This window comes from Oncorhynchus mykiss, chromosome 20 (assembly GCF_057628025.1).
Source record: "Oncorhynchus mykiss isolate SJ-2025 chromosome 20, ASM5762802v1, whole genome shotgun sequence".
In the NCBI taxonomy this organism is placed as follows: Eukaryota; Metazoa; Chordata; class Actinopteri; order Salmoniformes; family Salmonidae; genus Oncorhynchus; species Oncorhynchus mykiss.
In genome coordinates this window covers 37,574,421-37,718,599 of record NC_143041.1, presented here as the reverse complement: position 1 = coordinate 37,718,599, position 144,179 = coordinate 37,574,421, and the positions used below count along the sequence as shown (strand labels likewise).

The window sequence follows — 144,179 nt, the reverse complement described above, 5'->3', positions numbered from 1 at the left end:
CAAGGAGTGGAATATAAGGAGTGGAATATAAGGAGTGGAATACAAGGAGTGGAATACAAGGAGTGGAATACAAGGAGTGGAATATAAGGAGTGGAATATAAGGAGTGGAATATAAGGAGTGGAATACAAGGAGTGCAGTGTTAGCTAACAGACTGGTACCAAGGCTAATGTCTCACTGCTGCTACCAAAAAAAAGTTAAGAAGTTCACTGAAGTATTTTTTCATCTTTCTTTAATCACCATTATTTATTTATTCCCAGTAACCTTAGCAACAATAAGATCACGGAGATCGAGGATGGGACGTTTGAGGGGGCGGGGTCTGTCAACGAGCTCCATCTTTCAGCCAATCAGCTGGATTCTGTCCGCAGCGGAATGTTCAAGGGACTGGATGGACTACGCATGTTGTGAGTCACACACACATGCAGAGACACACACACACACACACACACACACACACACTCATGCATGCATGGATGAGAACCATCATGCACTGACGCTTAATGCACTAGTCTTGCTTGGCAGAATTGTGGAAGTCCACACAGCGGCTGTGGAAAGAGACTACTCATGTATTAACACCCACAATACATCATCCAAATCCTCCTTTTCCAACACTGTATCTTCCTCCTAATATTTCATATTAGGAACATTTCAATACACTTCTTGTCAATTCATATGGGATATATGCCAATTAAGCAGTTTTCTCTATTCCAGAATGTTGAGGAACAACAAGATCAGATGTATCCATAACAACAGCTTCACCGGCCTGCACAACGTTCGCCTGTTGTCTCTCTATGACAACCAGCTAACTACCATCACCCCTGGAGCCTTCGACACCCTGCAGACACTGTCTACACTGTAAGACACACAAACACGTGGGCACTCACACACACTAAAGTCCTGCACGGGTCCGTTTTTCAGAGTCCTACCCGCCATATTGCATGTCTATTCATCATTTGGAGAAAATGACTGCCAAATATATTTTTATTTTCACAATGCGATGCGTTACTCAAATCGCTTTGAGAAAAATAGTCTTCTAATTAGCCTTCTTACCTAATAAAAGCCTGTAGCCGACATGACAAAAAAATACCTTTACATGAAATAGTGTTAAGATAATCAAATATTTCAGGCCTAATTCAAACTTAAATAAACCATTCCCAGAATTGAATACAGGCTGCAAACATAGGATACATTTATTTAGTAGACTACCCAACTTAAGGCTCCCCATCCATTTTTCAAACTCTTGAAACCCTTTTTAAATGCAATCTAGAGCCATAATCATTACATTACATTCTATGTGAAATCTTTTCTTTTTTCTGCATGTCTAAGCACACCTCCTGAGCTGTCTGTATCCTCCTGACTGGAAGTTTTCAGATCCCTTGAATATGTCCACATTTTGTTACGTTACAGCCTTATTCTAAAATGGATTAAATAATGATTTATCCTCGTCAATCTACACACAATATCCCTTAACGACAAAGTGAAAACAGGTTTTTAGACAAAATAAAAAACAGAAATAATTAATTTACCTGTATTCAGACCCTTTCTATGGGACTCAAAATTGAGCTCAGGTACATCCTGTTTCCATTGACTATCCATGAGCAGTTTCTACGACTTGATTGGAGTCCACATGTGGTAAATTCAATTGATTGGACAAGAGGTCAAATTAATTGTCCGAAGAGTTCCGAGACAGGATTGTGTCGAGGCACAGATCTGGGGAAGGGTACCAAAAAATGTCTGCAGCATTGAAGATACCCAAGAACACAGAGGCCTCCATCATTCTTAAATGGAAGTTCCTCTGTGGGGATGGGAGAACCTTCCAGAAGGACAACCATCTCTGCAGCACTCCACCAAACAGGCCTTTATTATAGCGTGGCCAAACGGAAGCCACTCCTCAGTAATAGGCATAAGACAGCCACCTTGGAGTGTGCCAAAATGCACCTAAAGACTCTCAGACCACGAGAAACAATATTCTCTGGTCTGATGAAACAAAGATTGAACTCTTAGGCCTGAATGCCTAACATCATGTCTGGAGGAAACCTGGCACCATCCCTACGAGTAAGCATGGTGATGGCAGTATCATGCTTTGGGGATGTTTTTCAGCGACAGGGACCAGGAGACTAATCAGGATCAAGGGAAAGATGAACAGAGCAAAGTACAGAGAGATCCTGGATGAAAACCTGCTCCAGAGCACTCAGGACCTCAGACTGGGGCTAAGATTTACCTTCCAACAGGACAATGACCCTAAGCACACAGCCAAGACAATGCAGGAGTGGCTTCGGGACAAGTCTCTGAATGTCAAGGGGTCTGAATACTTTCTGAATGCACTGCATTCCCCTGCGTCTCTGCTAAAATCTGGGTAAAAGATTGAAAGAAATGTGAGTCTTATTCAGTACGTTTAGTAATGAATTGTTCTTCTACCAACCTTGCCAGCAGGCATGCCAGCTAAGATAGATAGACAAGCTAGCTACTCTATCTTGATTGATAGCGTGAAATGGCTTCTTGGTAGCTAGTTATGAGGTTGGGAGATTGGGAACCTATCTGGGCTAGCTAAAGACAACTTCAGAAAATGGCTAGGTGGCTAGTACAGCAACAAATATATATTTTTAAATACAATATATTAATCAGCATTAATCTGAGGGGGCACGTGCCCCTGTGCCCCGTATGGACATGGCTTCTCTGCGTGGCTGGTAGCCTATGTCTGCCTCGCCACTCACTGAATGGATTTCGCAACACAACAAGTTCCTGTAAAAAAATTGATTGCAAATGTTTCCGACCCGCAGTGTAATTGTTCTGAACTGTGAGCTGAACCACGGGTTGAAATAATGGTTTCATTCTACACAACAGCTGAATTTTCACCCGATGCAGGGCTCTAACACACCTACACACACACACACCTTCACACACACACCTACACCTTCACACCTTCACACACACACACACACACACACACACACACACACACACACACACACACACACACACTTAATTGGTGTAATTGTTAAGTCTAACTCTCTCTTTCCATCAGTAACCTCCTGGCTAACTCCTTCAACTGTGACTGTCGTCTGGCCTGGCTTGGTGATTGGCTGAGAAGCAGAAAGATCGTCACGGGCAACCCTCGATGCCAGCGCCCCGCCTTCCTCAAAGAGATCCCACTACAGGACGTGGCACTGCCTGACTTCCGCTGTGAAGAGGGTGAGTTTGGGTCGAAACACACACACACTCTCTAGCACACACAGTTCTGCCTCACACTCTCTAGCACACACAGTTCTGCCTCACACTGTCTAGCACACACAGTTCTGCCTTGATGGGAGTTACGGGTTTCACTCATACAACTGCTTCAAGACATTTGGGACTGAAGACCGCAGATTGTAGCACAATATACAGAAAGAGATCTACCCCTTTTGAGTTGTCAAAGCATCTGGGGTTTTTTGTGGGGGGAGAGGGGGAAGCACTGTCCCTTAAAGATAGAGATAAGGATCTATTGATGGCCCTCATTGTGTGGGAGGTATGTTAGTGATCTATTGATGGCCCTCATTGTGTGGGAGGTATGTTAGTGATCTATTGTTGGCCCTCATTGTGTGGGAGGTATGTTAATGATCTATTGTTGGCCCTCATTGTGTGGGAGGTATGTTAATGATCTATTGTTGGCCCTCATTGTGTGGGAGGTATGTTAGTGAAATATTGTTGGCCCTCGTTGTGTGGGAGGTATGTTAGTGATCTATTGATGGCCCTCGTTGTGTGGGAGGTATGTTAGTGATTTATTGATGGCCCTCGTTGTGTGGGAAGTATGTTAGTGATCTATTGTTGGCCCTCGTTGTGTGGGAGGTAAGTTAGTGATTTATTGATGGCCCTCGTTGTGTGGGAAGTATGTTAGTGATCTATTGTTGGCCCTCGTTGTGTGGGAGGTAAGTTAGTGATTTATTGATGGCCCTCATTGTGTGGGAGGTATGTTAGTGATCTATTGATGGCCCTCATTGTGTGGGAGGTAAGTTAACCAGCTGGTACTGGACTGATAGAACATGCTTCACAATATCTCACTCCTCTTTCTTTCAAAGTCAAAAGGCGGTTGAACGTGACTCTAGGTATCAACTGTCTTTGTAAATGTATTTTATTATTTTGTTTACCAAGCGATTTCACCCTATGTCTCTGATCGATTCTTATGACACACACACACACACACACAAACACACCCTCAGCCGTACCTATGTCTCTGATCGATTCTTATGACACACACACACACACACACACACACAAACACACCCTCAGCCGTACCTATGTCTCTGATCGATTCTTATGACACACACACACACACACACACACACAAACACACCCTCAGCCGTACCTATGTCTCTGATCGATTCTTATGACACACACACACACACACAAACACACCCTCAGCCGTACCTATGTCTCTGATTGAATCTTATTTTTATGTTTTTATTTTACCTTTATTCTACTAGGCAAGTCAGTTAAGAACAAATTCTTATTTTCAATGACGGCCTAGGAACAGTGGGTTTGTGTGTATGTCACAGGGGCAGAACGACAGATTTGTACCTTGTCAGCTCGGCGATTCGAACTTGCAACCTTGCGGTTACTAGTCCAACGCTCTAACCACTAGGCTACCCTGCCGCCCCACGGCGGGGGTATGACACACAAACACACACATACACACACTCAGTCGTACCTATGTCTCCGATCGATTCTTATGACATACACACAAACACACACATAAACACACTCAGTCGTACCTATGTCTCTGATCGATTCTTATGACACACACACACACTCAGCACGTACCTATGCCTGAAGTCAATGCTGGCTGAGTGTTATTGAGCTGTTAGCTGTATTGATCAGTGAATCTGCTTCCTACTGAGAACGAATACTAGGTCTGTCTTTGTCTCTGCAGCTTTACACTATCATCTCTATCTAATCTCTCATTTAATATGTCATCTCTATCTAATCTCTCATTTAATATGTCATCTCTATCTAATCTCTCATTTAATATGTCATCTCTATCTAATCTCTCATTTAATATGTCATCTCTATCTAATCTCTCATTTAATATGTCATCTCTATCTAATCTCTCATTTAATATGTCATCTCTATCTAATCTCTCATTTAATATGTCATCTCTATCTAATCTCTCATTTAATATGTCATCTCTATCTAATCTCTCATTTAATATGTCATCTCTATCTAATCTCTCATTTAATATGTCATCTCTATCTAATCTCTTATTAAATATGTAATCTCTATCTAATCTCTCATGTAATGTCATCTCTATCTAATCTCTCATTTAATATGTAATCTCTATCTAATCTCTCATTTAATATGTCATCTCTATCTAATCTCTTATTAAATATGTAATCTCTATCTAATCTCTCATGTAATGTCATCTCTATCTAATCTCTCATTTAATATGTCATCTCTATCTAATCTCTCATTTAATATGTCATCTCTATCTAATCTCTCATTTAATATGTCATCTCTATCTAATCTCTCATTTAATATGTAATCTCTATCTAATCTCTCATTTAATATGTCATCTCTATCTAATCTCTCATTTAATATGTCATCTCTATCTAATCTCTCATTTAATATCAAATCTATCTAATCTCTCATTTAATATGTTCTCTCTATCTAATCTCTCATTTAAAATGTCATCTCTATCTAATCTCTCATTTAATATGTCATCTCTATCTCATCTCTCATTTAATATGTTCTTTCTATCTAATCTCTCATTTAATATGTAATCTCTATCTAATCTCTCATTTAATATGTCATCTCTATCTAATCTCTCATTTAATATGTCATCTCTATCTAATCTCTCATTTAATATGTCATCTCTATCTAATCTCTCATTTAATATGTCATCTCTATCTAATCTCTCATTTAATATGTCATCTCTATCTAATCTCTCATTTAATATGTAATCTCTATCTAATCTCTCATTTAATATGTCATCTCTATCTAATCTCTCATTTAATATGTCATCTCTATCTAATCTCTCATTTAATATGTCATCTCTATCTAATCTCTTATTAAATATGTAATCTCTATCTAATCTCTCATGTAATGTCATCTCTATCTAATCTCTCATTTAATATGTAATCTCTATCTAATCTCTCATTTAATATGTCATCTCTATCTAATCTCTTATTAAATATGTAATCTCTATCTAATCTCTCATGTAATGTCATCTCTATCTAATCTCTCATTTAATATGTCATCTCTATCTAATCTCTCATTTAATATGTCATCTCTATCTAATCTCTCATTTAATATGTCATCTCTATCTAATCTCTCATTTAATATGTAATCTCTATCTAATCTCTCATTTAATGTCATCTCTATCTAATCTCTCATTTAATATGTCATCTCTATCGAATCTCTCATTTAATATCAAATCTATCTAATCTCTCATTTAATATGTTCTCTCTATCTAATCTCTCATTTAAAATGTCATCTCTATCTAATCTCTCATTTAATATGTAATCTCTATCTAATCTCTCATTTAATATGTCATCTCTGTCTAATCTCTAATTTAAAACTTTCTCTCTATTTAATCTCTCATTTAATATGTCATCTCTATCTAATCTCTCATTTAATATGTAATCTCTATCTAATCTCTCATTTAAAATGTTCTCTCTGTCTAATCTCTCATTTAATATGTTCTCTCTATCTCTCATTTAATATGTTCTCTCTATATAACCTCTCATTTAATGTCATCTCTATCTCATCTCTCTGTTCTCTCTATCTAACCTCTCATTTAATATGTCATCTCTATCTAATCTCTCTGTTCTCTCTATCTAACTTCTCATTTAATATGTTCTCTCTATCTAACCTCTGTTTTTCTCTCTATTTAACCTCTCTGTTCTCTCTATCGAACCTCTCTGTTCTCTCTATCTAACCTCTCTGTTCTCTCTATTTAACCTCTCTGTTCTCTCTATTTAACCTCTCTTTTCCTCGTTTCCGCTATTCAATTTCTCTTGCTAGATGAATAATCAAACCTGCCTTCTCCCTCTGTCTCTCTCCAGGAGTGGAGGAGATGAGCTGTGTGCCCAGGCCTCAGTGTCCCAGTGAGTGTACATGTCTGGAGACTGTGGTACGCTGCAGTAACAATCACCTCCGTGCGCTGCCCAAAGGCATCCCCAGAAACGTCACTGAATTGTGAGTTCCTCCTCAGTACATCAAATATTTCAATCATAAGAATGTTTTATGATACAATCAGGTGGAATTTTATGGACATGAGCAGATCGTAGCAATGGACTTAACACAGAAGAAAGATGGAGAGAGGAGAAAGAAAGAAATAGAAAGAGAGAGAGAGAGAGAGAGGGAGAGAGAGAGAATAAACATTATAGTTCTTCTCTCAGACATTCCTCTCTACTCACAGAGGCCTCCAGGCCTAATACTGATGTCACTCCAACTACGATAGCCAAGAACTGTGTGTGTGTGTGTGTGTGTGTGTGTGTGTGTGTGTGTGTGTGTGTGTGAGAGAGAGATCCACAGCAGCAAGAGAACATTTTAATGAGCAGGTTTTGTTGGGATGGGTCTGGAGATAGATAGAGAGGGTTGGGGGGAGGTAGGGGGGGAGATAGTGGAGGGAAACGGGAGCTAGATAGAGAGGGGTGGGGGAGGGAGGGGAGGGAGGGAAGGGGGAGATAGATAGATACAGAGGGGTGGGGGAGGGAGGGAGGGAGGGAAGGGGGAGATAGATAGAGGGGAGGGGAGATAGATAAAGAGGGGTGAGGGAGGGAGGGGAGGGAAGGAGGAGATAGATAGAGAGGGGTGGGGGGAGGGAGATAGATAGATAGATAGATAGATAGATAGATAGATAGATAGATAGATAGATAGATAGATAGATTAGATAGATAGATAGATAGATAGATAGATAGATAGATAGATAGATAGATAGATAGATAGATAGATAGATAGATAGATAGATAGATAGATAGATAGATAGATAGATAGATAGATAGATAGATAGATAGAGAGGGGTAGGGGGAGAGAGGGAGATGGATAGAGAGAGTGGGGGAGATAGATAGAGAGGGGTGGGGGGAGGGAGATAGAGAGGGATGGGGGAGATAGATAGAGAGGGGTGGGGGAGGGAGGGGAGGGGGTAGGGAAGGAGGAGGATATATAGATGGGAGGGAGGGAGGGAGGGAGGGAGGGAGGGAGGGAGGGAGGGAGGGAGGGAGGGAGGGAGGGAGGGAGGGAGGGAGGGAGGGAGGGTAGTCATGGGAGGTGTAGGGGGAGGGAAGGAGGAGATGGATAGAGAGGGGTGGGTGGGGTGGGGGGGGTGGTGGGACAGTGTTACTATCTGACAGGGGTTGTTAGGGTTCGTGGTCTGGCCTTTCTCTCTCTGTGGCCTTAGAAAGACCTGGGCTCTGAATGCTGCCATTTTACACAAGTATTAAACTCTGAATATCTGTCTGTCTCTCCACAGGTATCTGGATGGGAACCAGTTTGGCATGGTGCCAAAAGAGCTTTCTTACTTTAAATACCTCCAGTTAGTGTGAGTGTGTCTACCTGGCCAACCTTGATGTTACCTGGTGTTATTTGGCAGTGTGTACCCTGTCCAATCAAAAAGCATCTTTTGACTGATGGGTAAAATAATATGTCACATGTTACTCTAAAAGAACAGTGGTCCACCCCTTGTGTCTCCATCGTAATCACTTCAAAAGTGTTTACCCTTGTAGGATGGCCAGAATTAGGGGGACTAATTCAATGGAGGCCAGAGAAAGAAAGGGGTAGAAACTCTGGGTAATATAATTGCGTCAGCTAGGCTGGATACTGTAGGAGAACTGTGGCTAACTGACAGGTACACTGTTGAACTTCTTTCTTCTCCAATCCGGAGGACATAAAACAAGCTTTTTATTTTCAATTCAGCTCTCAACAGAGCTCGGTGCTTACTATCAGATGTTACAAAATCCAACTTTTTAGACACAATGTTAACGATATGGTAGAGAAAGACCCCACTGAACAGTTCACATCATGAACAATCATATTTTTTTTGGTGAAATGTATTTTACAACATAAGGAATGACACTTCATGGGTGGTAGCCCTACAGTGTGTGATTTAACAGTGTGTTCTGTGTCCTTTTAGAGACCTTAGTAACAACAAGATCAACTCTCTCACCATCTCTTCATTCTCCAACATGAGTCAGCTCACCACACTGTAAGCACTGATCCGTTTACCTGTCCACCTGCCCACCTGTCCATCTGTCCACCTGTTTACCTGTCCACCTGTCCACCTGTCTACCTGTCTACCTGTCCACCTGTCCACCTGTCCACCTGTCCACCTGTTCACCTGTCCACCTGTCTACCTGTTTACCTGTCCACCTGTCCACCTGTCAACCTGTCCACAACTGTCCACCTGTCCACCTGTCTACCTGTCCACCTGTCTACCTGCTCACCTGTCCCACCTGTCCACCTGTCCACCTGTCTACCTGTTTACCTGTCCACCTGTCCACCTGTCCACCTGTCCACCTGTTCACCTGTCCACCTGTCCCCACCTGTCCACCTGTCCACCTGTCTACCTGTTTACCTGTCCACCTGTCCACCTGTCCACCTGTCCACAACTGTCCACCTGTCCACCTGTCTACCTGTCCACCTGTCTACCTGTCCACCTGTCCCACCTGTCCACCTGTCCACCTGTCTACCTGTTTACCTGTCCACCTGTCCACCTGTCCACCTGTCCACCTGTCCACACCTGTCCACCTGTCCACCTGTCCACCTGTCTACCTGTCCACCTGTCCACCTGTCCACCTGTCCACCTGTCCACACCTGTCCACCTGTCCACCTGTCTACCTGTCTACCTGTCCACCTGTCCACCTGTCCACCTGTCCACACCTGTCTACCTGTCCACCTGTCCACCTGTCCCCTCCTGTCCACCTGTCCACCTGTCTACCTGTCTACCTGTTTACCTGTCCACCTGTCCACCTGTCCACCTGTCCACCTGTCCACCTGTCCTCACCTGTCTACCTGTCCACACCTGTCCACCTGTCCACCTGTCCACCTATGAGCGCATTGAACACAACAAAACAACTCTGTAGTTTTCTAGGATGTGTTATAACAGAAGGGATATATGTTAAGGTGTACTGCCTGTTTCTTATCATTCTATGATCCTGAGTTATAACAGGAGGGATATATGTTAAGGTGTACTGCCATTCTTATATAACATTCTAGGATCCTGAGTTATAACAGGAGGGATATATGTTAAGGTGTACTGCCTGTTTCTTATCATTCTAGGATCCTGAGTTATAACAGGAGGGATATATGTTAAGGTGTACTGCCTGTTTCTTATCATTCTAGGATCCTGAGTTATAACAGGAGGGATATATGTTAATGTGTACTGCCTGTTTCTTATATAACATTCTAGGATCCTGAGTTATAACAGGAGGGATATATGTTAAGGTGTACTGCCTGTTTCTTATATAACATTCTAGGATCCTGAGTTATAACAGGAGGGATATATGTTAAGGTGTACTGCCTGTTTCTTATATAACATTCTAGGATCCTGAGTTATAACAGAAGGGATATATGTTAAGGTGTACTGCCTGTTTCTTATCATTCTAGGATCCTGAGTTATAACTCTCTGCGCTGCATTCCCAGTCTGGCCTTTGGTGGACTGCGCTCCCTTCGACTACTGTGAGCACATTCTCCTATCCTATCTGTGTGAGTGTGTATCCGTGTGTGTGTGTATCCGTGTGTGTGTGTGTATGTGTGTGTGTGTGTGTGTGTGTGTGTGTGTGTGTGTGTGTGTGTGTGTGTGTGTGTGTGTGTGTGTGTGTGTGTGTGTGTGTGTCAAGTCTCAAGCCAAGGTTACTTCTCAGGAAGCTAATGCAAATATTCAAGCCTCATGCTAAGCTTACTTATCAAGGAGCTAATGCAGTCTCCAAGCCAAGGTTACTTATCAGGGAGCTAATGCAGTCTCCAAGCCAAGGTTACTTATCAGGGAGCTAATGCAGTCTCCAAGCCAAGGTTACTTATCAGGGAGCTAATGCAGTCTCCAAGCCAAGGTTACTTATCAGGGAGCTAATGCAGTCTCCAAGCCAAGGTTACTTATCAGGGAGCTAATGCAGTCTCCAAGCCAAGGTTACTTATCGTTGAGCTAATGCAGTCTCCAAGCCAAGGTTACTTATCAGGGAGCTAATGCAGTCTCCAAGCCAAGGTTACTTATCAGGGAGCTAATGCAGTCTCCAAGCCAAGGTTACTTATCAAGGAGCTAATGCAGTCTCCAAGCCAAGGTTACTTATCAGGGAGCTAATGCAGTCTCCAAGCCAAGGTTACTTATCAAGGAGCTAATGCAGTCTCCAAGCCAAGGTTACTTATCAGGGAGCTAATGCAGTCTCCAAGCCAAGGTTACTTATCAGGGAGCTAATGCAGTCTCCAAGCCAAGGTTACTTATCAGGGAGCTAATGCAGTCTCCAAGCCAAGGTTACTTATCGTTGAGCTAATGCAGTCTCCAAGCCAAGGTTACTTATCAAGGAGCTAATGCAGTCTCCAAGCCAAGGTTACTTATCAGGGAGCTAATGCAGTCTCCAAGCCAAGGTTACTTATCAGGGAGCTAATGCAGTCTCCAAGCCAAGGTTACTTATCAGGGAGCTAATGCAGTCTCCAAGCCAAGGTTACTTATCAGGGAGCTAATGCAGTCTCCAAGCCAAGGTTACTTATCAGGGAGCTAATGCAGTCTCCAAGCCAAGGTTACTTATCAGGGAGCTAATGCAGTCTCCAAGCCAAGGTTACTTATCAGGGAGCTAATGCAGTCTCCAAGCCAAGGTTACTTATCAGGGAGCTAATGCAGTCTCCAAGCCAAGGTTACTTATCAGGGAGCTAATGCAGTCTCCAAGCCAAGGTTACTTATCAGGGAGCTAATGCAGTCTCCAAGCCAAGGTTACTTATCAGGGAGCTAATGCAGTCTCCAAGCCAAGGTTACTTATCAGGGAGCTAATGCAGTCTCCAAGCCAAGGTTACTTATCAAGGAGCTAATGCAGTCTCCAAGCCAAGGTTACTTATCAGGGAGCTAATGCAGTCTCCAAGCCAAGGTTACTTATCAGGGAGCTAATGCAGTCTCCAAGCCAAGGTTACTTATCGTTGAGCTAATGCAGTCTCCAAGCCAAGGTTACTTATCAGGGAGCTAACGCAGTCATCAAGTATTTAAGCCTCAAGCCAAGGTTACTTATCAGGAAGTTAACTCAGTCTTCAAGCCTCAAGCCAAGGTTACTTCTCAGGAAATTAACTCAGTCTTCAAGCCTCAAGCCAAGGTTACTTATCAGGAAGTTAACTCAGTCTTCAAGCCTCAAGCCAGGATACTTATCATGCGAGTGCGGTTCAGCAACAGACTTGTCAGACTTCCATGTGTTTTACCAGGCAGTCTTTCACTCACGTGCCATATAAGTCTGCTTCATTTGTAATTATGTTAGTATGACGAAGCCCACTCACACAGACATGAACACACACAGACCCCCTCTGTCTAGGACTCTGCTGTCTCAGATGAACTGGAGTCAGAATGGAAACAGAAAACTGTCTTTACTGCTGGTCTGATCACTCAAATCCCTGCTATATAATGTCCCCTGTAACCTCGTTCTTTGTTTTTTACCGGGAGGAGGGATCGAGGGGTGTAGACAGAAAGTGTCTCAGGCCAGACGTTTAATAGTTCTAACTGTTAGACTCTAAAAGGGGTTCAGAGTTCAAAGTTGGTTTTTGTCTCCCCTTCACAGAAAGCACACTGAGGTGCAAAAAGTTTCATAACACACACACACACACCCCTTCGACTTTACAGTCTAGTAAAAAAAAATGGAAGAATCATTAACGGAATCATCAAACAGACTAGGGGTCTGTCGTGTGTGTGTGTGTGTGTGTGTGTGTGTGTGTGTGTGTGTGTGTGTGTGTGTGTGTGTGTGTGTGTGTGTGTGTGTGTGTGTGTGTGTGTGTGTCTGTTTGCGTCTGCATGTATGATGATTATTGTGGTTTTGTTTGAGGTAAGCCTCCTGCTGGGTATTAGGTGTGTGTGCGTGTGAAGGGAGTGTGTCGAGACAGCACCAGGGTGTGGCCAAAAAAGTGAAGGGTGAGAAAGTTTAAAAAAGAAGAAAAAAAAGAAAGAAAGGTTGAGGAGAGTTAAACTGTGGTCAACAAAGGGTTTAGAAATAGAGTGAGAGAGTTAAAGGGGAGTTAGAGAAAGGATAGGGCTGTGACAGTTAAACTGTGGTCAACAAAGGGTTTAGAAATAGAGTGAGAGAGTTAAAGGGGAGGTAGAGAAAGGAGAGGGCTGTGACAGTTAAACTGTGGTCAACAAAGGGTTTAGAAATAGAGTGAGAGAGTTAAAGGGGAGTTAGAGAAAGGAGAGGGATGTGACAGTTAAACTGTGGTCAACAAAGGGTTTAGAAATAGAGTGAGAGAGTTAAAGGGGAGGTAGAGAAAGGAGAGGGCTGTGACAGTTAAACTGTGGTCAACAAAGGGTTTAGAAATAGAGTGAGAGAGTTAAAGGGGAGGTAGAGAAAGGAGAGGGCTGTGAGAGTTAAACTGTGGTCAACAAAGGGTTTAGAAATAGAGTGAGAGAGTTAAAGGGGAGGTAGAGAAAGGAGAGGGCTGTGACAGTTAAACTGTGGTCAACAAAGGGTTTAGAAATAGAGTGAGAGAGTTAAAGGGGAGTTAGAGAAAGGAGAGGGCTGTGACAGTTAAACTGTGGTCAACAAAGGGTTTAGAAATAGAGTGAGAGAGTTAAAGGGGAGTTAGAGAAAGGAGAGGGCTGTGACAGTTAAACTGTGGTCAACAAAGGGTTTAGAAATAGAGTGAGAGAGTTAAAGGGGAGGTAGAGAAAGGAGAGGGCTGTGACAGTTAAACTGTGGTCAACAAAGGGTTTAGAAATAGAGTGAGAGAGTTAAAGGGGAGGTAGAGAAAGGAGAGGGCTGTGACAGTTAAACTGTGGTCAACAAAGGGTTTAGAAATAGAGTGAGAGAGTTAAAGGGGAGTTAGAGAAAGGAGAGGGCTGTGACAGTTAAACTGTGGTCAACAAAGGGTTTAGAAATAGAGTGAGAGAGTTAAAGGGGAGGTAGAGAAAGGAGAGGGCTGTGACAGTTAAACTGTGGTCAACAAAGGGTTTAGAAATAGAGTGAGAGAGTTAAAGGGGAGGTAGAGAAAGGAGAGGGCTGTGACAGCAGTGTGTTACTAACCAGCATGTTTCTCTAACAGAGACTCCCTGGCTCCTCCCTTCTTCTAGCTCTCTCTCTGAGTCATTGCTACTGGCCAACTGCCCACTGTAAAATCTTCTCCTGCCTATACCCTTAGCCCTGACCCCCTTCCTTGGTAAGGGGTGTCCAGTCAGCAGGGGCTGTAACGTATGAGGGTTAGAATGGATACATTAAGGAGTGTCCAGTCAGCAGGGGCTGTAGTGTATGAAGGTTAGACTAGGGGTCTGTCATGTATGTGGTGTGCGTGTGTGTGTGTGTGTGTGTGTGTGTATCGGTAAGCCCAGTGGCTCATCACCCAATCACCTCGATGAAAGACGAGGAAGGAAGCAGCTCTGCACTCTGACAGACCCCCCCCCCCCCATCACACCCGCACAACAGACAGCAGAGCTCAAACTCCCCCTTCCCATACTCAAAGACCCTTCATCACACCCCCACAACAGCCAGCAGAGCTCAAACTCCCCCTTCCCATACTCAAAGACCCCTCTCACGCCTCCACAACAGACAACAGAGCTCAAACTCCCCCTTCCCATACTCAAAGACCCTTCATCACAACCCCACAACAGACAGCAGAGCTCAAACTCCCCCTTCCCATACTCAAAGACCCCCTCTCACATCCCCACAACAGACAGCAGAGCTCAAACTCCCCCTTCCCACACTCAAAGACCCACCGTCCCCTTTAGCTCACAGAGCCCTACCACCCTGTCTGGGAATCACAGCCTAGGTACTCTGCTCAGTTCAGTAACTTAACACCAGCCACCCTGGATTCCACTGCAGCCCTGTGTCTGTCTCTTCCAGCCAGCTCTGAGCCCCAGATAACAGACAACCTTTCCCCTGCCCAGACCTGCTGCAGAGAGACAGACAGACAGTAAAACTGCAGCAGTCACTAGAGAGACAACTGTAGAGGGGAGGGGAGCTCTCTCCATGCCCTCCGCTTCCCCTGTAGACCTCAGGGCCACTACGTGCAACATAAGGACCCGGCATTGTCTGACTAGAGAAACATATGAACAAATCTAGTGGATATGCTTCAGTGAGATCGAAACAATCGACTTTATAAAACATTTTGGAACAGAATGGTGGGAGCAGATCTAGTTGAGGTATTTCTGTGTTCACCTCCCACTCTGTCTGTCATCTCAAAGGTCTCTCCATGGCAACGAGATCTCCGAGCTTCCTGACGGCATCTTCAGTGATGTGGCCTCTCTGTCTCACCTGTGAGTACACACACGCACACTCGCACGCACACGCACGCACGGACACACACACATGAGCTTGCTCAATAAACACAAACAGACACACATGGGTACAGTAATACCAATCCGCACATGAATACACCTTTCACACACTCAAAGAAGTGAACACAAGCAACTATTCCTCAGACACATAAACATCTTGTCTGTTGTCCTTCCTTTACTGTACCACCCACTTTCTGAAGTCTAGCCTCACACACAGAGGTGGTCTGGTCTGCTAGTGTGTGTGCCAGGGGGAGGGTGGCTAACAGTAGCCCCATCTGTAGAGCTGTTTGGTGGGCTTCACAGCCACCGAACTCCCCTAGTCAGTCACAGAGCTGTGGTTAATGTTACACACAGACCCCTCCACTGTCTCATCTCCACACACCATGTAGGTTTACTAACATTCCTTGCGGTCTGTGGTCTGTGAAGGGAGTGTTTGGGAATATATATATATGTGTGTGTGTGTGTGTGTGTGTGTGTGTGTGTGTGTGTGTGTGTGTGTGTGTGTGTGTGTGTGTGTGTGTGTGTGTGTGTGTGTGTGTGTGTGTGTGTGTGTGTGTGTGTGTGTGTGTGTGTGTGTGTGTGTGTGTGTGTGTGTGTGTGTGTGTGTGTGACTCTGGGAGGTTGAAGTAGGGCTTTACTCCCAGTGGCGTCCAGGTTGTCTGTCATGTCAAAGCCATCGTCTGTAAATCAATAGGCCTACCCATCTCAGGAGAACAGAGGGCAAGGGAGGGAGAGAGAGGGATGGAGAATGAGAGAGAGTTGTGAGAGAAGAGGAAATGGGAGAAGAGAGTGCAGTGAAGAGAAGAAGGAGAGAGCAATGTGAGGGGTATATAAGGGAGGATAGGAAGAAGAAAGCAGGGAATACAGAGGAAGGAGCAGAGAGGTCTAGAGGTATCTCTTAAGAAGAGAGAGGAGAGATATTACCGGGAGGTAAAGAACATTCATATAAAATACGGTACTGGGGGATGAGGTACAGAGAAAGATCTAGAGAAGTCAGTGGGGGATGAGGTACAGAGAAAGATCTAGAGAAGTCAGTGGGGGATGAGGTACAGAGAAAGATCTAGAGAAGTCAGTGGGGGATGAGGTACAGAGAAAGATCTAGAGAAGTCAGTGGGGGATGAGGTACAGAGTAAGATCTAGAGAAGTCAGTGGGGGATGAGGTACAGAGAAAGATCTAGAGAAGTCAGTGGGGGGGGGGGGGGCTGAGATAAAGAGAAAGATCTAGAGAAGTTGGGGGGATGAGGTACAGAGAAAGATCTAGAGAAGTCAGTGGGGGATGAGGTACAGAGAAAGATCTAGAGAAGTCAGTGGGGGATGAGGTACAGAGAAAGATCTAGAGAAGTCAGTGGGGGATGAGGTACAGAGAGAAATCTAGAGAAGTCAGTGGGGGATGACATAAAGAGTAAGATCTAGAGAAGTCAGTGGGGGATGAGGTAAAGAGAAAGATCTAGAGAAGTCAGTGGGGGATGAGGTACAGAGAAAGATCTAGAGAAGTCAGTGGGGGATGAGGTACAGAGAAAAATCTAGAGAAGTCAGTGGGGGATGAGATTAAGAGTAAGATCTAGAGAAGTCAGTGGGGGATGAGATAAAGAGTAAGATCTAGAGAAGTCAGTGGGGGATGAGGTACAGAGAAAGATCTATAGAAGTCAGTGGGGGATGAGGTACAGAGAAAGATCTAGAGAAGTCAGTGGGGGATGAGGTACAGAGAAAGATCTAGAGAAGTCAGTGGGGGATGAGGTACAGAGAAAGATCTAGAGAAGTCAGTGGGGGATGAGATAAAGAGTGAGATCTAGAGAAGTCAGTGGGGGATGAGATAAAGAGTAAGATCTAGAGAAGTCAGTGGGGGATGAGGTACAGAGAAAGATCTAGAGAAGTCAGTGGGGGATGAGGTACAGAGAAAGATCTAGAGAAGTCAGTGGGGGATGAGGTACAGAGAAAGATCTAGAGAAGTCAGTGGGGGATGAGGTACAAAGAAAAATCTAGAGAAGTCAGTGGGGGATGAAATAAAGAGTAAGATATAGAGAAGTCAGTGGGGGATGACGTACAGAGAAAGATCTAGAGAAGTCAGTGGGGGATGAGATAAAGAGTAAGATCTAGAGAAGTCAGTGGGGGATGAGGTACAGAGAAAGATCTAGAGAAGTCAGTGGGGATGAGGTACAGAGAAAAATCTAGAGAAGTCAGTGGGGGATGAGATAAAGAGTAAGATCTAGAGAAGTCAGTGGGGGATGAGGTACAGAGAAAGATCTAGAGAAGTCAGTGGGGGATGAGGTACAGAGAAAGATCTAGAGAAGTCAGTGGGGGATGAGGTACAGAGAAAAATCTAGAGAAGTCAGTGGGGGATGAGATAAAGAGTAAGATCTAGAGAAGTCAGTGGGGGATGAGATAAAGAGTAAGATCTAGAGAAGTCAGTGGGGGATGAGGTACAGAGAAAGATCTAGAGAAGTCAGTGGGGGATGAGGTACAGAGAAAGATCTAGAGAAGTCAGTGGGGGATGAGGTACAGAGAAAAATCTAGAGAAGTCAGTGGGGGATGAGATAAAGAGTAAGATCTAGAGAAGTCAGTGGGGGATGAGATAAAGAGTAAGATCTAGAGAAGTCAGTGGGGGATGAGGTACAGAGAAAGATCTAGAGAAGTCAGTGGGGGATGAGGTACAGAGAAAGATCTAGAGAAGTCAGTGGGGGATGAGGTACAGAGAAAAATCTAGAGAAGTCAGTGGGGGATGAGATAAAGAGTAAGATCTAGAGAAGTCAGTGGGGGATGAGATAAAGAGTAAGATCTAGAGAAGTCAGTGGGGGATGAGGTACAGAGAAAGATCTAGAGAAGTCAGTGGGGGATGAGGTACAGAGAAAGATCTAGAGAAGTCAGTGGGGGATGAGGTACAGAGAAAGATCTAGAGAAGTCAGTGGGGGATGAGGTACAAAGAAAAATCTAGAGAAGTCAGTGGGGGATGAGATAAAGAGTAAGATATAGAGAAGTCAGTGGGGAATGAGGTACAGAGAAAGATCTAGAGAAGTCAGTGGGGGATGAGATAAAGAGTAAGATCTAGAGAAGTCAGTGGGGGATGAGGTACAGAGAAAGATCTAGAGAAGTCAGTGGGGGATGAGGTACAGAGAAAAATCTAGAGAAGTCAGTGGGGGATGAGATAAAGAGTAAGATCTAGAGAAGTCAGTGGGGGATGAGGTACAGAGAAAGATCTAGAGAAGTCAGTGGGGGATGAGGTACAGAGAAAGATCTAGAGAAGTCAGTGGGGGATGAGGTACAGAGAAAAATCTAGAGAAGTCAGTGGGGGATGAGATAAAGAGTAAGATCTAGAGAAGTCAGTGGGGGATGAGGTACAGAGAAAGATCTAGAGAAGTCAGTGGGGGATGAGGTACAGAGAAAGATCTAGAGAAGTCAGTGGGGGATGAGGTACAGAGAAAAATCTAGAGAAGTCAGTGGGGGGTGAGATAAAGAGTAAGATCTAGAGAAGTCAGTGGGGGATGAGATAAAGAGTAAGATCTAGAGAAGTCAGTGGGGGATGAGGTACAGAGAAAGATCTAGAGAAGTCAGTGGGGGATGAGGTACAGAGAAAGATCTAGAGAAGTCAGTGGGGGATGAGGTACAGAGAAAGATCTAGAGAAGTCAGTGGGGGATGAGGTACAAAGAAAAATCTAGAGAAGTCAGTGGGGGATGAGATAAAGAGTAAGATATAGAGAAGTCAGTGGGGGATGAGGTACAGAGAAAGATCTAGAGAAGTCAGTGGGGGATGAGATAAAGAGTAAGATCTAGAGAAGTCAGTGGGGGATGAGGTACAGAGAAAGATCTAGAGAAGTCAGTGGGGGATGAGGTACAGAGAAAAATCTAGAGAAGTCAGTGGGGGATGAGATAAAGAGTAAGATCTAGAGAAGTCAGTGGGGGATGAGGTACAGAGAAAGATCTAGAGAAGTCAGTGGGGGATGAGGTACAGAGAAAGATCTAGAGAAGTCAGTTGGGGATGAGGTACAGAGAAAAATCTAGAGAAGTCAGTGGGGGATGAGATAAAGAGTAAGATCTAGAGAAGTCAGTGGGGGATGAGATAAAGAGTAAGATCTAGAGAAGTCAGTGGGGGATGAGGTACAGAGAAAGATCTAGAGAAGTCAGTGGGGGATGAGGTACAGAGAAAGATCTAGAGAAGTCAGTGGGGGATGAGGTACAGAGAAAGATCTAGAGAAGTCAGTGGGGGATGAGGTACAAAGAAAAATCTAGAGAAGTCAGTGGGGGATGAGATAAAGAGTAAGATCTAGAGAAGTCAGTGGGGGATGAGGTACAGAGAAAGATCTAGAGAAGTCAGTGGGGGATGAGGTACAGAGAAAGATCTAGAGAAGTCAGTGGGGGATGAGATAAAGAGTAAGATCTAGAGAAGTCAGTGGGGGATGAGATAAAGAGTAAGATCTAGAGAAGTCAGTGGGGGATGAGGTACAGAGAAAGATCTAGAGAAGTCAGTGGGGGATGAGATAAAGAGTAAGATCTAGAGAAGTCAGTGGGGGATGAGGTACAGAGAAAGATCTAGAGAAGTCAGTGGGGGATGAGGTACAGAGTAAGATCTAGAGAAGTCAGTGGGGGATGAGGTACAGAGAAAGATCTAGAGAAGTCAGTGGGGGATGAGGTACAGAGAAAGATCTAGAAAAGTCAGTGGGGGATGAGATAAAGAGTAAGATCTAGAGAAGTCAGTGGGGGATGAGGTACAGAGAAAGATCTAGAGAAGTCAGTGGGGGATGAGGTACAGAGAAATATCTAGAGAAGTCAGTGGGGGATGAGATAAAGAGTAAGATCTAGAGAAGTCAGTGGGGGATGAGGTACAGAGAAAGATCTAGAGAAGTCAGTGGGGGATGAGGTACAGAGAAAGATCTAGAGAAGTCAGTGGGGGATGAGATAAAGAGTAAGATCTAGAGAAGTCAGTGGGGGATGAGATAAAGAGTAAGATCTAGAGAAGTCAGTGGGGGATGAGGTACAGAGAAAGATCTAGAGAAGTCAGTGGGGGATGAGGTACAGAGAAAGATCTAGAGAAGTCAGTGGGGGATGAGGTACAGAGAAAGATCTAGAGAAGTCAGTGGGGGATGAGGTACAAAGAAAAATCTAGAGAAGTCAGTGGGGGATGAGATAAAGAGTAAGATCTAGAGAAGTCAGTGGGGGATGAGATAAAGAGTAAGATCTAGAGAAGTCAGTGGGGGATGAGGTACAGAGAAAGATCTAGAGAAGTCAGTGGGGGATGAGGTACAGAGAAAGATCTAGAGAAGTCAGTGGGGGATGAGATAAAGAGTAAGATCTAGAGAAGTCAGTGGGGGATGAGATAAAGAGTAAGATCTAGAGAAGTCAGTGGGGGATGAGGTACAGAGAAAGATCTAGAGAAGTCAGTGGGGGATGAGGTACAGAGAAAGATCTAGAGAAGTCAGTGGGGGATGAGGTACAAAGAAAAATCTAGAGAAGTCAGTGGGGGATGAGATAAAGAGTAAGATCTAGAGAAGTCAGTGGGGGATGAGGTACAGAGAAAGATCTAGAGAAGTCAGTGGGGGATGAGATAAAGAGTAAGATCTAGAGAAGTCAGTGGGGGATGAGGTACAGAGAAAGATCTAGAGAAGTCAGTGGGGGATGAGGTACAGAGAAAAATCTAGAGAAGTCAGTGGGGGATGAGATAAAGAGTAAGATCTAGAGAAGTCAGTGGGGGATGAGGTACAGAGAAAGATCTAGAGAAGTCAGTGGGGGATGAGGTACAGAGAAAGATCTAGAGAAGTCAGTGGGGGATGAGGTACAGAGAAAAATCTAGAGAAGTCAGTGGGGGATGAGATAAAGAGTAAGATCTAGAGAAGTCAGTGGGGGATGAGATAAAGAGTAAGATCTAGAGAAGTCAGTGGGGGATGAGGTACAGAGAAAGATCTAGAGAAGTCAGTGGGGGATGAGGTACAGAGAAAGATCTAGAGAAGTCAGTGGGGGATGAGGTACAGAGAAAGATCTAGAGAAGTCAGTGGGGGATGAGGTACAAAGAAAAATCTAGAGAAGTCAGTGGGGGATGAGATAAAGAGTAAGATCTAGAGAAGTCAGTGGGGGATGAGATAAAGAGTAAGATCTAGAGAAGTCAGTGGGGGATGAGGTACAGAGAAAGATCTAGAGAAGTCAGTGGGGGATGAGATAAAGAGTAAGATCTAGAGAAGTCAGTGGGGGATGAGGTACAGAGAAAGATCTAGAGAAGTCAGTGGGGGATGAGGTACAGAGTAAGATCTAGAGAAGTCAGTGGGGGATGAGGTACAGAGAAAGATCTAGAGAAGTCAGTGGGGGATGAGGTACAGAGAAAGATCTAGAAAAGTCAGTGGGGGATGAGATAAAGAGTAAGATCTAGAGAAGTCAGTGGGGGATGAGGTACAGAGAAAGATCTAGAGAAGTCAGTGGGGGATGAGGTACAGAGAAATATCTAGAGAAGTCAGTGGGGGATGAGATAAAGAGTAAGATCTAGAGAAGTCAGTGGGGGATGAGGTACAGAGAAAGATCTAGAGAACTCAGTGGGGGATGAGGTACAGAGAAAGATCTAGAGAAGTCAGTGGGGGATGAGGTACAGAGAAAGATCTAGAGAAGTCAGTGGGGGATGAGGTACAGAGAAAAATCTAGAGAAGTCAGTGGGGGATGAGATAAAGAGTAAGATCTAGAGAAGTCAGTGGGGGATGAGGTACAGAGAAAGATCTAGAGAAGTCAGTGGGGGATGAGGTACAGAGAAAGATCTAGAGAAGTCAGTGGGGGATGAGGTACAGAGAAAAATCTAGAGAAGTCAGTGGGGGATGAGATAAAGAGTAAGATCTAGAGAAGTCAGTGGGGGATGAGATAAAGAGTAAGATCTAGAGAAGTCAGTGGGGGATGAGGTACAGAGAAAGATCTAGAGAAGTCAGTGGGGGATGAGGTACAGAGAAAGATCTAGAGAAGTCAGTGGGGGATGAGGTACAGAGAAAGATCTAGAGAGGCCAGTGGGGGATGAGGTACAGAGAAAAATCTAGAGAAGTCAGTGGGGGATGAGATAAAGAGTAAGATCTAGAGAAGTCAGTGGGGGATGAGGTACAGAGAAAGATCTAGAGAAGTCAGTGGGGGATGAGGTACAGAGAAAGATCTAGAGAAGTCAGTGGGGGATGAGGTACAGAGAAAAATCTAGAGAAGTCAGTGGGGGATGAGATAAAGAGTAAGATCTAGAGAAGTCAGTGGGGGATGAGATAAAGAGTAAGATCTAGAGAAGTCAGTGGGGGATGAGGTACAGAGAAAGATCTAGAGAAGTCAGTGGGGAATGAGCTACAGATAAAGATCTAGAGAAGTCAGTGGGGGATGAGGTACAGAGAAAGATCTAGAGAAGTCAGTGGGGGATGAGGTACAAAGAAAAATCTAGAGAAGTCAGTGGGGGATGAGATAAAGAGTAAGATCTAGAGAAGTCAGTGGGGGATGAGGTACAGAGAAAGATCTAGAGAAGTCAGTGGGGGATGAGATAAAGAGTAAGATCTAGAGAAGTCAGTGGGGGATGAGGTACAGAGAAAGATCTAGAGAAGTCAGTGGGGGATGAGGTACAGAGAAAAATCTAGAGAAGTCAGTGGGGGATGAGATAAAGAGTAAGATCTAGAGAAGTCAGTGGGGGATGAGGTACAGAGAAAGATCTAGAGAAGTCAGTGGGGGATGAGGTACAGAGAAAGATCTAGAGAAGTCAGTGGGGGATGAGGTACAGAGAAAAATCTAGAGAAGTCAGTGGGGGATGAGATAAAGAGTAAGATCTAGAGAAGTCAGTGGGGGATGAGATAAAGAGTAAGATCTAGAGAAGTCAGTGGGGGATGAGGTACAGAGAAAGATCTAGAGAAGTCAGTGGGGGATGAGGTACAGAGAAAGATCTAGAGAAGTCAGTGGGGGATGAGATACAGAGAAAGATCTAGAGAAGTCAGTGGGGGATGAGGTACAAAGAAAAATCTAGAGAAGTCAGTGGGGGATGAGATAAAGAGTAAGATCTAGAGAAGTCAGTGGGGGATGAGGTACAGAGAAAGATCTAGAGAAGTCAGTGGGGGATGAGGTACAGAGAAAGATCTAGAGAAGTCAGTGGGGGATGAGATAAAAAGTAAGATCTAGAGAAGTCAGTGGGGGATGAGGTACAGAGAAAGATCTAGAGAAGTCAGTGGGGGAGGAGGTACAGAGAAAGATCTAGAGAAGTCAGTGGGGGATGAGGTACAAAGAAAAACCTAGAGAAGTCAGTGGGGGATGAGATAAAGAGTAAGATCTAGAGAAGTCAGTGGGGGATGAGGTACAGAGAAAGATCTAGAGAAGTCAGTGGGGGATGAGGTACAGATAAAGATCTAGAGAAGTCAGTGGGGGATGAGGTACAGAGAAAGATCTAGAGAAGTCAGTGGGGGATGAGGTACAAAGAAAAATTTAGAGTAGTCAGTGGGGGATGAGATAAAGAGTAAGATCTAGAGAAGTCAGTGGGGGATGAGGTACAGAGAAAGATCTAGAGAAGTCAGTGGGGGATGAGATAAAGAGTAAGATCTAGAGAAGTCAGTGGGGGATGAGGTACAGAGAAAGATCTAGAGAAGTCAGTGGGGGATGAGGTACAGAGAAAGATCTAGAGAAGTCAGTGGGGGATGAGGTACAGAGAAAGATCTAGAGAAGTCAGTGGGTGATGAGGTACAGAGAAAAATCTAGAGAAGTCAGTGGGGGATGAGATAAAGAGTAAGATCTAGAGAAGTCAGTGGGGGATGAGATAAAGAGTAAGATCTAGAGAAGTCAGTGGGGGATGAGGTACAGAGAAAGATCTAGAGAAGTCAGTGGGGAATGAGCTACAGATAAAGATCTAGAGAAGTCAGTGGGGGATGAGGTACAGAGAAAGATCTAGAGAAGTCAGTGGGGGATGAGGTACAAAGAAAAATCTAGAGAAGTCAGTGGGGGATGAGATAAAGAGTAAGATCTAGAGAAGTCAGTGGGGGATGAGGTACAGAGAAAGATCTAGAGAAGTCAGTGGGGGATGAGGTACAGAGAAAGATCTAGAGAAGTCAGTGGGGGATGAGGTACAGAGAAAAATCTAGAGAGGCCAGTGGGGGATGAGGTACAGAGAAAAATCTAGAGAAGTCAGTGGGGGATGAGATAAAGAGTAAGATCTAGAGAAGTCAGTGGGGGATGAGGTACAGAGAAAGATCTAGAGAAGTCAGTGGGGGATGAGGTACAGAGAAAGATCTAGAGAAGTCAGTGGGGGATGAGGTACAGAGAAAAATCTAGAGAAGTCAGTGGGGGATGAGGTACAGAGAAAGATCTAGAGAAGTCAGTGGGGGATGAGGTACAAAGAAAAATCTAGAGAAGTCAGTGGGGGATGAGATAAAGAGTAAGATCTAGAGAAGTCAGTGGGGGATGAGGTACAGAGAAAGATCTAGAGAAGTCAGTGGGGGATGAGGTACAGAGAAAGATCTAGAGAAGTCAGTGGGGGATGAGGTACAGAGAAAAATCTAGAGAAGTCAGTGGGGGATGAGATAAAGAGTAAGATCTAGAGAAGTCAGTGGGGGATGAGATAAAGAGTAAGATCTAGAGAAGTCAGTGGGGGATGAGGTACAGAGAAAGATCTAGAGAAGTCAGTGGGGGATGAGGTACAGAGTAAGATCTAGAGAAGTCAGTGGGGGATGAGGTACAGAGAAAGATCTAGAGAAGTCAGTGGGGGATGAGGTACAGAGAAAGATCTAGAGAAGTCAGTGGGGGATGAGGTACAAAGAAAAATCTAGAGAAGTCAGTGGGGGATGAGATAAAGAGTAAGATCTAGAGAAGTCAGTGGGGGATGAGGTACAGAGAAAGATCTAGAGAAGTCAGTGGGGGATGAGATAAAGAGTAAGATCTAGAGAAGTCAGTGGGGGATGAGGTACAGAGAAAGATCTAGAGAAGTCAGTGGGGGATGAGGTACAGAGAAAAATCTAGAGAAGTCAGTGGGGGATGAGATAAAGAGTAAGATCTAGAGAAGTCAGTGGGGGATGAGGTACAGAGAAAGATCTAGAGAAGTCAGTGGGGGATGAGGTACAGAGAAAGATCTAGAGAAGTCAGTGGGGGATGAGGTACAGAGAAAAATCTAGAGAAGTCAGTGGGGGATGAGATAAAGAGTAAGATCTAGAGAAGTCAGTGGGGGATGAGATAAAGAGTAAGATCTAGAGAAGTCAGTGGGGGATGAGGTACAGAGAAAGATCTAGAGAAGTCAGTGGGGGATGAGGTACAGAGAAAGATCTAGAGAAGTCAGTGGGGGATGAGGTACAGAGAAAGATCTAGAGAAGTCAGTGGGGGATGAGGTACAAAGAAAAATCTAGAGAAGTCAGTGGGGGATGAGATAAAGAGTAAGATCTAGAGAAGTCAGTGGGGGATGAGATAAAGAGTAAGATCTAGAGAAGTCAGTGGGGGATGAGGTACAGAGAAAGATCTAGAGAAGTCAGTGGGGGATGAGATAAAGAGTAAGATCTAGAGAAGTCAGTGGGGGATGAGGTACAGAGAAAGATCTAGAGAAGTCAGTGGGGGATGAGGTACAGAGTAAGATCTAGAGAAGTCAGTGGGGGATGAGGTACAGAGAAAGATCTAGAGAAGTCAGTGGGGGATGAGGTACAGAGAAAGATCTAGAAAAGTCAGTGGGGGATGAGATAAAGAGTAAGATCTAGAGAAGTCAGTGGGGGATGAGGTACAGAGAAAGATCTAGAGAAGTCAGTGGGGGATGAGGTACAGAGAAATATCTAGAGAAGTCAGTGGGGGATGAGATAAAGAGTAAGATCTAGAGAAGTCAGTGGGGGATGAGGTACAGAGAAAGATCTAGAGAACTCAGTGGGGGATGAGGTACAGAGAAAGATCTAGAGAAGTCAGTGGGGGATGAGGTACAGAGAAAGATCTAGAGAAGTCAGTGGGGGATGAGGTACAGAGAAAAATCTAGAGAAGTCAGTGGGGGATGAGATAAAGAGTAAGATCTAGAGAAGTCAGTGGGGGATGAGGTACAGAGAAAGATCTAGAGAAGTCAGTGGGGGATGAGGTACAGAGAAAGATCTAGAGAAGTCAGTGGGGGATGAGGTACAGAGAAAAATCTAGAGAAGTCAGTGGGGGATGAGATAAAGAGTAAGATCTAGAGAAGTCAGTGGGGGATGAGATAAAGAGTAAGATCTAGAGAAGTCAGTGGGGGATGAGGTACAGAGAAAGATCTAGAGAAGTCAGTGGGGGATGAGGTACAGAGAAAGATCTAGAGAAGTCAGTGGGGGATGAGGTACAGAGAAAGATCTAGAGAGGCCAGTGGGGGATGAGGTACAGAGAAAAATCTAGAGAAGTCAGTGGGGGATGAGATAAAGAGTAAGATCTAGAGAAGTCAGTGGGGGATGAGGTACAGAGAAAGATCTAGAGAAGTCAGTGGGGGATGAGGTACAGAGAAAGATCTAGAGAAGTCAGTGGGGGATGAGGTACAGAGAAAAATCTAGAGAAGTCAGTGGGGGATGAGATAAAGAGTAAGATCTAGAGAAGTCAGTGGGGGATGAGATAAAGAGTAAGATCTAGAGAAGTCAGTGGGGGATGAGGTACAGAGAAAGATCTAGAGAAGTCAGTGGGGAATGAGCTACAGATAAAGATCTAGAGAAGTCAGTGGGGGATGAGGTACAGAGAAAGATCTAGAGAAGTCAGTGGGGGATGAGGTACAAAGAAAAATCTAGAGAAGTCAGTGGGGGATGAGATAAAGAGTAAGATCTAGAGAAGTCAGTGGGGGATGAGGTACAGAGAAAGATCTAGAGAAGTCAGTGGGGGATGAGGTACAGAGAAAGATCTAGAGAAGTCAGTGGGGGATGAGGTACAGAGAAAAATCTAGAGAAGTCAGTGGGGGATGAGATAAAGAGTAAGATCTAGAGAAGTCAGTGGGGGATGAGATAAAGAGTAAGATCTAGAGAAGTCAGTGGGGGATGAGGTACAGAGAAAGATCTAGAGAAGTCAGTGGGGGATGAGGTACAGAGTAAGATCTAGAGAAGTCAGTGGGGGATGAGGTACAGAGAAAGATCTAGAGAAGTCAGTGGGGGATGAGGTACAGAGAAAGATCTAGAGAAGTCAGTGGGGGATGAGGTACAAAGAAAAATCTAGAGAAGTCAGTGGGGGATGAGATAAAGAGTAAGATCTAGAGAAGTCAGTGGGGGATGAGGTACAGAGAAAGATCTAGAGAAGTCAGTGGGGGATGAGATAAAGAGTAAGATCTAGAGAAGTCAGTGGGGGATGAGGTACAGAGAAAGATCTAGAGAAGTCAGTGGGGGATGAGGTACAGAGAAAGATCTAGAGAAGTCAGTGGGGGATGAGATAAAGAGTAAGATCTAGAGAAGTCAGTGGGGGATGAGGTACAGAGAAAGATCTAGAGAAGTCAGTGGGGGATGAGGTACAGAGTAAGATCTAGAGAAGTCAGTGGGGGATGAGGTACAGAGAAAGATCTAGAGAAGTCAGTGGGGGATGAGGTACAGAGAAAGATCTAGAAAAGTCAGTGGGGGATGAGATAAAGAGTAAGATCTAGAGAAGTCAGTGGGGGATGAGGTACAGAGAAAGATCTAGAGAAGTCAGTGGGGGATGAGGTACAGAGAAATATCTAGAGAAGTCAGTGGGGGATGAGATAAAGAGTAAGATCTAGAGAAGTCAGTGGGGGATGAGGTACAGAGAAAGATCTAGAGAACTCAGTGGGGGATGAGGTACAGAGAAAGATCTAGAGAAGTCAGTGGGGGATGAGGTACAGAGAAAGATCTAGAGAAGTCAGTGGGGGATGAGGTACAGAGAAAAATCTAGAGAAGTCAGTGGGGGATGAGATAAAGAGTAAGATCTAGAGAAGTCAGTGGGGGATGAGGTACAGAGAAAGATCTAGAGAAGTCAGTGGGGGATGAGGTACAGAGAAAGATCTAGAGAAGTCAGTGGGGGATGAGGTACAGAGAAAAATCTAGAGAAGTCAGTGGGGGATGAGATAAAGAGTAAGATCTAGAGAAGTCAGTGGGGGATGAGATAAAGAGTAAGATCTAGAGAAGTCAGTGGGGGATGAGGTACAGAGAAAGATCTAGAGAAGTCAGTGGGGGATGAGGTACAGAGAAAGATCTAGAGAAGTCAGTGGGGGATGAGGTACAGAGAAAGATCTAGAGAGGCCAGTGGGGGATGAGGTACAGAGAAAAATCTAGAGAAGTCAGTGGGGGATGAGATAAAGAGTAAGATCTAGAGAAGTCAGTGGGGGATGAGGTACAGAGAAAGATCTAGAGAAGTCAGTGGGGGATGAGGTACAGAGAAAGATCTAGAGAAGTCAGTGGGGGATGAGGTACAGAGAAAAATCTAGAGAAGTCAGTGGGGGATGAGATAAAGAGTAAGATCTAGAGAAGTCAGTGGGGGATGAGATAAAGAGTAAGATCTAGAGAAGTCAGTGGGGGATGAGGTACAGAGAAAGATCTAGAGAAGTCAGTGGGGAATGAGCTACAGATAAAGATCTAGAGAAGTCAGTGGGGGATGAGGTACAGAGAAAGATCTAGAGAAGTCAGTGGGGGATGAGGTACAAAGAAAAATCTAGAGAAGTCAGTGGGGGATGAGATAAAGAGTAAGATCTAGAGAAGTCAGTGGGGGATGAGGTACAGAGAAAGATCTAGAGAAGTCAGTGGGGGATGAGATAAAGAGTAAGATCTAGAGAAGTCAGTGGGGGATGAGGTACAGAGAAAGATCTAGAGAAGTCAGTGGGGGATGAGGTACAGAGAAAAATCTAGAGAAGTCAGTGGGGGATGAGATAAAGAGTAAGATCTAGAGAAGTCAGTGGGGGATGAGGTACAGAGAAAGATCTAGAGAAGTCAGTGGGGGATGAGGTACAGAGAAAGATCTAGAGAAGTCAGTGGGGGATGAGGTACAGAGAAAAATCTAGAGAAGTCAGTGGGGGATGAGATAAAGAGTAAGATCTAGAGAAGTCAGTGGGGGATGAGATAAAGAGTAAGATCTAGAGAAGTCAGTGGGGGATGAGGTACAGAGAAAGATCTAGAGAAGTCAGTGGGGGATGAGGTACAGAGAAAGATCTAGAGAAGTCAGTGGGGGATGAGATACAGAGAAAGATCTAGAGAAGTCAGTGGGGGATGAGGTACAAAGAAAAATCTAGAGAAGTCAGTGGGGGATGAGATAAAGAGTAAGATCTAGAGAAGTCAGTGGGGGATGAGGTACAGAGAAAGATCTAGAGAAGTCAGTGGGGGATGAGGTACAGAGAAAGATCTAGAGAAGTCAGTGGGGGATGAGATAAAAAGTAAGATCTAGAGAAGTCAGTGGGGGATGAGGTACAGAGAAAGATCTAGAGAAGTCAGTGGGGGAGGAGGTACAGAGAAAGATCTAGAGAAGTCAGTGGGGGATGAGGTACAAAGAAAAACCTAGAGAAGTCAGTGGGGGATGAGATAAAGAGTAAGATCTAGAGAAGTCAGTGGGGGATGAGGTACAGAGAAAGATCTAGAGAAGTCAGTGGGGGATGAGGTACAGATAAAGATCTAGAGAAGTCAGTGGGGGATGAGGTACAGAGAAAGATCTAGAGAAGTCAGTGGGGGATGAGGTACAAAGAAAAATTTAGAGTAGTCAGTGGGGGATGAGATAAAGAGTAAGATCTAGAGAAGTCAGTGGGGGATGAGGTACAGAGAAAGATCTAGAGAAGTCAGTGGGGGATGAGATAAAGAGTAAGATCTAGAGAAGTCAGTGGGGGATGAGGTACAGAGAAAGATCTAGAGAAGTCAGTGGGGGATGAGGTACAGAGAAAAATCTAGAGAAGTCAGTGGGGGATGAGATAAAGAGTAAGATCTAGAGAAGTCAGTGGGGGATGAGGTACAGAGAAAGATCTAGAGAAGTCAATGGGGGATGAGGTACAGAGAAAGATCTAGAGAAGTCAGTGGGGGATGAGGTACAGAGAAAAATCTAGAGAAGTCAGTGGGGGATGAGATAAAGAGTAAGATCTAGAGAAGTCAGTGGGGGATGAGATAAAGAGTAAGATCTAGAGAAGTCAGTGGGGGATGAGGTACAGAGAAAGATCTAGAGAAGTCAGTGGGGGATGAGGTACAGAGAAAGATCTAGAGAAGTCAGTGGGGGATGAGATAAAAAGTAAGATCTAGAGAAGTCAGTGGGGGATGAGGTACAGAGAAAGATCTAGAGAAGTCAGTGGGGGATGAGATAAAGAGTAAGATCTAGAGAAGTCAGTGGGGGATGAGGTACAGAGAAAGATCTAGAGAAGTCAGTGGGGGATGAGGTACAGAGTAAGATCTAGAGAAGTCAGTGGGGGATGAGGTACAGAGAAAGATCTAGAGAAGTCAGTGGGGGATGAGGTACAGAGAAAGATCTAGAAAAGTCAGTGGGGGATGAGATAAAGAGTAAGATCTAGAGAAGTCAGTGGGGGATGAGGTACAGAGAAAGATCTAGAGAAGTCAGTGGGGGATGAGGTACAGAGAAATATCTAGAGAAGTCAGTGGGGGATGAGATAAAGAGTAAGATCTAGAGAAGTCAGTGGGGGATGAGGTACAGAGAAAGATCTAGAGAAGTCAGTGGGGGATGAGGTACAGAGAAAGATCTAGAGAAGTCAGTGGGGGATGAGGTACAGAGAAAAATCTAGAGAAGTCAGTGGGGGATGAGATAAAGAGTAAGATCTAGAGAAGTCAGTGGGGGATGAGGTACAGAGAAAGATCTAGAGAAGTCAGTGGGGGATGAGATAAAGAGTAAGATCTAGAGAAGTCAGTGGGGGATGAGATAAAGAGTAAGATCTAGATAAGTCAGTGGGGGATGAGGTACAGAGAAAGATCTAGAGAAGTCAGTGGGGGATGAGGTACAGAGAAAGATCTAGAGAAGTCAGTGGGGGATGAGATAAAGAGTAAGATCTAGAGAAGTCAGTGGGGGATGAGGTACAGAGAAAGATCTAGAGAAGTCAGTGGGGGATGAGGTACAGAGAAAGATCTAGAGAAGTCAGTGAGGGGGGGCTGAGATAAAGAGAAAGATCTAGAGAAGTTGGGGGGATGAGATAAAGAGAAAGCTCTAGAGAAGTTGATCCACTGTCAAGTGGCTTTCATGTTAGCAGATGACAGCTATTGGACTAACCTAAAACATGAGCCTGTTAATCTGAGTAATGGAACGGTTTTGTGTGTTTGTCTGTGACTGATTGTGCATAACTGTGCCTACATCAATTAATGCAGGAACAATGTAAAATGATGATTGAGGGCAGCGTTTTCAAACCCCCAGTTGGTCAAAAAAGTTATCCAACAGTCATATTATTAGAGATATTTTTCATCAAATAAACTTTTCAAGTTGGTAAAGCTTGCTGGTCCTTTTTTAGAAAGGAAAGACTAGGGGAAATGTTCTGTCCAGTATCCCATTGACAGCATGGATAGCCAAAATATGTAACTGACCCAACCTTAACACTAACCTTAACCAAACCACTAACCTTAACAATAACCCTTCCCTTAACCTAATTTTAAATATTAGTTCCCTTTCTGGAAATACTGTAATGTAACAGTTGAGTAAAGCTCTGTGTTATCTGAAGGACGAGAGAGACACCTGCTGGTCAAATAGAGAAGTACATCTAGTGAACGTCAGCCCTCATGAGTCTCTGAAAATGCATCCTTCTTTCTGCCATGATTAATTGATTGATGGATGATTCCTCAAGGTGATTGGTGCCAATCCTCTGACTGACCTTAACCTTTCCCCAGTGGTGTAAAGTACTTAAGTAAAAATACTTTAAAGTACTACTGAAGTAGTTTTGGGGGGGATATCTGTGCATTAATATTCACTTTTACTCCACTACCTTCCTTATCAAGAGAACATCCCTGGTAATCCCTACTGCCTCTGATCTGGTGGACTCAATAAACACATTTCATTGGTAAATTATGTCTGAGTGTTGGAGTGTGCCCCTGGCTATCCTAAAAGAAAAAATATATATATTTTAAATTATTTATACTTTTACTTTAGCTTATTTCTCTGTAATGTTGTGCACAAATTTGTTTACATCCCTATTAGTGAGCATTTTATCCTTTGTCACAATAATCCATCCACCTGACAGGTGTGGCATATCAAGAATCTGATTAAACAGCATGACCATTACACAGGTGCACCTTGTGCTGGGGACAATTAAAGGCCACTCTATAATGTGCAGTTTTGTCACACAACACAATACTACAGATGTCTCAAGCATTGAGGGAGTGTGCAATTGGCATGCTGACTGCAGGAATGTCAACCGGAGCTGTTGCCAGATACTTTAATATTAATTTCTCTACCATTAGCTGTGAAATACATAGATTAGGTCCTATTGATTATATTTAAATTGACTGATTTCTTTATATGAACTGTAACTCAGCAAAATCTTAGAAATTGCTGCATGTTGTGTTTATATTTTTGTTCAGTATAAAACCAGATACTTTTGTACTTTATTCAAGTAGTATGTTACCCGGGCGACTTTCAATTTTACTTGATTCATTTTCTATTAAGGTATCTTTACTTTTACTCATGTATGACAATATACATTTTTTTTTATAACAAACAACAGTTTTCCACAATTGCCTGTCCCTGACCCTTAACCTCTGACCCTTCACCCTCAGGGCTATTGGTGCCAACCCCCTGTACTGTGACTGCCGTCTGCTCTGGCTGTCTGACTGGGTGAAGACGGGCTACAAGGAGCCAGGCATCGCCCGCTGTGCCGGACCGACGGGCATGGAGGGCAAGCTGCTGCTCACCACACCTGCCAAGAAGTTTGAGTGCCACGGTGAGATGGGTTCATTCATTTAGTTTCATTCACACCCCTGAGTCAATACTTTGATTACAGCTTTGAGTCAACTTGGGTATGCCTGTATCAGCTTTCCGCATCTGGTTTTGGGGACGGTCCCATTCTTCCTTGCAGATTTTCTCAAGCTCTGTTAAGTTAGATGGGGACCTGGGGTGAACAGCAATCTTTCCACATATTTTCAATGGGATTCAAGTCAGGGCCACTCAAAGACTTTCACATTCTTGCTCTGAAGCCCTACCAGCGTTGCTTTGGTTGTATACTTGGGACTCATTGTCCTGTTAGAGCGCAAATCTTCACCCCAACCTACAATCGTTTGCACTCTGAAGCAGGTTCTCATCAAGGATTTGCCTGTATTTGGCTCCATTCATTGTTACCTCTATCCTTGCCAGTCTCCCAGTCCTTGCCGCTGAAAAGCATCCCCATAGCATGATGCTGCCACCATCATGCTTCAGGGTAGGGATGGTGTTAGATGGGTGTTGAACTGTGCCTGTTTTTTTTTTTCAATTTCCCAATGATGGAGACCACTGTGCTCTTGGAAACTTTCAACACTAGAGCATGTTTTATACCCTTCCCCAGATATATGCCTCACCACAATTCTATATCAGAGAGTGTCATAGCAAAGGGGTGTGAATAGTTATGTAGATTAGATATTTCTGTATTTAATTTTCAAAACATTTGCACAAATTTCTTAAAACATGTTTTCACTTGTCATTATGTGGTATTGTGTGTAGATGTGTGAGAATTTAAAAAAATGTAATCCATGTTGAATTCATGCTGTGAGACAACAACATGTAGAATAAGTCAAGGGGTATGAATACTTTCTGAAGGCACTGTATATGTAAAGTGTGGTGTACTGCAGGGCAGCTCTCTTGGCCCTCTATTCTTTTCTATTTTTACCAATGACCTGCCACTGGCATTAAACAGAGCCTGTGTGTATATGTTTGCTGGTGATTCAAACCTATACGTGTCAGCAACCACAGCTAGTGAAAATCACTGCAACCCTAAACAGAGAGTTGCAGTCAGTTTTAGAATGGGTGGCTAGTAATAAAATGAACATAGTCCTGAACATCTCAGAAACTAAGATTTGTATTTGCTACAAATCATTCCCTAAATTCTAGACTTCAGCTCAATCTGATAATGAATAATATGTCTGTTGGGCAAGTTGAGGAGACTAAATTACTTGATGTTAACTTGGATTGTAAACTGTCATGGTCAAAACATATTTATTCAATGGTTGTGTAACTAAGATGGGGAGATGCTCTGCATTCATGACACCACACTCTACAAATCAAGTCCTGCAGGCTGTAGTTTTATCTTATCTTGATTGTTGCCCAGTCAGATGGTCAGGTGCTGCTAGGAAGGACATAGAAGAACCTCCGCTGGCCCAGAACAGAGTGGCACGTCTTGCTCGTCACTGTAATCAGAGGGCTAACATCAATACTATGCAGGCCAGTCTCTCTTGGCTAAACGTAAAATCCCCATATCCAGAACAAATTCAAGAAAGCATACAGTATTATATAGAGAATCATGATTGCATGGAACTCCCTTCCATCTCATATTGCTCAAATGAACCTCAACCCTGGTTTTAAAAAACAGATAAAGCAACACAGCACGGCACAACGCCTCTCCCCTATTTGATCTAGATATCGTGTGTATGTACTGATATGTAGGATATGTGTGCCATTTTACACTGATATAGTTCTGTCCTTGAGCTGTTCTTGTCTATTAACGTTCTGTATTATGTCATGTTTCGTGTTTTGAGTCGACTCCAGGAAGAGTAACTGCTGCTATCGCAACAGCTAATGGGGATCCTAATAAAATACCAAATACCAATAGTTCAAAACCAAATTAACAGGAAAGATAGGCATCATGTAAAATGATAAAATGTGTGTGTGTGTGTTAGGTGAGGTGGACAGCGGCGTCCTGGCCAAGTGTAACCCATGCCTGTCCAGCCCGTGTGTCAACCAAGGAATCTGTCACAGTGATCTGGCAGAGATCTACAGGTGTAGCTGTCCTCCTGAATTCAAGGTGAGATCTCACCATTTACCTGCAGTGTTCTTCTTGCCATGTCGTGCATGCTTTTGGTCCAGTCCAGCTCTAACACATACACATACAAATTAGATCTTGATTCAGTCTGTATCGGTGAAGTGATTGAAATTTAAAGGCAATGTTCCCGCGTTCGCGGGGAGACTGCATTGACGGTAAACGCTGCACATGTTGGCTCAATCGTAAATTACCTTTAAATGTCAAGCGCACTACAGCTCTGAACTTCGGCGATATAGACTGAATCGAGTCCTTACTTGTCTTTGTGGCTGTTGAGTTTGTGACAAGACCTCTCCACTTCTGACATTATGAAGCCTGTTGTTCAGCAGGCTTTTCTTCCAGCCCAGCTTTAGCACACCTGATTCCACTAATGAAAATGCATTCATTTGAAATTCAGTCATGAGTTAATGAGTGTAATCAATTTGTTCACAGACACTGTAGCTCTCCAGGAACAGGGTAGATTGGTGACCACTGACCTTTTCTTTGTGTCTGCAGGGTAGAAACTGTGAGACTTCTCTGAACGCGTGTGTCAGTAACCCCTGTGTCAACGGGGGCACCTGCCAACTTGATGAGGAGGAGGAGGCAGCATACAGCTGTGCCTGTCCCCTTGGCTTTGACGGTCCTACCTGCCTGACCGACATAGATGACTGTGAAGATAATGACTGTGGAAACGGAGCTGCCTGTATAGATGGAGTCAACCACTATACCTGCCTCTGTCCACTGTACTACACAGGTAACACACATTACACTATAGACCAGCCTTCTCTGGTCTCTCAATCGCTGTTGGGTTGACCTATTCGGTTGCAATTTTTCATCCATCAATGTAACCTCTCCCCCTCTCTCCCTCTCCCCCTCTCTCCCTCTCCCCCTCTCTCCCTCCCTCTCCAGGGGAGATGTGTGAGGAGATGGAGGATGTGTGTGCTCCAGGTGTCAGTCCGTGTCAACACCAATCTACCTGTCTCATCACCTCTACTGGGCCCCAGTGAGTACACCATATCAACGTGTGGGAGACTTAAAGATTTGCGCTGTCACCCAGACCTAATGCCCTGGCTCAAGCTCACACACGTTTGTGTGTGTTGCAGGTGTGTGTGTTCTCCGGGCTACGTGGGTGATGACTGCAGTGTGGACTACGATGACTGTAAGGAGAATCGCTGTCCGAACAGAGCTCAGTGTGTCGACCAACTCAACGCATACTCCTGCTCCTGCCCTGATGGCTATAGGTGAGGCACACGCACACACACACACACACAAACCTTAGACCTCACACACAAACCATAGAACTCACACACAAGCCTTAGAACTCACACACAAGCCATAGAACTCACACACAAACCATATAACTCACACACAAACCATAGAACTCACACACAAACCATAGAACTCACACACAAACCATAGAACTCACACACAACTTAGAACAATATCAAGCCATCTGTGCGAAGACTTCTTCTTCTTCCGAATCTATCATTTTGACTTACTCACCCTTATCTCTCTCTCTCTTCTCTCCTCTCCTCTCTCGCTCTCTGTCTCGCTCTCTCTCTTCAAAACCTCCCCTCCCTCATCCTCCCGTAGTGGTCAGTTGTGTGAGGTGCCCCCCTCCCCGCGGTCTCTGTGTGACCTGGCAGACTGCCAGAACAGTGCCCCGTGTGTGGAACGGGCAGGCCGGGCACTGTGCCAGTGTCTCCCTGGGTTCGGAGGGCCTCGCTGTGAGAAGCTGGTCAGCGTTAACTTTGTAGACAGAGACTCCTACCTGCTGCTCTCTGACCTCAAGAACTGGCCCCAGGCTAACATCACACTGCAGGTATCTAACATCTCACTACAGGTACTGCAACACACACACACAAAGCTTATACACTGCAGGTACTGAACGATCAATTCAACAGGCATGTGTTTGAGATCATGCACGTACAGTAACTTGGATATTTGGATTGTGACAGTGATGTCAGAGGGAAATGTGCATACCTTTTATTCTATTGTGATGTGTGTCCCCAGGTGTCGACAGCGGAGGAGAACGGTATCCTGCTGTATAATGGAGACAATGATCACATCGCTGTAGAGATGTATCAAGGTCACGTTAAGGTCAGCTATGACCCTGGCAGCCAGCCTGGACATGCTATCTACAGGTAAACACGCAAACACACACACACATGCACACATAATCACACAGACTGCACACACACACACACACATACACAGACAAACAAACAAACACATAAGCACAACAGCAACATTGTTTGTCTCTTTCTTCCACTCTCTCCTGGTTATTTCTTTCTCCATCCCTCCCTCTCTCTCTGTCTGCAGTACTGAGACAATCAACGATGGTCAGTTCCACACGGTGGAGCTGGTGACCTTTGACCAGATGGTGAACCTGTCCATCGACGGGGGTCTCCCCACCACCATGGATAGCCTGGGGGGGGTCCGTCCCCTTAACGGGGAGGCTCCGCTATACGTGGGGGGTAGGGGCCCTCTCCAGAACACACCCACTTCCTCCTCCTCTGCTGCAGGCACTACAACTACTACACTACTGTCAATGTCACCCCCCACTGCAACCCAACCCCACCCACCCCCCATCCCAAAACCCCAACTACCTCAAGCGAGCCATATCCTGACCCAATCCTGCAACCTACCCAACTCCAAACCTCAATTCACCCAGTCCATCCCCCATAACCACTGTGTGTTAGAGCACGTCAGCATACACACATTTATGAAAACACACTGATAAAGCTACATACTCCTGCCTACAATATAAACCCCATACACATGTATACAAACACTCAGCAACACAGGTGTCTAATATAGTGCACAACATTAAACCCTTGGTCCTATGAGCGTCACCTCTCAAGGCCCACAGTGTTCAGAATACATACAGTATTCCCACCATATAATACATACTGTATAGTCTTCTATTTCTGTGATACCTACTATTTCCAGTTTTCATTCATCCTTATTAAACACATTCCTATAGATCTCTATCTCTGTCCTACCAGACACAGTCTGTCCTACCAGACACAGTCTGTCTTACCAGACACAGTCTGTCCTACCAGACAGTTTGTCCTACCAGACACAGTCTGTCCAACCAGACACAGTCTGTCCTACCAGACACAGTCTGTCCTACCAGACAGTTTGTCCTACCAGACACAGTCTGTCCTACCAGACACAGTCTGTCCTACCAGACACAGTCTGTCCTACCAGACACAGTCTGTCCTACCAGACACAGTCTTCACTCTGGATATGTGATGTGGTATATTGTACTATCTCTGTCCTACCAGACACAGTCTGTCCTACCAGACAGTCTGTCCTACCAGACACAGTCTATCCTACCAGACACAGTCTGTCCTACCAGACACAGTCTGTCCTACCAGACACAGTCTGTCCTACCAGACAGTCTGTCCTACCAGACACAGTCTGTCCTACCAGACACAGTCTGTCCTACCAGACAGTCTGTCCTACCAGACACAGTCTGTCCTACCAGACAGTCTGTCCTACCAGACACAGTCTGTCCTACCAGACACAGTCTGTCCTACCAGACAGTCTGTCCTACCAGACACAGTTTGTCCTACCAGACACAGTCTGTCCTACCAGACAGTCTGTCCTACCAGACACAGTCTGTCCTACCAGACAGTCTGTCCTACCAGACACAGTCTGTCCTACCAGACACAGTCTGTCCTACCAGACAGTCTGTCCTACCAGACACAGTCTGTCCTACCAGACACAGTCTGTCCTACCAGACAGTCTGTCCTACCAGACACAGTCTGTCCTACCAGACAGTTTATCCTACCAGACACAGTCTGTCCTACCAGACAGTCTGTCCTACCAGACACAGTCTGTCCTACCAGACACAGTCTGTCCTACCAGACACAGTCTGTCCTACCAGACAGTCTGTCCTACCAGACACAGTCTGTCTTACCAGACACAGTCTGTCCTACCAGACACAGTTTGTCCTACCAGACACAGTCTGTCCTACCAGACAGTTTGTCCTACCAGACACAGTCTGTCCTACCAGACACAGTCTGTCCTACCAGACACAGTCTTCACTCTGGATATGTGATGTGGTATATTGTACTATCTCTGTCCTACCAGACATAGTCTGTCCTACCAGACACAGTCTGTCCTACCAGACACAGTCTGTCCTACCAGACACAGTCTTCACTCTGGATATGTGATGTGGTATATTGTACTATCTCTGTCCTACCAGACACAGTCTGTCCTACCAGACAGTCTGTCCTACCAGACACAGTCTGTCCTACCAGACACAGTCTGTCCTACCAGACAGTCTGTCCTACCAGACACAGTCTGTCCTACCAGACACAGTCTGTCCTACCAGACACAGTTTGTCCTACCAGACACAGTCTGTCCTACCAGACAGTTTGTCCTACCAGACACAGTCTGTCCTACCAGACACAGTCTTCACTCTGGATATGTGATGTGGTATATTGTACTATCTCTGTCCTACCAGACACAGTCTGTCCTACCAGACAGTCTGTCCTACCAGACACAGTCTGTCCTACCAGACACAGTCTGTCCTACCAGACACAGTCTGTCCTACCAGACACAGTCTGTCCAACCAGACACAGTCTGTCCTACCAGACACAGTCTGTCCTACCAGACACAGTCTGTCCTACCAGACACAGTCTGTCCTACCAGACACAGTCTTCACTCTGGATATGTGATGTGGTATATTGTACTATCTCTGTCCTACCAGACACAGTCTGTCCTACCAGACACAGTCTGTCCTACCAGACACAGTCTGTCCTACCAGACACAGTCTTCACTCTGGATATGTGATGTGGTATATTGTACTATCTCTGTCCTACCAGACACAGTCTGTCCTACCAGACAGTCTGTCCTACCAGACACAGTCTGTCCTACCAGACAGTCTGTCCTACCAGACACAGTCTGTCCTACCAGACACAGTCTGTCCTACCAGACACAGTTTGTCCTACCAGACACAGTCTGTCCTACCAGACAGTTTGTCCTACCAGACACAGTCTGTCCTACCAGACACAGTCTTCACTCTGGATATGTGATGTGGTATATTGTACTATCTCTGTCCTACCAGAAACAGTCTGTCCTACCAGACAGTCTGTCCTACCAGACACAGTCTGTCCTACCAGACAGTTTGTCCTACCAGACACAGTCTGTCCTACCAGACACAGTCTGTCCTACCAGACACAGTCTGTCCTACCAGACACAGTCTTCACTCTGGATATGTGATGTGGTATATTGTACTATCTCTGTCCTACCAGACACAGTCTGTCCTACCAGACAGTCTGTCCTACCAGAGACAGTCTATCCTACCAGACACAGTCTGTCCTACCAGACACAGTCTGTCCTACCAGACACAGTCTGTCCTACCAGACAGTCTGTCCTACCAGACACAGTCTGTCCTACCAGACACAGTCTGTCCTACCAGACAGTCTGTCCTACCAGACAGTCTGTCCTACCAGACACAGTCTGTCCTACCAGACACAGTCTGTCCTACCAGACAGTCTGTCCTACCAGACACAGTTTGTCCTACCAGACACAGTCTGTCCTACCAGACAGTCTGTCCTACCAGACACAGTCTGTCCTACCAGACAGTCTGTCCTACCAGACACAGTCTGTCCTACCAGACACAGTCTGTCCTACCAGACAGTCTGTCCTACCAGACACAGTCTGTCCTACCAGACACAGTCTGTCCTACCAGACAGTCTGTCCTACCAGACACAGTCTGTCCTACCAGACAGTCTGTCCTACCAGACACAGTCTGTCCTACCAGACACAGTCTGTCCTACCAGACACAGTCTGTCCTACCAGACAGTCTGTCCTACCAGACACAGTCTGTCTTACCAGACACAGTCTGTCCTACCAGACACAGTTTGTCCTACCAGACACAGTCTGTCCTACCAGACAGTTTGTCCTACCAGACACAGTCTGTCCTACCAGACACAGTCTGTCCTACCAGACACAGTCTTCACTCTGGATATGTGATGTGGTATATTGTACTATCTCTGTCCTACCAGACATAGTCTGTCCTACCAGACACAGTCTGTCCTACCAGACACAGTCTGTCCTACCAGACACAGTCTTCACTCTGGATATGTGATGTGGTATATTGTACTATCTCTGTCCTACCAGACACAGTCTGTCCTACCAGACAGTCTGTCCTACCAGACACAGTCTGTCCTACCAGACACAGTCTGTCCTACCAGACAGTCTGTCCTACCAGACACAGTCTGTCCTACCAGACACAGTCTGTCCTACCAGACACAGTTTGTCCTACCAGACACAGTCTGTCCTACCAGACAGTTTGTCCTACCAGACACAGTCTGTCCTACCAGACACAGTCTTCACTCTGGATATGTGATGTGGTATATTGTACTATCTCTGTCCTACCAGACACAGTCTGTCCTACCAGACAGTCTGTCCTACCAGACACAGTCTGTCCTACCAGACACAGTCTGTCCTACCAGACACAGTCTGTCCTACCAGACACAGTCTGTCCAACCAGACACAGTCTGTCCTACCAGACACAGTCTGTCCTACCAGACACAGTCTGTCCTACCAGACACAGTCTGTCCTACCAGACACAGTCTTCACTCTGGATATGTGATGTGGTATATTGTACTATCTCTGTCCTTCCAGACACAGTCTGTCCTACCAGACAGTCTGTCCTACCAGACACAGTCTGTCCTACCAGACACAGTCTTCACTCTGGATATGTGATGTGGTATATTGTACTATCTCTGTCCTACCAGACACAGTCTGTCCTACCAGACAGTCTGTCCTACCAGACACAGTCTGTCCTACCAGACAGTCTGTCCTACCAGACACAGTCTGTCCTACCAGACACAGTCTGTCCTACCAGACACAGTCTTCACTCTGGATATGTGATGTGGTATATTGTACTATCTCTGTCCTACCAGACACAGTCTGTCCTACCAGACACAGTCTGTCCTACCAGACACAGTCTGTCCTACCAGACACAGTCTTCACTCTGGATATGTGATGTGGTATATTGTACTATCTCTGTCCTACCAGACACAGTCTGTCCTACCAGACAGTCTGTCCTACCAGACACAGTCTGTCCTACCAGACACAGTCTGTCCTACCAGACAGTCTGTCCTACCAGACACAGTCTGTCCTACCAGACACAGTTTGTCCTACCAGACACAGTCTGTCCTACCAGACAGTTTGTCCTACCAGACACAGTCTGTCCTACCAGACACAGTCTTCACTCTGGATATGTGATGTGGTATATTGTACTATCTCTGTCCTACCAGAAACAGTCTGTCCTACCAGACAGTCTGTCCTACCAGACACAGTCTGTCCTACCAGACACAGTCTTCACTCTGGATATGTGATGTGGTATATTGTACTATCTCTGTCCTACCAGACACAGTCTGTCCTACCAGACAGTCTGTCCTACCAGACACAGTCTGTCCTACCAGACACAGTCTGTCCTACCAGACACAGTCTGTCCTACCAGACACATTCTGTCCTACCAGACACAGTCTGTCCTACCAGACACAGTCTGTCCTACCAGACACAGTCTGTCCTACCAGACACATTCTGTCCTACCAGACACAGTCTGTCCTACCAGACACAGTCTGTCCTACCAGACACATTCTGTCCAACCAGACACAGTCTGTCCTACCAGACACAGTCTGTCCTACCAGACACAGTCTGTCCAACCAGACACAGTCTGTCCTACCAGACACAGTCTGTCCTACCAGACACAGTCTGTCCTACCAGACAGTCTGTCCTACCAGACACAGTCTGTCCTACCAGACACAGTCTGTCCTACCAGACAGTCTGTCCTACCAGACACAGTCTGTCCTACCAGACAGTCTGTCCTACCAGACACAGTCTGTCCTACCAGACACAGTCTGTCCTACCAGACAGTCTGTCCTACCAGACACAGTCTGTCCTACCAGACAGTCTGTCCTACCAGACACAGTCTGTCCTACCAGACACAGTCTGTCCTACCAGACACAGTCTGTCCTACCAGACACAGTCTTCACTCTGGATATGTGATGTGGTATATTGTACTATCTCTGTCCTACCAGACACAGTCTGTCCTACCAGACAGTCTGTCCTACCAGACACAGTCTGTCCTACCAGACACAGTCTTCACTCTGGATATGTGATGTGGTATATTGTACTATCTCTGTCCTACCAGACACAGTCTGTCCTACCAGACAGTCTGTCCTACCAGACACAGTCTGTCCTACCAGACAGTCTGTCCTACCAGACACAGTTTGTCCTACCAGACACAGTCTGTCCTACCAGACAGTTTGTCCTACCAGACACAGTCTGTCCTACCAGACAGTCTGTCCTACCAGACACAGTCTGTCCTACCAGACACAGTCTGTCCTACCAGACAGTCTGTCCTACCAGACACAGTCTGTCCTACCAGACACAGTCTGTCCTACCAGACAGTCTGTCCTACCAGACACAGTCTGTCCTACCAGACACAGTCTGTCCTACCAGACACAGTCTTCACTCTGGATATGTGGTATATTGGCATAGGTTATGATTTCCTTGTTTATTTTTTAAACTTTAAAAAAAAAAAAAAAAAATATTAAACTCGGCAAGTCAGATAAGAACAGATTGTTAATTACAATAATGGCCTAGGAACAGTGGGTTAACTGCCTCGTCCAGGGGCAGAAATACAGAGTTTTACCTTGCCAGCTCGGGGATTCGATCTAGCAACCTTTCAGTTACTGGCCCAATGCTCTAAACACTAGGCTACCTGCCGTCCCAAACGTGTAAGTAATGCTCTGTAACCCGACTAGCCATTCTTGATATTAAAGTGTTGAGAGTTGAAATTGAACTGATCTGATATCAGAAATGGCTGTGTGTCCAGAGTTTGTGATATTATGTTTTGGTGCTGTACTGTGGTGTACTGTGGTGTACTGTACTGTGGTGTACTGTGGTGAACTGTACTGTGGTGTACTGTGGTGAACTGTACTGTGGTGTACTGTACTGTGGCGTACTGTACTGTGGTGTACTGTACTGTGGTGTACTGTACTGTACTGTGGTGTACTGTACTGTGGTGTACTGTACTGTACTGTGGTGTACTGTACTGTGGTGTACTGTACTGTAAGGTAATGTATGGTGGTGTACTGTACTGTGGTGTACTGTTCTTTGGTGTACTGTACTGTGGTGTACTGTACTGTGGGGTACTGTACTGTGGTGTACTGTACTGTGGTGTACTGTACTGTACTGTGGTGTACTGTACTGTGGCGTACTGTACTGTGGCGTACTGTACTGTGGTGTAATGCACTGTTATGTATATTTGTGACTGTTGGCCACTGTATGAAAGAGTATGCTACACATCAACCAATACCCTTTCTCCTTTTCACTGTCCTCTGTTTCAAAGATGCTGTTTCGGGAATTAAATTAGTGTCAAATCACTGTTGAATAAAAAAAATTGTCAAATGTTAATTATTTTATTTAATTCTTTGATCAAACTTTAATTCAAAATATTGGGAAATGGACCTGGTTCTATACTTTCCCTCCCTACTTGCGCAGTATCATATTTATTTATTTCTGAACCAACATGTCCTATAAATCAGATGTTGATGATAGTGAAAGTTTTGGAGGATTCGGCTCTTAGTTCTCCTAACTTCTCGTAAAGAAGTAGAATTTTGGCTCACACTTCCATCAGATGGCTGCAGTATATTCACTTGCACATGGCTCTTTGAAAAGCCTCTTCCTCTTCCTTCATTACCTCCATATCAGTCCTGTGTTAGCTGTTTCTCTGCTCCCCCCTCCCATACAACTCTAACCAACATCTCCCTTCTTCCTCCTCTATCTCCTTCTCCTCCGTCTCTCAGGTATGCCCGTGGACGTCCACTCGGCAGCCTTCCGTCTGTGGCAGATCCAGAATGGCTCCAGTTTCCACGGCTGCATCCAGAACCTGTATATCAACAACGAGCTGCAGGACTTCACTAAGACCCAGATGAAGCCGGGCGTGGTGCCAGGCTGTGAGCCCTGTAGGAAGATCTACTGCCTGCATGGTATCTGCCAGCCGGACGGGCCACAGGGACCAGTCTGCCACTGCCAGCCAGGCTGGAGCGGACCACACTGTGACCAGCCTGCCGACAACCCATGCCAGGGCAGCAAGTAGGAACAGACCACTGGGGTTATGATGATAATGCATTACATTTCACTTGGTCCTAAACTGAAATTCATATGAACAGTTTGAGACAAATCATTACATACAGTACCAGTCAAAAGTTTGGACACATCTACTCATTCAACGGTTTTTCTTTATTTGTACTATGTTCTACATTGTAGAATAATAGTGAAGACATCAACACTACGAAATAACACATATGGAACAATGTAGTAACCAAAAAAAGAGTTAAACAAATCTAAATATGTTTTGGTAGCCATCTTTTGCCTTGATGACAGCTTTGCACACTCATGGCATTCTCTGTGAGCCAGGCCTAATCGCCCAACATCAGTGCCCGACCTCACTAATGCTCTTGAATGGAAGCAAGTCCCTGCAACAATGTTATAACATCTAGTGGAAAGTCTTCCCAGAAGAGTGGAGGCTGTTATAACAGCAAAGGGTGGACCAACTCCATATTAATGCCCATGATTTTGTTCGACCAGCAGGTGTCCACATAATTTTGGTCATGGAGTGAATATTGATGAATTGATTCATTTCTATTCCCTCTACCTAGGTGTGTGCATGGGAAGTGTATTCTCCTTGACCTGCAGTCGTACCGCTGTGAGTGTGTGGAGGGTTACCGTGGTGCCCTGTGTAACCAGCAGGGGGAGCTGTTTAACCCCTGCCGCAGCCACAACTGTAAACATGGACAATGTCAGACGTCTGATTCAGGAGACGCCTACTGTCACTGTGAGGCTGGATACAGCGGAGAGCTCTGTGACGCAGGTAGGAGACACACACACACACACACACACACACATACACTTATTACTACTGTGGATACATCAGAAAGCTCTGTGACGCAGGTAGGAGACACACACACACACACACTTAATACTACTGTGGTTACATCGGAGAGCTCTGTGACGCAGGTAGGGGACACACACACACACACACACACACACTTATTACTACTGTGGATACATCAGAGAGCTCTGTGACGCAGGTAGGAGACACACACACACACACACACACACACACACACTTATTACTACTGTGGATACATCGGAGAGCTCTGTGACGCAGGTAGGAGACACACACACACACACACACACATACACTTATTACTACTGTGGATACAGCGGAGAGCTCTGTGACGCAGGTAGGGGACACACACACACACACACACACACTTATTACTACTGTGGATACATCGGAGAGCTCTGTGACGCAGGTAGGAGACACACACACACACACACACACACACACACACACTTATTACTACTGTGGATACATCGGAGAGCTCTGTGACGCAGGTAGGAGACACACACAGACACACACATACACACACACACATACACTTATTACTACTGTGGTTACATCGGAGAGCTCTGTGACGCAGGTAGGAGACACACACACACACACACACACACACACACACACACACACACACACATACACTTATTACTACTGTGGAAACATCAGAGAGCTCTGTGTCGCAGGTAGGAGACACACATATACACACACACACACACACACACACACACACACACACTTATTACTACTGTGGGTACATCGGAGAGCTCTGTGACGCAGGTAGGAGACACACACACACACACACACACACACACACACTTATTACTACTGTGGGTACATCGGAGAGCTCTGTGTCGCAGGTAGGAGACACACACACACACACACACACACACACACTTATTACTACTGTGGGTACATCGGAGAGTTCTGTGTCGCAGGTAGGAGACACACACACACACACATACACTTATTACTACTGTGGATACATCGGAGAGCTCTGTGACGCAGGTAGGAGACACACACACACACACACACACACACACACACACACACACACACACACACACACACACATACACGTATTACTACTGTGGATACATCGGAGAGCTCTGTGACGCAGGTAGGAGACACACACACACACACACATACACTTATTACTACTGTGGATACATCGGAGAGCTCTGTGACGCAGGTAGGAGACACACACACACACACACACACATACACGTATTACTACTGTGGAAACACAGAGAACTCTGTGATGCAGATGGGAGAGAGAGTGAGAGTTTATCTTTCTCATTGTGGACTGTCTGTCATCCTAGTTTACTTATCTTGTCTCTGTTGTCTTTGATACAAACAGACCAAGAGCTAATCCAGCCCAAACCAACTAAAGCTTCCCAAGAAGGCTGAGTGATATTGTGTCAGAAACATTTAAAATGTTGTGCTAATTAAACTTTCTTGAAATGTATCTTAATGTGGGCTCCTCCTACAGAGTCAGTGTCTCTATCTTTCCTCCCCTACAGAGTCAGTGTCTCTATCTTTCCTCCCCTACAGAGTCAGTGTCTCTATCTTTCCTCCCCTACAGAGTCAGTGTCTCTATCTTTCCTCCCCTACAGAGTCAGTGTCTCTATCTTTCCTCCCCTACAGAGTCAGAGTGTCTCTATCTTTCCTCCCCTACAGAGTCAGTGTCTCTATCTTTCCTCCCCTACAGAGTCAGAGTGTCTCTATCTTTCCTCCCCTACAGAGTCAGTGTCTCTATCTTTCCTCCCCTACAGTCAGAGTGTCTCTATCTTTCCTCCACTACAGAGTCAGAGTGTCGAGGGGAGCCTGTGAGGGATTTCTACCAGGTGCAGCGTGGATACACCATCTGCCAGACCACACGCATGGTCTCCTGGGTAGAGTGCGCCGGCGCCTGCGACACGGGTGCCTGCTGCGCCAGCCAGCGAATGAAACGTCGGAAATACACCTTTGAGTGCAGCAACGGAAGATCATTCAGCGAGGAAGTGGAGAAGACCATCAAGTGTGGCTGCGTGGGCTGTATGTAGCACGCTTCACACAAACCTGCTATTGCCACCGCAGCCGAACGCACCACAGAGAGAGAGAGAAGAAGAAATAAGATAAATAGTATAAAGAAATGTATATAAAAACCGCTATGTATTATGGACAACAATCTTTATAAAATAGGACATTACCTCCTCTTTCTTTGGGTGTGTGACGTACAGAAACACAGAAGAAAACACAACAACCAAACCATTGTATCTGCAACATTGTTTCGAAAGGGTTCTAAAGATGTGAAAGGTGTTGCATTCAGAGCAAGGACTCAACCAACCCCTCATACACACATGGTCTCAACCTCTGGCCTCTTGGACATCATCCATTAGGTCCCAGATAGCCTCAGCACCATCTCTCATCTTTTCTTCCTGATGACAGTGTGCGTAATGTAGCGTCTGGCCTGGTCAGGGCGGCAGGAGGGAAGAGGTACAGAGATATTGAAAGAGAGGGAGGAGACTGGGGTTGGGCTAGAGTTGAGTTTGGTTAGGCAAGGGCTGGAGTTGGGCTGGAGCTGAGCAGAAGCTGGGCTGGAGTTGGGCTGGAGCTGAGCAGAAGCTGGGCAGGGCTGGTATAAGCTTGCCTGGGCTGAGTTGAGCCAAATAAAGTCAGGCTTAGCTGGGCTGGGCCGGATTGCAGTTGAGCTGTGCTGGGCTGAGCAGAGCTAGGGCTAGGTCGGGCTATAGCTGGTCTAGTCCGAAGCTTATTTGACTCCTGGAGTCTTTAGAACAAGATATGTCCATTATTTTCTTTATTTATAACACTACTGCACTGAAAATCAGTGCCCTTCACAGTGCACATACATACACATACACCCACCCACACAGTAGAGAAAGGCCTTGTCTGAGCAGAAGGAAACACACACAAACACACATTTTCTGTCTGAGCAGAAAGGTCATTTCATTAGAAGCAATACACATTGTGATGCAGGTTGACTCTCCATTTCCCTACTGTAGGCTATAAGCTATAACCCCATCTGGAGCAGGCAGTGCCCGTTGGAGACCCATCTCCCAGCATTCATTGCCTCCGGATGATTTGCATAAGCCCTCCCCCTTTGAGCAGGATGATTAGGCCCCTCAATGCCTTCAGTATTAAACGTGTGCAAACTGTTGTATGCAAGAAGTTTGCAAATGATTATGTAAAGCTTTTTCTTATCATGATGTATATTATTACAGAACAAAGGTGCAGAGTATAATTTTTTGTTTGTTTTGTTATGTCTAATTTCAATTATTTGTTTTGCATTACAGTGCCTTGCGAAAGTATTCGGCCCCCTTGAACTTTGTGACCTTTTGCCACATTTCAGGCTTCAAACATAAAGATATAAAACTGTATTTTTTTGTGAAGAATCAACAACAAGTGGGACACAATCATGAAGTGGAACGACATTTATTGGATATTTCAAACTTTTTTAACAAATCAAAAACTGAAAAATTGGGCGTGCAAAATTATTCAGCCCCCTTAAGTTAATACTTTGTAGCGCCACCTTTTGCTGCGATTACAGCTGTAAGTCGCTTGGGGTATGTCTCTATCAGTTTTGCACATCGAGAGACTGAACATTTTTCCCATTCCTCCTTGCAAAACAGCTCGAGCTCAGTGAGGTTGGATGGAGAGCATTTGTGAACAGCAGTTTTCAGTTCTTTCCACAGATTCTCGATTGGATTCAGGTCTGGACTTTGACTTGGCCATTCTAACACCTGGATATGTTTATTTTTGAACCATTCCATTGTAGATTTTGCTTTATGTTTTGGATCATTGTCTTGTTGGAAGACAAATCTCCGTCCCAGTCTCAGGTCTTTTGCAGACTCCATCAGGTTTTCTTCCAGAATGGTCCTGTATTTGGCTCCATCCATCTTCCCATCAATTTTAACCATCTTCCCTGTCCCTGCTGAAGAAAAGCAGGCCCAAACCATGATGCTGCCACCACCATGTTTGACAGTGGGGATGGTGTGTTCAGCTGTGTTGCTTTTACGCCAAACATAACGTTTTGCATTGTTGCCAAAAAGTTCACTTTTGGTTTCATCTGACCAGAGCACCTTCTTCCACATGTTTGGTGTGTCTCCCATGTGGCTTGTGGCAAACTTTAAACAACACTTTTTATGGATATCTTTAAGAAATTGCCACTCTTCCATAAAGGCCAGATTTGTGCAATATACGACTGATTGTTGTCCTATGGACAGAGTCTCCCACCTCAGCTGTAGATCTCTGCAGTTCATCCAGAGTGATCATGGGCCTCTTGGCTGCATCTCTGATCAGTCTTCTCCTTGTATGAGCTGAAAGTTTAGAGGGACGGCCAGGTCTTGGTAGATTTGCAGTAGTCTGATACTCCTTCCATTTCAATATTATCGCTTGCACAGTGTTCCTTGGGATGTTTAAAGCTTGGGAAATCTTTTTGTATCCAAATCCGGCTTTAAACTTCTTCACAACAGTATCTCGGACCTGCCTGGTGTGTTCCTTGTTCTTCATGATGCTCTCTGCGCTTTTAACGGACCTCTGAGACTATCACAGTGCAGGTGCATTTATACGGAGACTTGATTACACACAGGTGGATTGTATTTATCATCATTAGTCATTTAGGTCAACATTGGATCATTCAGAGATCCTCCCTGAACTTCTGGAGAGAGTTTGCTGCACTGAAAGTAAAGGGGCTGAATAATTTTGCACGCCCAGTTTTTCAGTTTTTGATTTGTTAAAAAAGTTTGAAATATCCAATAAATGTCGTTCCACTTCATGATTGTGTCCCACTTGTTGTTGATTCTTCACAAAAAAATACAGTTTTATATCTTTATGTTTGAAGCCTGAAATGTGGCAAAAGGTCGCAAAGTTCAAGGGGGCCGAATACTTTCGCAAGGCACTGTATATGTTGTTTTCTGATGTAACCTAACTCCTTTAGCCCTCTCTTTATACAAAAATGCCTAACAGATTCTAATATATATATATATTTGTATTTCATTTTGGTATAGTATTTTTATATGTTAAAGAGTAAATCTGTGTTTTCTGGAAGCTTCCAATGGAACGGGCAGGACGGCATTTGATTGGTTCCATAGCTGTTTTCATTTGTTTATTTCAATTGCTCAAACAAGCTCGTTTGTAATTGTCCAAAACAAAGTAGCAAATGGTTGGCCTTGTTTTATAGGAGGCAGTATTTATGTAAAAACACGTTTCATATTGTATTGTGTTGTCTTCCATGTGAATATGACATGTCATTCATTTAAAAGTCTGTCTGCTGTTTTTTGTTTTATTTATTTTCTCTTAAGACTTTTTCCTGTAGAGTATAAGAGGCATAATAATTGTTGCAGATTTTCAAAAATTATCGGAAAAAAAGGAATACAAAGTTACAATAAAAACTAGTGTAACAAAAATAAAAACTGGAAGGTATTTGTGACAGAGCTTGAACCCTCTGGCTCAGACAGATTCCTCATGGTCTGTTGGGCCCAAGTGGGTGGAGTTAAAATGCAAATGAGAGAGATGCCCCTCCTGCTCTGAAATACATTTGTCCTGTATTTACCATACTCTGAAATATAGTGAAAGGGTTTTGATCATCGTGTTGATTTTGTTGAAGTGTTCGGTTGAATTTCTGTCATTTTATATTGGGGACATTTTCCGTCGTAGATAGAATTAATTATAAGATTCAAGTGAAACAGTCACAGTTGACTGAAACTTATCTGCTGTAGGAAGCTTACTTATTGTGGATGTGCACAAAGATGGAGTCTACATTTTACCTGCATTAAGCATGATTGATGCTGCCATCTTACCATTGTACTGTGGTGGGGGCATGGGTTGAATGACAGCAAACTGTAGACCTGCCATCTTTCTGTACATCTGCCATCTTACCATTGTACTGTGGTGGGGGCATGGGTTGAATGACAGCAAACTGTAGACCTGCCATCTTTCTGTACATCTACAATTGGATCCACCAATGAGTGTTTTGTCCATTTCTACATGTACAGTTACATCTCTCTACTATGACAGGCTATAGAACAAGCTACAGAGATGAAAGAAGGTGCCGGTCATAGTGTAGAACAGTCCAACCTGAATGTTTATAGATAAATATGAACTGAGCTCACTCCTGAGGGGTTCAGCCGTTATCCTGTTTAGTTCCCATTATAAAAGGTACATCACATCCTCTGTGTTTTAAAAGTGGGAGACCTACAGGACTGTGGAGTAGGATAGAGACCTACTTGACTGTGGAGTAGGATAGAGATCTACAGGACTGTGGAGTAGGATAGAGACCTACAGGACTGTGGAGTAGGATAGAGACCTACAGGACTGTGGAGTAGTATGGAGGCCTACAGGACTGTGGAGTAGTATGGAGGCCTACAGGACTGTGGAGTAGGATAGAGACCTACAGGACTGTGGAGTAGGATAGAGACCTACAGGACTGTGGAGTAGGATAGAGACCTACAGGACTGTGGAGTAGTGTAGGCTTAATAGAAATAATTAAAAATCATTAAACTAAGTTCGAATTTCTCTCAGCCTAGTCGAGGTGTAGATTATATATCACATTCCAATGTTCGAACTTGTAAACAAGGCTGCATGGGATTTCTCTTAATGCGACTCCGTGCAGCCAATAGAGCCCTACAGTGGAGGTGTCATAAAACCCATAAAACCTAGCCGACAAACAGGGAAATGGTTCCAATCGTTTTTCGCATAGGGAATTTTCAAAGCACTTAAAATAAGGTCTGTGTTTGGTGTAGGCATACAGTACCATGGAGTGACATTTTGACAACCATGTTCATCTCTCTAGGACAAGCTTCCTTTTATCAATATATTAGTCTCTATTTACTCAAGATCAAAATGCTAATTAGCATCAAAGTAGACATCATGCAAGACTACAAATCCCTGCAAACTCCTGCAGGTCATCTCTGGCTGACACCTTTACTAACAGGCATTGAGCACAAGACAGTTCACAGAATTCTAATTTTAAAGAAAGGTAGCCCATTCATTAATTACTCAATTTAGCTAACATTTGGTTGGAACCACTTCCTTGTTTGACCGCTAGGATTTATGGGTATTAAGACTCATACTGTGGTACACTATGACAATGTCCATTTTAGGTAACACGCCAGGAGCTGCTTGTGGATTTGACAGCTCTAATGCAATTCCACTTCCGACACCACCAAAACAACCGTTTTGGTGGTGTCGGCTAAAGCAACCGTCAGCTAAAGCAGATCTGATTGAATAGAGCCCTTAGTCTTGTATACCCCTGAGGTTTTCCTAAGGTGTCCACATTGTATGATATTGAAGTGTCATCTCATCCTTTAGCTAAACATTTAGCGCTATCCCTCCTAGGTTTCAACATCAGTTCATCACAGATCTCAGAAAAAGGACTTTCACAAATATGGATATGGATCGTTGAAATTCAGCCCGATCCTTTTGGTCTAGTGTGAAACCCTTAGACTCAACCACCATACATGGACAGAAAACTGTTCTCAGTATCATTTCACTCCTCCCAGACCTGGACTAAAGCATCCGCCAACTCCTGGACAGTCTGTGGTGCAACGTGGCGTTGGTGGATGGAGCGAGACATGATGTCCCAGATGTGCTCAATTGGATTCAGGTCTGGGGAACGGGCGGGCCATTCCATAGCATCAATGCCTTCCTCTTGCAGGAACTGCTGACACACTCCAGCCACATGAGGTCTAGCATTGTCTTGCATTAGGAGGAACCCAGGGCCAACCGCACCAGCATATGGTCTCACAAGGGTTCTGAGGATCTCATCTCGGTACCTAATGGCAGTCAGGCTACCTCTGGCGAGCACATGGAGGGCTGTGCGGCCCCCCAAAGAAATGCCGCCCCACACCATGACCTACCCACCGCCAAACCGGTCATGCTGGAGGATGTTGCAGGCAGCAGAACGTTCTCCACGGCATCTCCAGACTGTCACGTCTGTCACGTGCTCAGTGTGAACCTGCTTTCATCTGTGAAGAGCACAGGGCGCCAGTGGCGAATTTGCCAATCTTGGTGTTCTCTGGCAAATGCCAAACGTCCTGCACGGTGTTGGGCTGTAAGCATAACACCCACCTGTGGACGTCGGGCCCTCATACTACCCTCATGGAGTCTGTTTCTGACCGTTTGAGCAGACAAATGCGAGTCTGTTTCTGACCGTTTGAGCAGACAAATGCACTCCTCCTGCTCCTCCTTGCTCCTCCTTACTCCTCCTAAGGCAGAGGTAGCGGTCCTGCTGCTGGGTTGTTGCCCTCCTCCACGTCTCCTGATGTACTGGCCTGTCTCCTAGTAGCGGTTCCATGTTCTGGACACTACGCTGACAGACACAGCAAACCTTCTTGCCACAGCTCGCATTGATGTCCCATCCTGGATGAGCTGCACTACCTGAGCAACTTGTGTGGGTTGTAGACTCCGTCTCATGCTACCACTAGAGTGAAAGCACCGCCAGCATTCAAAAGTGACCAAAACATCAGCCAGGAAGCATAGGAACTGAGAAGTGGTCTGTGGTCACCACCTGCAGAACCACTCCTTTATTGGGGGTGTCTTGCTAATTGCCTATAATTTCCACCTGTTGTCTATTTCATTTGCACAACAGCATGTGCAATTTATTGTCAATCAGTGTTGCTTCCTAAGTGGACAGTTTGATTTCACAGAAGTGTGATTGACTTGGAGTTACATTGTGTTGTTTAAGTGTTCCCTTTATTTTTTTGGAGCAGTGCATTTCCTACAGATGTGGTACTTTAGTTGTGTTCCATCGCAGGTGTGATGGTGGGATTTAACTGGAAGTCCCAGTGATGCTGAATATATGTAGTATCTATCTTATCTATTGCCACTGACAAAATGTTTACTCCTCCACTTTTCATTCGTTAAACTTTCATGTGTGTACTTTTAACATGGACTCTAACGTGTCCCTTCATTGGTTTGAATGGATCTTGTGTGTGTGATAAGGTTGAGGGGAGGGGGGGGGGGGGGGGGGGGGTCGACAGAGTACAAAATCAGTTTGAGTGACCTGAGATGGAATATGTTTAAAATTGGTATTTTAAAGCACGTACAGTGCCTTTCAGGAAGTATTCAGATCCCTTGACGTCAACTTGATTTGAGTCCTTGTGGTCAATTCAATTGATTGGATATGATTTGGAAAGGCACACACTGGTCTATATAAAAGGTCCCACAGTTGGCAGAGCAAAAATCAAGCCTTGAGGTCGAAAGAATTGTCCATAGAGCTCTGAGACAGGATTGTTTCGAAGCACCGATTTAGGGAAGGGTATAAAACATTTTCTGCAGCACTGAAGGTCCCCAAGAACACAGTGGCCTCCATCATTCTTAAATGGAAGAAGTTTGGAACCGGGGGAGAAGGGCCTTAGTCAGGGAGGTGATCAAGAACCTGATGGTCCCTCTGACAGAGCTCTAGAGTTCCTCTGTAGAGATGGGAGAACATTCCAGAAGGACTAACACTTCTGCAGCACTTCACCAATCAGGCCTTTATGGTAGAGTGGCCAGATGGAAACTTCACCTCTGCAAAAGGCAGATGACTGCCTGCTTGGAGTTTGCCCAAAGGCACCTAAAGACTCTCAGACCATGAGAAACCAGATTCTCTGATCTGATGAAACCAAGATTTAACTCCTTGGCCTGAATGCCAAGCATCACGTCTGGAGGAAACCTGGCACCATCTCTACGGTGAAGCACAGTGGTGGCAGCATCATGCTGTGGGGAGTTTTTCAGGGGCAGGGACTGGGAGGCTAGTCGAGATCAAATCAAAGATGAATGGAGCAAAGTACAGAGATCCTTGATGAAAACCTGCTCCAGAGCGTTCAGGACCTCAGACTGGGTTGAAGGTTCACCTAAGCACACAGCCAAGACAATGTGGTCTCTGAATGTCCTTGAGTGGCCCAGCCAGAGCCTGGACTTGAACCCCGTCCAACCTGACAGAGCTTGAGAGGATCTGCAGAGAAGAATGCGAGAAACTCCCCAAATACAGGTGTGCCAAGCTTGTAGCGTCATAACCAAGAAGACTTGAGACTGTAATCGCTGCCAAAGGTGCTTCAACAAAGTAGTAAGTAAAGGGTCTGAATACTTAAGTAAATATCATATTTTGCCCCAATTTTTTTTTATTATAAATTAGCAAAACGTTCTAAAATACCTGTTTTTGCTTTGTCATTATGGGGTATTGTGTGTAGATTGAGGAGGTATCCAGTTTCAATTCAGGCTGTAACAAAATGTTGAAGGGGTCTGAATACTTTCCGAATGTTTTTAGAAACCTTTGCAAATGTACAGTATCTCATTTACATAAGTATTCACGCCCCTGAGTCAATACATGTTAGAATCACCTTTGGCAGCGATTACAGCTGTGAGTCTTTCTAGGTAAGTCTAAGAGCTTTGCAAAGCTGGATTGGACAATATTTGCACATAATTATTTAAATTCTTCAAGCTCTGTGAAGTTTCAAGTACAGTTTTAACTCAAAACTGTTAACTAGGCCATTTAGGAAGATTAAATGTTGTCTTGGTAACCAACTTGTGTAGATTTGGCCATACGTTTTAGGTTAATGTCCTGCTGAATGGTGAACTTCTCCCAGTGTCTGTTGGAAATCAGACAACCAGCTTCTCCTCCAGGATTTTGCTTCTCTCTATTCTGTTTATTTGTATACTAAAAAAACTCCCTAGTTCTTGCCGATGACAAGAATACCCATAACATGATGCAGCCACCACCATGCTTGAAAATATGAAGAGTGGTACTCAGTGATGTGGACATGAAGTTAATTTCTCTACCACATATTGCAGTTTTACTTTAGTGTCTTATTGCAATCAGGATGCATGATTCTGAATGTTTTTATTCTGTACAGGTGTCCTTTTCACTCTGTCATTTAGGCTGGTATTGTTGATCCATCATTAATACACCGTCCAAAGTGTAATTGATAACTTCACCATCAAAGAGATATTCAACGTCTGCATAAATAAAATACCCGTCTACCAATAGGTGCCCTTTGCGAGGCATTGAAAAACCTCCCTGGTCTTTGTGGTTGAAATTCAGTGCTCGACTGAGGGACCTAGCAGATAATGTATGTGTGGGATACAGAGATAAGGTAGTCCTTAAAAAAAATCAGATTGAACACTGTTGCACACAGTTTTGTACTCCTGAACTTATTTAGGCTTGCCATAACAAAGGGGTTGAATACTTATTGACTTGAGACATAATATTTTCATTTCTAATTAATACAAATGAATAACTCTAAAAAACAATTTCACTGACATTATAGGATATTATGTTCAGGCCAATGACACAAAAATCAAATTGTAATCCATGTTTAATTCAACTTGAAACAATATGGTAAAAAGTCAAGGGGTGTGAATACTTTCTGAAGGCACAATGAGGATGAGTAGAGTGCAATTTGACTTGTAATTCCAGGACGGTATGAACATATGAGAATGATATTTTATAAAATCAAAGTGAGGAATACAGTTGTTTTAGTTCTACCTCAAAATGCCTGACAGTAGATGAGTGAAAGCTGACCACTGGAGATGGACAAACGAAGCATGAAACCAAATATACAACTCAAACACCCTTTTTATCGAGTCCAGCAAAAATACAGCGTCATCACCTTAAGACGTCTCATTATTGGGATTAACACATAAATCAGTTATTTATTTTCCAATATACAAAATCAAAAACTATAAATATCCACAGTAAAGAAGAATAAAACACGTTCAAGTTTGATATTTGGTGGGTTGCTTAATTTAGGTCTACTGTATGTATTTACCTATAGGGATTTCTTAAATAACAATATAAAACATGAATTATACCTTTTTGCATTTACAAATGATGAATACGTGAAATAACCATGATAAAAATAACACTGTGCTAAAATGTGTCTTCTTTCTATTGACGTAGACAAATGGAGGTCAAACTATTGCTGAAGTACAGAAGCGCCGCACCAAGAGAACATCTTCCTGAAGCAAAATATCAACACAATCTGACAACTACAAATAATACACGGCAGACAAGCCATTTCTATAACAGTGGGATAAACACTATCAGTCAAACGTTTTAGAACACCTACTCATTTCAAGGGTTTTTCTTTATTTTTACTATTTTCTACATTGTAGAATAATAGTGAAGACATCAGAACTATGAAATAACACGTATGGAATCATGTAGTAACCAAAAAAAGTGTTAAACAAATCAAAATATATTTTATATTTAAGATTCTTCAAATAGCCAAAATTTGCCTTGATGACAGTTTTGCACAATTTAGGCATTCTCCCAACCAGCTTCATGAGATAGTCACCTGGAATGCACTTAAATTAACAGGTGGGTCTTCTTAAAGGTTCATTTGTGGAATTTCTTTCCTTCTTAATGCGTGTGAGTAGTGTTGTGAAAAGGTAGGGTGGGTATACAGAAGATAGCCCTATTTGGTAAAAGAGTCCATATTATGGCAAGAAGAGCTCAAATAAGCAAAGAGAAATGACAGTCCATCATTACTTTAAGATATGAAGGTCAGTCAAAACGGAAAATTACAAGGAAAAAGTTTCTTCAAATGCAGTCGCAAAAACAATCAAGCGCTATGATGAAACTGGCTCTCATGAGGACCGCCACAGGAAAGGAAGACTCAGAGTTACCTCTGCTGCAGAGGATAAGTTCATTAGAGTTACCAGCCTCAGAAATTGCAGCCCAAATAAATGCTTCACAGAGCTCAAGTAACAGACACATCTCAACACCAACTGTTCAGAGGAGATCAGGCCTTTATGGTCAAATTTCTGCAAAGAAACTACTACTAAAGGACACCAATAAGAAGACGACTTGCTTCGGCCAAGAAACACGAGCAATGGAAATTAGACCGGTGGAAATTTGTCCTTTGGAGATTTTTGGTTCCAACCGCTGTATCTTTGTGAGTGAACAGATGATCTCAGCATGTGTATTTCCCACCATGAATCATTGAGGAGGAGGTGTGATGGTGCTTTGCTGGTGACACGGTCTGTGATTTATTTAGAACTCAAGGTACACTTAACCAGCATGGTTACCACAGCATTCTGCAGCAATAGGCCATCCCATCTGGTTTGGGCTTAGTGGGACTATCATTTGTTTTTCAACAGGACAATGACCCAACACACCTCCAGCCTGTGTAAGGCCTATTTTACCAAGAAGGAGAGTGATGGCGTGCTGCATCAGATGACCTGGCCTCCAAAATCACCTGACCTCACCCCAATTGAGATGGTTTGGGATTAGTTGGACCGCAGAGTGAAAGAAAAGCAGCCAACAAGTGCTCAGCATATGTGGGAACTCCTTCAAAACTGCTGGGAAAAAATTCCAGGTGATGCTGGTTGAGAGAATGCCAAGAGTGTGCAAAGGGTGGCTATTTGAAGTATCTCAAATTTAAAATATATTTTGATTTGTTTAACACTTTTTTGGTTATTACATGATTCCATGTGTGTTATTTGATAGTTTTGATGTCTTCACTATTATTTTACAATGTACAAAATAGTACAAATAAAGAAAAACCCTTGAATGAGTAGGTGTTCTAAAGCTTTTGACCGGTAGTATATACTGAAAAAAATATGAACGCAATATGTAAAGTGTTGGTCCCATGTTTCATGAACTGAAATAAAAGATCCCAGAATGTTTCCATTTGCACTAAAAGCATATTTCTCAAATTTTGTGCACAAATTTGTTTCAATGTATTTATTTAAATGTCCTTATATGAACTGTAAACTCAGTAAAATCTGTGAAATGGTTGCATGTTGCGTTTATATTGTTGTTCAGTATAATACTTACTGATCATACAAAGATATGAAAAGTTGAAGCATTTTCTTCAACAGTTCTCATATGGCCAACAGGGGTCAGTATACGGCAATATTGTACAAATAAAAGGCAAACTACCATATAGCACAGGAAAAACATATACAGCCAACATTCGATACAACGTGTGGCTCCATGTAGCGTCATCCCTGGTATCTGCTCTCAAACAGCAAACCCCCTTCCAAAATAGCTGACCAATGATACGTCTTCCAAGGGTCCATATCTTCAGTTGTTAATGCTCATACAGTTCAGCACACAGAGGGCCACGGTAACGTGCATGCATAGTCTTAGTTAAAGAAGTTTCGGAAACAAATGCTAGTTCAGAAAAAAAAAACAAGGTGAAAATGCTCAACAAGAATTTTACTAAATGTAAATGCTACAGGCAGCTACAGCATGCAATAAGCAGGTAATGACCACACCAGACCATTCAACTTTAACGGGAATCAAATAAGACAAGAAGGACTGGATCAGAGTTACAACATAACAAGGCAGGTGTAAATATCTCACACGCATTGCAACGGAAAAAAAACCCTCCTTTGTTAACTCAGACAGTATTTGTAAGTTAAACAAAGCAACCATAACATCAGTTATAAGGCTACATCTCTGAAAATAAATATCCTCAGGATCTAAAAACAAAAAGACATTAAAAGAGAACACATGGGAATAACAACCCATGATGGTGGTTTTTATAGCAGGAAGACGGAGGAGACTCGGGAACATGGAGGGCTGAACACATGGAGGGAAGTTGCGCATTAAGACGCACAAATCCACAAATATGGTGCAGGTCTTGAACAAATGACCAGATCTACAAGATAACCGGAGAAGAGTTTAACCTGTGAAGGACCCCAACATGACAACGTGCGCTGACCTGCACCAAATCCATATCTAGAAAGCTCCCTTTCTCACGCTTCCTACAGTACATGTGTCTGTGCAATGGCCAGAGAACTGAGTCTTCACCTGTTGTCAACGCATTACTCTACGTCTGATAAATAAGGCACCTGATCACAAAGTCACAAACTCCTTGATTGCGAGATGGGCGGGAGACATTGATGAATATAGGCTGTAGTTCCAAGAGAATGTTCAGTGAAACCTGAGCTGTGCTACAGTCAGAGAACATCATCATTTATTTCGTAGCAACATGGTGCTGATGTTTTCATGCCAGTAAGTAAACCTCACTATTTTTCAAACCGTGGAATAGACACTATGGAATATAAAAAACTTGGACAAACAAAAGGTGGAGGACCTGGCACGCTGTAGTCTGAATAACTAATCAGCTCTGAATCAAACCCCAAAATAAAATGGCTTACATGTTTACAATGCAGATATAACCCTTATAATAAGATACATCTCCAGGCCAGTTAGACAACACTAAACAAGACAAAACCACTATTTCTCCTCTTTCTTCAGCATGTCGATCTCCTTCCAAACGATCATTTACCAACACCGCTTGGGAAGTACACACAAAAATATACTACCAGTCCTTTCTATCATATTCCAGAAAAAACAAAACAACTAAATGTCGTCAGATTGGCTGTTACAGTCCATGTCTGCACACAAGCTTTATTTCTGTAGGGATGTCCTGGTGCGCTTGGCTGGAGTCTGTGGGCTCTCCTGGCTTCTCTTTGTGGCACCTTTAGGAGTTCCGCTCTGAGCAGGTTCACTGGCTCTCTTTATGGCAGGCTTAGGGCTTGTACTAACAGTATGTGTAGGCTCCAGAGCTCTCTTTGTGGCACCCTTAGGAGTTCCACTCTGAGCAGGTTCATTTGCTTTCTTAGTGGCATGCTTGGGGCTTGCACTCTGAGGGACGGAGGGGGGTGGAGTGGCCTCCATCTTCCTCTGTGACCTAGTGAGAACCTGGTCAGGAGAACCTGGTGTTTTGACGTCCATGTTCTGTTGAGGAGTCTCTGCAGCACTTTCAGCGCCATTGCGCTCAGTACCTTTACTTTCAGTGACTTTAGTCTCAAAGACTCTACTTTGAGAGGGTCTCTTTGTTTGACCTTTTGTTGCCATAGTCTTATCCAGCACTGCCTTCTCTGCTCCAACCTGCTGCTTGTTAAAGTCAGTCTTGGGGACGGTGGCAGGAGCAGGGGTGTTTTTCTGTGCTTTTGGAGTCATTACTCTTTGGGGAGACCTCTGTGGTGATGCACTCTCTTTCCTACTGAGATCTCTTAAGGTTCTACTGCTTCTGATAATCTTGACTGATCTCTCCAGGACAGCAGCTTTTACTGGAGGCTTTCTACTAGGAGATGGCTGTGCTCGCTCTGTTTTTACTACACTTGTCTCCTTTACACTTTTATCACCAGAAACGGATAATTTCTGACTCTGGGCAATGGTCGGTTTCAATTTTGACGGTTTTGCCAATTTTTTCTTTGGGGGTTTAGATGGTTTGACTTTGGAAACTTCAAGCTCTTTACTTGGGGCCCCTTTCGGATTCTTGGAGCTCTGTTGACCTTGCATCTTCTCCCTTATATTGGAGTACTTCCTCAGGATCCGGGCGCTGGCTGGGTTCTTGGCCTTCGCTGAGGCCTTCTGGCCGTCGGCTGGTTGTACCTGTGCCTCTGCAGAGGAAACATAGGCTTTGGTGGAGATCCGGGTGGCTGTAGTCAGCTCTCTCTTTTCCTTCCCTTTGGGCATACTTGTACTGACCTCCAGCTCCAGGGCTTTAGCAATCAACTTCTGACTCTTAGGGTTGCTCTTCACAGGGGAAGCCATGGCAAACTTCTTCAAGTGTTTCTTCAAGCGCTCGGCTTGAAGGCTAGGGAAGACCCCTTGAGATGGCCTTTGGGACATACCGGGGAAGAGCAGCTGGGTCTCAGAGGGAAGACGCGTGTTCACCTTCTTTACGATGACCAGCGATTGGGTTTCTGTTGACTCCATGTACCAGTGGCAAATGCTGGCTAGGTCCAAATCGTTCTTGAAAAGCATTTGAACTAGCGAGTACCTCTGATGATCCGAAGACTTGGGCTTGCGAACCCTGCGCTTACTCTTCCATATCGCTGCCTGTCTGTCTGCCTTATTTTTGTGTCTTGGCGTTGGATGTCCCTCTTTGTCCATCTGGACCCAGCCTCTTTGCATCTTATCGAACCTGGTGTTCAGAGAGGAGATTTTCTGTTGGTTTTCCACTACATCCAGTAACTCCAGGAACTTGTGTCGAGTCTGTACAGGAAGCTCCAGCTTGGGCAGCAGGAGAGGAGTGACTGAGCTGGAGGGCAGAGGGGAACTGTCCAGCAAAGGTGATTCCCTCAATGGAGACTTGATGATCCTCTCTGGTTTGAACCTGATTGGTGATGGGAGTCTCACTGGGGATTTCAGCCTAATGGGAGATGCCACTTCACTCCATTTCTCAGCTGTGATTGGAGCACTGGTCGAGGGTGTGGGCGTCCTCTGGACCCTCAAAGCTGACTTCCTGTTCTCCACTGGGGTCGGTGGGGTTGCCAGGGTAATGGACTGGCTGGCCACGTCCGTTTTACTACTCTCACTCCTCAATGGCATTCGCCCAGGTTTGTCTGAAGCACTGCTGACGGAAGACCTACTGGAACATTCAGATGAAGTTTTGTTATCCATTAAAGTTGGTGCCTCTGCCTTCTTTAGCAAAGTAGGTTCCTCTGAGTTTTTCAGCAAAGTCAATTTTCTTGATTCTCCATCCTTTTTGAGAGTTATTTTGCTTCTTACTGGACTACTTTGTGTGTGGGCCTCACTCGTTTTAATGCTTGTACCCTCTGTGAGAGCAGAATCCTCACTGCTAACTTGCTGACTCTCAACAATTTCAACTTCCTTTGCTATCATCATTGATGACCTGAGCTTCGGTCTAGTTTGCACCCTAGTTTCCTCTGCTGTTTTCTCTGTCTCGCTGGGTTTGGCATTTGGAGCTGGCTGAGCTTTTTGAACTTTCAGCTCTGCAGAGCTCTGGGTGACTGCACTGTTTTGATGAGATGAAGGGAAGAGATGGGAGTCAATAGGAAGAAGAGGATAGGCAATGGGGAGGGGAGGGTTGAGCTCAGTGGAGGGGAGTGGGAGGGAGGTAGACGGTTCTGGGGCAACAATGAAAGTAACAGCCCTTTCAACAGAAGGGGAGGCGTCAGGGACGAAAAGGGGGGCGTCAGGGACGAGAGGGGAGGCATCAGGGACGAGAGGGGAGGCGACAGGGACGAGAGGGGAGGCGTCAGGGACGGCGACAGGGACGGGGACAGGGGAGGCGACAGGGACGAGAGGGGAGGCGACAGGGACGGGGACAGGGGAGGCGACAGGGACGAGAGGGGAGGCAACAGGGACGAGAGGGGAGGCGACAGGGACGAGAGGGGAGGCGACAGGGACGAGAGTGGAGGCAACAGGGACGAGAGGGGAGGCGTCAGGGACGAGAGGGGAGGCGTCAGGGACGAGAGGGGAGGCGTCAGGGACGAGAGGGGAGGCGTCAGGGACGAGAGGTGAGGCGTCAGGGATGAGAGGTGAGGCGTCAGGGACGAGAGGGGAGGCACCAGCTGCTGCCTGTTGCAGTCTGGCAGATCTGAGGGGTTGTCTGGACTCAGGTCTCCTGGAGGAGTTGACTGGTGTGTCTGAGACTTGAGGAGTGTCAGGAATGCTCTGGCTTGCTGTTATAGGGGCAATAGGGGTCCTTGTGTCAGACATGTTCTGGCTTGCTTCAGCAGGGGTCTGTGTGTCAGGCAGGTTCTGAGTGATTTTAGCTTTAGGGGTTCTTTTGGGCCGTATGGACACAAGGCTTTTGATCACTTCGGCTGAAGGGAGTGAGACTTGAGGAACCTCTGGCATGTTCTCAGAATATTTCTCAGATTGTTTCAAGGAGGCCTTGGTGAGGCGCTTCGACGAAGGGCTTTTGACGCTTTCCCCAGCAGGGATCGGGGTGAGAGGAGTCTCAGGTGAGACTTGTGGAATCTCAGCCGCGTTCTCAGAAGGGTTCTCAGTCTGTTTCAGAGACGCCTTAGTGGGGCGTTTAGTCTTAGTAGGAGTAGACTCTGGGGTGGTTCTGGCTGGCCGTTCACGCAAACATCTGTCAGAATGTCCAATAGGTCTACCATTCACATATCCACATATAATCATACTCTCTGTATCTATCACTGCAGCTTCCTTCACCCTTGAAGGAATCACTCGTGCTGGAATACCGTGTTTTTCAGAACGCCTGAGAGGCAATTCTCTCTCAACTGCCTTACTGACCTTTTTAAAGGACGAATCAACATGTGTCTTTTCCTCTTCAGGCACATTGTCGCCATCGCCTGGAGCCAAGTCTGGTTCAACCTCGCCCGTTTCCTGCACCTCTATCCTTTCACTCTCCGCGGGAACCTCCATGCCAGCATTTGCTTCTCCTCCAGAGCCCTCAGACGGTTTCTGGTCAATTGAAATTTGAGGTTCCAGAGGCATGGCCTGCTCTTTATCAACTGCACCTGCACCCACTACCTCTTTGTCAACTGCACCTGCACTCACTACCTCTTTGTCAACTGCACCTGCACTCACTACCTCTTTGTCAACTGCACCTGCACCCACTACCTCTTTGTCAACTACACCTGCACCCACTACCTCTTTGTCAACTGCACTCACTACCTCCTTGTCAACTGCACTCACTACCTCCTTGTCTTCATTGCTCTCCAGGGAAGGGGTCAGTGATGCAGATTCCTGTTGGGTTTCAGAGACAACTTTCTGGCCCTCTGGCACACTCTGCAGCATATCCTGGACAAGCTCAGCTTCTTCTGATGTCTTATCCTGTGATAAGTTTACATCTTTCCCCATCACCACCTGCTCTGGGTTTTCACTTAAAACGATGTAATTGTGTATACTGTTTAAATCCTGATCTAGTGTTTCGACCACAGTCTGAGCTAGATTATCCTCTGGTGCTACGCTCTGCCTTGGCTGCTCCGAGTTCGTCCCTGTACTCTGCTCGTTATCCACTGGGGGACTCTGTGAAAGAGGTGGAGGGGCAGTCTGCTCTTTGCACCGACTCTGGTCTGTCTGACTAGTCTCAACGATCAGTGCCATCTCACTGGCTGATGCTGCTGCAGCCTCCACATCCCCAGCCACCTCACTTTCAGCTGGAAGCTCGGAAGGAGTTTTCTGATTGACGGTCTCCACAAAACCTCCAACAAAAGGCATATCCACAAGAGGTAGTCCCTCAGGCTTGCCAAGCACCTGTTTAGGTGTGACCAGAGTGATGGGCTCTGGCATTGGAGCGGGACAGTTGCCACTATCATTGCGGGCAGACGTCTTGGCTAATGTACGGACAGTCTTCAGCTCCCACATTTCTTCCACATACATGTGACCTCGGGTGCTTTTCCTGGCGTTGCGTCGAGGGAGCAGACGGTGCTGCCGTTCCCGGAAACACTCTGTGATTGGTTTGTCGATGTAGACGATGTCGCAGTGGCCGAGATCAGGGTCGGTTACAAACCGACACACTGAGGAAGTGGCCCTAGGCCGATGGTAGGAAGACCCCTTTATAGTCTTCCTTGCTGTCCCGGGGGAAACTGGGGGTATGTTGTTGGGGGTCTTTTCAGGTGGACTTTGTTTGACCAGCGTGTCTTTGGTATGTTCAATGGAGCCTCTTTGTCTTGTTGAGCGATCAGCATGATCATGCCTTTTCACAGAGGAGCCTTGTCCAGTACTGTAAGTATCTGCTCTGGTTGAGGAGTCAGAAACGCCCTGCATTTCTTCCAAAGTACCGGCGCCAGCAGGAAGAGAGGTGGTGAGCACACAGGATAGCTTTTTACCATCAGCCAGGCTGCTGGACTTCATGATTTTGATCTTTAGCGGAGCATGGTCACTAAGACGTTTACTCACACTGTTATCTGCGCTTCTGAACAGTGTTGCCAAAGCCTTAGACTCCCCTGGGCCAGGTTTACGGAGATCCAAGGCCGGCCCAGCGGCCCCAGACACATTTCGTAACACAGCAGTCTGCTCTGGGGCTACCAACCTTTCTTGCCCCTCCGTCGATCCTTTTGGAGTGGAAGCCAGGGGAAGTTTCTGACCAGTCCTCTCCCTCTCTGGGGTCTGCAGGCAAGGTGCAGGGCTAGGACCCTGGAGGGCTCCGTGCTCCACTGAGCAAGAGGGTTTGGAGGCAGAAGCTAGCGAAGTGCCGGAGGAGGATATAGCCTTAACCTAGAACAAGAACCACCATGGGGTTATTCAATACCTCAGTTTAGTTTTTACATAGACAAATCCAGAGCCCTGTATAGAGTTTTGCCATTGAGGTTTATGGAATTGTTGAATTTACACTACAACTATAGATTTAGGAATTAGAATACTAGAATGAACATTAACCTTATGACAGTATAAAATGGCATCCATTTTGGTAAGGAAGCTGGTCTACCATGGTCAGCCAGTGCTGTGATAAGATGGTGTAAAATATTATTTGCACATTACCTTTGCTAGCTAGCCAGACAGTTTTAGTGGAATGATTCCAATTTTTTTCAAATGAACAGCCAATATGCCAACATTCCATTCAAACAATGCAGTCAATCGGCTGAAATCAGTTGATGACAGGACTTAGACAAGTTGTAAATCCGACAAGTACTGATATTGTATCTTATAATGAGACACAGCATTCCAAGAAAACAAACATCCAGACATGTATTGTCTGTTTACATATATTTTAGTGCAGGGATCATCAACTAGATTCAGCCGTGGGACGATAGTTTCTTGAGCGCATGGTCAAGGGACCGGAACATAATTACAAATCATTTGCAGACTGCAAATTGCCCGCAAGAAGCCCAAACATATATAATATTTGACTAAAACATAATCATTTCAAACCTTGCTTGCATTTGTATACAATCACATATCTCTCTACGATGCGTAGGCATACTGTAGAACAGATTTCCAAAATGAAAATTCCTTGGAGCTGATTTGCCAGTGTTTTTATAGTCCAGCGATAACACAAAAAGAAAAATAAAGAAAAATGTTCAGAAAACTTAGGGAGAAAAATAAAATCACTGCCAATTGGCAGTTTTAGAGGCTATTTAGACAAACAAAATATTGGTACATAATTGTCATAAAACCTGTATAAACCGTATTTATAATTATAGAACAATATTTTCAGGTGACAATTTCTGAAATATTAAATGCCTTTAATTTCCTGTATAAGTAAAAGCAGGAAATGCATCACCTGAGCCTCTATAGCCATTCATTCAAATTAGACTGGTTTGGACTTCTATATGACCAAAACGGCTCCCATTATTGTACCATTCTGGAACTGAGGGTTTATGTCAGAGATCCTATTAAATTACTAGAGGCTATGACTACAACTATGGTCTATGGCCGCCATGTTAGCGCCTCAACATTACATGGGGAATATTTCAATAATACTATGTACTAGAACAGTATTCAAAAAGTTGGCCCAAATCTCTATATACATGGCTCTGGACAAAACAATCACTGGACAGTACCTCGGTCTTATTTACCTCCTCTGCTGTGCGGTATCTTCTTGTTTACGTATGTATGTATCCTCTGTTGTGTGTGATTTGCGATTTACTTTCAGGGAAAATAACTTTCTGTCAAATGTTACCGAATTGAAAATGCACAATGAGAGTAATGCCTATACAGACCTCTGTCTGTAGGAAGCCCAGAGCGTCGACAATCTGCCTCTGGTGGTGCAGACAGAGCTTGGTCATGAACTCCTCCAGCGTGGAGGTGGACTGCAGGTCCCGGGCCTTTTCTGTCGTCAGCTCCAGACATTCACTGCAAGACAAACAGGACAAGGATGTTTATATCATTGTCATGAATATACACGTACACTTACAAAAATGTCCAAAAGTATATTAATTCATTTTCAATCAAAGGTTATTAGAAGGATAAAGAGAAGTCAGACTCAAGGTTAAAACATATGAAGCCCACATGGATTATAATGGGAGTTATAGCTATAGGTAGGGTGAGGCTGTATGCCTTGTATACCGGGGTATTTTGAAATACCCACAGTATGATTTCAATACTGTAGAATATATATATATATTTTTTTAAATGTGGATATTTCTACTTTTTCCAATAAATACCTGCAGTCAACTTACTTCCTGACTTTATTGTCCCCATGGGGACATTTTGTTGCAGTGTCATGTACACGTTTAAAGTGCCGTTTAAATACGATAGGAACATTAGCCCAAGCTATTTAGGAAGGATATCACACCTGGCACAAATGATTGTGTAGATGTTTTTCCTGCCGAGGGGTACCCTATATCTGTGCCCAGAGGGGAGTAGTTCACTAGTTTACAGATTGCATTCTTTATTTCAGCCGTTAGATAATTTTTCCATTATGAAGCTTACCGGTAGTTCACCAAAACAGCTGATTGAGTGAGTCATGTGTTTGTTTGTTTACAAAAGAAGCACAACCAGCAAACAGAAGCTTCATGAGGTGAGCGATACCTCTGCAGCGCAATTTAGAGAGGTGATCAAGTTAGAAATTCACTGCTCATGTTTGTCAACAACACATCTTAGTTACTTAATAGTTCTAACTAAAGATCAATTCTCTCCAGTGGTGTAGTCGGTTTGCTAATTTGCTAGCCAAGTGACTCGCTTGCAACATCAAGCTTCTTGAATCTTGGTAACTGAAGAGACATTCCCCTCCTGGATTAAGATCCCTGCTGTCTAATAGTTGTGTGTGTGCAGCAAACTGAGTAGCCCTTTGAAAAACATGCATAACTTCATGAGCTGGGTTGTCTGTCCTTGCAATTAGTTTGCATGCGCTCGTTAGCATTTACCTAGCATCCGCTATGGGAATTCCTTAGTATTAATTAAATGACGTTTTTTGGGCCTTCTTTTTGTTTTAAAAAAAAATGGCGCCCCTTGTATTTACCACCGGTAATACGGTGTAACCAAGGATGGCACAGGCATGATATGAAGGTATGAAAATGTGAATAACGCCCAACCCTAGCTGTAGGTACCTAATGCATTTATCCTGCTGTATGGCAGCTTCTTAAATCACTTTCCCTATGAAGATGAATCAAGTATTCACAGCACCCATCTAAATGAATTATTTTTCTATAGTTCAGAAAGAAATGCCATCATGAAAATGCAACATACTGGGCTGGGTTACATGCGAAGAGAAAAATGATATGGATATAAATGTGAAGGGGAAAAAACTGCCAGGATAAACATGGGGAACAGTAACTGATCCATAATTCAATCATGTTCGGTTTTTGTAAACCCTACACCAAACGTATTGATTTCACTTGTCCATGACAGGATTTCCATCAGTCCAGGATATCCTCACATTCAATCAAATCTATAGAATGAACATGGATCCATGACAAGAAAGAAGCAGCGGTCATCATCAAAGCCCGTCTGTTGGTCCATCTTGGTGACACCATTCTCAGGTAATTATTTCATAGACAGAACCATGAGGCTTATCATCCACATTGCTGGTGGAAAATGTTCACATTTTGATACTATTGACACACCAGAGAGTTTAACAAGAGTTAAGGACGAAATATTGTTCGAGTTGCATAAAAATATAACTTAATATCAACCCAATAAATGACTGAGTCAGACAATATGACCTTTATTTACCAGCCTCGGTTTCTAACTGTGTGGGAGGAATGAGAAGCTCATGAGCAGTGTTAAATGTCTTTAGCAAAATACGAGTATTCACAGAGTTGGCCTGATGAGACATTTGACAGCAATGAGTAGGAGTGTATAATTAGATACACAGTATTTTATCAAATTCATATTTAATCTATTAATTTTATGAAACAAAAGAAAATCGAGCCCATTACAAAATTGTGAAAAATCCAATGCTAAGTGTTTGAAAAAGACGACAGAGAACATTACATTTTACACAAAATTTATTAGAAGAATAGGTGATTTTGAAAAGTGAATATTTCGTCCAGTGAATTTGACCTGTTACATTGTTAGAATTCATCTCTTTTTCAAAATGGCATTTTCTTCCTTAAAGGATACATTGAGTAAATTCTTATACTTACACAAAGACAATCATTGGTGCCCCGGGTTCAATGCAACATACACAAAATTGAGATCATATCAACCACTTCAGTTCAAATATTATATAAGAAGCAGTCATATTTTATTAGTAAAGTTGTCAAATCAAAATTGCATTAAAAAAAAAATGAAGATTTACCAGTGCAACCAAATGAACTTAGTGATCATTAAGTTCTCTACTACAAAGACACTTGGACCATAGCCAAGTTCTAATAACATAGTACCCCCCCAAAGAACAAATCAGAAATAAATTACAATAGAAAACAAAAAAAATCTGCCAAACTGTGCAAATGGCAATTATTGAAATGAGGTTGTTAGGTTTGTGTGTACCTGTTATCTGAGCATCTGAATACATTAACCATTGAGACTAACGAATCCGAGGCATTTCATATGAAACCGAATTGCTTATAGTCCACTTAAGCTGGAAATAAAACGTATTACATATTTTGTATTTAATTCTTTTTGAAAAGCCTCCCAGTCCTTTATGTTTGACGTGTATTGTTCCACGCATTGCAAGTCATCACAATTAGTCCACCGTGTAGGGTTGAAAAGAGCTGCTTTCAAACGTTTTAAAAGGAATAACTTGCTATGATAGACTTCATATAGAACAGTCTTAATCTACAAGCCGTAGAGACAAGCAGCAACATGTAGACTACCAAAACCAGCTCTAAATCCAGTGGGTTTAGAGAGAGGGAATAGGAGGGACTGCTCAAAGAGGACATTAACAAAATAAATCTCCCAACAAAAGGAATCGCAAGTCAGAATCTCTTCCGCTGTTCAATCAATACATACGCGGAAAGACCACTTTTGAATCGTTTCTTTATCGATACCTTGCACTCAGAAGAAAGGTTCAACTAACGAGTTGTCCAGCTACATCAGTTTAGAAACCAAAATGCACCGTTTTGTCTTCAGGATTCACATTGTCCACAGATGCTCAGAGAGTAGGTTCAAACGTATTCTGTTAAACAGTAGTTCATTACCAACGGAGTGTGATAACTATGGTGTCTGAGGCACTGTGAGCAGGAGAGATGAATGCAGTTTGGCTAATATCTTACCTGAACGGAGTTTACATTGACATTCATTGTGTTTAAATAAAGAAAAATAAAAACAAAAGAAAAAAACCGCAGAGGTTCAAATGGATGTTTTTTTGGCTCACTTGCGGGATCAGCTTCAGTCAAAGAAACCCCCACGCCCCCCCAAATCCACATGCAATTAAAAAGCTCAACCGAAACAGACACTGTTAAGCCTAAATTAGTATCTGACCTGTTTTTTGGTGATTGTTGTGTTTTTTTTATTGTTATTTTACAGGACTTTAAGTTGCTGCTATGTCTAAATGTGTAGACAGTACCTGAAGGAGTGAGGGGTGTGTTTTTTTATTTTACAGGACTTTAAGTTGCTGCTGTCTAAATGTGTAGACAGTACCTGAAGGAATGAGGGGTGTGTTTTGTCCCTGAGGGTTTCTATGTCTCGCTCTCTCCACTTTTCTTTCAACATTGTAAGTTAAGATCTGACCACAATAATCTGAATATGTGTACATGACAATTCACACATGTTTTCTCAACAGAAAAGAGTGGACGGGAGAGACGAGCAGAAATAGAGCAAGAGACAACAGCAGCAAGAATAACAGAAGGGGAAGATATTTCACAAACGCATACAAAAACACAGATGGAAATACACCTCCTTTTTAAACCTTATAATACATAGAGGGAGTAAAAATAACTTAGCCAACATTAAGAACACATGGTATGTATGAGTTCATTACACAAATCTTAAGTACGTCATTGTATAGATCATGGCCGGGATGACTAAGAATTCAAGTCTCAAAGGGTGTCTGTGACAATAATTTGCCTTCCATACACCAGTGTTTTCAACCAATCCTTCACCTACAGGATCAACCCAATTCCACTTCACATATCCAACAGTGTCTTGAATCCACACCGACAATAATTCAAAATCTCATTCCTTCATACATTGCCCAAAACATAAAAGGTATTTTAAAGTAAAAATTATATTGAAGTTAATGTCTTCAGAAATGAATACATGAGTACTTTAAATAAGTAGACAAAGTGTATGTACAACAACCCAAACTGTATGTACACATCAGCTTAAAGTCTTTAATCAAAGGCCTTTATGAAGACTGCTTTCATACGGAATCATACCATCGTAAAGCATCCAATTAGAAAAGCAGATTTGACATCAGCTGTTGCCTACCTCCCTGGATCTGTGATAAGAGCTAAATATAACCATGTATCAAGTAACACACACGTTCAAAAGTTTGGAGTCACTTAGACAATTCCTTGATTTTGAAAAGAAAAGCAAAATGTTTTGTCCATTAAAATATCATGAAATCGATCAGAAATACAGTGTAGACATTGTTAATGTTGTAAATGACTACTGTAACTGGAAACGGCAGAATATCTACAATGCCTTGCAAAAGCATTCATCCCCCTTGGCATTGTTCCATTACAACCTGTCATTTAAAAATGGATTTTCATTTGGATTTCATGTAATGGACATAAACAAAATAGTCCAAATTGGTGAAATAAAAAATAAAAAACTTGTTTCAAAAAATAAATAAAAAACTGAAAAGTGGTGTGTGTATATGTATTCACCCCCTTCGCTATGAAGCCCCTAAATAAGATCTGGTGCAACCAATTACCTTCAGATGTCACCTAGTTAAATAAAGTACACCTGTGTGCAATCTAAGTGTCACATGATCTGTCACATGATCTCAGTATATATACACCTGTTCTGAAAGACCCCAGAGTCTGAAACACCACTAAGCAAGCGAGACCAAGGAGCTCACCAAACAGATCAGGGACAAAGTTGTGGAGAAGTACAGATCAGGATTGGGTTATAAAAAAATATCAGAAACTTTGAACATCCCACGGAGCACCATTAAATCCATTATTTAAAAAATGGAAAGAATATGGCAACACAACAAACCTGCCAAGAGAGGGCCGCCCACCAAAACTCACGGACCAGGCAAGGAGGGAATTAATCAGAGAGGCAACAAAGATAAGCTCCAAAGCGGAGATTGGAGTATCTGGCCATAGGTCCACTTTAAGCCGTACACTCCACAGAGCTGGACTTTACGGAAGTGGCCAGAAAAAAGCCAATGCTTAAAGAAAACACGTATGGTGTTCACCAAAAGGCATGTGGGAGACTCCCCAAACGTATGGAAGAAGGTACTCTGGTCAGATGAGACTAAAATGTAGCTTTTTGGCCATCAAGGAAAATGCTTTGCCTGGCGCAAGCCCAACACCTCATCACACCGAGAACACCATCCCCACAGTGAAGTATGGTAGTGGTAGCATCATGCTGTCCCATGTTTTTCCATCAGCAGGGACTGGGGAACTGGTCAGAATTGAAGGAATGATGGATGGCGCTAAATACAGGGAAATTCTTGAGGGAAACCTGTTTCAGTCTTCCAGAGATTTGAGACTGGGACGGAGGATCACCTTCCAGCAGGACAATGACCCTAAGCATACTGCTAATACAACACTTGGGTTGTTTAAGAGGAAACATATGGAATGGCCAAGTCATAGCCAAGACCTCAATCCAATTGAGAATCTGTGCTATGATTTAAAGATTGTTGTACACCAGCGGAACCCATCCAACCTGAAGGAGCTGGAGAAGATTTGCCTTGAAGAATGGGCAAAAATACCAGTGGCTAGATGTGCCAAGCTTATAGAGACATGCCTAAATAGACTTGAAGCTGTCTTTGCTGCAAAAGATGGCTCTACAAAGTATTGACTTTGGGGGGGGTTGAATAGTTATGCACGGTCAAGTTGTTTGTCTTATTTCACAATAAAAAATATTTTTCATATTCAAAGTGGTAGGCATGTTGTGTAAATCAAATGATACAAACCACCCAAAAAATACATTTGAATGCCAGGTTGTAAAGCAACAAAATAGGAAAAATGCCACGGGGGTTTTTACGCAAGCCACTGTACATAAGTTTACAGATGGCCATTATCATCAACCATCACTCCTGTGTTCCAATGCCACGTTGTGTTAGCTAGTCCAAGTTTATCATTTTAAAAAGGCTAACACAACGTGGCATTGGAACACAGGAGTGATTGCTGATAATGGGCCTCTGAAAGCCTATGTAGTTATTCCATTTTATTCCAGTTTCCAGCTACAATAGTCATTTACAACATTAACAATGTCTACACCGTATTTCTGATCAATTTGAAATGGTCAAAAAGTGCTTTTCTTTCAAAAACAAGGACATTTCTAAGTGACCCCAAACTTTAACAGAAGTGTATATATGAGGTTTTAATATAATGTGCATTCTGGAAATAGTCAGACCCCTTCCCTTTTTCCACATTACAGCCTTATTCCAAAATGTCTTAAATCTACACACAATAACCCATAATGACAAAGTGAAAACACATTTTTAGAATTGTTTGTAAATTAAAAATTAAAAACAGAAATACCCTATTTACATAAGAATTCAGTCCCTTTGCTATGGAACTCGAAATTGAGCTCAGGCGCATCCTGTTTCCATTGATCATCCTTGAGATGTTTCTACAACTTGGGAGTCCACCTGTGGTAAATTCAATTGACTGGACATGATTTATAAAAAGGCACACACCTGTATATGTATGAAGTCCCACAGTTGACAGTGCATGTCAGAGCAAAAACCAAGCCTCAGACAGGATTGTGTCTTAACACAGATCTGGGGAAGGGGACCAAAATAAAATCTGCAGCATTGATGGTCCCCAAGAACACAGTGGCATACATCAATCTTAAATAGAATAAGTTAGGAACAACCAAGACTCTTCCTAGATCTTGCCACCCAGCCAAACTAAGCAATTGGGGGAGAAGGGCCTTGGTCAGGGAGGTGACCAAGAACCCGATGGTCACTCTGACAGAGCTCCAGGCTTGGTTTTTGCAGAGTAACTCTGTGGAGATGGGAGAACCTTCCGGAACGACAAACATCTCTGCAGCACTACCAATCAGGCCTTTAGGTAGTGGCCAGACAGAAGCCACTCCTCAGATAAAAAGGCAAGACAGGCCGCTTGGTGTTTACCGAAAGGCACCTAAAATACTCAGACCATGAGAAACAAGAATCTCTGGTCTGATGAATACCAAGATTGAGCTCATTTGCCTGAATGCCAAGCGACACGTCTGGAGGAAACCTGCACGGTGGTGGCAGCATGTTGTGGAGAGTTTTCCAGCGGCAGGGACTGGGAGACTAGTCAGGATCGAGGGAAAGATGAACGGAGCAAAGTACAGAGCGATCCTCAATGAAAACCTGCTCCAGAGTGCTCAGGACCTCAGACTGGGTCCAAGATTCAAATCAAATTGTATTTGTCACATGCACCGAATACAACCTTGCAAGCCCTTAACATTGCAGTTCAAAAAATAGAGTTAAAGAAAATAAAAAAAGTTATTTTTTATTACATAACAATAAAGAGGCTGTGTACAGGCGGTACCGGTACAGAGTCAAAGTTCGGGGGTGCAGGTTTGTCGAGGTCATTTGTAAAGTGACTATGCACAGATAAATGCGAGTAGCAGCAGTGTAAAAACAAAGGGGGGGGGGGATCAATGTAAAATGGTTGGCCATTTGATGAATTGTTCAGCAGTCTTATGGCTTGGGGGGGTAGAAGCTGTTAAGGGGCCTTTTGGTCCTAGACTTGGTGCTCCGGTACCACATGCCGTGCGGTAGCAGACAGAACGTCTATGGACTTAGGTGACTGGAGTCTGACAATTTTTGGGGTCTTTATCGGACACTGCCTAGTATTAGGTCCTGGATGTCAGGAAGCCCCATTGATGTGCTGGGCCGTACGCACTACCCTCTGTAGTTCCTAAACGGTCAGATGCCGAGCTGTTGCCATACCAGGCGGTGATGCAACCTGTCAGGATGCTCTTGATGGGGCATTTATAGAACCTTGAGGATCTGGGGACCCATGACAAATCTTTTCAGTCTCCTGAGAGAAAAGGTGTTGTCGTGCCCCCTTCACTGTCTTGGTGTGTCTGGACCATGATAGTTTGTTGACCCGCTTCACTTCAGCCCAGTTTATGTTAATTGGGGCCTGATCGGCCCTCCTTTTCCTATAGTCCAGAATCAGCTCCTTTGTCTTTCTCGCATTGAGGGAGAAATAAGTGCGTGAATTGGATCATTTTCCTGTCCTTCTAAGCATTCACCATGTAAAAAGTATTTTGGGCGTCAGGAAAAATGTATGGAGTAAAAAGGAATGTAATGAAGTAAAAGTTAAAATATAAAGTAGAGTACAGATACTTTAAAGTACTAAAGTACTTGACTCCATTGGTTATTACAGACTTGGTCAGGGAGAGGTTGAAAATGTCAGTGAAGACACTTCCCAGTTGGTCCGTGCATGCTTTGAGTACACTTGCTGGTAATCCATCTGGCCCCGCGGCTTTGTGAATGTTGACCAATTTAAAAAAGGTGTTCCTCACGTTGGCTACGAAGAGCGTGATCACACAGTTGTCCGGAACAGCTGGTGCTCTCAAGCATTCTTCAGTGTTGCTTGCCTCGAAGCAGGCATAAAAGGCATTTAGCTCATCTGGTTGAATCACATCACGGGGCAGCTTGTGGCTGGGTTTCCCTTTGTTGTCCATAATAGTTTTCAAGCCCTACCACATCCGACAAGCGTCTGAGCCAGTGTAGTAGGATTCAATCTTAGTCCTGTATTGACGCTTTGCTTGTTTGCTGGTTTGTCTGAGGTCATAGCGGGATTTCTTAGAAGCGTACGTACTGGAAAACAGCAGCAGCTCTAGTCTTTAGCTCGATGCGGATGTTGCCAGTAATCCATGGCTTCTGGTTGGGATATGTATGTACGTTCACTGTGGGGACGACATCGTTGATGCACTTATTGATGAAGCCGGTGACCGAGGTGGTGTACTCCTCAATGCAATTGGATAAATCCCAGAACATATTCCAGAGCTAGCAAAACAGTCCTGTAGTGTAGCATCCGTGTCATCTGACAACTTCCATATTGAGCGTGTCACTGGTAAAAATCGTAGATGGTCCAGTTTGTTTTCTAATGATGACACGGTGGCCAATAAGAGAGAGGGTAGTGGTGGTTTATCTACTCGTCGGTGAATTCTTACAAGGCACCCCCGCCCTCCTCCCCCTTTATCTCCGTTTGTTTCCCCACGAGGATGACGGGATTTGGGCCGTGTCTTGACAAAGCAGTATATGCTTTGCGTCGGACTCATTAAAGAAAAAATAATACTCATCCAGTTCGAGGTGAGTAAGCACTGTTCTGATGTCCATGAGCCTGTAAAACAGCAGCCATCCCCTCTGGCGCCATTATCAACCTTCCAACAGGACAATGACACTACGCACACAGCCAAGACAATGGAGAAGTGGCTTCGGGACAAGGCTCTGAATGTCCTTGAGTGGTCCAGCCAGAGCCTGGACTTGAAACCGATCGAACATCTCTGTAGAGACCTGAAAATAGCTGTGCAGTGACGCTCCCCATCCAACCGGACAGAGCCTGAGAGTATCTACAGAGAAGAATGAGAGCGTCATACCCAAGAAGACTTGAGGCTGTAATCGCTGCCAAAGGTGCTTCAACAAAGTACTGATTAAATGGTCTAAATACTTATGTAAACGTGATATTTCAGTGTTTTTTTGATACATTTGCAAAAATGTATAAAAACCTGTTTTTGCTTTTCATTATGGGATATTGTGTGCAGATTGGAGGAAAAAACTATTGAATCCATTTTAGAATAAGGCTGTAACATAACAAAATGTGGAAAAAGTCAAGGGGTCTGAATACTTTCTGAATGCATCTGTAAAATCTGTCTGTGTGTATAGTTTGGTATAATTAGTGTTAAGACTATTTTTTATAAATACAGCAGGAGTCAAAAGGACTACAACTATCTTGTCAAGAAACATCATCTCATTGACCTGAAGGGTGTGCAAGCTTCTGAAAAGCTTCTCATCGAAGCATTGGAGTGTGAAGGGTCCATTTACATTTCTGACTTATTGGGAAGAACGCCTACAAGCTATTCAATCAAAAACACATTAGTAGAAACACTGACAAAAACCAACAACCAAAGATGGAAAAACATTAACACCCTCACCTTTAAAATATGAATGAGTCAATTAGGGTGCATTTCACTTTTACAGAACCCTGAAATATTTACAAAAACCCAGTCCTTAAATTTTCAGTAGTCTTGTATAATAGATCTCATCCAAGAAAAAATTTGCTAATATCAACCTTTGCCAAGTGGTATTCACATCTCCATACATAAATCATTTTGTAGCTTAATTAACCTGATGGGCAGCAAATCGCAAAACTGTTGACAACAAGATTACGGCATACATCTAAAACAGCGAGTCAACAAACAGCTAGCGAAGTTCAACACATACTGCAAAAAAGCTTTGGCCCATATCCTTCGCTTGTATTTATGGGAAATTGCTCCATACTGCCTCAAGAAGTAAGATGTATTTGATGCGGGTTCAGTCCTTTTCTACAGATGAGGTAGCAGAAACCAACAGAGTGGCTGCTGTGGATTTCTGTCATTTTAACATTAAAACAGGTTCCACAAGGGTTGTGTTAACACGGAAACGGTTTGTGTTTTGTGGAAGAACGGACCGCATGCAAAAGGCTAATTAAAAAACAAAACCTTGAATTTCTTTCCAAATAGTCTAATCTTGTCTCAGTATCTGGATTTATAAAATGTCCATTTTATGGCAGCGACTACTTAGGAGCAAGGCTCCGTGATTGTCATGGTAACACAGAAAAGCCTTGCAACTGTTTAATTTGATTAAAAAGTAACTCACTTTGATTTGTTTACCTTTGTTGTCAATCCCATCGAATCCACTAATAAAACGGACTCATCCTCAAAACAAAGACGTAATCTTGATTAGTTTCCGACGACCAATTACAATGAAAAGAAAACATAACCCAAATCTATTGCAACTGTGAAGCAGACGTCTCGACTTGAGGGGTATCACAGTTGGTTTGCAAGTTCATCAAAAGATTTCTACATATACAGTACCAGTCAAAAAAGTTGACACCTCATTCAAGGGGTTCTTTATTTTTACTATCATCTAAATTGTAGAATAATAGCAAAGACATCAAAACCCATATGGAATCATGTAGTAAAAGAAAAAATGGTGTTGAATCAAAATATATTTTCTATATTTGAGATTCTTCAAAGAAGCAAACCTTTGCCTTGACAACAGGTATATATTCTGTATACACACCCTACCTTGTCACAATACAAATTATTGAATGCATTAAGAAAGAAAGAAAGATATTCCACAAATTAACTTTTTAAAAGGCCCCTGTTAATTGAAATGCATTCCAGGTGACTTCCTCCTGAAGCTGGTTGAGAATGCCAAGCGTGTGCAAAGGTATCATCAAGGCAACGGGTGGCTACTTTGAAGAATCTCAAATATAAAATAGCTTTTTTGGTTACTGCATTTTTCGATGTGTGTTATTTCATAGTTGATGTCTTAACTATTATTCTACAATGTAGAAAACAGTAAAAAATAAAGAATACCCCTTGAATGAGTAGGTGTGTACAAGCTTTTGACTGACATACATTGCACATTTAAAAAGTAACATTTACAGTAGATTCATACTTATTAGTTAACCTAGTAGTCAACTATATTTATTTTCACTATACTTATATACACCTGAAAGACTAAAGGAAATGTCAGAGATTCTGAAATGTAATGTTGTCCAAAAAAATCAAATAAAAACTGTTTTTTGCATTTCATGTGATATCAGTTAAGTTTGACCAATTATCTAAGAGTTTGTAGCTGTGTGTTCACGGTGGGCCAAAAGCAAACTTTTAACTCAAATGTCTGTCGAAATATTTCATTTACATGAGTCTCAAAAATGATGCATAACAACTTACTGGGTCAAGAGTAAGAAATAAACATCTTACAGTCTTGTTAACTATAAATATTTCCCTAGAACTGTAGAAATACAACCTGTCTGATGACAGTATTAAAACCAGCACTGTAATAGAAACCTTATACAAGGACAATAGGGGCTTGGTCTAATATTCTGAAATGTCCTGAGGTGTAACTGTCGATAGGGTAAGTAGTACTCACAGCAGTTTTGCCAAATTCACAGCGGGACGCCATGTTGCTGCTTCCGAGCGTTCTAGTCACGATGAGTATTTGGATTCTAGTTCTGATTGTAGAATGAGATAAGTAAACATTGTGTACAATTCTGAGATTTCCATAAATTGTTATTGGTCGGTATTATCAAGGAGGAGCAAATACGGCATCCATTGAATGTGATGTTTTCTAAAAACATCACGATGTTTAAACTGCAATGGGCTTCAGCATATTCTACACTTCTCCAAAGAATTTCCTTAGTGCTATGCGCCACATGGCGAAACCTTTGAAACCGTTGAGACTCATCAATTTACTGCACCTTAAAGCTGCAATCTAACACGTGAATAAAACCAATCTTTAAATACATAGTTAAGATTTTTTTTAATGTTTTAAGAACAAACATTTCCACCTGTCCCTTGTCCTTGTCTTCTTCTGTTAAGCAGGGACAGTCATCACTAGAGGTAACGGAACTACCCGACTTCACACCTGAAGTTTGTTGTGCTAACTGCAGTGCCGCACAGATTTAAAAACTGTCCAGGAGGCTCAAACTGGTAAACAAATGCTTGGTTAAGGTAAGTTGTGAGAACATCTGATAAGAGTCGGGTGCATATATTTATCAGTCAATGGTAAGACATCCCAAAAGTGTCTGTTCGCAGACAACAACAAAAAAAATGAAAATGTACCCCTTTTCAGATGATTCTGAGTAAGATACAAGAGGCATGGAAATAAGTAGGAGATATACATCTGAGTGAGGTATGTTTGTGTATAGATATCTAACATAGTATATACATTTCTGATAAAGATAGAAATATACACATTCACAGTACTGCAGCCACACACAAACATTATCCTGAGTTGTGGTGAAGGCTACAGGTAAACGCAGGTAAAGAAATGTCCCAGTCACACAGCGGAGAGACATCTGAGTGGTTGTAACTCTGCCGTGCTTTTGGAGAGTATAAACGGTTAGCTTGCGTCACAAAAACAATGTGCAGGCTTCAATGAGGCAGAAGTCGTGTGATTCTGGATGGCCAGACTGCTAGCAACAATGACAAGAAACTGCCACCTGGGGAATTGTGGGTGGCGTGTTGTAGCTAGTTTGATCTCTTTGATACAATGTCTTGTTTTGAGGTGTTTTGACTGATGTCACATCTATGCTAATATAGCCAAAATTCACTAGCTAGCTCACCAACAACTGACATGTATTTCAGAGGAAAGTGCTCATTGTGCAAATGTACGTTTCAATACACATGTGAGACAGAATATAGTTTATGTGTCAATCTAGGCCAAACCAGTTTCTCTATAGTGATTTTGTAGCTAAACAGCCAACACGTCTATAGCTGAGGTTTGGTTGGTAACTAAGGAGGTGAAATTGCAGACAGAGGAATCTGTTCTCCCAACAAACAAAAACATACAACCTCACATTAATATTTTCAGTAGTTGCAGGCATCCTTGCAACCACATATTCTTTCTGCTGTAGTATGGTCTATTCAATCTCAGGTGTGCATTTGCTGAACAGTGACAGGGAAAGAGATAGTGAGCTTAAAGTCAAACACTGGTTGACAAAGTAAAATAAAAACATTATGAACCCCCATTTAGGTGGTCAAATATGAATAGAGTTTCAAATAGAAATAAGCCTTGAGGAAACATGTCGAGGGCTGAGCATGCGTCATCATTATGACCCAAACAAAGAAATGAGGTTGGTGAATCCAACCCATATGTCTCCAACCTTGGTGCTACAAGGTCTGCAGGCTTTTGATTCAGCTGGCCTCCAATAAGACCATACATTTCCTGTAGTTCTACAGGACCTGGGTTGCAGGCCATTGGCTCAACCCGAAGTGCTGTAATAACTAGAGTACTCCTAGAAGACAGTAAGGGGCGCCACTGATCAATATAGAACTCTGAAGACAATTGGGCTTGGTCCAATTGCAATTTTGCCAACACATCACACATTATATTAGTCAAATAGATAAAAATATTAGATTATGTTAGCACCGTATCTAAAGCAGTTTCAGGACGAACCGTTAAAATATTGTTTGATATCCTTATACAGCACAAACAAGCTTCATAAAACACTGGCAAAACATATTTCAAATATGGAGTGTTTCAACAATGTCTAGGACAACGTCGAGGGGCAGAGACAATTTAGTGTTTGATTGATTTAGACAACAGCTACTTATAGGCTTACCAAACATGTTGAAACAATTAAAGAGTTAAGATGAATAGGTCAGATTGATTCACGGGGTTGATCACAGTAAGTAGAGGTACATTTGGAATAAATCAACATACCTAACTGATCAATTGTGTACTAGCTATATAGAGTCCACAGGAGGTTGGTGGCAGCCTAATTGGGGAGGACAGGCTTGTGGTAATGGCTGGAGCGGAATGTTATCAAACACATGGTTTGATGCCATTTCATTTGCTCTGTTCCAAACATTATTATGAGCCATCCTCCCCTCAGCAGCCGCCCCTGATAGACTCCTCTGTCATTGCCACTGCCTGGCAAATGCAAACCATTACCTGGTCTGGGAAAAAACATCACATATCATCAAGTACTGAATCTCTTTCAATCGTGACTTTATTCGTCTGGGGAGAGGCGTGTACTGAGCAGCTGCCTGCCGTTCTCTCCGGATGCTGACACAGACTGAAGGTCCATGGTCGCATACAGAGCTTCTTGGCTCTCTGGGGCCTCCGTATCCTCCGGTTCCTCCATGTGGCTCATCAGCTTCAGCTTCTTCTTGGGTGGATGTTTAAGGGTGCCAAGGCGCTCCTTGACTTTATACTCCAGCGTGCTGTGAGGGATCCCGTAGACGGTCTGAGCCTTGGACACGCTCATCTTCCCCTCCATCACCACTCCGATAGCTTCCTCTAGCAGCTCTGCGTTGTACTGGCGGTATCGTCCCCTCTTTTTCCTCAGATGCATGTTGCTGAGGTCTGCCTCGGGGTCAGAGGTAGGATACTGCCCCCCAGAGGCAGGGCGTTCTGCATCGGATGAAGCCCAGTACTCCCTCTCTCCTCCACTGCTTCCCAGGCGGCTGTGTTTGGGCAGGATGGACCTCTGCCTCTTCCCCAGGCTGTTCTCACAGTGGTGGCTGGGGAGTCTGTAGGGATCAGAGCTCAGGGAGCCCAAGCAGAAGTCCATCCCCAGGCCTCTCACCTGGGGGATTTTGAGGTCAACGGTCGGGGAGTGGGAAAGAGAGAGGCCCGGGTCTCTGGGGGCCTCCTGGATGATTGCCTTCCCACAGGAGGGCGACTTGGTGAAGAGCCCTGCAGCCTCCAACAAGCTGGGTAGGTCTTTGAGGTGGTCTCCAGCTCTGCTGTTGGCCCGGAGCTTCAGGAGGGCTCCAAAGTGGGTCTTGGAGGCCCAGGACGGAGAGCCGTACCTGGAAAGGAGAGAGAGGTGGTCGAAGGGTCTGGACATCTGGTTCTGGTTGGGAGACAACTCTGGGCTGGAATATAGGTTCACTTCCTGTTTGATGTGCAGGGCGTGACAGAGAGGTGAGGGGGGCTTTAAAGGGACAGAGTAGCTGAAATTCTCCCTCCTCCCATCCTGCAGGCTCCACATAGGCAGCCCGGCCTGTCCGTCAGCACTCAGGGAACGCCTGATTGGATGGAAGGAAATTGGGTGTAAGCAGAGCTTGCACAGTGCTTTAATGTTTCTCTCTCTAGGGGAGGATGGGTTGGGGGAGGGAAGATGAGGCCACTCCTTTATTGGTTGATCTTGCTTAGGTAACATCATATTAGAAAATATATACGTCTGTGAGTGTGTGCTACTTTTAAGAACAAAAAAGGCTCAAGGTTTGGGAATTTGTTTATTTTGGCTTCGCATTTTATTACAAATTATGCGTCAGTCAACATAACAATAAGAAAACAATTTAAAAAAAAGGATATGCAGGAAAAAGAAAATCAAAAGAAAAATATGAAATCTAAAAAAAAGTGAATAATGTCCAGCTCTGTTCAGATAGGGCAGGAGAGTGAGAAGGGCATGTTGGTCATTAGTCCTGTCCATATAGCTCAGGGGGGAGGGGGGCATGTTGGTCATTAGTCCTGTCCATATAGCTCAGGGGGAGGAGGGCATGTTGGTCATTAGTCCTGTCCATATAGCTCAGGGGGGAGGAGGGGGGGCATGTTGGTCATTAGTCCTGTCCATATAGCTCAGGGGGGAGGGGGGCATGTTGGTCATTAGTCCTGTCCATATAGCTCAGGGGGGAGGGGGGAGGGAGGAGGGCATGTTGGTCATTAGTCCTGTCCATATAGCTCAGGGGGGAGGGGGGCATGTTGGTCATTAGTCCTGTCCATATAGCTCAGGGGGGAGGGGGCATGTTGGTCATAAGTCCTGTCCATATAGCTCGGGGGGGGGGGGGGGGGGGGCATGTTGGTCATTAGTCCTGTCCATATAGCTCAGGGGGGAGGGGGGCATGTTGGTCATTAGTCCTGTCCATATAGCTCAGGGGGGAGGGGGCATGTTGGTCATAAGTCCTGTCCATATAGCTCAGGGGGGAGGGAGGAGGGCATGTTGGTCATTAGTCCTGTCCATATAGCTCAGGGGGGAGAGGGGCATGTTGGTCATTAGTCCTGTCCATATAGCTCAGGGGGGAGGGGGGCATGTTGGTCATTAGTCCTGTCCATATAGCTCAGGGGGGAGAGGGGCATGTTGGTCATTAGTCCTGTCCATATAGCTCAGGGGGGAGGGGGGCATGTTGGTCATTAGTCCTGTCCATATAGCTCAGGGGGGAGAGGGGCATGTTGGTCATTAGTCCTGTCCATATAGCTCAGGGGGGAGGGAGGAGGGCATGTTGGTCATTAGTCCTGTCCATATAGCTCAGGGGGGAGGGAGGAGGGCATGTTGGTCATTAGTCCTGTCCATATAGCTCAGGGGGGAGGGGGGAGGGAGGAGGGCATGTTGGTCATTAGTCCTGTCCATATAGCTCAGGGGGGAGGGGGGGAGGGAGGAGGGCATGTTGGTCATTAGTCCTGTCCATATAGCTCAGGGGGGAGGGGGGAGGGCATGTTGGTCATTAGTCCTGTCCATATAGCTCAGGAGGGAGGAGGGGGGGCATGTTGGTCATTCGTGCTGTCAATATATGTCAGGAGGGAGGGGGGAGGGAGGAGGGCATGTTGGTCATTAGTCCTGTCCATATAGCTCAGGGGGGAGGGGGGCATGTTGGTCATTAGTCCTGTCCATATAGCTCAGGGGGGAGAGGGGCATGTTGGTCATTAGTCCTGTCCATATAGCTCAGGGGGGAGGGGGGCATGTTGGTCATTAGTCCTGTCCATATAGCTCAGGTGGGAGAGGGGCATGTTGGTCATTAGTCCTGTCCATATAGCTCAGGGGGGAGGGAGGAGGGCATGTTGGTCATTAGTCCTGTCCATATAGCTCAGGGGGGAGGGAGGAGGGCATGTTGGTCATTAGTCCTGTCCATATAGCTCAGGGGGGAGGGCATGTTGGTCATTATTCCTGTCCATATAGCTCAGGGGGAGGGCATGTTGGTCATTAGTCCTGTCCATATAGCTCAGGGGGGAGGGGGGCATGTTGGTCATTGCAGCAAGGCAGTCAGGCATTTAATAACAGAGCAGGGCACGATGACCGTGTTGCCAAATGACTAATGCTAACGTAGTGATAGCCCTTAGCGAGTGACGTTACCACTGAACAAGCACAGCAATAAAAGAGTAAGCCATCAGTATGGGATGTTATAGGGCTACTTACTGTACATAAACTCACAATATCAACCTGACAAATACTGTTACTAAGAAAAACATCTGAAATACTTGTCTGCCAGGTCAGCACTCAAGGCACACAGAATGTGTGACAGAACATAGAAAATCATCAGGTCTTATTGAGTGAACATGATTACATTAAATTGATGGGTGAATGATTGATTTGTGATGAGAGGAAATAATGACGGACACCGAGGCAAATAAAATAAGCATGCGCTTTACTGTTGCTAATGCACTAGCAGGCATAAACCAATATATTATGACTTGACAGGTGTCTGCTTTTTTTTGCACTTCTAAATATTCCCTCCACCTTCAAATCAGTTCTCCATCTCACCTCAGCTTTGAAATATCATTTCAGAGAGAGAAAAGGGGGGAGACAGAGAGAGGAGAGAGATTGGTAGATAGTAGATATATGGACCTATACATCTGTGGATCTCTGCATACAGAGCTGTACATTCTGAACAGCTTTACCACAAGCAGCTGGCTCTCTTCCTTCACTCACTCCCCCCTCCCTTCACTCACCCACCCTTGCTTGCTTCCTTCCCTCCACCTTCCTTCCTCACTCCCCTCCCTCCCTCACTCACCCACCATCCCTTCACTCACTCACTCACTCCCTCCCTCACACTCACTCCCCCCTCCCTTACCCACCCTTGTTTCCTTCCTCACTCCCCCTAACTTCACTCGCACCCTCCCTTCACTCACCAGCCCCCCCTTCCTTCCCTTCCCTCCTCCTCCGCGTCCTTCCCTTCCTTCACCCCCCTCCCTTCCCTCCCTCCCCCTCGTGTCCTTCCCTTCCTTCACTCGCTCTAAAGAGAGGAGTGTAGCTAGAGAGCGGAGAAACTGTTGCTTAATTAATCCAAATTAAAAATGAATTCCGCTGTGTTCCACTTCAAATGCACTAACATCCATACCGCGGTGTGATGATATCATGAGGCATTGCCCTAGGGCAAAACACAAGAGTTTACTGGATTAAAGATTTTACATTATTTTTGACCTTGAAATGAAGGTCAATGTAAACCATTGAACACCATGCAGTGTAATTAGTAGAACGGAAAGCTCTACTGGTTAGGGGTTTATTCGGATTATTTTGCTTATTTCTAAAAATCCATTGGAATCTTAACTACATCTTATTGTGTATTTAAAAGGAATACAATAATAATAATAATAATAATATAATGTCTCCTGATAAAGTATTTCCTTCAAGATGTCCTTCTTGAAGATGCACATGTGAAACCACTAATGTCACACAGTCAAATCAACAGGCACACCATGCATCTCCGCAGGACCAGAGTTGGTGACCATCGCTTCATGAGCTCCTACAGGTTATTATAAACGGTTGTTTGAACAGGTTGGGGAGTGAGCTATGGTAAAGCCTTACAGGAAGTAGAAACAGAAAGTTGGTCTTACCCTTTAAGAGTGGACGTCTGGGAAAGATGTGGGCTGCGGAGCGATGGAGTGCTGCTTTTGGCCCGTCCCTTTTTGAGTGACAGGTCCAGGACTCCATCTAGGTACAGGACACAAGGATTAGCGAAGTACGTGAGCAAAAGGGTTTAATATATTCCCAGTATTTTACAAAAACGTTCCATCCCAAGAATAAATCCCTTTCTCCCGGGTAACCCAGTATTTCCCGCCAAAACCGGAAGGGTCTTTCAAAAGCATTATAAAGCATTGAAATATACTTTGATCAACATGAAAACTCAAACCTGATGCTACCTCAGCCTGATAAGCCAAATATGTCATATATTTTACGAGCCGTACATTAACGACATGTAATGAGCCCAAGCCCAAAAAAGGCCAAATGTTCATGCTGTTAAGGAATATGATATAGGCTACTGCACATTACGCACGACAGGAAAACATAAAAACCCATAGATGTAGCTAGCTACAGTTGAAGTTGGAAGGTAACATACACCGAGGTTGGAGTCATTAAAACTAGTTTTTCAACCATTCCACAAATTTCTTGTAAACAAACTAGCGTTTTGGCAAGTAGGTTAGGACATCTACTTTGTGCATGACAAGTTATATTTCCAACAATTGTTAACAGACAGATTATTTCACTTATAACTCACTGTAGTGGGTCAGAAGTTTACATACACTAAGTTGACTGTGCCTTTAAACAGCTTGGAAAATTCCAGAAAATTAGGTCATGGCTTTAGAAGCTTCTGATAGGCTAATTGACATCATTGAGTCAATTGGAGGTGTATCTGTGGATGTATTTCAAGGTCTACCTTCAAACTCCACGCCTCTTTGCTTGACATTGTGGGAAAATCAAAAGAAATCAGCCAAGAAAAACATTGTAGACCTCCACAAGTCTGGTTCAGCCTTGAGAGCAATTTCCAAATGCCTGAAGATACCACGTTCATCTGTACAAACAATAGTACGCAAGTATAAACCCCATGGGACCATGAAGCCATCATACCGTTCAGGAAAGAGACGCGTTCTGTCTCCTAGAGATGAGCGTACCTTGGAGCGAAAAGAGCAAAATCAATCCCAGAATAACAGCAAAGGACCTTGTGAAGATGCTTGAGGAAACCAGTATAAAAGTATCTATATCCACAGTAAAATGAGTCCTATATCGACATAATCTGAAAGGCCGCTCAGCAAGGAAGAAGCCACTGCTCCAAAACCGCCATAAAAAAGCCAGACTACGGTTTGCAAATGCACATGGGGACAAAGATCGTACTTTTTTGAGAAATGTCCTCTGGCCTGATGAAACAAAAATAGAACTGTTTGGCCATAATGACCATCAATATGTTTGAAGGAAAAAGGGGGAGGCTTGCAAGCCGAAGAACACCATCCCAACCGTGAAGCACGGCGGTGGCAGCATCATGTTGTGGGGATGGATATATTGAAGCAACATCTCAAGACATCAGTCAGGAAGTTAAAGCTTGGCCGCAAATGGGTCTTGCAAATGGAGAAGGACCCCAAGCATACTTCCAATGTTGTGGCAAAATGGCTTAAGAACAACCAAGTCAAGGTATTGGAATGAACATCGCAAAGCCCTTTCCTCAATCCGATTGAAAATGTGTAGGCAGAACTGAAAAAGCCTGTGCGAGCAAGGAGGCCTACAAACCTGACTCAGTTACACCAGCTCTGTCAGGAGGAATGGGCCAAAATTCACCCAAATTATTGTGGGAAGCTTGTGGAAGGCTACCCGAAACGTTTGACCCAAGTTAAACAATTTAAAGGCAATGCTACCAAATACTAATTGAGTGTATGTAAACTTCTGACCCACGGGGAATGTGATGAAAGAAAAAAGCTGAAATAAATAATTCTCTACTATTCTACTGACATTTCACATTCTTAAAATAAAGTGGTGATCCTAATTGACCTAAAACAGGGATTTTTTACTAGGATTAAATGTTAGGAATTGTGAAAAACTGAGTTGAAAAGTATTTGGCTAAGGTGTATGTAAACTTCCGAATTCAGCTGTATATGCTTTCTTGGGTAAATAAATTAAACTAGCTCCATTAAGCTAATATTTTTGAGTGTGAACTGTATTACATGGACTGGAATTACGCACATCATTCAAACCATGATAACGCAAAAGAGAACATGAGATTCTGGTGCAGCACATGCTGCCTACAAAGTTAAATGTAGCCTGTAGGCTAGCACCTTATGAAATATAAAAATGTGGCCCATTTCTATATTGAGTATGCTGATGCATTTGTAGCTTTCATAATATTTCCCCTAATGTTATTAGTCTACCTCTTTCGCTTAATTCCTTCCTCGCTAAGTTAACAGTCAAGGACAACAAAACTTAATTCATTAATCTTCATCATTCTATTGTCCTTGAATAATATAGGACTAGAATTAGATGCAGAAGGCTTTCACTTCTCTTCAAGAAGATTGAATGGTTCTGGTTCTGAATGAATAACTGCTATAGCCTACCGCCATCGCGTGTTCACTCTTCTTTCAAAGTACCCGAGAGTATTGGTATAACGCTAAAATAAGAGTGTTTTTTAAGGAGAGGCCAGAGGAGAACAGGTCCTTGTGTATTGAGCAAGAGACATAATCTATAAGCTTATTATGCATACCCCATCATTAATTATCTAATTTATCTATAAGGCAGCAGTGAATGTAAATATGAAAGAGGTAGGCTAGGACATACATACATACATACATACATACATACATACATACATACATACATACATACATACATACATACATACATACATACATACATACATACATACATACATACATACATACATACATACATACATACATACATACATACATACATACATACATACATACATACATACATACATACATACATACATACATACATACATACATACATACATACATACATACATACATACATACATACATACATACATACATACATACATACATACATACATACATACATACATACATACATACATACATACATACATACATACATACATACATACATACATACATACATCTAGAACAGGGTTATCTATTTTGGATGCAATTTCAATAGAGTTGGAGAGAGAAAGACAGCGTTTGCACGTGCACTGATTTAAACAACAATATTAGAGTGATAGTCTGTTTAAAAACTCTGCAATTAAAAAATAATCTTTACAATGAAAAAACAGGGTGACCCTCAAAAGCCAGATGGAGATGGTAAATTAGATGCACATTTGGTCCATATATTACTGTATCATAGGCTATGCTGCAGCAAATGTACCTGTCAGAAGGGGGAAAAAAGTTAGCATGGTGAGATGATAAGTCTACATGCATTGTGAACTGTGCTCCATACTGAGACGGGCACCCTGAGGGTTGATGGTTCATCATGCAGAGGATATAGAGAAGCCAGATTAAGACATTGCATATAATTTAACAGTTCCATTTCACGCCATGCTGTTCATAAAAATCATTTATTATAATTTACCAGTATCTGGCAGTTACTTATCCTGGGAAAAAGGAGTGGTTTTGGGTGGTAAATTCCAATAAATCTCAGTAACCAGGTTCCCATCATTCAACCCTAGTGTGCAGTACAGTAGTGTAGTGAATCTGCTGGTACCTTGTTCTGCAGGCTGTGGCGGGAACCTCTTGAAAGTTAGGAAGAGGTTACTTTACATCAAACATATTACCAGTACAAGTGTGTCTGCTCGGTCAGTCTACTACCAGCACTAGTGCATCTGCTGCTACCTTGTTCTACAGGCTGTGGCAGAGGCTTCTTGACAGTGAGGTCGAGAGGCAAGTCCTGGTCGGCCATCAGCAGCTTGGAGAGGACGGGGTTCTGGCTGGGTACGGAGTGGGTAGCAGTACCACCAGGGCTGGCAGCTGGGGGCACCGTGGGCAGCGAGGGGGGAGGAGGCAGGCTTTGGTCTGGGTGGGGACCAGGCCTGGGAGTGTAGCGGCTGTCCGGAGTAGAAGAACTACTTTTTGAGGTATATTCTGCAGCAAACTGGCGGATCATCCTCTGCATTATGTCCAGAGCCACTCCTGGAATGTGTGGGTCTGAGAAGCTGGGCACATCTGAGGGAGGGACAGGGAAAAATAACATTATAAAGACATCTGTAGAGACGGTTGACCCTAAGCCCGTGAGCGCAAGCCATCTCAACCATAGCAACAGTTTCTCAAATGTAACTAAGAGCACACATGGTCCTGTTAGATATTCCTGTCGATACACAATCTTACAGAAATTGCCGTAACAAATATAGTTCTTCGTAAGTAAAGACCTACCTTTTTTGTAGAGGACTGCATTAAAAAATTCCTCTGCTTGTTTCTCAAGTCTGTTGATCTTGGTCTGGTCTTTGACCAGCAGGGGTTCAGCTCCACTCTCCAACCCCTGGTTGCTCAGGCCAACTAAGTGCTCCTTGGAGAAGAGAGAAACAGAAACAAATAAAATAGCGTCTTAGCAGCAGAAGGGACATGCTGTGGCATATGGTAGACACGTACTTAACTTCTTGGTGACTGGGGGCAGTATTGAGTAGCTTGGATGAATAAGGTGCCCAGAGTAAACAGTCTGCTACTCAGCTATAAAAGCTAGAATATGCATAGAATTAGAAAATTTGGAAAGAAAATACTAAAGTTTCTAAAACTGTTTGAATGATGTCTGAGTATAAACAACTCATATGGCAGGCGAAAACCTGAGAAAGATTTCCCACTTCCTGGTTGGATTTGAGGTTTGTAGTTTTTCAACTCATTGCCATTCCAATATACCGTGTCTGTGGGGTCATTTTGCACCTCCTAAGGCTTCCACTAGATGTTAACAGTCTTGAAAACCTTGTTTGAGGCTTCTACTGTGAAGTGGGGGCGAATGAGAGGGGATTGAGCCAGGTGTCTGGCAGATTGCCACGAGCTCGTGACAAGCGGTCATGTGAAAGTTAGCTTGCGTTCCATTGCTTTTCTACAGACAAAGGAATTCTCCAGTTGGAACATTATTGAAGGTTTATGATAAAAACATCCTAAAGATTGATTCTATACTTCGTTTGACATGTTTCTACGACCTGTAATATAACTTTTTGGACGTTTCGTCCGACCTTTCGGCTGGACTTACACGCGCGTTTGCATTTGTTTACCAAACGCCCTAACAAAAGAAGGTATTTGGACTTAAATGATGAACTTTATCGAATAAATAAATAAATAAATAAAATAAATATATATACACACACACACTGCTCAAAAAAATAAAGGGAACACTTAAACAACACAATGTAACGCCAAGTCAATCACACTTCTGTGAAATCAAACTGTCCACTTAGGAAGCAACACAGATTGACAATACATTTCACATGCTGTTGTGGAAATGGAATAGTCAACAGGTGGAAATTATAGGCAATAAAGGAGTGGTTCTGCAGGTGGGGACCACAGACCACTTCTCAGTTCCTATGCTTCCTGGCTGATGTTTTGGTCACTTTTGAATGCTGGCGGTGCTTTCACTCTAGTGGTAGCATGAGACGGAGTCTACAACCCACACAAGTTGCTCAGGTAGTGCAGCTCATCCAGGATGGCACATCAATGCGAGCTGTGGCAAGAAGGTTTGCTGTGTCTGTCAGCGTAGTGTCCAGAGCATGGAGGCGCTACCAGGAGACAGGCCAGTACATCAGGAGACGTGGAGGAGGCCGTAGGAGGGCAACAGCCCAGCAGCAGGACCGCTACCTCCGCCTTTGTGCAAGGAAGCGAGGGAGGAGCACTGCCAGAGCCCTGCAAAATGACCTCCAGCAGGCCACAAATGTGCATGTGTCTGCTCAAACGGTCAGAAACAGACTCCATGAGGGTGGTATGAGGGCCCGACGTCCACATGTGGGGGTTGTGCTTACAGCCCAACACCATGCAGGACGTTTTTCATTTGCCAGAGAACACCAAGATTGGCAAATTCGCCACTGGCGCCCTGTGCTCTTCACAGATGAAAGCAGGTTCACACTGAGCACATGAGACAGATGTGACAGTCTGGAGACGCCGTGGAGAACGTTCCGCTGCCTGCAACATCCTCCAGCATGACCGGTTTGGTGGTGGGTCAGTCATGGTGTGGGGTGGCATTTCTTTGGGGGGCCTCCATGTGCTCGCCAGAGGTAGCCTGACTGCCATTAGGTACCGAGATGAGATCCTCAGAACCCTTGTGAGACCATATGCTGGTGCGGTTGGCCCTGGGTTCCTCCTAATGCAAGACCTCATGTGGCTGGAGTGTGTCAGCAGTTCCTGCAAGAGGAAGGCATTGATGCTATGGACTGGCCCGCCTGTTCCCCAGACCTGAATCCAATTGAGCACATCTGGGACATCATGTCTCGCTCCATCCACCAACGCCACGTTGCACCACAGACTGTCCAGGAGTTGGCGGATGCTTTAGTCCAGGTCTGGGAGGAGATCCCTCAGGAGACCATCCGCCACCTCATCAGGAGCATGCCCAGGCGTTGTAAGGAGGTCATACAGGCACGTGGAGACCACACACACTACTGAGCCTCATTTTGACTTGTTTTAAGGACATTACATCAAAGTTGGAGCAGCCTGTAGTGTGGTTTTCCACTTTAATTTTGAGTGTGACTTCAAATCCAGACCTCCATGGGTTGATAAATTTGATTTCCATTGATAATTTTGTGTGATTTTGTTGTCAGCACATTCAACTATGTAAAGAAAAAAGTATTTAATAAGAATATTTCATTCATTCAGATCTAGGATGTTTTATTTTAGTGTTCCCTTTATTTTTTTTAGCAGTGTATATCTCTTTGGCTGTTTTGGTCTCTGAGCGCCGTAATCAGATTATTGCATGGTGTGCTTTAAAAAAAAATCTGACACAGCATTAAGGAGACCTTTATCTAAAGTTCCATGTATAATAGTTGTATCTTACATCAATGTTTATTATGAGTATTTCTGTAAATTGTGGCTCTCTGCAAAATCACTGCATGTTTTGGAACTTCTGAACATAACACGCCAATGTAAACTGAGATTTTTGGATATAAATATGCACTTCATCGAACAAATCATGCATGTATTGTGTAACATGAAGTCCTATGAGTGTCATCTGATGAAGATCAAAGGTTAGTGATTCATTTTATCTATATTCCTGCTTTTTGTGACTCTTCTCTTTGGCTGGAAACATTTTGTTTTTCTGTGACTTGGTGGTGACCAAACAATCGTTTGTGGTGCTTTCGTTGTAAAGCCTTTTTGAAATCGGACACTGTGGCTGGATTAACGAGAATTTTCATCTTTACAATGGTGTAAAATACTTGTATGCTTGAGGAATTTTAACAATGAGATTTTTGTTGTTTTGAATTTGGCGCCCTGCACTTTCACTGGCTGTTGGCGGGGTGGGACGCTACCATCCCGAATATCCCAGAGAGGTTAAGCAATAAGGCACAAGGGGGTGTGGTATATGGCCAATATACCACTGCTAAGGGGTGTTCTTATGCACGACAACACAGAGTGTCTGGATATAAGCCCTTACATGGAACCCAAACCGGCTGCGCGCGTGCGCTATCGTGCATAAATGTATTTTGTCCCCCTACACCAAATGCGATCACGACACGCAGGTTAAAATAGCAAAACAAACTCTGAACCAATTACATTAATTTGGGGACAGGTAGAAAATCATTAAACATGTATTGCAATTTAGCTAGTTCGCTTGCACTTGCTGGCTAATTTGTCCTGGGATAGAAACATTGAGTTGTTATTTCACCTGAAACGCACAAGGTACTCTACTCCGCCAATTAATCCACACATAAAACAGCCAACCGAATCGTTTCTAGTCATCTCTCCTCCTTCCAGGCTTTTTCATCGTTGAACTTATATGGTGATTGGCATCTAAACTTTCATAGTATTACCACAACTACCGGCAAAACAGTTCATCTTTCAATCACCCACGTGGGTATAACCAATGAGGAGATGGCACGTGGGTACCTGCTTCTATAAACCATTGAGGCACATGTGCAGTGCCCTCTTCCATCACATGTGCAGCTGATTCTCAAGATCTTGCACACTAATGAGATGCTATTGAGCCCACACTACTACACTGTCTGAGAAAAGGACTACATGCTTTATGGTACATTTTGATTACAATACTGGGTGGGGTGAATATATTTTATATAACATACATTATTTTTTGTTAACTAGTAAAGAGTAGACTACAGCAAATTGTGTTTAAATCATTTCTAACTTAGTTTTTGCTACCATGTGGGTTTTAACTTGCTTGAGCCTGCTAACTGAGGAGTGTTAATTCACCTGTTCCATACATGTTTCATTTCAAAAACACTTCTTAAAGGAGTTGTTCAATCTAACTGCTTAACTATTTATCTGTACATGAAATTTAAATTGTTTTTTTTACTCCTCTTTTTCTAATCTTAACAGGAAAATGCCAAGATTTCCAGAGACATTTCACTGCAGCTAATGTAGAAGGAATAGATTGGTACATTTGTAAATACTGTGCCAAATCATGTGTGAAGAATGCAACAAAGATGGAGAATCATCTGGCCAAGTGCATAAAGTTCCCTCAGCACACACAACAAGCAAACTGACAAAAGTCCCTCTACTTCTATTTGAGGTGAAAATTATGAATCAGACACCTTATTGTTAGCAACAGCTCATGATCCTCCTGGAATCAGAAGTTTTTTTTTGCTCAATGGAGGAACGTAGTCAGAGAAATGCTAATGAATGTCTTGCTCGAGCTGCGTATGCAACTGATTCGCCTCTGATGCTCACAGGCAATGTGTATTGGAAGAGATTTCTGAATGTTCTTCATCCAGCATACACACACCCCCCCACCCCCCCAACCAGGCATGCTTTATCTACTCATTTGTTGGATACAGAGTTCAGAGTTCAAGTGATGGGCAAGCAAACCAGAGAAAGCAGACTATTTCATCTGATGGGTGGTCGAACGGTCGTGGGCAAGGAATAATTAACTACATCATCTCCCCCCCTCAACCAGTAATCTACAAGAGCACAGACACAAGGGACAACAGACACACTGGTCTCTAAATTGCAGATGAGCTGAAGGCAGTCATCAATGACCTTGGACCACAGAAGGTATTTGCACTGGTGACAGACAGTGCTGCGAACATGAAGGCTGCTTGGTCTAAAGTGGAGGAGTCCTACCCTCACATCACACCCATTGGCTGTGATGCTCATGCATTGAATCTGCTTCTCAAGGACATCATGGCACTGAAAACAATGGATACACTCTACAAGAGAGCCAAGGAAAAGGGTTAGATATGTGAAGGGTCATCAAGTTATAGCAGCAATCTACCTCATTAAGCAAAGTGAGAAGAATAAGCCCTGCCCACTTCACTTTTGTGCCAAGCAGAGGAAACTGCAGTTCTGAAATGCATCAAAAAGCGTGAAGACTTGTGCCTGAAGCCCAAACACACTGCAACGTACATGTTGGACCCCAAGTATGCTGGCAAGAGCATCCTGTCTGGTGCAGAGATCAACAAGGCCTATGGTGTTATCACTATTGTGTCTCGCCACCTTGGCCTGGATGAGGGCAAGGTTCTTGGCAGTCTGGCGAAGTACACTTCCAAGCAAGGGCTTTGGGATGGTGATGCATTATGGCAGTCGTGCCAACATATCTCATCAGCCACCTGGTGGAAGGGACTTTGTGGATCTGAGGAAATTTCCCATGTTGTCTCCATCATCCTCCAAATCCCACCAACATCAGCTGCATCAGAGTGCAACTGGTCCTTGTTTGGGAACACACACACACCAAAGCACGCAACAGGCTGACCAGTACAAGGGTTGAAAAATGTGTAGCCATCCGGGCAAATTTGAGGCTTTTTGAGCCTGACAACGAGCCATCCTCAACAAGGTTGGAAAGTGACAGTGAAGATGAGGCCTCAGAGTCTGAAGTTCAAGAGGTGGACATTGAGGTCCAGGGAGAAGACATGGAAGCCTGAGACGAAGACAACCAAAGCCTTGGTTTCTAGACTGTCATTTTATGTTGAAAACATTTTTTGGAGATGCGATGGATCATTCAATATTCCCTTTATTTTGTTGCTCAGTGAAATAATCCCATGTGAAGAGTCAAGTCATTTAATTAAAGTTCACTTCGTAACAATTATTTATTTATTTTTCAATTGGAAGGATTTAATAAATTTGCAATTATGTCTACTTATGATAAGGTAAAAGTTGTTTGTCTCCTTATGATAAATATATCCAATGCAAAAACCATTACATTTAAATGGTATTAATATTAATTTGCATACATTTCTGTTAATACTCATATATTCCCGTTAATTCCCACAGAAAGTTTCCACCTCTGAATATTCCCCAAAATGTGCAACCCTAGTTGGGGGTAAAGGTGCAGTGCCGTTAAACACATGATTTCCTTGTTTTTTTTGTACAAATATAACTCTGAAATTGTGAAAATTATGATACACATGAAGGGCATAAGAGCTTTTTGAAAAATAAATCCTAGAATTTCAGCCTGTTCAGGTGGGATGGAATTTATGGCCCACATCATGACACCACAATGTTATCTGATTATAATAGTCCAGACTGTTCATCTAGGTAAGGATGGTCTAGAGCCCATCCCCTATCAGGGCTGTGCATGTAAATATCTTCAAATTTGTTTCCTAACACCCACACGATTAGACTGAGCATTTCAAGGGCCGAAGGAGGCTCAGGGAAATAAATGATAAATCACTGTTAAATGAAAATATATTTATTAGACAGTGGTGATTACAAAAGACTACATGGGGGCTTTATCCATTAGGGAGATGTCAATATTTTACCCTGGACTGTATCTGTTAGGGGCAATGTTTGTTGTTTTCCTAGATCAGCGGGTCCCAAACCTTTTCACTCAGGCCCCCGATCCAGCATTGGGGAACATCCCGCGGGTCACATCTATTTTTATGGGCAGAAGCACTGTTCATGACAAATGCTTCACACACCTCTTGCTGGCATTTATCTGGCATACACATTTTGTCATGGGGTGAAGATAAAAAATAAAAAAAACATTTTAAAGCTAATTTCCATGCAGTTCTATAGATTACGCCACATCTAATGTGTATGCATGTGATATTTGAGTGATTCAAACATTAAAACTAAATGTATAGGCTAAAAACAACTAGCTAAAAAATTATAGCTGAAATGGACGAGTTGATCCGGACACTTCTGACAAGTTAGCTCTAAGGTTTGCAATTACTGAGGAAAACTGATAATGCACTACTCAATTACAACAAATGGCACCTTGTGCATTCTACAATTACAACTTTCAAGAGTTAGCTGAAAGCTGGACTGAGTTTGGGAACCACTGTCCTAGATCAGTACAGTAGCCAGGTGGAATGGGAGGATGAGCAGCTTGTTCTTGTTATTTCTCTTCAAGTGCAGATCTGCTTTCATGGGCACAGCTCTGCTTCTCTACAGGCTAAGGTCCAGTTAATGGGTGAAGTTTGAGCAAACTCCCCTCCAATACGCCTCTATTAGATTCTATACAGTCTGTATGGCCTTCAAATTCACATCTGGCCTCAGTCAGTTCCATGTTTCAGAATACTAACAATTCATAAGTCTAGTTCCTCAAGCTCTGAAGCTTTCTCTTTCAGAATAATGAATGAGGCTATAGCTACTTCCTCGAGGTCTCTTTCAGAATAACACCTATTCATACAGCCTAGCCCTCGCTGTTCCACATTCAGTTCTGAATGTACTTTCTTTGTAGCCTGGTCTTTGAAAATATTACCACTTCACAGCAGATAGGTACATGTGCAACAGTTGTGCGAGAGAGAGACTTGAATTATTCAATTTCCAATTATTCAAATCAGAAACAAGGTGCTTCTAAAGGACAATGTTGCTGCTTTTGTAGTGTGGTAATACAGGAGGTACACTCATCTAGGGGTGGAACAGCAGAACACAATAGAGCAAGAGAAAGACGTGAAAAGAAAAGTCCTTACCTTGACTTTGTCTCGTCTTACGCAGCAGAACGGGCAGTTCCCGTCAAATGACCAGTCTGTACCGCCTTCGGGCTCACTGCCTGTGGATCCACGAGAAGAGACATTTTAGAAAGAACAGGGCAGGGTATAGTACGACAAAATACATCTAAGATGGTGGTGAAGAACACGGTAACAAAATAAACAGTTTAGAAATCTTGGCTACACTGACATAGACTTAAGGATCACAGATATCAGAGTCAACCACTTATTGTAGAAATCAAAACATGAGTAGATATTGACAATTGATTGGTAATTATTTTTTTAAAGTATTTTCCAGTGAATGTGGTTTCTAAGGTTATAGTATGCACTACATTCACAACTGATTGTTTTTTTTTTTTACTTACATGAATACCTAAAATGAGATTAGAGCAGTGTTTCCCTAACTCGGTCCTCGAGTGCCCTAGCACTACACAGAGGAGTCACATAATCAACTAATCATCGAGCTTTGATAATTTGAAATCAGCGGTGCAGTATTAGGGCAAAAAACTAAACATTTACCCCTTGGGGATTCATTTAAGAGTGATGGGGAGGGGGAATTTAGGAAAAAATAAACATGAACAGACACAAGGAGTTCATCTCAGACCATCAACACAAAGAAAATTACCAAATGTTGTCAGTGAGCGCGAATTGGTGCCTGGTTTGTCAGTTGCCGTGGAAATCCATTTGCTTTGAGTCCTACTAACCTTCAGCAAAGAGCATAATAATATACCTAGTCAGAGGCGTTGGGCATGTTCATATTGATTCACTGTTGAACTAGGTCTACAGGGCCTATTAAACAATCTAAATGAAGAATGTCTGATGGAATAGGCTTTCATGGCCAGTTCATCGTTAACCACTCTAAGTTCATATTGTATTCTGTTCTATAAGCAATGTGTTACACTAACTTAAAATCCAGTATATTTTTTTCTGTCTTTTTTTAATAAATTAATTCCCGTCTTCATCAACTATATAAATTAATGGCCTCCCGGGTGGCACTGTACTGCACCGCCAGCTGTGCCACCAGAGACTCTGGGTTCGCGCCCAGGCTCTGTCGTAACCCGGCCGCGACCGGGAGGTCCGTGGGGCGACGCACAATTGGCCTAGCATTGTCCGGGTTAGGGAGGGTTTGGCCGGTAGGGATATCCTTGTCTCATCGCGCACCAGCGACTCCTGTGGCGGGCCGGGGGCAGTGCGCGCTAACCAAGGTTGCCAGGTGTTTCCTCCGACACATTGGTGCGGCCGGTTACCGGGTTGGATGGCGCTGTGTTAAGAAGCAGTGCGGCTTGGTTGGGTTGTGTATCGGAGGACCGCATGACTTTCAACCTTCGTCTCTCCCGAGCCCGTACGGGAGTTGTAGCGATGAGACAAGATAGTAGCTACTAACAATTGGATACCATGAAATTGGGGAGAAAAAGGGGTAAAATTCAAACAAACAAAAAAATATAGAAATTAAGAATAGGTCCTAGTATTTAATTCAAATTGGTAACATGTTTGAATAATATGGTTTGTTGAGCATTCTTGCAGTACTAGGAGGTTTTTGACTCTGTGTTTACACAAGCAACCCAATTGTAATATTTTTCCCAAAAGAGCTGATCTGCCTGGTCAGAAGACCAATTACTGGAATGAAAATCTGAATTGGTCTGCCGGTGTGATTATGACAAATTGAATGGAGCCCTGAGGGTTCTAGCTTTAGGTTTAGCTGAACTCACATGTTTATATTGTAACCCCACTGACTTCCATCATTTTCTTGGTATGGATACTATAATCCTATTGTACTTTTCCTTAAAACCAAAACAAATGGTATTGTAGTCCAGTTTAGTTGTTTACAGCTCTCAAAAAGAAGTTGTCAAAACCCCAAATAATGCCTAAAAGAACCATACAGGCTTTTACATCGGCTCCAAACTCCGACTTCCCTGCACCTCTTGATATGTTTGATTTTGTTAACAAAATCAACGCAGGCTTCAGTTCAGGAGTCTTGGATCAATGATTTGTGGTTATGAATGGGAGGGACATAATTTAGGTTTTAATTAGCGGAAGTGATGTTGGTTTGTGTGTCAGTGCAACATACAGACTCACCTTTAAATAACGTTAGGTCCTCCACCAACCTCGACCCAAACAACCCTTCTAGAATGCTCTCAAAACCTGTGGAAACAGAACAACGCATTCCATGAATATACAGAACATTCCAGAAGTGTTGTGGAATTTGTATCCATTGGAGGCCCAAAAACATGTAGCCTACAGTTTCTCTGAAGATGTAAGCCTATGCATCCCGTTGCATTCACTGGAAATGTACGTACATAGGCCCTAGTCTTCTGCCAAATGGCACAATTGACCCTTTGCTAAGCCCCGCCCCCCTTGGTTACTGTTGCAACCGCAGACAATATTCTCCTGGGAAGCCCAATTCCCCATTCAACCACTGGCGAATTCCCTTCACAATGATCCCAAACTGTGTTTCTAATACGCAATGAAATTAAAACAGACTACCCCTTGCTAATCAGGATACTCTTGGGCATGTTGTGGTGGACTGTCATTACAATTGCTTTACAGGAAGCTGGTGTAGCTATCCTCTGAATGGCTCCGAATTCCCTGTCAGCATGCAGTCAAAGCTATATAACCACGTGTTGGTGCCAACTAGTGCTCTCAAATCGTATCCTGATGTCGACAGCAGATGGGAGTCATACTCATAAAATTGTTAACTTAGTTAATTTGAGAAAACATTTTATATTAAGTGGCTAGCTAGCATTAGCAATGCTTCGAGGTCAACGAGAAAGCGCTAGCTAACCAGCTGAGCTAACAAAATGTAACAAAAGTCTTATTTCGGATTTGAAGGGTCATTAAAAAAAATGTAGCTTTTCTCCAAAATGGCAATTCCTGGGAATGTTTGACATTCTCAGTGATCAAACACCAATCCTTCCTATATAGGCCTAGCTAACCTAATTCTCCACAACGCCACAGACTTCCAATTTTATCTTGAAGCCCCCCTCAAATTTCCTAAAAAAAAAAAATACAAAAACATTAGCGGAATGCACATACACTACCGTTCAAACGTTTGGGGTCACTTAGAAATGTCCTTGTTTTTGAAAGAAAAGCTACATTTTTGGTCCATTTAACTAACATCAAATTGATCAGAAATACAGTGTAGACATTGTTAATGTTGTAAATTACTATTGTAGCTGGAAACGGCAGGTTTGTAATGGAGTATCTACATTGGCGTACAGAGGCCCATTATCAGCAACCATCACTCCTGTGTTAGCCTTTTAAAATGATAAACTTGGAATAGCTAATTGAACATCAGAAAACCCTTTTGCAATTATGTTAGCACAGCTGAAAACTGTTGTTCTGATAAAGAATAAATAAAACTGGCCTTCTTTAGACTAGTTGAGTATCTGGAGTATCAGCACGTGTGGGTTTGATTACAGGCTCATGATGGCCAGAATCAAAGCACTTTCTTCGGAAACTCACCAGTCTATTCTTGTTCTGAGAAATTAAGGCTATTCCATGCGAGAAACTGCCAAGAAACCGAAGATCTTGTGCAGCGCTGTGTACTACTCCCTTCACAGAACAGTGCAAACGGGCTCTAACCAGAATAGAAAGAGAAGTGGGAGGCCCCGGTGCACAACTGAGCAAGAAGACAAGTACATTAGTTTCTAGTTTGAGAAACAGACACCTCACAAGTCCTCAACTGGCAGCTTCATTAAATAGTACCCGCAAAACACCAGTCAACGTCAACAGTGAAGAGGCGACTCTGGGATGCTGGTCTTCTAGGCAGAGATCCTCTGTCCAGTCTCAACGTCAACAGTGAAGAGGCGACTCTGGGATGCTGATCTTCTAGGCAGAGTTCCTCTGTCCAGTCTCAACGTCAACAGTAAAGAGGCGACTCTGGGATGCTGGTCTTCTAGGCAGAGTTCCTCTGTCCAGTCTCAACGTCAACAGTGAAGAGGCGACTCCGGGATGCTGGCCTTCTAGGCAGAGTTCCTCTGTCCAGTCTCAACAGTGAAGAGGCGACTCTGGGATGCTGGCCTTCTAGACAGTTGCAAAGAAAAAGCCATATCTCAGACTGGCCAATAAAAAGAAAAGATTAAGATGGGCAAAAGAACAGACACTTAGCCTAGCCATCACTTAAAACCCTGCCTCTTCACTGTTGACGTTGAGACTGGTGTTTTGCGGGTACTATTTAATGAAGCTGCCACACACACGGGCTGTGACAAGTGTGTAATATTGGGAAACTATTGTCATAACTGACATTTTTGGTGAACATTTTTTTTGAGCTGGCAATGAATCTTCCAAAAATTTGCTACGACATACTTAGCCTAATGAATACAACACAGCTTTGGTCTCAAAAAGTACTGGTTTTGAAAGCTTGGAATTTTAGAAAATTAAGCTTTTCCTCCTGATCGTGCCGTTCCCTTAGCCTACCCTCTTCGTGTAAAAATTTTAAACGTACTGGGATAACAAAAAATGTTACCCCCTAAAATTAATATATTAACAATTATGACAACAAAAAAATATTGCTCAAGGTTCTTATCCATAATTGTCAGTTACACAATTATTGTGCCAGCCCTGAAAAGACACACAATTAGCAGGCTAGGCTATATACTGAACACAAGACCCTCTTCTCAACTGCCAAAGCCACAGCCGGAGGTCGTTCACTCGTCTCACTTGGCTGAGCACCATTCACTACAAAACATAATATGATAAGTATCCAAGCAGCCATGAACAGGTCAATGCATTACATCCTAAACTACATGGTTAATCCCATTGATCCGGTAAAGAGGTCAAAGGCAACATCCCTCCACTTGACAGTAGTTTGTCCTCAACCACACAACCTCACCATAGTTTCAAACCCCTTAAACGCAGGATACCGTTGTTGTTTTGGTACAATGGCAAAATCAAGGTCCTTTGTAGTTACATTGACATAGCCTATGTTGTAAGTAGTACAGTTTTAGTAGTCCACTCTACTAAAATCAAAATGTTATAATTTGCTTATTTACATAGGAAGTGTTACTTGGGCTAAACACTTTGCACAAGTTACTTTCCCGGTAAATACTGTCAGGACACAAACTAACAACATGTTGTTACTCCCTTTTAAAAAACTCCTACTTAAAGTATCTACGAGCAGAACAAACCGACGATCCAAGTCACCAACCCAATTCTCTTCTTCAACCAGTAATCAGCGTCATTAGTTTAACCCCCCCCATTCCAACCCCTTCCAGAACATAATGTGAAAACTAGTAGCCTAAATAAAAAGTGGTCAAATCTAGCCAATCAATCCAGCTAGAGCAGGGTTCTTTGGTTTCTGGGTTAGTGAACAGGACTTAGCCTAGCCATCACTTAAAACCCTGCCTCTCTCCCATTGCCCCAATCACAACCCCCTCCTTCAGAACAAAACGTGAGGAAAAATATTTCAGAAAGAAGTGGTCAAATACAGCTATAGCCCCTAGCTGAAGGCAGTACTGTAAAGTAGTTAAGTAAAAAATACTTTAAAGTACTACTTAAGTAGTTTTTTGGGGTATATGTAGTTTATAATTGATAACTTTTACTTTACTCCATTCCGAAAGAAAATAAATGTACTTTTTACTCCATACATTTTCCCTGACGCCCAAAAGTACTCGTTACATTTGGAATGCTTAGCAGGACATGGTCCGATTCACACACTTGGTCCGATTCAAACACTTATCAAGAGAAAAATCCCTGGTCAATGTGGCGGCTCACTAAACACAAATGCATTGTTTGTAAATTATATCTGATTGTTAAAGTGTGTCTCTGGCTTTCCGTAAATATAAAAACACCAGAAAATGGCGCCAACTGGTTTGCTTAATATAAGGAATTTGAAATTATTTGTACTTTTACTTAATAAGTATATTTTAGCAATTAAAATTCACTTTCGATACTTAATATATTTCAAACCAAATACTTTTACTCAAGTAGTATTTTACTGTGTGACATTCACTTTTACTTGAGTCATTTTCTATTAAAAAGGTATCTTTACTTATACTCAAGTATGACAATTGGGTACTTTTCCCACCATTGGCTAAAAGGAGGGCAGAATGAGCCGTTTCTGGGTTAACATGACTTCATCTGCAGCAGCTAGTTAACCCAACCCAACCATCCAACCCAACCATCCAACCCAACCATCCAACCCAACCATCCAACCCAACCCAACCATCCAACCCAACCATCCAACCCAACCCAACCCAACCATCCAACCCAACCATCCAACCCAACCATCCAACCCAACCATCCAACCCAACCATCCAACCCAACCATCCAACCCAACCCCATTTCGGGAACATTTCAGAGGCAGAGAGAGAGAGGGAGAGAAAATAGGTCATCCACTTTGGTTTGACAGATGAGCTATTAAATCAATCCGCTGTTCAGGAATTCATTTTAGGGCATTTAAACATGAGACAGTGATGCATTATTAAAAAGGTGCCACAAATAGGATTTGTAAAAATGTTTGCATTTTAATGTCAGAAAATGTCCATAATATTTGCCACTAATAGTGGAATGACAGTGTTTCACAATATTATTTGCCCCCCAGCGATGTGATTGGCTGAGGAATTTGCCTATTGACTTCTCTTCCGGCAGGGGGCAACATCTGTTGTCAAACTGGGAAAGCTGTTAATTTCCTAGTTGCTAAAATTCTACACTGTTCACTCAATTTTAGTTTATGTGAGAAAACAAGCAATGAATAGTGCAGGAAATCAGTGTCCCATCCAAATTGCTGCAAAATATATTTTGACTTAAAAAAAAAAAAAAAACATTTTTACCGCAGTTTGAAGGTCATGGAAAAAGTTACTTTCAGTTTTGGTCCACCAGCTTCAAACAGCGGTTTGGTTTCACCAGTGCCTATTCTCACAAAGTGAAATTGAGTGAACAGTGTAGAATTTTAGCAACTAGGAAATTAGCAGTTTCTACTATATAACACAGCCACAAAAGTCAGACCAGCTTTCCCAGTTTTACAACAAACGCTGTTCCGGTGGTGGGTGGGGTGGGGGGGATCAATAGGTGAATGTCACAGCCAATCACCACACTAGCGTGTTCCACAACATATGGCAATTTTCTGAAATTACAATGCAAAAATCGCCCCCCCCCCCACCCCCACCAAATAATCAAACATACAGCCTGGCCCGTGAGGTGGTCCAACCCAGTGGTTTAAGTAAAAAAATATATATAAACTTCAACATATTTTTTAATTACTAAGACCAAATGGAAACTGTATAAATGATAATGGACCTACATTCATACAGTTGCTTTACTGTGTCCTAATAAATCACCCAAATGAAAGCTAGCCTGTTGCGACTCTAGCGGCAGCATTTTCATTTTTGGAAAAAACTTTCCCGTTTTAAACGGGATATTTTGTCAGGAAAAGATGCTAGAATATTCATATAATTGACATCTTTTGATTGAAAACACTAACGTTTCCAAAACTGTAAAGATATTGTCGGTGAGTATAACAGAACTGATGTTGCAAGCGAAAGCCTGAGAAATCCAATCCGGAAGTGCCCCAGGTTTTGAAAGCACTGCGTTCCAATGACTCCCTATTTGGCTGTGAATGTACCATCAACGAGCTTACGCTTTCTACGTATTCCCCAAGGTGTCTACAGCATTGTGATGTAGTTTTACACATTTCTGTTGAAGAATAGCCGTAGGCGAGCACATTGCGTAAGTGGTCACCTGATGGCTCCCAGAGCGACTCTCGCGTAAAGTACAGAGGTAGCCATTACTCCAATCGGTCCTAGAGAAAAACAAATTGTCCCAACGGATATATTATCGAATAGATATTAGAAAAAACACCTTGAGGATGGATTCTAAACAACATTTGCCATGTTTCTGTCGATATTATGGAGCCAATTTGGAATATTTTTTGGCATTGTGGTGACCGCAATTTCCGGGTGATTTCTCAGCCAAACGTGAAGAACAAACGGAGCTGTTTCGCCTACAAAAATAATATTTTGGGAAAAAATGAACTTTGGCTATCTACCTGGGAGTCTCGTGAGTGAAAACATCTGAAGTTCATCAAAGGTAAACGATTTAATTTGATTGCTTTTCTGATTTCCGTGACAAGGTTGCCTGCTGCTAGCAAGGCATAATGCTATGCTAGGCTATCGATAAACTTACACAAATGCTTGTCTAGCATTGGCTGTAAAGCATATTTTGAAAATCTGAGATGACAGGGTGATTAACAAAAGTCTAAGCTGTGTCTCAATATATTTCATTTGTGATTTTCATGAATAGGAATATTTTCTAGGGATATTTATGTCCGCTGCATTATGCTAATTAGTTTCAGGCGATGATTACGCTCCCGCATGCGGGTTTGGGAGTCACTAGAGGCTCTAGACAGTCAGGGAGCATCGAACATATATTTTTTTAAATGACAGCAAGCAAATAACACATTTTCTGTGTGGCCCTCAGGACCTCGTGCGGCTCCTCGGGACCTCGTGCGGCTCCCAGGGCAAAAATTAGTGACTCTCCTCCTCTACACAGAAATAGGTTAACTCATCGAGCATTCAGTATTGGGTTGTGGGTGTGGTGGTGCTGAATGCAACAAAAACACATGGAGAAAAAAAAATAGCCAACTATCTCACCATCAAAACACACCACTAGCAGTGAGCTATCAAAAAGCATGCTAGCCAATATAGCAAGGAAGCAGTAAACCAGTGACATGTGAGTTGGGACTTTGACCACCTGAAACCTCTAGGCCTAACCCATTCAATGATTGAAGAAATGAATGAGGCTGCTGTGGATAAGCAGATATATAGGCCGACAGTATTTAGAGAAGAATAGGCCTACAGAGTAGAGACATGCTTCTGGCGCTAGCCTATAGCCTGTAGACATGGCAGTAACAAGGTGCAAGGTAAAGAAGTGTGGAACAAAGACTTAATGATTCAATAACCATTAGGCTCGGCTACACTACTAAACTAATGAGAGAGAAAATCTATTAAGGCCAATCGTGAAAAGATTCAGGCTAGTATCAGAGTATAACAAAGAAAGTTGCCCTACCATTACATTTTTTTCCACTGGAACCTTCCATTTCCATTGGCTTTGTGCCCCGTCTCCAGTGTCGTGTTTCGTAACGGACCACACACAAAATGGTGATCTGCCATTCATTCGGCGCAATGTGTTTTGGGGACCACCCCGCTGGGGGATGTCAGACTGCTGTCACAGACTCTAGTATCGTGAATATTACAGCACATTTACACCCAAAAACTATTTTGCTCTGTTTCATCAGTCCATTGTTGATATAGTCACAACATGTTTTGCATGTCAGTGTTCAAGTTTTCAAGATATAGAACTTTCAAAAACACAGCCGATATGATGCAAAATACATCACATCATACCGCCTGTATCTTAAAAGTCATACAGCTTGAAAACAGGATTGTTGACGTGCAAAACGTGTTAGGACTGTATCAACAATGGACTGATGAAACAAAGAGCAAAATAGTTTTGGGGTTTTCCTTTAAGAGCATCTGAACTGAGACCACCTCTCCTACATCCCAAAAGGCGGTTATGTGTAAAAGATCACGTAGTCTAACTAAATGTTATATGAGCTCCTCACATAAGCTATACTGTAGGACTGCATGAAAACAGTTAAGCTTCTTTCTACTATGAGGAACCAGCTGCAGCACAACTGTCTGTTGTTACCATGCAGCTACACTGAGTTCACCACTCAATCTCCATTCTCCTACCTATATCTCTAACCAATCAGGGCTGAGGATGAAGAAGAGATTTGGAGCAACACCCTCTCCCCTCCCAGAAGCACTTAACTCCTGAAATCCCATTTTAGTAAAGCTCTGGGTAGTAATTCCCCTTAGGTACAGCTCTAGGATCAGTTTAACATCCCCAAATCTTAATCTTAACTATTTAAGGGAAACCTAGAATCTGACCTTGGATGAGTGTCATGGGAGCAACTTGATCCTAATCTAAAAGACTGGACCACTACTGTAAGCTAACTACTAATACAGAAAGTATAATACTGGTTAAGTGATCTTAAAATGGACAAGATATACAGGCTGTCACGGTATAGGATGCTATCAACTACTTTGGGCATGAAGCCTAATGAAAGACATAGTGTTGATAACACTAGGGTTCTGAACATTATGCCTACAGTTACATATTCATCAGATAAGTAGTAAAGGAAGAGGTTGAGAGGAGAGGTCGACTGATTAAAATCGGAATGGCCGATTAATTAGGGACGATTTCAAGTTTTCATAACAAATCGGAAATCGGTATTTCTGGACGCCGATTTTGCAGTTTTTTTATTTTATTTTTCACACCTTTATTTAACTAGGCAAGTCAGTTAAGAATATGTTCTTATTTTCAATGACGGCCTAGGAACGGTGGGTTAACTGCCTCCTTCAGGGGCAGAACGACAGATTTTCACCTTGTCAGCACAGGGGATCCAATCTTGCAACCTTACAGTTAACTAGTCCAAAGCAATAACGACCTGCCTCGTTGCAATCCACTAGGAGACTGCCTGTTACGCGAATGCAGTAAGCCAAGGTAAGTTGCTAGCTAGCATTAAACTTATCTTATAAAAAACAATCAATCATAATCACTAGTTAACTACACATGGTTGATGATATTACTAGATATTATCTAGCGTGTCCTGCGCAACGCAGGTACTTAGATACTTGTATGCTCAGTCAGATTATACGCAACGTATAATCTGACTGAGCATACAAGCATACAAGTATCTAAGTATCTGACTAAGCAGTGGTAGACAGAAGCAGGCGTGTAAACATTCATTCAAACAGCACTTTCGTGCGTTTTGCCAGCAGCTCTTCGTTGTGCGTCGAGCATTGCGCTGTTTATGACTTCAAGCCTATCAACTCCCGAGATGAGGCTGGTGTAACCGAAGTGAAATGGCTGGCTAGTTAGCGCGCTCTAATAACTTTTCAAACGTTACTCGCTCTGAGCCTGTGGTTGTTTCCCTTGCTCTGCATGGGTAATGCTGCTTCGGGGGTGGCTGTCGTTGTTGTGTTTCTGGTTCGAGCCCAGGGAGGAGCGAGGAGAGGGACGGAAGCTATACTGTTACACTGACAAAACTAAAGTGCCTATAAGAACAAGTGCACCAGTCCCTCTTGCAGCAAAACACCCCCACAACATGATGCTGCCACCCATGTGCTTCATGGATGGGATGGTGTTCTTCAGCTTGCAAGCCTCCCGCTTTTCCTCCAAATATAACAATGGTCATTAGAGGACATTTCTTAAAAAGGAATGATATTTGTCCCCATGTGCAGTAGCAAACCGTAGTCTGGCTTTTTTATGGTGGTTTTGGAGCAGTGGCTTCTTCCTTACTGAGCGACCTTTCAGGTTGTCGATATAGGACTTGTTTTACTGTGGATATAGATGCTTGAGGAAACCGGTATAAAAGTATCTTCACAAGGTCCTTTGCTGTTGTTCTGGGATTGATGTGCACTTTTCTCACCCAAGTACGTTAATCTCTAGGAGACAGAACGCGTCTCCTTCCTGAGCGGTATGACGGCTACGTGGTCCCATGGTGTTTATACTTGCGTACTATTGTTTGTACCGATGAACGTGGTACCTTCAGGCATTTGGAAATTGCTCCCAAGGATAAACTAGACTTGTGGAGGTCTACAATTATTTTGCTGAGGTCTTGGCTGATTTCTTTTGATTTCTTTTGATTTTCCAATGTCAAGCAAAGAGACACTGAGTTTGAAGGTAGGCCTTGAAATAAATCCACAGGAACACCTCAAATTGACTCAAATAATGTCAATTAGTCTATCAGAAGCTTCTAAAGCCATGACATCATTTTCTGGAATTTTCCAAGCTGTGTAAAAGGCACAGTCCACTTAGTGTATGTAAACTTCTGACCCACTGGAATTGTGATACAGTGAATTATAAGTGAAATAATCTGTCTGTAAACAATTGTTGGAAAAATGACTTGTCATGCACATAGTAGATGTCCTAACCGACTTGTCAAAACTATAGTTTGCCAACAAGAAATATGTGGAGTGATTGAAAAACAAGTTTTAATGACTAAGTGTATGTAAACTTCCGACTTCAACTGTATGTATGTATGCATGCAAGCATGTATTTACAGTGGGGAGAACAAGTATTTGATAACCTGCAAAATGGGCAGTGTTTCCTACTTACAAAGCATGTAGAGGTCTGTAATTTTTATCATAGTTACACTTCAACTGTGAGAGACGGAATCTAAAACAAAAATCCAGAAAATCACATTGTAGGTTTTGTAAGTAATTTATTAGCATTTTATTGCATGACATAAGCATTTGATCACCTACCAACCAGTAAGAATTCCGTCTCTCACAGACCTGTTAGTTTTTCTTTAAGAAGCCCTCCTGTTCTCCACTCGTTATCTGTATAAAATACACCTGTCCACACACTCAAACAGACTCCAACCTCTCCACAATGGCCAAGACTAGAGAGCTGTGTAAGGACATCAGGGATAAAATTGTACACCTGCACAAGGCTGGGATGGGCGACAGGACAATAGGCAAGCAGCTTGGTGAGAAGGCAACAACTGTTGGCGCAATTATTAGAAAATGGAAGAAGTTCAAGATGACGGTCAATCACCCTCGGTCTGGGGCTCCATGCAAGATCTCACCTCGTGGGGCATCAATGATCATGAGGAAGGTGAGGGATCAGCCCAGAACTACACGGCAGGACCTGGTCAATGACCTGAAGAGAGCTGGGACCACAGTCTCAAAGAAAACCATTATTAACACACTACGCAGTCATGGATTAAAATCCTGCAGCGCACGCAAGGTCACCCTGCTCAAGCCAGCGCATGTCCAGGCCCATCTGAAGTTTGCCAATGACCATCTGGATGATCCAGAGGAGGAATGGGAGAAGGTCATGTGGTCTGATGAGACAAAGAGATTTTTGGTCTAAACTCCACTCGCCGTGTTTGGAGGAAGAAGAAGAAGGATGAGTACTACCCCAAGAACCCCATCCCAACCGTGAAGCATGGAGGTGGAAACATCATTCTTTGGGGATGCTTTTCTGCAAAGGGGACAGGACGACTGCACCATATTGAGAGGAGGATGGATGGGGCCATGTATCGCGAGATCTTGGCTATCAACCTCCTTCCCTCAGTAAGAGCATTGAAGATGGGTCGTGGCTGGGTCTTCCAGAATGACAACGACCCAAAACACACAGCCAGGGCAACTAAAGAGTGGCTCCGTAAGAAGCATCTCAAGGTCCTGGAGTGGCCAAGCCAGTCTCCGGACCTGAACCCAATAGAACATCTTTGGAGGGAGCTGAAAGTCTGTATTGCCCAGCGACAGCCCCGAAACCTGAAGGATCTGGAGATGGTCTGTATGGAGGAGTGGGCCAAAATCCCTGCTGCAGTGTGTGCAAACCTGGTCAAGAACTACAGGAAACGCATGATCTCTGTAATTGCAAACAAAGGTTTCTGTACCAAAAAGGAAGTTCTGCTTTTCTGATGTATCAAATACTTGTCATACAATAAAATGAAAATGACTTACTTAATCATACAATGTGATTATCTGGATTTTTGTTTTAGATTCCGTGTCTCACAGTTGAAGTGTACCTATGATAAAAATGACAGACCTCTACATACTTTGTAAGTAGGAAAACCTGCAAAATCGGCAGTGTATCATATACTTGTTCTCCCCACTGTATGCATGTATGTATGTAGATAAGGACGTTTGAGAGTTTCTTGCTGAGTTGACAGGAAAATCAAATCCGACTGATGATACTGGACCGTTATATTCCTGTGAGTGTGCGTGCATGGGTCAGCTCTGACGTTTATGATGGGGGAAGAGTGAAAAGATATGACGGACTCATCAAAAGAAAACAGCCTACATATCTGACACAGCAGCTATAGCAGGACTAGAGTCACTTCTATTTTAAGTCAATTGATTCAGTAGCCTATGTGAATCAAAATCCTATTCATTAAAGAAAAATAAGGGACTTTGAGGGCACGCTCCAAGCCTTCTTCAAAATTCTGGCAATTTCTAAGCAGTGATATTAAGGCTCTAAGACCTTCTTACACCACAGTTTGAGCTGGGAAAAAATTTAACAACGTCATGCACAGAGGCACGTCTCTCTCGCTCTCCAAATGTTAATAGTATGCAAACATTTCATCATCAAGGTACTTCCTCTCCTCTCGGTTAGGGGCAGTGTACCATGCTCCCTCTCTCCCAATCACTGTTCTCTACTCCAGACAGTATAGGGTTATGTCTGACATTTAGTCTCCTCTAAGCAGCCTTCACAGGGAGCATCACAGAGGTGATCTCCCCTAATCGGGGAGCGTCTCTCCTTCAGCGTAGATCCGCAGAAAGGAATCAGCATAACTAAAACACAAGTTAGGGTCTGGGGCCGGTCATCACAACAATAAATCAGTTTAAAGGGTATTTTAAGGCTTAAAACAGAAGTACATGTTTATAATATGATGTAAGCGTCATCATATGATCACATGTAGCAGTGAGGCTGATCTTGCACACACACACACACACACACACACACACACACAGCACCAGTGGTGGTCAGTGACGCTTCCCTTCATGAGCATTGTCTTATTTCTATTACAGCATGTTGGATGACTGTCATTCATATTCCATTCACCCAGTTCAATGTAACATCGATAGGTTTAGGCTACTACGATGCTCAAACTTTCATGAGGTTGCTACGACCTAGCCTATGAATGAAAAAGTTTACAGCGTAGGTGCACACAGGTCGAGAGACAAATGATGAGGTGACAGACATTGACATTCAATACCGCCTTGCACACTCTTGCCTACATCTAGCTGATATAGGGTGTAATCATTAGTCCAACAGTTGCAAACAAGAGTTTACATAGAACAAATTCAGGTATGTTTATCTTCATTTTGTTCCGTTTGCTTCCATTTAAGAAGAGTAAACAGAAGCGGCGGAATGAATACACCCCTGATCACGTAAACACAGTTCACATTCATAACAGCCACATTGTATTCCTTCTCTTCCCTTCGATTGTGGACTTCAAGGCACAACACATCAGCTGTATGTGACCGGCTGAAAAAACCTTTCCAAGCCAAACCATATCACTGCTACACACAAAGTAACGTCATAGTCAACATAGCTAATAGAACTAACGCATTATTATAAACTGGGTGGTTTGAGCCCTGAATTCTGATTGGCTGAAAGTCATGGTATATCAGACGGTATACCACAGGTATGACAAAACATTTAGTTTTACTGCTCTAATTACGTTGGTAACCAGTTCATAACATCAATAAAGGCACCTTTGGGGTTTGTGGTATATGGCGAATATACCACGGCCAAGGTCTGTATCCAGACACTCAGCGTGGCGTCGCGCATAACATCAGCCATTGTATATTGGACATATATTTCACCTCCTCGGGCCTTATTGCTTAAGTAAACCCGCTACAATCGTGCAGTAACGTTAGTGTACAGTCAGTAAGAAGTTACACCGACGGGCCTGGTGGCAATAAATTTGTAATAACAAAAGCTTCCCTTGACTTGGAAGAGTTCCAGTGCCGTGTTGGAAAGTCATGGCCAGCAAGCTAACATAGGAATCTGTGTTTGAGCAGGGTGTTTAAATAGGCTAAACTAGCTAGCTGCATTTTCTAGCTAAGTAAATGAAACTGAAAGAAATACAAATTCTCTTTATCTTACTTCTTCATTTTGGAAGAAATGAATTTGTTCAAAATCATTGTTTCTCTCTCTCTTTGAGTCAACTACTCACCATGTTGTGTGCACTGCAGTGCTAGCTAGTTAGCTAGCTGTAGTTTATGCTTTCAGTACTAGATTAATTACCTGTTCCTTTAATTGGGTGAGCAACATGTCAGTCCATGCGGCAAGAGGCTGGAGGACGTCCTCTGGAAGTTGTCATAATTACTGTGCAAGTCTATGGAAGGGGGTGAGAAACATGAGCCTTCTATGTTTTGAAGTCAATGTACCCCAGAGGACGGATGCTAGCTGTCCTCTGACAACACCATGGTGCTACCCTACAACAGAGTGTTGTTGAGGCTACTGTAGAGCTTCTTTGCAAAAGTGTGTTTTAATCAGTTATTTGGTGACGTGATTATATTTAGTATAGTTTTTATCTAAAAAGGATCCCTTTTTTAAATGTTTTACTATTTTAATTAAGAAATTAACTGAGGAGGATGGCCCTCGCCTTCCAATGAGGAGCCTCCACTGCACAGCACAAAGGAAATGCTAGACCAAGGCTTAAGGAATCAGAATCAGAGCAGACTATAGCCAAGTACACAGGGCTAGCCTATGCTATATTTCTCTGACCCGGAAATAGCCTAACCGTGAGGCCAATACACATGTATTAGCCTAAACATTCATATTTATTAGGGATGTCAGACAACAAAATTGGTTGACAGTATTTTTCTATATACAGACAAACACACCCTATGTGTTTGAATAAAATCCACTACATATACACTGAGCTTGTCTGATGCTTTAAGCACACTATTTGATAAAATAGTTAAGACTAGGGTTGCAAAGGGTCGGAAACGTTTCTGTAAATTTCCTGATTTTTTCAGGAAATTTTCCATGGGAAGTTAAGCCCAGGAATATTGCTTAAATTAATCAAAAACAAGTTAGCTTATAACAGTGAACTTTTTTTGTGGGATACACGTAAGGCAATTCTAGATCTTGTGGCATATTTGTTAAACTTTCCCCAATTCAATGGAATTGCAACCCTCTGCATGCAGAGTGCATTCTTCCATCACATGTACAGCTGATTCTCAAGATCTTGCACACTAATGAGATGCTATTGAGCCCACACTACTACACTGTCTGAGCCAAGGACTACATGCTTTATGGTAAGTTTTGATTACAATACTGGGTGGGGTGAATGACATTCATGATTTTTTTGTTAACTAGTAAATTGCAGCCTAAGTGTGTTAAAATAATTTCTAACAATTTCTGCTAGTTAGTTTTTGCTACCATGTGGGTTTCAGCTTGCTTGAGCCTGCTAACTGAGGAGTGTTAATTCACTTGTTTCCATACATGTTTAATTTCAAAAACACTTCTTACAAAGGAGTTGTTCAATCTAACTGCTTAACTATTTATTTGTATATGGAATTGTTTGTTGTGCTGTCTGTGCTGAAGCTGCAACTTAATTTCAGTCATATAGTTTATTTCTTGTTCGACTGAAAAGTTCTGTTACCAGAAATCCCAAATGTGTTTAGGAAAAACATTCCCCTCAACCCTTGCTCTCTTTACGGGAAACATAAGCATTGCATGCATATGATCAATATGGCCTATCATAATCACATCAACAAATTGGTTATAACAAACTCCGATCACAGCAATGTTGACAGCAAAATGGATGCAGAGGACATGAAAAATAAACTTGTAAACAGGCAAATGTTTACTGGTTGCTCAGGAGGGAAAGGGGAAGATAGATCTGTGGAAGAAATTTGACTTAGTTGTAGAAACTACTAGAGATCAAGAAGAAGGTGGTTTATCGGAGTAAGGATTGTATGAGTATTATGTGGGCCAAACAGTTACTATAAGATTACAATATAATTTTTTCTGACCATTTGGAACAGTAAAGAACTCTCAATAAATAAGTGTACTCTGCTCCAATGAGAATAAAAATGAGATTAAAAACAGTCACATGCATTTGTGAAATCTGGTTTATTTACTGTTGTTTAGGCTAAATATTAAAAGTAATTTTAAAACTAAAATGCTTGATTGCATTTCAAATCATGAATGTCTTGTATGCTGTGTGACAGCATGAATGAATGAAATCAATGTAGAAATATATCTCAATATAGAAATCTAGGCCAAAGTTAGGGTATTAAGACTAAACGCTCTTAGTCCTACAGCTCGACGGTGGTTACACAAGGTTTCTATACTAAGCCTACTAATGACATTACTTATTATTATAGTGATGATCATAATTTTCATCAAAATGAGATCAAGAAAAAGAAAGATATAGGAGCGAGAGTTGTGCATTTTATGTGACAAACAGGTGCTGTTAGATTACACAAAATCAGTAGGCTATTAAAACAAACAGGCAACAGAAGCATTGATTTCATTCATTCATTATATATATATATATATTATTTATAAAGCCAGGCACATTTAACAGTTAGGCTATTGATTATTGACCCAATTAAGTTGGGGTTTCCGCTCTAGTCAATTTTGTTAGAGAATTAGGCTACGGTAAGGGCTGTTTCAGCTGTCTCCGCCGCATTGTTCTCAATCCCAATATGCTGGTTAACTTTGCTATTATGCACATAGCAACATAGGGAAAGGCGCAAATTCTACAGCGTACTGAAGACTATTTCAGAACCGCGGACAGCGACCAGAATCCAAAGTGGGAGAAAGCGCATGTTATAAAATAATTATTTATTACTGTTGCAGCATTATTTTTTACATAATATAATCATATACAATTTAAGTATCACGTCCTACAGTGGACTGTGCCATCCCCGTGGCCTCTACAACGGATTACACCACTAAGACAGGCGCCAATCAGACAGGTGTCTTTGTGCACCAAAGAAAAATAAATGTGTGATTGCTCGACTAAAGAAATCCCAGTCGACCAAACCATTGACCAGTCGACTAAAATGGGGTCAGCCAAATTCTACAGGACATTCAACATATCTTATAGGGTGCTGTCCTGTAGAGATGGAACAATAGGTGTCAAAATCAATGCGTCGTTACCTATGCACCGTAATGCGTCAGTAACAGTATTGAAAATGGCCAGGGTTACACAGCATTCTGGGAGGGGAAACAAATACACGCTCAACTAATCCATCCTAAACCTAATGTGACCTAACAGTCCAATAGTGTAATGCTGCTCTTAAAATAACCTACAGAGACTAAAGCCTATGCACATATGTACGTCTCTATGTAAAACCAATTAAAAGGCCATGTGATAAAGTATGTTGGTGTTTTGGTGCATCTCTCTGTAAAGACCTGACCTATGGCATAGCCTACGGTCGTTACAATGAGGCCATGCACCAAATCAAGATTATTAGTCTACCAATTAGAAGACATGGTTTAATCTATGCTAGGAAAAATATTATTAATTTAATCCCAAACATAGATGTGCTAAATAAAAGGGGTCTTCAACCATGTTTTGCCCAGGGACCCCTCCCTGGTAAACCGACGACCAATAACGTACATTAGAAAATAGCTTTCACATCAAGGCTTGACCTTTTTTTGGGGGGGGGCACTTGTCCTTTGGACAAGTAGGTCAGATTCTTTGACAAATGCTCAACTCACTTGTGTGTATATACAAAAATGTTTTTTTAAAGATATGTATATCATTGTTGGCTGATGCAAGGAACCACTTTACAAAATAAAAGCCTGTCTCAAAATACACCACTGCCCCTTTAAGGCTCTCCTGGAGGATGGTTGGCCACCCTTCCTAGCCTATAAAATATTGCAACATTACAATTACAACAAAATACTTGGTCTTTATAAAGTAATTCCCTCCAGGGCTCAAAATGAGTGTTTTCCGTTGATCTTCCCAGGGACGAAGAGACATTTCTATTTTGTCTATGGTTCAAAACAGACTGGGTCAGTTCTGGGACTGTCCCGCTTACCTTCAAATGTTGATAACATTGGATTTCTTCATATTATAAGCTCAACAATGCGCAAATGCCTGTTAATGCAAATGTTCCATGATGCAATAAAGTATGAAAAGACGGTTCTCAAAAAGTTCCCTGCATATCCATTAGAAATGAAGAAAAAGATGCATCACCTAGCATGGGTTACTAATAATGACTATGATTACACCTTTGGCTGCTGGACAATGCAATAATATTGGTTTGAAAACCAATATAATGAGAAAAATGCTGGTTTCAATAACATTAAGTGTTTCTAAAATAATTCCCTTGTATTTTGGCTAGGCTACTTTGAAACAAGGTAAGACATGCTTCATAAAAATGAAAAAAATGTCCATGTTTTAAACAATTAAGTTCATGGTTAAATCATTTCAAAATCTTGAGCGCCTCTGCTCAGATTCAAGGTGGGTGATGTGCGGCGGACAACAGGCACTGTCCTTCTATCTCAAGTCTTGTAACCATTTGACCTAAACAAGCCATGTATGAGTATGTCGACAGAATCAAGCCTTTGGAAATGAATTACCCTTCATTATAATTTGTCAAACAAGCCTATATTTATGTAATTAAGTCTCCTCAAAGTTTGGCTACATTTTCTGGCGCCTCCCCCATGTCCAAACCGATGCTGACATGAGGCTGTATCCAATATGCATACTACCTACACTTTGAGTCTTTTTAAATTGTATTTATTTTTATGAAATGTATTTGAATAATATTCCAGTGTTGGCCTCTGATCCAATTCTGATCGGAGTAATTGTTTGATATTGTGATGTCCAAAGTCTTGATGAACAATCTGGCCTTAATGTCCACGTACTCTTAATCTCCACTAGGCACAGCCAGAAGAGGACAGGCCAACCCCCAGAGCCTGGTTCCTCTAAGTTTCTTCCTAGGGGTTTTTTCCCTAGCCACACGCTTCCACATCTGCATTGCTTGCTGTTTGGGGTTTTAGGCTGGGTTTCTGTATAGCACTTTGTGGCATCTGCTGATGTAAAAGGGGCTTTATAAATAAATGTCATTTGATTTGAAATGTAAATTCTTGTCCAACATGTTTTTTGTTGTTGTTTTTTAACCTGTCCCAGAAAAGCATTAATGTTGAGCCCTGCAAACACTTTGTCTTATCATCAAGAGAATGACGGCAAGAAGTAATCAACATTTAAAAATGAATCGATTTGGGAGATAGTTTCATTATTTTGACCTCCCCACATTATAAATTGGAAGAGGAAGTGTAAACTCTAACATTGCCTATTAGCTAGAAAACACCAAACACATTTTCACTAAGAACAGAGCAGTTAAACAAAAGGTCAGCCATGTGTTGTCAAAAACAAAAATGTTCAAGTCAAGAAAGCTTACCAGCAGCCAGAGGCACTTAACAAACTGATAGCTAATTCACATTTGCTTTTTCAAAGCCTCGGTCAGATACTCCAGTGAGTAACTTTCTTTTTCGAAATATATTTTTTGCAGATCCCTAGAGGACCCCCGGTTGAATCCCCCGGTGCTAAATGATACAAAACAGCCCAACAACATACAATGTAGGCTACCTGTAAAGAGATGAAATAGAATTGTTCTAATAAGAATGGTTGGTGGGTAAGGGGGGGGGGGGGGGGGGGGGGGGTTCTGCCTTCCATTAAGAAAATGCTTTAGCAGGGATGTGTGCTGAAGCCTTTGTCTGTTCCAGAAATGGCTTTTTATGTAGGCCTAGTTATAGTGGGAATTCTAAAGAATTCTGCCAATTGCGCTTGGCTACATAACTATGGATGAAGTACTGATATAAGCAGTGTATTAAAGACAAAGATAAACTGTATAGCCGTTGTGTTGTCAACTATTATCTACTGTCAAATGGAACACATTTTCACTCATGTAAATATGTAGAGCCTGTGCACTGTTTGTCTAAGCACATCCCTGTGTAATAACACAGGCCCGGGCCACACCAAGGGCTTCTGTAGAAAATAACCAACGTCATTAGGATGAAGGAGCTACGCTAGTCTACCTCTCAGAACAGGCTCAGAGAAGCACATCCACTAAATGTTTCTAACCGCCAGCCATGACTTTGTTTGGAGACGCCACAACGGTGTTTCCCCTACTATTATTTAGGCAGGGTGGGGTTCTCCACCTAGCCCTGAAGCCCCTAGCCATAATACACTCCTCTTCAAAAGGGAATCCTAAAGAATTAGGGACTAGCCATGGCTTCAGCTGAAAGCTACACGTTGGTACTACGAGACTGTTGCTTTGAGGAAACCTTTCGACCCCGTCTGTAACAAGGAGAGACTAAATAAGCACGGCACTATAACCCAGAACCCTCAAAATTAACAGAGATAAGAGAACTAGGCTACAACCCAATACTGGTGGGATTTTAGAGCTAGGCTACCTGCCTCGACCACTACAGCTCTGGGTTGGGGTGGTGCAGTGAAGAGTGATTTGAACTAGCCTAAGTGAGTGCCACATCTAGCCTAATTCAGAGCAATGTGTTACCCCGCTCCCAGCAGTAAAATAAGTCAGTTCCGTTTCCATCTGAAATTGGTATGACCCCCCCTCCACCATAGAATCTGTATTGGACTTCCATGTTTCACTGGCATTCATGGTTCTTGTTAGGCTATTCCAAACCATTTGGAATGCAAAACATTGCCAAAACAAGACAGAGGATTCATGTACAGTGAAGACACACTTTGCATACGGAGGCTGGTGGACAGAGACATAATAGTTCTGCTGTTCTATTGGACAATCACTCTCCTCTGCATTACTTTAGTGTTCACATGAAAACACACAACAAGGAACAAAATGTAAATTTCAGTTTGAGCAGGGCGGTGGTGCTACTCTTGTTCCTCCACCAAAAACATTGTGTTGTCTTGACTTCAGGTAATAATAGGGGATGTTATGATGTCTGCTCCCCAGGCCTCCATACTGTAGCAGAGCAGCAGGGGAACAACAGGAAAGTTGTGAGTCAAGGATGGAAGGCTGACCATAGGGGCTGACTTGGCCTGGAGCAATGGACAGAGAGATGTACCTTTGTTTAGGATTCTCTTTCACCCCCTCCCCCTCTTTCCTTTTCACTGCATTAAAGATGCACTACACAGAAATCGCTCCACCATTTTATGGTTGCTAAAATTAGAATAGGTCACCTAATTTCAGTTTGTGTGACAAAACAAGCAAGTACAGTGTAGAGAATCATTGTACCATCTAAACCTATGTGAACTACATTTTCCATCAGCTGAAAATACAACATTTTTGGTTGTGTACAGAACGTAAAAAAACAAAAAAATAAACTTAACAGGAAGCATAGAACTAGTAGTGCACATAAAAACAGACCAACGGCTTGTTAGACTTCATTTGAATGAGAATGACAGATCTATAACTAATATTTCTATATGAATTTGGACAGGTCGCCCAAAAAGTTCTATATTGAAGCTTTAAGTAGACAACGGAGATCTGGGTGGTCTTCAGTAAGCATGTGACGAGACAAGGATAAATGTTGTTTTTTTAAACAGAAGAGGTAACCTACCTGCACCCCCCCCCCCCCCCCTCCCAAAGCATTACATTAAAAAAAGCTGCACATGTTATTATGTTCAAAATATTTTATCCCGTTTCGTGCATGCTGATCTCCAGCTTGGCCAAATGCACTCTACAAGAACAGCAGAGTGTGAAACAAACAAACATTTGACCCACTTCCCAAGTAGAGGTACAAACTGTTGCATTTCCTTGGCCAGTATGTTTTAACTCCTTCTGTAAGTAGGTGAGTGTCACTGAGAAATTGGGCCTGGGTATTTCCACAGAACACACACAAAGTTTAGGGAATTCTAATAGTAACCCGAGGTGTAATCATTAGTCCAAACAAGTAAAACAAGTTTATTTTGGACAAATGCAGGCCCCTCCCAGTTTCCTTCCGTTTGCTAATGTTAAAGAAACGTTTTGCAATAGAATCTGCATAATGAATACACCCCAGATTAGTAGGTAATTACAGGTAAGGTTGATTCAATGCCAAAACAACTAATCCCACTTATTGGAGCAAGAACACACTGATCAAGAGGTGTTGCAAGTCAGTTTCAGACTAGCAGAGTAGAATGCACATAATGTTGACAAACAATGCAGGAAATAAGAATTTAGTAGAGCCAAAAAGTGCTGCCTGATTGGCTTTGTTTCCAAGGAGCAAATTCCACCCTATCAGAGGGTCTAACCTTACTTCCTCATTGTAGCAATGCGCGCTACCGAAAGCTGATTTGGAAGAAAGCTCGTTGACCCCCGAGCATCGCCCTCCCCCAACCAAAATACAGTAAAATAACGCGGGAGCGCGCATCTCAATGAAACGGAATCTGCGCTCATTGGTCGAGGAATCATTCCTGCTCGGTTTGACACTCCCTCTACAACTAACAGTGCCCTTTAAACAAATTATAAACTACAGATAAAACCACAAACACACAGATAACAGATAGATACAAATGCATTAATAAATAGTAAACGTATAATACAGAGAGCCGTGTAATTACATTCCGATGTAAACAATATTGCATTGCGCTCAACAGTGACTGTCGAGAGGAAATAGAACAGTTGAAGACAAAACAAAAAGTCGCTCTGTGTTGCCCCTGATGGTCACAGCCCGAATTTGAGCAACGTAAATAGCGAAGAAATGAACAATTACAGAAATTGGTACCTGAAAACCCGCCTGTCGCTTCGGCGTGCATTTCTGAACATCCTTACCTACACAATGAATGAGTTTATGCCGCCACGAATCAAGATCCTGCCGAAAGCCTCGCCTCTCGATCGTACATTGCTGCCTCTTGCACAGACTCGCCATTTTCTACCGAGCACTCTCGGGAACGCGCGCGTTGGCAGAGAGGAAGCGCTAACATTAAGATGAGCGCGCACGCAATGAAGAATAGGCGCTCTACCGAGTGCGCACTAAACTGCTGTCAAAGCTCATTTGCGCTGTCGCACCCTACAAGTTCACATCTATTTAAAAAATATATATATTTAACCTTTATTTAACTAGGCAAGTCAGTTAAACATTACTATTTACAATGATGGCCTACCCTGGCCAAACCCTAACCCTAACCCGGTTGTGATACCGCCTGGAATCGAACCAGGGTCTGAGGTGCCTTAGACCGCTACGCCGCACGGAAGCGTCAGATATTAACATTATTTTTTTTTTTTATCTTGAATATAAATGAAAATTGGGATACCTAGTCTGTTCTCCAACTGAATGCATTCAACTGAAATGTGTCTTCCGCATTTAACCCAACCCCTCTGAATCCGAAAGGTGTGGGGGGCTGCCATAATTGACAACCACATCTTCGGGGCCCGGGGTGTAGTGGGTTGCCTTGCTCAGGGGCAGCATGACAGATTTTTACCTTGTCAGCTCGGGGATTCAATCCTGCAACCTTCCGGTTACTGGCCCAACGCTCTAACCACTAAAGCCTTACTTTGCTTTCTAAGATATCATTTAGCCGTGGACTACAAAATAATAAGTAGCCTTTGCCTTTTGAAAAAACATGCATTTATTTTTTTATTTTTTTTACAAATACAAGTTAACAAATGTATGTTTTAAAATGCAATAACTGTACTATTGTAAGGCCTGTCAATTAGAACACCATTAAAACCATTAAAATAGTTAACGACTGCTATACATTTTTGCCTATTCAATTAGGCTAATTAGGCTAATTCATTATTCAAAAATATTGTGCCTCTACATATTTGAGCTAGTCATTGAAATAGGACCTTTAAAATGCAGCATTAATTCACTGCCCCATTGAACCATGTCTGCCAGAGTGCTGTAACACAGCGGTTCCCAAACTGTTTCACTCTGGGCCCCCTTATTGCATTGGGGAACATTCCGCCCCCCACCCTCCCACCCTGCGTGCGCACCACATCTATATCTATGGGAAAAAGCATTGTTCATGGCACAAACTGTTCACACCGCTCTTGTTGGCGGAGAGACATTTTAGCAGTTTTGAAGCAAATTTTCTTGCAATTCAATTCAAATCAAATCAAAGTGTATTTGTTGTGCACCGAATACAACAGTGAAATGCTTACTTACAGGCTCTAACCAATAGTGCGGAGAAAAAAAAGTATGTGTGTGTGTCTGTGTGTGTGTGTGTGTGTGTGTGTGTGTGTGTGTGTGTGTGTGTGTGTGTGTGTGTGTGTGTAGGTGAGGAAAGAAATAAAACAACAGTAAAAAGACATGTGAAAATAAGAGTAGCATGGCTATATACAGACACCGGTTAGTCAGGCTTATTGAGGTAGTATGTACATGTGGGTATGGTTAAAGTGACTATGCATATAAGATAAACAGAGAGTAGCAGCAGCGTAAAAGAGGGTTTGGGGGGGCACACAATGCAAATAGACCGGGTAACCATTTGGTTACCTGTTCAGGAGTCTTATGGCTTGGGGGTAAAAACTGTTGAGAAGTCTTTTTGTCCTAGACTTGGCACTCCAGCAATGCTTGCCATGCGGTAGTAGAGAGAACAGTCTATGACTGGGGTAGCTGGGGTCTTCCACAATTTTCAGGGCCTTCCTCTGACACCGCCTGGTGTAGAGGTTCTGGATGGCAGGCAGCTTTGCCCCAGTGATGTACTGGGCCGTACGCACTACCCTCTGAAGTGCCTTGCGGTCGGAGGCCGAGCAATTGCCGTACCAGGCAGTGATGCAACCGGTCAGGATGCTCTCGATGTTGCAGCTGTAGAACCTTTTGAGGATCTCAGGACCCATGCCAAATCTATAATTCTATACATTTGTCCATATCTAAAGTGTGAGTGACACAAACACTACAACAAAATATGGGCAAAAAAAAAACCTGACTAAAAAATGTTACCTGACATTTCTGACAAGTTCTAAATAGCTCTCTAAGGTTTGCAATGACTAAGGAAAACTGATGATGCACTACCCAATTTCAAAATTGCATCTTGGGCATTCTAGTATTACAACTTTCAAGCTGGACTGAGTTCCTTAAAAATATACACTACCGTTCAAAAGTTTGGGGTCACTTAGAAATGTCCTTGTTTTTGAAAGAAAGCAAAAGATTTGTCCATTAAAATAACATCACATTGATCAGAAATACAGTGTCGACATTGTTAATGTTGTAAATGACTATTGTAGCTGGAAACGGCAGATTTTTTATGGAATATCTACAGAGGCCCATTATCAGCAACCATCACTCCTGTGTTCCAATGGCACGTTGTGTTAGCTAATCCAAGTTCATAATTTTAAAAGGCTAATTGATCCTTGGAAAACCCTTTTGCAATTATGTTAGCACAGTTGAAAACTGTTGTTCTGATAAAGAAGCAATAAAACTGGCCTTCTTTAGACTAGTTGAGGCAGAGTTCTTCTGTTCAGTGTCTGTGTTCTTTTGCCCATCTTAATCTTTTATTTTTATTGGCCAGTCTGAGATACTGCATTTTCTTTTCAAATCTGCCTAGAAGGCCAGCATCTTCACTGTTGACATTGAGAATGGTGTTTGGCGGGTACTATTTAATGAAGCTGCCAGTAACGTTATTTTAATGGACAAAAAATGTGCTTTTCTTTCAAAATAAGAACATTTCTAAGTGACCCCAAACTTTTGAACGGTTGTGCATATATTTATCTTGTACACTACATGACCAAAAGTATGTGGACAACTGCGTGTTGAAAATCTCATTCCAAAATCATGGCCATTAATATGGAGTTGGTCCCCCCTTTGCTGCTATAACAGCCTCCACACTCTGGGAAGGCTTTCCACTAGATATTTTAAAATTGCTGGGGGGACTTGCATCCATTCAGCCCCAAGAGCATTAGTGAGGTCGGCACTGATGTTGGGCGATAAGGCCTGGCTTGCAGTCGGCGTTCCAATTCATCCCTAAGGTGTTCGATGTTGTTTATTTCAGGGCTCTGCGAAGGCCAGTCAAGTTCTTCCACACCGATCTCGTCAAACCATTTCTGCATATGGACCTAGCTTTGTGCACGGGAATTGTCATGCTAACACAGGCAAGGGGCTTCCCCAAACTATTGCCACAAACGCCTAGCCCAAGCCATGAAAAACAGCCCCAGACCATCATTCCTCATCCACCAAACTTTACAGTTGGCACTATGCATTGGGGCAAGTACCGTTCTCCAGGCATTCACCAAACCCAGATTAGTTCATCGGACTTCCAGATGGTGAAGCGTGATTTATCACTCCAGAGAACTTAATTCCACTGCTCCAGAATTCAAAAGCACCGAGCTTTACTCCACTCCACCTGACGCTTGGAATTGTTCATCGGGATCTTAGGCTTGTGGGCGGCTGCTCGGCCATGGAAACCCATTTCATGAAGCTCCAGGCTAACTGTTCTCGTTGCTTCCAGAGGCATTTTGGAATATTGTTGCAATGGATTGCAGACTATTTTTATGCGCTAGACGCTTCAGCACTCAGTTGTTCCGATTTTATACACCTGTCAGCAACTTGCGTGGCTGAAATAGAAAGTATTCTGACCCTTTGACTTTTCCCACATTTGTTAGGTTTCAGCATTCTTCTGAACAGATTACATTTTTTAATACTCCATAATGACAAAGCAGAAACAGATTTTTGACTTTTGACATTTTTGCAATTTTTTTAAAAATGACGAAAGTAAATATCACATTTACATACTGTAAGTATTACTCAGTACTTTGTTGTATTATCTTAGGCAGCGATTATAGCCTTGAGTCTTCTTGGGTATGATACTACAAGCTTGGCACATCTTCATTTGGGGATTTTCTCCCATTCTTCTCTCAGGTTGGTTGGGGAGTGTTGCTGCACAGCCATTTTCAGGTCTCTTCAGAGATGTTCAAGTCCGGGCTCTGGCTGGGCCACTCAAGGACATTCCCGAAGACTTGTCCCGAAGCCACTCATGCCTTGTGTTGGCTGTGTGCTTAGGGTCATTAGGGCCTTAGGGTCATTGTCCTGTTCGCCCCACACTGAAGTGTCAAGGATCTCTCTGTACATTGCTCTGTTAATCTTTGCCTCAATCCTGACTAGTCTCCCAGTCTCTGCCACTGAAAAACATCACCAAGGCATGATGCTGCCACCACCATGCTTCACTGTAGGGGATAGTGCCAGGTCTCCTCCAGACGTGACGTTTGGCATTCAGGCCAAAGAGTTTAATCTTGGTTTCATCAGATCAGAGTATCTTGTTTCTCATGGCCTGAGAGTCTTTAGGTGCCTTTTGTCAAACTTCAAGCGGTCATCTGCCTTTGACTGAAAAGTGGCTTCCATCTGGCCGCTCTACCATAAAGGCCTGATTGGTGGCATGCTGCAAAGATGGTTGTCCTTCTGGAAGGTTCTCCAATCTCCTCAGAGGAACTCTGGAGCTCTGTCAGAGTGACCCTTGTGTTCTTGGTCACCTCCCTTACCAAGGCCCATCTCCACCGATTGCTCAGTTTTGCCGGGCGGCCAGCTCTCGGAAGATTCTTGGTGGTTCCAAACTTCTTCCATTTAAGAATGATGGAGGCCACTGTGTTATTGGGGAACTTTAATGCTGAAGAAATGTTTTGTACCCTTCCCCAGATCTGTGCCTCGACACAATCCTGCCTCTATGGACAATTCCTTTGACCTCATGGCTTGGTTTTTGCTCTGGCATGAACTGTCAACCGTGCGACCTTAAATAGACAGGTGGGTTCCTTTCCAAATCAGGGAAAGGAATCCATTTAATTTACCACAGGTGGATTCCAATCAAGTTGTAGAAACATCTGAAGGAAATCAGGGGAAACAGGTTGCACCTGAGCTCAATTTCGAGTCTCATAGCCAAGGGTCTGAATACTTATGGAAATAAGGTATTTATTTTTATTTATTTTTTAACATTTACAAAAAAAAATCTAAAAACTGTTTTCGCTTTGTCATTATGGGTATGGTATTGTGTGTAGATTGCTGAGGATTTGTTTTTATTTCATCCATTTTAGAACAAGGCTGTAAGGTAATAAAATGTGGAAAAAGTCAAGGGGTCTGAATACTTTCAGAAGGCACGGTGTGTATATGGAACCCGCGCCCCCCCCCCACCGACCACTCGCGCCCCCCGGCCGACCCCTCTGCCCCCCCCTCTGCCCCCCACCCCAGGGGGCGTGCCCCACAGTCTGGGAACCACTGCTGTAACACATCAAACCAATCAGAACAGGGTTTAAATGAGCGGCAGCCTAAACCCTGCAATGAAACAGCACGGCTATGTGAGCGCGCAGTGATGCCATACGGTCCGCGTCAGGAACACTGAAGCTTATAGCGGCAGGCTTATAATGTCCACTAGTCGATATGTGCTTCTGCTCTCTAATCGTGAAATCAACTCGCTAATGTCGTAAAGGTGGATTCCAATGCTCCAGAGACAGAGAAGGTAGCGCACAGGTAAGCCGTTTGGTTATTTGATTGTGGGCAATGTACACTGTCAATAGAATGCAGTTCAGGATTTGTCCAAATTGGCTCAATTACTGTAGCTACAGTAGCTACAGTAGCTACTGTAATATACAGACATGATAGACGATACACCGGCGAAATAATAATAAGAATGTTGACAACATGTATGAAGGCAGACGTGTGATCACCTAGGATTGCTCAACTAGGTGTTTTACAGGTGAGAATATAGCTGCATTGGGAGAGCGGTGTCACTGTAGCCTGATTTACATATAGACGAGTCTTTGAATCATTTATTACTCATCCAGTGTCAACGGGTTCATACTTGAATTACATCATTGGCAGCGTTTGTCTCACATGCCAATGTGGCAGCGAATAGCCTACCTTATCAAGTTCTCTGACTGATTAGGTTATATTCCTGCTGCTAGTTGATAAGAAATTATTGAAAATGAAGGGAAGCTTTGCCAATCATTTTTCTTACACATATTCCCCTTTTCCTTTGTGTGTGTGTAAAAACCATTCAGAGTCCAGTAGAGGCCCCTGCTTTAGATTTTTGTGATGCACGGTCCATAGGTAGCCCACCTCAAGTGTGCACACTTCACTTGATAGTACAGTCTCTGAAGAGCTATTGATCTTTTGTCTTTCCTGCTGTGCCTCTGGACTCAGCACCTGTCCTCTGCCCCCACGCCTACCTCGTCCCTTCTCTCTCTCTCCCCATCCTTGTCTTCTGCCCATCCTCGACCTCAGCCTATCCATTTGTCTCACATCTCTCCATTTGTCTTTCCCCAGCCTCCTTTGCCCATCCTTCAATCTCTCCCCATCCCTTAATCTCACTGTCCCTCCCTCCCCTCCTCTCCCCAGCCCTCTCTCCCCTTGACTTTAACATACTGTACCTCTGAGGTCACACTAATGTCAGGGTTACGTTAAGACAGTGTGTGTGTGTGTGTGCGTGTGTGCAGAGCGGAGGAGCCATGACTCTGACGAGAGGGTCGTTCACCTACACCACGGGGGAGGAGTACCACGGGGAGTGGAAAGAAGGCAAGACATCTCCTCTATTAACCTTCTCTATCAAGTTCACTTCATTTGACATCATTATACTGTACAGTAGGCACATACAGTGGCTGATCAATATGGCACCAAAGCGTCAGTGCATCATGCTCTATACTGTTATGCAGGCCTTCATGTATATATGAGAGTCTGCTGATTCTCTAATCCGCGTTGTGCTCTAATATTACTACGAAGCCTTCACACTGAAGTCCAGAGGGTACTCAATTCATAGGCTGAATAATCTGAGCGTAATATCTTCAGGGGGTAGCATCAGCCAGATAATTCATCCACAGAGCTGTCGGATATAACATCCTTACAGCCTCATTACCAGCAGCTAGCCTATCTAGGCAGTCCCCCGGCGTCTCTGACTCCATAATATTTTAGCTAACCGTCTCTCGTGGCTCTGTTTCTCTGTGTCTTAACTAACAGTATCCTGTGCCTGTTTCTCTGTGTCTTAACAGTATCCTGTGTCTGTTTCTCTGTGTCTTAACAGTATCCTGTGTCTGTTTCTCTGTGTCTTAACTAACAGTATCCTGTGTCTGTTTCTCTGTGTCTTAACTAACTGTATCCCGTGTCTGTTTCTCTGTGTCTTAACTAACTGTATCCCGTGTCTGTTTCTCTGTGTCTTAACTAACCGTATCCTGTGTCTGTTTCTCTGTGTCTTAACTAACAGTATCCTGTGTCTGTTTCTCTGTGTCTTAACTAACAGTATCCCGTGTCTGTTTCTCTGTGTCTTAACTAACAGTATCCTGTGTCTGTTTCTCTGTGTCTTAACTAACCGTATCCCGTGTCTGTTTCTCTGTGTCTTAATTAACTGTATCCTGTGTCTATTTCTCTGTGTCTTAACTAACCGTATCCCGTGTCTGTTTCTCTGTGTCTTAACTAACTGTATCCTGTGTCTGTTTCTCTGTGTCGTAACTAACAGTATCCTGTGTCTGTTTCTCTGTGTCTTAACTAACCATATCCTGTGTCTGTTTCTCTGTGTCTTAACTAACCATATCCTGTGTCTGTTTCTCTGTGTCTTAACTAACCGTATCCTGTGTCTGTTTCTCTGTGTCTTAACTAACAGTATCCCGTGTCTGTTTCTCTGTGTCTTAACTAACAGTATCCCGTGTCTGTTTCTCTGTGTCTTAACTAACCGTATCCCGTGTCTGTTTCTCTGTGTCTTAACTAACAGTATCCTGTGTCTGTTTCTCTGTGTCTTAACTAACCGTATCCCGTGTCTGTTTCTCTGTGTCTTAACTAACAGTATCCCGTGTCTGTTTCTCTGTGTCTTAACTAACAGTATCCCGTGTCTGTTTCTCTGTGTCTTAACTAACAGTATCCCGTGTCTGTTTCTCTGTGTCTTAACTAACAGTATCCTGTGTCTGTTTCTCTGTGTCTTAACTAACAGTATCCCGTGTCTGTTTCTCTGTGTCTTAACTAACAGTATCCCGTGTCTGTTTCTCTGTGTCTTAACTAACAGTATCCCGTGTCTGTTTCTCTGTGTCTTAACTAACCGTATCCCGTGTCTGTTTCTCTGTGTCTTAACTAACCGTATCCCGTGTCTGTTTCTCTGTGTCTTAACTAACAGTATCCCGTGTCTGTTTTTCTGTGTCTTAACTGTGCGTATTTATTGTGTTAGTCAGTAGTTGGTGCTGTCAGTAATTAGGGGTAATCTGGGCAGGATGAATACCAGTGAGAGGATGGGGGTTGGGGGAATACTGTGAACTTAACAACCCTTTGTCTTCCTCCTGTCCTTTGTTCTTTCTGTAAGGCACCAGACTAGGTTTTTAAACATAGAAACATATGTGACAAACATGTGTCTCCCCATTTCTAAAAGTGTTTGATCTTATTATTCTGACTACACACACACAGTCGTAGTCTATTAAGCCAAATCCTAACTAACCTTTAACCCATGACGTCAAGGCTGACCTCCCGTAGCTTTTTCGTTTTACCTTTATTTAACAAGTCAGTTAAGAACAAATTCTTATTTTCAGTGACAGCCTAGGAACAGTGGGTTAAATGCCTTGTTCAGGGACAGAACGACAGATTTTTACCTTGTCAGCTCGGGGATTCGATCTAGCAACCTTTCGGTTACTAGTCCAACACTCTAACCACTAGGTTACCTGCCGCCACATCAGGAATAGACCTTGGACTGCTTTTGGAAACACACACTAGAAAGCTCAGACTCAACCCCTGTTGAAGAGACAAAGTTGAAGCAGCGGAACAGCCAAACACATCTGCCAGGAGGAACTATAATATGCACGAGAATATTTCAAAACTAGAGATCGTTAAAACATACTCTTTGTTTAAAATGTCAGCTCCCTCAAACAACACAGCCGTGTTATGAACAGTTCCTACGGTTTTAATGAGCATATAAGTCCAATCCAAGGTCAAATAAGGTCAAGAGAGCAGGATTGCAGTTTATATACCGTAATGTTTACTGTAAAATGTAGAATAACTATCCTAACCTTCTTGTATCCGACCTGTAGATGATTGGCTAAGTACACATTCTTAGGGTTATATGCCTAGTAAAATGTAAAAAATCTGGAGAGAACAGCCACATACATATTGTATTGGATCATACAGGCAGCAGACACACAACATTCACAGACAGATTCTGAATTAGGAATCCCTGTTAGAAACCTGCTGGATTAGATCACTTTAAGGAGCCAGTAGACCGATGGTATCCTAATATACTAAACCTGCTGGATTAGATCACTTTAAGGAGACAGTAGACAGATGGTATCCTAATATACTAAACCTGCTGGATTAGATCACTTTAAGGAGACAGTAGACAGATGGTATCCTAATATACTAAACCTGCTGGATTAGATCACTTTAAGGAGACAGTAGACAGATGGTATCCTAATATACTAAACCTGCTGGATTAGATCACTTTAAGGAGAAAGTAGACAGATGGTATCCTAATATACTAAACCTGCTGGATTAGATCACTTTAAGGAGAAAGTAGACAGATGGTATCCTAATATACTAAACCTGCTGGATTAGATCACTTTAAGGAGACAGTAGACAGATGGTATCCTAATATACTAAACCTGCTGGATTAGATCACTTTAAGGAGACAGTAGACAGATGGTATCCTAATATACTAAACCTGCTGGATTAGATCACTTTAAGGAGAAAGTAGACAGATGGTATCCTAATATACTAAACCTGCTGGATTAGATCACTTTAAGGAGACAGTAGACAGATGGTATCCTAATATACTAAACCTGCTGGATTAGATCACTTTAAGGAGACAGTAGACAGATGGTATCCTAATATACTAAACCTGCTGGATTAGATCACTTTAAGGAGACAGTAGACAGATGGTATCCTAATATACTAAACCTCTAGTTGATAGAGGGAAGGAAGATTACAGTTCAAAATGGTGTGTATTGTCACGAGTCCGACCGAGGGTGTTTCCCTTTCCCGGGCAGGTGGCGCTCGGCGGTCGTCGTCACCGGCCTATTAGCTGCCACTGATTGTTTTTCCTTCCCCTCCTTGTATGTTGAGTGGTAGCACCTGTGAATGTTTAATTAGTTTGTCTTTATTAGACAGCCGGCCCGCCTGGTTGTTGTGCGGGATTATTTCTATGTAAACCTTCGGCTCTGTGGTATAGGCACGTGTTAGTGTCCGGTCGGGATTGTTTCCCATTGTACATTTTGATTCCCTGTGTTTTGGGAACGTAACGTTTTTGTGAGCACCCTGTGGTGCATTGGTGCGATTAAAAGACGCGCAGCATTGAACTCTCTGTCTCCTGCATTTGACTCCACACCCACGACACCCGGAGCATTACATGTATTCAGGACTCGTGCCAAGAAGCACAGATTATTAAACCATCAAGTAGCCTATTACAAGAGCATTGGGCCATGCAGTAGGTTTAATTATTTGATTATAAGGAAGGAAGAAATGCTGCATTTCTAAATGAATGTAACAGCTCAGATTGTTGTATTTTCTGTTTCTGCGTTTAATAACTTAAATGTTGTTTCCTGTGTCCCCCCCCTTCTCAGGTCGGAGACATGGAATGGGCCAGCTGAAGTTCTCAGATGGAACCTGCTATGCGGGACAGTTTGAGAATGGACTGTTCCAAGGCTCGGGGGTGCTCCTCTTCCCAGACGGATCCAGGTGTGTGTGTCTGTGTGTGTGCGTGCGTGCGTGTACATCTTCTTTATTTGATATTTTGTTCTTCTTCATCCTTAGGTATGAGGGTCAGTTTACCCAGGGGAAGTTCCAGGGTGCTGGGGTCTTCAGTCGCTTTGATGGGATGAAGTTTGAAGGAGAGTTCAAGAGTGGTCGTGTGGAGGGATATGGTACGTTCATCAAACCACAAGGCTCTAATAGGAGAAACAGTTGCAAAAGAAACACAACACCTACCCAATCTTGCTGTTCTTATTTTTTGTGTTCCAATCAGCAGCTCATCCTCCATCTTGTCTGTTGTCCAGGGTTACTAACGTTTCCAGATGGGAACCATGGTGTGCCGCGTAACGAGGGCCTGTTTGAGAACCACAAGCTGCAGAAGAGGGAGAAGTGCCAGGGGGTGGTACTGCAGGCACAGGGAGCCGCCTCCACTGCCCGCAGTCTGGCTCTATGACCCTGCAGACACCCGAGACCCCACCAGGACACTATGAGGAGTGGCTAGCTGTTCAGCAACTGAACTCATCTTAGATCCAAAATGGTGGAACAATGGGTCTCAACCATGGCCAGGGTACAACATCCTCATACAGGCACTCAGGGATGGACAACAGGGTCATGCACCAGGGTTCTGGGGATTCTTGAATTTGAATTAGCCACACTCCACAGAAAGAAGAATTGAATTTGAATGAAAGGTATTTTATTTAAATTCAAATGTATAATTTATTATACACATAACTTGGCCTATGCGCAATGTACAGTTACTAATACTATGTATAACATACTGTAGGTTAAACCTAACATTACCTCTGAGTTATAATCAAGTTCATATTTTAAATGGGGTTTTCTTTGTAGTAATAAGTTGCATATGCTTTTGGTAAAATACATGTCAAAGGTTGAAACTTTCATGTCTCAGTTAAATTGATTTGAATTCAATGTCTACTTCCTTCAATTCAATGTCTACTTCCTTCAATTCAATGTCTACTTCCTTCAATTCAATATCTACTTCCTTCAATTCAAAGTCTGCTTTCTGTGGGGTGTGGGCAATTGAAATAGAATTTGGTATTTCATGGGTTGAATTAAATTCAGAATTGACCCCAACCCTGTCATTCTCGCTCTCTGTCTCTCTCTCGCTCTCTCTCTCGCTCTCTCTCTCGCTCTCTCGCTCTCTCTCTCTGTCTCTCTCTCTGTCTCTCTCTCTGTCTCTCTCTCTGTCTCTCTCTCTGTCTCTGTCTCTCTCTCTCTCTCTCTCTCTCTGTCTCTCTCTGTCTCTCTGTCTCTCTGTCTCTCTCTGTCTCTCTGTCGCTCTGTCGCTCTGTCGCTCTGTCGCTCTGTCGCTCTGTCTCTCTCTCTCTTTCTGTGTCCTCCTGCTACACCAATGCTGTTCTGCCTTCAGATTTTATTTGTCACATGCGCCGACTACAACAGGTGTAGACCTTACCGTGAAATGCTTACTTACAAGCCCTTAACCAACAATGCAGTTCAATAAATAGTTAAGAAAATATTTACTAAATAAACTGAAGTAATAAAATCTAAAAGTAACACAAGAAAATGTCATAACAATGCTATATTTTTTTTAACCTTTATTTAACTAGGCAAGTCAGTTAAGAACAAATTCTTATTTTCAATGAAGGCCTAGGAACAGTGGGTTAATTGCCTGTTCAGCGGCAGAATGACAGATTTGTACCTTGTCAGCTCAGGGATTTGAACTTGCAACCTTCCGGTTACTAGTCCAACCCTCTAACCACTAGCCTACCCTGCCGCCCCATACAAGGGGTGCCGGTACCGATTCAATGCGCGACAGTATAGTTAAGTCGAGGTCATTAGTACAAGTACAAGCTTGGCCCCAGTGATATACTGGGCCGTACACACTACCCTCTGTTGCGCCTTACGGTCAGATGCTGAGCAGTTGCCATACCAGGAAGTGAAGGATGTTATTGATGGGGCAGTTGTAGAACTCTTTGAGGATCTGGGGACCCATGCCAAATCTTTTCAGTCTCCTGAGAGGGAAAAGGTGTTGTCGTGCCCTCTTAACTGTCTTGGTATGTTTGGACCATATTTGTTTGTTGGTGATGTGGAGACCAAGGAACTTCAAACTCTCGACCCACTCCACCCCGTCGATGTTAATGGGGGCCTGTCCGGCCCTTCTTTTCCTATAGTCCAGGATCATCTCCTTTGTCTTGCTCACATTGAGGGAGAGGTTGATGTCCTGGCACCACACTGCCAGGTCTCATCTCCTCCCTATAGGCTGTCTCATCATTGTCGGTGATCAGGCCTACCACTGTTGTATCGTCAGCAAACTTAAGGATGGCGTTGGAGTCGTGCTTGGTCAGGCAGTCATGGGTGTTGAGGAAGGGACTAAGTATGCACCCCTGAGGGGCCCCATTGTTGAGGATCAGCGTATCAGAAATGTGGTTGCCTACCCTTACCACCTGGGGGCGTCCCGTCAGGAAGTCCAGGATGCAGTTGCAGAGGGACATGTTTAGTCCCAGGGTCCTTAGCTTAGCGATGAGCTCTGTGGGCATCATGGTGTTGAACACAGCTGTAATCAATGAACAGCATTCTCACATAACTGTTCCTTTTGTCCTGGTGGGAATGGGCAGTGTGGAGTGCGATTGAGATTGCGTCATCTGTTGGGGTGGTATGTGAATTGGAGTGGGTCTAAGGTTTCCGGCATGATGGTGTTGATGTGACCCATGACCAGCCATTCAAAGCACTTCATGGCTACTGATGTGAGTGCTATGGAGCGGTAATTGTTTAGTCAGGTTACCTTCGCTTTCTTGGGCTCAAGGAGGTCTGCTTTGGTGGTCTGCTTAAAACATGTAGTTATTACAGACTTGGTCAGGGAGAGATTGAAAATGTCAGTGAAGACACTTGCCAGTTGGTTTGCGCATGCTTTGCGTACACGTCCTGGTAATCCATCTGGCCAGCGGCTTTGTGAATGTTGACCAGTTTTTAAAGTTCTTACTCACATCGGCTACGGAGAGCGTGATCACAGTCATCTAGAACAGTTGGTGCTCTCATGCATGGTTCGGTGTTGCTTGCCTCGAAGCGAGCATAAAATACATTTAGCTTTTCTGGTAGGCTTGCGTCACTGGGTAGCTTGCATCTGTGTTTCCCTTTGTAGTCCGTAATATTTTTTGAGCCCTGCCACATCCGACGAGCGTCAGAGCCGGTGTAGTACGATTCAGTCTTAGTCCTGTATTGACGCTTTGCCTGTTTGATGGTTCGTCTGAGGGTATAGCGGGATTTCTTCTAAGCGTCTGGATTAGTGTCCTGCTCCTTGAAAGCAGCAGCTCTAGCCTTTAGCTCGGTGTGGATGCTGCCTGTAATCCATGGCTTCTGGTTGGGAAATGTACGTGCAGTCACTATGTGGACGTCATCGATGCATTTATTGATGAAGCTGGTGACTGAGGTGGTATACTCTTCAAAGCTTCACCTTGGTGCCCACACCAGGTTTATGGCTCTATTACTACACACCATTTTTGTGATTTTCTGTCCACCGTTATGGCTATTCTGTACATAGCAGAAGTCTATAACCTCAACAAGGGACGTGAAGGGAAACTGGGATGCCTTTCATTGTGTGGAACTGTGGTTGTGTGAATTCACCCAGAACTTACTTTGGATGGACATGGGGCAAACTGAATGCCTGTCTGCTCTGCTAGGAGGGGCTACTGACTCTACACAGCCTTGGGATTGGTCTCTGTCTGTCAGTCAGGACTGTAGCAAATTTCAGCAACAACAATTGTCACCATAAGCCTACAGTGTCTGAAATGTAAATTATTAGAACTACAACAAGGACAATGTTTCTGCAATGAAACACACAACACAGTTACAGCATCTCACTTTAGAACAGGAAAACACTGCTTGCTGGCAATCTTAATGCCATACTCCATCTGACGCCTTTTCAGGTCAGCAGCGTGCTTAATGTTACTGAACATGACGATAGAATAACGACAGGTATGATTGTTATTCAAGTAGAATGGAAAGTATGCAGTTAAATGAGCTGTTTACTTGTCATTTAATCTATGTCTTAATGCATGTGTGTGGGAACCTGTCAGGCCACATTGTTCTCTTTTGTTTTGACATATCTATGTCAGGGCTATTTAATGTCGGTCTTGGAGGGCTGAAACACGTACAAATGTTTTTCTTCTACCTGGTAGTTAATTGCACTCACCTGGTGTCCCAGGTCTGAATTAGTCCCTTATTAGAAGGAGAGGGTGAAAAACAGAAGTGTTTCGGCCCTCCTGGACCGACATTGAACAGTGCTGCTTCATGATAACACTGGCAGGCAGCTTCTCAGGTTAGCACTCGCCCCCCAGTCTTGGTCTTGACTCCGGTCTTGAATCGGTCTCACTTTAGGTCTCGAACAAACATTGCTCGCAGATGTATTGTTTTGAAAACATGGAAGTGTCCCAAAACGTGATTAATTTATTATTCACTAAATAGTGGTTCTCACCTACAACATTAATCTGGATTATCATAATGGAATTGCACTATTTAAAGAATCTAGCATTTCATTTATCAGCTATTGATCAAATAGGCATCACTCTGGTGAACTAGTCCTATACTGAGACGTATCTACAATATGTGAATAATGACCTATTGATATGTTTGTATTGTAGATAAAACACACATTTCACATTTGCCTTAACAGGGTGTGTTGTTAAATAGAGGAACTGTTCATTTCAGGAGGATCAAAATTAACTTCTTCCTCCCCTCTGCCATCCTCTTCTTCCTTTCCCTCCTCTTCTACCCTCATCTGTTCTCTTCTTCCTTTCCCTCCTCTCCTATCTCAACCTCTTCTACCCTCATCCATCCTCTTCTTCCTTTCCCTCCTCCTATCTCAACCTCTTTTACCCTCATCCGTTCGCTTCTTCCTTTCCCTCCTCTTCTATCCTCATCCATCCTCTTCTTCCTTTCCCTCCTCCTATCTCAACCTCTTCTACCCTCATCCGTTCTCTCGTCCTCCCTCTGTAACCCCTCCCATCCTCTTCCTTAATTCCTCCTCCTCTTCCTCTCCTACCCCTCCATTTGTTCTGAGGGTATATCCAGAAGCATGACATCCTAATGAGGCTAACGCGCACACACACACACACACACACACATACTATCCTCTGAGACACATGCTGTGGTGATGACGGGATTCAACTCAAATGACTCCAGTGGTTTTCCACTCTAACAGCCTCTCCAAGGATGTCATTTGTAAGGAGAGAGTAGGTTCAACACTATGATTTTGACAGGCATGAGGCCTTAGTTGCTACATTATTGATTCTTGAAGAATATAACTTATAAATTACTCATGTGCTTAGTTTAACTTGCATAACCATCAGAACCCAAATATACACTTGTTTTAGTCTGTTTAACCTGTTTTAGTCGGTTTATTCATTCAGTTTATCCATTCTGTTTATCCATTTACGGTGTACCCCCGTGGGACGGTTGAGCTAACGTAGGCTAATGTGATTAGCATGAGGTAGTAAGTAACAAGAACATTTCCCAGGACATAGACATATCTGATATTGTCAGAAAGCGTAAATTCTTGTTAATCAAACTGCACTGTCCAATTTACAGTAGCTATTACAGTGAAATAATACCATGCTATTGTTTGAGGGGAGTGCACAGTTATGAACTTAAACATTTATTAATAAACCAGTTAGGCACATTTGGGCAGTCTTGATACAACATTTTGAACAGAAATACAATGGTTGATTGGATCAGTCTAAAACGTTGTGCATAAACTGCTGCCATCTAGTGGCCAAAATCGAAATGGTGCCTGGGATGGAATAATACATTATGGCCTTTCTCTTCCATTTCAAAGATGATGGTACAAACAAATACAATTTTTTTTTGTTTTTTCTTTGTTTTATCTTTGACCAGATCTAATGTGTTATATTCTCCTACATTCATTTCACAATTCCACAAACATCAAAGTGTTTCCTTTCAAATGGTATCAAGAATATGCATATCCTTGCTTCTGGTCCTGAGCTACAGGCAGTTAGATTTGGGTATGTCATTTTAGGCAAAAATTGAAAAAAGGGGGCGGATCCTTAAGAGGTTCGTACATTTAAACAAACACTGTACAGTCTCAAAACATGGCTAAAATTATACGTTTGATGTTCAGTCCTTGAATCCATAGCTCTGTCTTTGAATTTGAGAGTGGTTACATTTCTCCAGACCCTCCCGTTGCTTTTTAGCGAAACGGGTGGGGAATATGCTTTGTTATTGATCCAATTAAAGACTCCAGCTTTAACAGAACGAATAGAGGGAAATGGTCAAAGTCTTGCACAGTCCGGATACTTCTAAAAACCAACATATAACAAATGCAACATTTCTGTCACATATCCTTCCCTTTGTCAAGACATGATCCGATAGCAGGCTGTTTATTCTCTATGGTGTGTGTGTATAGCATTACATGTGTGTCTTACAGTATATCTCTGTTAGGGGACAAGTGACACTTTATAGGCTAGGGACACTTTATTAACCATTAATTACACACCTATGTTAGTTGTCATTATTAGTCATAGGACGGTTGGTATCTGTATTCTGTGGGGTTGAATTGTATTCTACTAGAATTGATCATGGCTATAGTGTGATGAAACCCACATGAATCCATTGTACATTAACAGTTTACTCTGACTGAGTAAATATATGGTTTTGTCGGTGGACAACTAGAGCCTTTACTAAAGACAATGGAATGATTAGATATACAGAGGATTTGGGAAGCAGACGTGTGTGTAGTGAGACCATCATTATCAAGATATACTCCGTTATTCCCCAGAGGGTAGAATGACATGGAGATCAATGCTATATGGTAAAGACTTGTCCCTTAGGGATTTATGCTAATAACAAAGACAAAGGGATTGACAGGAGACGTCTTATTGTTGACATTCTGGCTGCTAATTTGACAATAAAAAGTACCTTCTAATAAATCTGTACCTTTGTTGAGATCTCTTTGTTCGATAGGCAACACAGACTAGAGAATGTTAAAAATAATCATTTAATTAATTTAACATTTTTATTTGATAGAGTGTTTCTTACGACGATAAAGGTTTACCCACATATGTATTCATCAAAATAAAGGAGAGTTCTCTTTCACTGGGTATCCTGAATATTTCCTTGTAGAGAGACAAAGAGCTGCCTATACCACAAAGTGAATGTCATCAGAAATAAATAGAAATTCTGTCAATAATGTGAATTCTGCTGTCGCTGGAACCCATTTGATCCTGCAGTTTGCTGTCTTTAACACGGTCCTCTCGAAGCTAAGGGGATGAATAGATGTGGGTGCGATGTTCCACCACATACAGAACTAACGCTCCTTCGAGCCCTTTTTGGAGTCTGTCACGCGCGTCATAATGATTGGATCAAGGCGCAGTGTGCGTAGAGTTCCACATATTTTTAATCAATCGAAACTCGAACAAAACCAACAAAGCACAAACGAAACGTGAAGCTACTGGTGTGCACACAGGCCACTATCTGTAGACAAGATCCCACAAAGCACAATGAGGAAATGGCTGCCTAAATATGATCCCCAATCAGAGACAACGATAAACAGCTGTCTCTGATTGGGAACCAAACCAGGCCAACATAAACCATTAATCACCGAGATGACCCCCCTAGTCACTATCACGCCCCAACCAACAGAGAATAAACTGCTCTCTAATGGTCAGGGTGTGACAGGGTCCTCCAAAAATCTGATTGTGAAAAGGTTGTGAGGTGGGGGCCCCAACCCAAGAGCTGTTGAGAAGCTCACACTGTAAATGATCCACCCACAAGCCATCATAATAAGACTGATTTAGACAGATACAACTACCATGCATTGTCTGCAAAGGTTTGTCTCTTGCAGATGATTTTGCAAAGAAAATCTTTGGAAATTTGTACCACAACTGAGATTTTCTAATAGGGAAGTCCTTGAATAAATGAAGTGAACTGATATGAGGCATTTGGAACATCATGTATAAGTCTGCCATGTCTGGTACGTCGGACTCATTTTAGGAAGCTTGTGTTATACATGCAGAGCCTAGTATGGAGGCCTACAGGCAAAGATGTTTTGTTTGTATGGCATTTTAGATGCATTAGTTAAACCTTCATATATGTCTCTCTGTTGTGTCTTTAAAGCATACTCTTCATTAGGGTTTCCGTCCTATATTATCTCTCCAGACATCCTCATTCATAGTGAGACAGTAATGAGACAGTAATGAGTCAGCCTTGGTTGTCATGACATTCATCTGAAGTTTCTGAATGGAGTCTTTTCACTACGCCAGGCAGGAAGATATTTGAGAGTGTCAATGGGATTCTATGGCAACAAGAAATAAATCAAAATGGAAGATAAACGGCTCATATATTTTGCCCACTGTGGTGTACTTGAGCAAGGTTTCCTGTCGGGCAGTCTATAAAAATAACCAGAAACAAAATAATCATACTCATCATGACAAACAAAACTTTTCACAACAGAGAATTCTGCAGGTTCTGTAGACTAAAGAGGTTGACATAAACCCGGTGGCAGTTGAAGACAGCACTGTTGTTATAACCGTTTAATAGTAAGTCTGGTGGACTGCTGCAGGTGGGATCTCCTTTCCTTCCCCTCCCCCTCTTCATACTACTCTACTCCAGGACTGTATCTCAATAGTCAATATTGGTCTCCTCTCCTTCATTTCAATAGTCTATAGTGGTCTCCTCTCCTGCATCTCAATAGTCTATAGTGGTCTCCTCTCCTGCATCTCAATAGTCTATAGTGGTCTCCTGTCCTGCATCTCAATAGTCTATAGTGGTCTCCTCTCCTGCATCTCAATAGTCTATAGTGGTCTCCTCTCCTTCATTTCAATAGTCTATAGTGGTCTCCTGTCCTGCATCTCAATAGTCTATAGTGGTCTCCTCTCCTGAATTTCAATAGTCTATAGTGGTCTCCTGTCCTGCATCTCAATAGTCTATAGTGGTCTCCTCTCCTGAATTTCAATAGTCTATAGTGGTCTCCTCTCCTTCATTTCAATAGTCTATAGTGGTCTCCTCTCCTGCATCTCAATAGTCTATAGTGGTCTCCTCTCCTGCATCTCAATAGTCTATAGTGGTCTCCTCTCCTGCATCTCAATAGTCTATAGTGGTCTCCTCTCCTTCATTTCAATAGTCTATAGTGGTCTCCTGTCCTGCATCTCAATAGTCTATAGTGGTCTCCTGTCCTGCATCTCAATAGTCTATAGTGGTCTC

The 144,179-nt window shown here is 43.2% G+C and overlaps 3 protein-coding genes across 4 annotated transcripts in view; 2 read left to right on the top strand and 1 right to left on the bottom strand.

Annotated features, from left to right (window-relative positions):
- Nucleotides 1–48,270, top strand: part of LOC110499533 (slit homolog 1 protein) — a 188,317-nt gene extending 140,047 nt beyond the window's left edge. Inside the window, exons 18-36 of the mRNA XM_036956210.2 lie at nucleotides 259–402; nucleotides 710–853; nucleotides 3,024–3,190; nucleotides 7,036–7,168; nucleotides 8,445–8,513; nucleotides 9,105–9,176; nucleotides 10,577–10,648; nucleotides 15,327–15,398; nucleotides 32,978–33,141; nucleotides 35,066–35,190; nucleotides 35,701–35,938; nucleotides 36,094–36,187; nucleotides 36,288–36,425; nucleotides 36,778–37,006; nucleotides 37,198–37,328; nucleotides 37,507–37,661; nucleotides 45,027–45,315; nucleotides 45,882–46,093; nucleotides 47,930–48,270. Coding sequence (XP_036812105.2) covers nucleotides 259–402; nucleotides 710–853; nucleotides 3,024–3,190; nucleotides 7,036–7,168; nucleotides 8,445–8,513; nucleotides 9,105–9,176; nucleotides 10,577–10,648; nucleotides 15,327–15,398; nucleotides 32,978–33,141; nucleotides 35,066–35,190; nucleotides 35,701–35,938; nucleotides 36,094–36,187; nucleotides 36,288–36,425; nucleotides 36,778–37,006; nucleotides 37,198–37,328; nucleotides 37,507–37,661; nucleotides 45,027–45,315; nucleotides 45,882–46,093; nucleotides 47,930–48,168 — 2,887 coding nt within the window. The 3' untranslated portion in view covers nucleotides 48,169–48,270. The remainder of the gene's footprint in view (nucleotides 1–258; nucleotides 403–709; nucleotides 854–3,023; nucleotides 3,191–7,035; nucleotides 7,169–8,444; nucleotides 8,514–9,104; nucleotides 9,177–10,576; nucleotides 10,649–15,326; nucleotides 15,399–32,977; nucleotides 33,142–35,065; nucleotides 35,191–35,700; nucleotides 35,939–36,093; nucleotides 36,188–36,287; nucleotides 36,426–36,777; nucleotides 37,007–37,197; nucleotides 37,329–37,506; nucleotides 37,662–45,026; nucleotides 45,316–45,881; nucleotides 46,094–47,929) is intronic.
- A 9,392-nt stretch (nucleotides 48,271–57,662) lies between these two features.
- On the bottom strand, nucleotides 57,663–124,370 carry LOC110499352 (ligand-dependent corepressor). 2 transcript variants are annotated; one of them, XM_090213010.1, is made up of 8 exons: nucleotides 124,187–124,370; nucleotides 102,027–102,092; nucleotides 99,933–100,012; nucleotides 92,299–92,431; nucleotides 91,762–92,091; nucleotides 88,018–88,114; nucleotides 68,453–68,585; nucleotides 57,663–67,007 (listed from the first exon to the last, which is right to left on the bottom strand). In XM_090213010.1, exons 1-8 carry the CDS (start codon nucleotides 124,281–124,283, stop codon nucleotides 61,470–61,472), a joined length of 6,474 nt encoding a protein of 2,157 aa, XP_090069136.1. In that variant the 5' UTR covers nucleotides 124,284–124,370; the 3' UTR covers nucleotides 57,663–61,469. The 2 variants fall into 2 exon arrangements, with proteins under 2 accessions (XP_090069136.1, XP_021432111.3); XM_021576436.3 differs by lacking the exons at nucleotides 57,663–67,007; nucleotides 68,453–68,585 and adding an exon at nucleotides 83,453–84,494 and having other exon boundaries at nucleotides 124,187–124,325.
- A 5,264-nt stretch (nucleotides 124,371–129,634) lies between these two features.
- On the top strand, nucleotides 129,635–141,907 carry morn4 (MORN repeat containing 4). The gene is made up of 5 exons (XM_021576434.3): nucleotides 129,635–129,806; nucleotides 130,772–130,850; nucleotides 134,858–134,972; nucleotides 135,048–135,157; nucleotides 135,290–141,907. The coding sequence occupies exons 2-5, from the start codon at nucleotides 130,784–130,786 to the stop codon at nucleotides 135,436–135,438; spliced, it is 441 nt and encodes a 146-aa protein (XP_021432109.1). The 5' UTR covers nucleotides 129,635–129,806; nucleotides 130,772–130,783; the 3' UTR covers nucleotides 135,439–141,907.
- The last annotated feature ends 2,272 nt before the right edge of the window (nucleotides 141,908–144,179 follow it).

What these genes read in the sequence shown, in the direction of transcription:
- LOC110499352 (XM_090213010.1), bottom strand. Translation starts at nt 124,283, where the DNA reads ATGGCGAGTCTGTGCAAGAGGCAGCAATGTACGATCGAGAGGCGAGGC. An exon ending in GGACCTAACGTTATTTAAAG is followed by an intron (nt 100,013 to 102,026) that starts GTGAGTCTGTAT and finishes GTGGATCCACAG; the next exon opens with GCAGTGAGCCCGAAGGCGGT. An exon ending in TGCAGTCCTCTACAAAAAAG is followed by an intron (nt 92,092 to 92,298) that starts GTAGGTCTTTAC and finishes TCCCTCCCTCAG; the next exon opens with ATGTGCCCAGCTTCTCAGAC.
- morn4 (XM_021576434.3), top strand. Translation starts at nt 130,784, where the DNA reads ATGACTCTGACGAGAGGGTCGTTCACCTACACCACGGGGGAGGAGTAC. An exon ending in CCACGGGGAGTGGAAAGAAG is followed by an intron (nt 130,851 to 134,857) that starts GCAAGACATCTC and finishes CCCCCTTCTCAG; the next exon opens with GTCGGAGACATGGAATGGGC. An exon ending in TGGTCGTGTGGAGGGATATG is followed by an intron (nt 135,158 to 135,289) that starts GTACGTTCATCA and finishes TCTGTTGTCCAG; the next exon opens with GGTTACTAACGTTTCCAGAT.